At 42.4% G+C, this 144,179-nt stretch overlaps 8 protein-coding genes across 14 annotated transcripts in view; 5 read left to right on the top strand and 3 right to left on the bottom strand.

The window, feature by feature from the left end:
- LOC122759330 (calcium-binding protein 5-like) overlaps positions 1–14,252 on the bottom strand; it is a 15,704-nt gene extending 1,452 nt beyond the window's left edge. Inside the window, exons 1-5 of the mRNA XM_044014116.1 lie at positions 14,063–14,252; positions 13,618–13,667; positions 12,830–12,860; positions 12,431–12,574; positions 11,633–11,742 (exon numbers count right to left, since the gene is read on the bottom strand). Coding sequence (XP_043870051.1) covers positions 11,633–11,742; positions 12,431–12,574; positions 12,830–12,860; positions 13,618–13,667; positions 14,063–14,102 — 375 coding nt within the window. The 5' untranslated portion in view covers positions 14,103–14,252. The remainder of the gene's footprint in view (positions 1–11,632; positions 11,743–12,430; positions 12,575–12,829; positions 12,861–13,617; positions 13,668–14,062) is intronic.
- A 3,863-nt stretch (positions 14,253–18,115) lies between these two features.
- Positions 18,116–48,042, top strand: taok2b (TAO kinase 2b). 2 transcript variants are annotated; one of them, XM_044014078.1, is made up of 20 exons: positions 18,116–18,685; positions 22,246–22,386; positions 25,795–25,866; positions 25,968–26,069; positions 28,280–28,325; positions 28,421–28,517; positions 28,706–28,819; positions 29,341–29,432; positions 29,571–29,664; positions 30,741–30,822; positions 32,596–32,763; positions 33,501–33,707; positions 34,689–34,936; positions 35,185–35,362; positions 35,556–35,684; positions 35,921–36,124; positions 37,029–37,268; positions 43,291–43,503; positions 44,805–44,987; positions 45,537–48,042. In XM_044014078.1, exons 2-20 carry the CDS (start codon positions 22,255–22,257, stop codon positions 46,485–46,487), a joined length of 3,552 nt encoding a protein of 1,183 aa, XP_043870013.1. In that variant the 5' UTR covers positions 18,116–18,685; positions 22,246–22,254; the 3' UTR covers positions 46,488–48,042. The 2 variants fall into 2 exon arrangements, with proteins under 2 accessions (XP_043870013.1, XP_043870012.1); XM_044014077.1 differs by having other exon boundaries at positions 43,291–43,512.
- Positions 48,043–51,575: 3,533 nt separating this feature from the next.
- On the top strand, positions 51,576–59,180 carry mazb (MYC-associated zinc finger protein b (purine-binding transcription factor)). 3 transcript variants are annotated; one of them, XM_044014081.1, is made up of 7 exons: positions 51,576–52,313; positions 52,515–52,665; positions 53,766–54,070; positions 55,395–55,642; positions 55,737–55,800; positions 57,048–57,219; positions 58,050–59,180. In XM_044014081.1, exons 1-7 carry the CDS (start codon positions 52,281–52,283, stop codon positions 58,391–58,393), a joined length of 1,317 nt encoding a protein of 438 aa, XP_043870016.1. In that variant the 5' UTR covers positions 51,576–52,280; the 3' UTR covers positions 58,394–59,180. The 3 variants fall into 3 exon arrangements, with proteins under 3 accessions (XP_043870016.1, XP_043870015.1, XP_043870014.1); XM_044014080.1 differs by having other exon boundaries at positions 53,766–54,202; positions 55,737–55,767; XM_044014079.1 differs by having other exon boundaries at positions 53,766–54,202.
- Positions 59,181–62,590: 3,410 nt separating this feature from the next.
- tlcd3bb (TLC domain containing 3Bb) lies at positions 62,591–75,252 on the top strand. Its single transcript, XM_044014096.1, has 8 exons — positions 62,591–63,038; positions 65,058–65,261; positions 66,556–66,639; positions 67,302–67,527; positions 68,588–68,683; positions 70,526–70,635; positions 71,787–72,259; positions 72,298–75,252. Exons 2-7 carry the CDS (start codon positions 65,137–65,139, stop codon positions 72,052–72,054), a joined length of 909 nt encoding a protein of 302 aa, XP_043870031.1. The 5' UTR covers positions 62,591–63,038; positions 65,058–65,136; the 3' UTR covers positions 72,055–72,259; positions 72,298–75,252.
- Positions 75,253–76,606: 1,354 nt separating this feature from the next.
- Positions 76,607–79,276, bottom strand: pagr1 (PAXIP1 associated glutamate-rich protein 1). Of its 2 annotated transcripts, none has more exons than XM_044014198.1 (5): positions 79,103–79,276; positions 78,161–78,407; positions 77,342–77,675; positions 77,163–77,251; positions 76,607–76,985 (listed from the first exon to the last, which is right to left on the bottom strand). In XM_044014198.1, exons 2-5 carry the CDS (start codon positions 78,360–78,362, stop codon positions 76,750–76,752), a joined length of 861 nt encoding a protein of 286 aa, XP_043870133.1. In that variant the 5' UTR covers positions 78,363–78,407; positions 79,103–79,276; the 3' UTR covers positions 76,607–76,749. The 2 variants fall into 2 exon arrangements, with proteins under 2 accessions (XP_043870133.1, XP_043870134.1); XM_044014199.1 differs by having other exon boundaries at positions 78,161–78,404.
- Positions 79,277–79,561: 285 nt separating this feature from the next.
- On the top strand, positions 79,562–87,909 carry kif22 (kinesin family member 22). The gene is made up of 13 exons (XM_044014197.1): positions 79,562–79,739; positions 80,028–80,238; positions 80,332–80,459; positions 81,425–81,576; positions 81,711–81,920; positions 82,282–82,678; positions 83,659–83,776; positions 84,340–84,460; positions 85,446–85,626; positions 85,985–86,073; positions 86,219–86,419; positions 86,506–86,565; positions 87,705–87,909. Exons 2-13 carry the CDS (start codon positions 80,051–80,053, stop codon positions 87,732–87,734), a joined length of 1,875 nt encoding a protein of 624 aa, XP_043870132.1. The 5' UTR covers positions 79,562–79,739; positions 80,028–80,050; the 3' UTR covers positions 87,735–87,909.
- Positions 87,910–88,526: 617 nt separating this feature from the next.
- Positions 88,527–93,462, top strand: prrt2 (proline-rich transmembrane protein 2). Of its 3 annotated transcripts, none has more exons than XM_044014639.1 (5): positions 88,527–88,786; positions 90,776–91,047; positions 91,201–91,496; positions 91,852–91,981; positions 93,233–93,462. In XM_044014639.1, exons 2-5 carry the CDS (start codon positions 90,822–90,824, stop codon positions 93,247–93,249), a joined length of 669 nt encoding a protein of 222 aa, XP_043870574.1. In that variant the 5' UTR covers positions 88,527–88,786; positions 90,776–90,821; the 3' UTR covers positions 93,250–93,462. The 3 variants fall into 3 exon arrangements, with proteins under 3 accessions (XP_043870574.1, XP_043870572.1, XP_043870573.1); XM_044014637.1 differs by having other exon boundaries at positions 91,195–91,496; XM_044014638.1 differs by lacking the exon at positions 88,527–88,786 and adding an exon at positions 89,034–90,311 and having other exon boundaries at positions 91,195–91,496.
- An 8,965-nt stretch (positions 93,463–102,427) lies between these two features.
- On the bottom strand, positions 102,428–139,457 carry doc2a (double C2-like domains, alpha). Its single transcript, XM_044013135.1, has 11 exons — positions 139,354–139,457; positions 130,956–131,311; positions 129,519–129,598; positions 127,951–128,025; positions 127,614–127,723; positions 121,536–121,662; positions 118,572–118,631; positions 114,406–114,605; positions 107,871–107,952; positions 105,951–106,047; positions 102,428–103,215 (listed from the first exon to the last, which is right to left on the bottom strand). Exons 1-11 carry the CDS (start codon positions 139,383–139,385, stop codon positions 103,079–103,081), a joined length of 1,356 nt encoding a protein of 451 aa, XP_043869070.1. The 5' UTR covers positions 139,386–139,457; the 3' UTR covers positions 102,428–103,078.
- Between the last annotated feature and the right edge of the window lie 4,722 nt (positions 139,458–144,179).

The following is a 144,179-nucleotide window of genomic DNA, read 5'->3' as shown; positions in this document are numbered from 1 at the left end:
CTCCCAGAGCACCCGCCTGACTCAGCAAGAGGAGCACATGGCCTCTCTGCACAGTGGCGTGAAGGGGATGGCTAAAAGTCAGGAGGAGTTCAAAGCCTCTATGACAGCCCAAGTTAACCTCCTGGCAAACCAAGTACATCAAGTCCTTGCTCATCTCACAAGGGATCCCTCTCCCTCAGACACCATGACCACACCATCTCCGGCGGATACCAGAGCTTCATTGATCTCAGCTCCCCATGCCACGACTCTTCGCCTTTCCCCCCCAGAAAAGTTTTCTGGTGAGTCAGGAGGATGTCGGGCGTTTATTGTGGACTGTGATATGCATTATGAACACTTGCCCTCAGCCTTTCCTACGGAACGATCGAAGGTGGCATTCATGATCTCCCACCTCACCGGGAGGGCGAGGGCATGGGCTACGGCTGAATGGTCTCGGGATTCAATGATCTGCGGATCCCTCAAGGAGTTTAAACAGGCTCTGCGGAAGGCTTTCGATCCCCTCTCATCCGACCGAGAGAAAGCACGTGAGTTGAGCAACATCAAACAAAATAGAGACTCTGTTTGTGACTATGCTATCCGCTTTCGCACCCTAGCCACGGATAGCGGATGGAATACCACGGCCCTGTATGATGTTTTTCTCAAGGGACTTTCAGATCAAATTCAAGACTTGTTAGTGCCCCTAGATTTGCCTTCTGATCTAGACTCAGTAATGACTCTGGCCATAAGAACAGACAACCGCTTACAGGAGCTACAACGAAGCCGAATGGCCTCTGCAGCTGGTCGTCATCAGGGTCGCGCTGCTGTCACTACACCCAGTTGGCGGAGCTCCTCACGTGCTCCATCACCCATTACCCGGAGGGAGAGGCCATCCGAGGAGGTGGAGAAGCCCATGCAGTTGGGGCGAACCAAACTGTCCACAGAGGAGCGCCGTCGTCGCCTGCAGGAAGGCAGGTGCTTCTATTGCGGACAGCAAGGGCATCTGCTAGCAGCGTGTCCGGCAAAAGGCACAGGCTCACCAGTCGACAGGGGGGTACTGGGGAGACGTTTCTCCTCCACGGAATTCCCTCCTCGAGCTTTAACCCAGACTAAGGTGAGGCATCACAACACCACACTTAGTTTGGAGACTCTCATTGACTCGGGGGCTGATGAAAGTCTCATGGACTGGGATTTTGCCATGAGACTCAAGCTAAAAACAGAACAATTATCTCAGCCTATAGAGGCCAGCGCTCTCGATGGCAGTCTGATTTTTCGAGTGACGCACAAGACTGAACTGCTCACAGTTATCATTGATAACCACTATGAACTTATGCAATTTCATTTATATAACTCTGCCCAGTATCCTCTCATTTTGGGTTTTCCCTGGCTGAAGAAACATAACCCGCACATTGACTGGAGTACTGGGAGGGTCTTGAACTGGGCAGAAGAATGTAAAACCAAGTGTTTAAAGTCTTGTCATTGTGACGGTTACGGAGCGACCGCACAGAGAAGCCCTCCAGGCTGATGAAACACACACACACACACACACACACACCTTCTTATAAATGGACGTTAGCAGCCGCGCTCGTTCATGCAGCGTTTGCCACGGGGCGAGTGCGGAGCAGCCGGACACGGACATGGATTACCCGTTGTGCTGGGGCGTTGTTGTGGTCCGCAGTCTGACCGCGTCGGTCCGGCAGTGAAAAGGAGCCGTCCAGAAACGAGAACATTTATTTGGTTCCGGGCCTAATTGGCCTAGTCCACACTCAGTATGACCATGGGGATGACAGAGGTGGGTCCTGATCAAACCCCCTCTGTGATGTGTCCTGTTCCATGGGCAAGAGAGTGGACTGTTCGTTATTTATTTTGTAAATCTGTCTCTGTTGGGCCACTAAGAACATGTACTTTGGTTTAGAGTCTGTCTTGTTATTTATGTACTAATTATTGGTTATATGTTCCCCTTTAAATGTAAAATGGTGCTGGCCACCTGCTATATGTTTGTGCGTCCCGTCTATGTTTTTGGGGGTGGTGTCTTGACCCTGTTGCATGTGAGCACTGTGACTCTGTATTGGATTATGAGCAGATTGGGAATTTTGTTATCGTTTTGCCGACCTTTGAGTTTGTGCCGAATTTTGATTTACTTTTGTTCCTTTTTAATTTTATTGATTTATTTGAATTTACCCATGGACACTTAATGCTTGATTTTTTTTCCTCCCTCAAGCCTAAATAAAACTTTATGTCCATATTTTCACTCTGCCTCTGATCTTTCCTGGCCAAACCCACACCCACTCGACAGCGCACCCTCGGCTACCATCACAACTGGTGGCAGTGGTGGGATGGCCAGTAGAGGACAGTAGTGAGTAATTTTTTCTTTTTTGAGCGGATTTTTCGGCATTGCCCTCTGCTGTGGATGGTATGGCGCCAAAGAAATGTGCCCCCACCGAGAGGAGACCTGTTCCCCTGGAGATCGGCGCCGTTGGAGGCGAAATCGAGGATGGTCCTGAACCAGAATTAACTCAGGTTACCGAAGATGCGTCCCTGCAGGAGCTAAGGGATATGTTTCGTTCCCTTATGGCTCGGCAGCAGGCACGAGATGCTCATCTGGAGATAGAAGCAGCACGTCAGGAGACTCGGTGGAAGTCGATCCAGCATCAGTTCGGCCTCCTGCAGCGGGAGGTGTATATCAGAACCACACCAGACCCGGGGGTACCTGCCGAGGCTGCTGCTTATGGCGCTGGGGTCTCCGAGGTACCAGAGCGAACCTTGGCCATGGGTGGCCGTCCATCCCCATCAGCCGGCAGCCACCGGCCAAGTAGTCAAGGTAGAGCTCAGATAGAGAGAGAACCGAGACTGCAATGTTTGAGTAACACTGATGATGTCGAACACTATTTAGTGATGTTTGAGAGAATTGCAGTGGCGTGTCAGTGGCCGACAACTGACTGGGCAGTTAGATTAGCGCCCCTCCTGACGGGCAAGGCTAGGGCTGCTTATGTTAATATGGACCAGGATGACGCCCTCGTTTACACACTGCTGAAGGAGGCCATATTGGAGAAATATAACATCAACCAGGAGACTTGCCGTCTGCAGTTTCGAGGAGCTGAGGTGGGCGAGGAGGAGACCCCGAAGGAGCTGTACGTCCGTCTGCGCGATCTGTACCAGAGATGGGTTCAACCACAACACCGCACCAAAGAGGACATTGGGGAGATGATTATTTTGGGACAGTTCCTGCGTTTGGTTTCTCCCGATCTCCAGGTGTGGATTAAGGAACGCGACCCGGCAACTGCTGCGGATGCTGCTGCTCTGGCAGATGTCTTTGTGGCGGCCCGACGGAAAACCCAGGCCTGGACGTATGCTCAGTGGAGAGGGGGTAGAGACTCAAATAGACCCCCCCGACAGACTCCACCTCTGAGGAAAACCAGCAGTGAGGGAACATCAGTGGTTGATAGGGGTGCTCCGTTTAAACAAAACCCTGCACTGAAAGTGTGTGGCCCCAAAGTACCAGTGTGTTACCAGTGTGGACAGGAAGGTCATATAAAACCAAAATGCCCCAATAACCCAGCCAACCAATCTAACATATGCACAGTACCTAGGTCTAGTTCCTCTAAGAGGCCGGTAGCTCTCCCTTGTCATGCTGTAGTCTTGAATGGGCGGGAGGTTAGGGCACTGGTAGATACAGGCAGCATGCAGTCCTTAGTGTCGTCTGCCTTGGTCCCCATACAGCTCAGGAACTACTCTGTGATGACCCAATTGAAGTGTGTTCATGGGGAGAAAAGGGTGTATCCAACTGCAAGTGTGTATGTACAGGTTTTTGGACAGACTTACTTACTGGAGGTTGGGGTGGTGGATAATTTGCCATATCAGTTAATTTTGGGCCAAGATTTTCCCCTTTTGCTGGATTTAGTGTCTGCGGGAGGGGAGTGTAATATGACAGTGACAAGGGCCATGGCTAAGAGGAGTGAGGTAGAATCACCACTTTTTGTACTGCCCTTCCACAATGCAGACATTGAAGCCCAGCCTGGGAAGACCAGAAAAACCAAAGGACAGAAAAGACGGGAGAAGTTTCAGTTTGGGGTGGCTCAGGGTCGGGAGGATGTTTGTCCAGAGCAGTTGGAGGTTCCTTTAGAGATCCCCCATAATATGAGCTTAATGCAGCAGCAAGACCCAGGCACTGGCCCCTTATACCTGCAGACCCAGGCAGAGCAGCTCAGTGGTGATGGGGAAGAATCTTCAAGACAGGGGTTTGCCATTAAGAATGGTGTGCTGTATAAAGGCGGAGGGGCAGAGGCGAGGATCGTAGTTCCTCAGAAGGTTAGAGGGGCAGTCCTTGACCTAGGCCATTCGATCCCCTGGGCAGGCCATTTAGGCAGACAGAAGACCCTCTCCCGAATCAACCGCTATTTTTACTGGCCAAATATGGCCAAAGACATTGCAGAGTTTTGCCAAACGTGTCCAGAATGCCAGAAAACAGCCAGCAGATGTCCCCCAAAGGTCCCCTTAGAGCCACTTCCTGTAGTAGGGACCCCTTTTGAGCAGTTAGGGATGGATGTGGTAGGGCCTCTTGAGCGCAGTAAAGCTGGGAACCGGTTTATGTTGGTCATCACAGATTATGCCACTAGGTACCCTGAGGTCTTTGCTCTGAAAGCAGTGAAGGCTAGAACTGTAGCCACATGTCTTGTGCAGCTGTTTTCGAGGGTGGGGTTTCCCAGAGCTATAATCACTGATCAGGGGTCCAACTTTATGTCCAAGCTCCTTAAGCAAGCCTACCAGCTGTTGGGGATAAAGGGCATACGGACTACCCCCTATCATCCACAGACCGATGGACTGACTGAGCGGTTCAACCAGACTCTCAAGCAAATGTTACGCAAGTTTGTGAGTGAAACTGGTGCAGACTGGGACAACTGGCTCCCCTATCTTCTCTTTGCGTACCGGGAGGTACCGCAAGCTTCTACTGGATTTTCACCCTTCGAACTGCTGTACAGCCGTGAAGTGCGCGGACCCCTGGCACTATTAAAGGAGACCTGGATGCCCGATGAGGACTTACCGCAGCCACAGAATATCCTCTCCTATGTTCTGCAGATGAGAGAGAGGCTGAAGAGTATGTCGGAACTGGCGCAACAGAACCTCGAACAAGCCCAGCAGCGTCAAAAGTCCTATTACGACCAGAGAGCCCGTTCTCGGAGTTTTGCTGAAGGTGACAAGGTGCTGGTGATGCTGCCAAGTGATTCCAGTAAACTGTTGGCAAAATGGCAAGGCCCTTATGAGGTTACTCGTAAGCTGGGATCTACAACTTATGAGGTCGCAAAACTGGGGCAGAGGCACTCAAGAAGGGTCTTGCACATCAACCTCCTGAAGGAGTGGCGGGAACGTACCGGTGCTGAGGTGCTCATGATCCGACGCGTGCCAGAGGAGGATGAGGTGGAGGAGCAGTACCTACCTTTACCAACAGAGGGCACCCTTGACCTCAGCCATCTTTCCCCTGCTCAGCAAATGGACATTAAACATCTCTGTGATCCAGCCTTGTTTCAGGCGCAGCCAGGACACACCAAGCTGGTAAACCATCATATCACCCTGTGTGAAGGTGCAGCACCCCGACGCATGAGCTACCGCATCCCCGAGCGGCTTCTTGACGGGTTGAGGAAGGAGGTCAACCAGATGTTGGCCATGGACATCGTTGAACGATCTAAGAGTGAATGGTGCAGCCCTGTCGTGTTGGTGCCCAAGAAAGATGGGACCCTCCGGTTCTGCGTTGACTTCCGATATCTCAATTCTGTCTCTAAATTTGACTCTTATCCAACCCCACGAATCGATGACCTCATTGACTCTCTGGGACCTGCGAAGTGGGTAACCACCTTGGACCTTGCAAAAGGTTATTGGCAGGTTCCCCTTAGTGATGCTGCCAGGGAGCTGACGGCGTTTCGGACGCCCTGGGGTCTCTTCCATTTCTGCAAGATGCCGTTTGGGCTGCATGGAGCCCCCGCAACATTTCAGAGGTTAATGGATCAGGTGTTGGCCGGCACCAATGGCTACGCGGCAGCTTACCTTGATGACGTTGTGGTGTACAGCACATCATGGGAAGACCATGTCAAGCACCTGAAGGATGTTCTGAGGAGGATTGAGTCCGCAGGTCTCACCATTAACCCTACTAAATGTGCCATTGCCAAGAGGGAGGCCGAGTATTTGGGCTATGTGATTGGCGGGGGTGTCATCAAGCCACAGGTGCAGAAACTCGAGGCTATCCAGAAATGCCCCTTGCCTCAGACTAAGACTCAGGTACGGTCGTTCCTGGGCATGGCTGGATGGTACAGAAGATTTGTGCCCAACTTCTCTGTGAGGGCAGTTGCACTTACCGATCTGACACGTAAGAACTCTCCGGTCCAGGTGCAGTGGTCCGAAGAGGCCAGGAAGGCTTTTGAAGACATTCAGAATGCACTGTGTAATGAGCCTCTACTATACTGTCCCAACTTTGGAGAGCCATTTGTGCTACAGACGGACGCCTCTGACACAGGTATAGGTGCAGTGCTTCTCCAGGGTGAATCAGACCAGAGGCATCCGGTGGCATACATCAGCCGCAAACTGTTTCCAAGGGAGACGCGATACTCTACGGTCGAGAAGGAGTGTCTGGCAGTGAAATGGGCACTTGATGCCTTCCGATACTACCTCCTGGGCCGCGAGTTCCTCCTGGAGACAGATCATCGGCCTCTGCAATGGATGAACCGCATGCGGGACTCCAACGCCCGCATTACCCGCTGGTACCTGTCAATGCAGCCGTATCGGTTCACAATCCGGCACATCCCGGGGCGGAGCAATGCCACTGCTGACTACCTCTCCCGCCTGCCGGCGTGAGACCAGCGGTGGGGGGGGGTGTGACGGTTACGGAGCGACCGCACAGAGAAGCCCTCCAGGCTGATGAAACACACACACACACACACACACACACCTTCTTATAAATGGACGTTAGCAGCCGCGCTCGTTCATGCAGCGTTTGCCACGGGGCGAGTGCGGAGCAGCCGGACACGGACATGGATTACCCGTTGTGCTGGGGCGTTGTTGTGGTCCGCAGTCTGACCGCGTCGGTCCGGCAGTGAAAAGGAGCCGTCCAGAAACGAGAACATTTATTTGGTTCCGGGCCTAATTGGCCTAGTCCACACTCAGTATGACCATGGGGATGACAGAGGTGGGTCCTGATCAAACCCCCTCTGTGATGTGTCCTGTTCCATGGGCAAGAGAGTGGACTGTTCGTTATTTATTTTGTAAATCTGTCTCTGTTGGGCCACTAAGAACATGTACTTTGGTTTAGAGTCTGTCTTGTTATTTATGTACTAATTATTGGTTATATGTTCCCCTTTAAATGTAAAATGGTGCTGGCCACCTGCTATATGTTTGTGCGTCCCGTCTATGTTTTTGGGGGTGGTGTCTTGACCCTGTTGCATGTGAGCACTGTGACTCTGTATTGGATTATGAGCAGATTGGGAATTTTGTTATCGTTTTGCCGACCTTTGAGTTTGTGCCGAATTTTGATTTACTTTTGTTCCTTTTTAATTTTATTGATTTATTTGAATTTACCCATGGACACTTAATGCTTGATTTTTTTTCCTCCCTCAAGCCTAAATAAAACTTTATGTCCATATTTTCACTCTGCCTCTGATCTTTCCTGGCCAAACCCACACCCACTCGACAGCGCACCCTCGGCTACCATCACAGTCATAATGTGAAAACTAGTGATAACATTGCCTCTGTTCATGTCACAGACTCTGAAACTCCTGACCTGACTTCAGTCCCAAGATGTTACCACGAGTTGAGTGAGGTATTTAGTAAAAAGAAGGCAACCTCCCTTCCTCCCCACAGGCCTTATGATTGCCCCATTGATTTGATCCCGGGGTCCCCTATTCCTAAGGGTAGACTATATTCCATCTCTGGCCCCGAAAAGAAGGCTATGACCGAGTATATTGAGTCCTCGTTAAAGGCTGGTCTTATCCGCCCCTCTTCATCTCCAGCGGGGGCAGGGTTCTTTTTTGTGGGAAAGAAAGATGGGACACTCCGACCATGTATAGACTATGCACCACTTAATGACATAACTGTTAAGAATCGGTACCCTCTGCCACTAATGTCATCAGCTTTTGATCAGCTTCAGCAAGCTAAGGTTTTCACTAAATTAGACCTCAGAAACGCCTATCATCTGGTTAGGATCAGAGAGGGGGATGAATGGAAAACAGGCTTTAACACTCCTAGTGGTCATTACGAGTACCTAGTCATGCCGTTTGGGTTGACCAATGCTCCTGCTGTCTTCCAAGCAATGATCAACGATGTACTGAGAGACTTCCTGAACCACTTTGTGTTCGTGTATTTAGATGACATATTGATCTTCTCCCCAGATTTAGACTCTCATGTGCATCATGTACGGCAGGTTCTCCAGCGACTGCTGGAGAACCAATTATATGTCAAGACAGAAAAGAGCGAATTCCATGCCGACACTGTATCTTTCCTTGGCTTTATCATAGCCCCTGGAAAGGTGCAAATGGATCCGGCTAAAGTTAGCGCTGTGGCTCAGTGGCCAACACCTGATAGCCGCAAAAAGGTTCAACAATTCTTAGGATTTGCAAACTTTTACAGGAGGTTTATCCGAAACTTCAGTGCCACAGCTGCACCTCTACATGCACTTACCTCTCCTCAGTCTCCCTTTTTGTGGTCCCCTCAAGCTGAGGAGGCCTTCCAGCAGCTCAAAGTGCGATTCACTACTGCCCCCATTCTCACAGTTCCTGATCCCAGCCGGCAGTTTGTGGTGGAGGTGGATGCCTCCAATAATGGAGTGGGGGCAGTACTCTCCCAGCACTCTGAGAAGGACAACAAGCTTCATCCCTGCGCCTTCCTGTCTCATAAACTCTCGCCGGCAGAGAGAAACTACGATGTTGGGAACCGTGAGTTATTAGCAGTGAAAAAAGCTTTGGAAGAGTGGAGACATTGGTTAGAGGGCGCACAGCACCCATTCATTGTATGGACAGATCATAAGAATCTGGAATATATTCGCAAAGCAAAGAGACTGAACTCTCGCCAAGCCAGATGGACATTTTTTTTTAACAGATTTAAATTTTTTTGTCTTATAGGCCGGGGTCCCAGAACACCAAGCCCGATGCCTTGTCCCGTCTGTTTGACCCCGAGCCTACTGCCAAGGAACCGGAGCCCATCCTACCACTGAACCGTGTGGTAGGAGCGGGGAGTTGGCAGATAGAATCTCAGGTGAAGCAGGCTAATGGTGAGAATCCGACACCTAGTGGTTGTCCGGAGAATCGCTTGTTTGTCCCTGTTGTTATGCGTCCACAGGTGATCCATTGGGCTCCCACCGGACTGCTCACCTGCCATCCAGGAGTTAAGAGGACCATGTACGTCATTTCCCAGAGGTTTTGGTGGCCCTCCATGGAGAGGGAGGTGCGGGAGTATGTGGAGGCGTGTTCCATCTGTGCCCGCAACAAGACCTCCTCCAGAGCGCAGATGGGGTTGCTGCAGCCACTCCCTGTTCCCACTCGTCCATGGGCTGAGATCTCACTCGCCTTCGTCACGGGGCTCCCGGTCTCTGAAGGAAACACCACTGTGCTCACAGTGGTAGACAGGTTTTCTAAAATGACTCATTTCATAGCATTACCCAAGCTTCCATCTGCCAAAAGAACGGCAGAGATTATGATGACTCAAGTATTTCGTATTCATGGTTTTCCCAAAGACATTGTTTCAGACCGGGGGCCCCAGTTCATATCCAGGTTCTGGAAAGAGTTCTGCAAGCTCATCGGGGCCACCGTCAGCCTCACCTCTGGTTATCACCCAGAAGCCAACGGCCAGACGGAACGTCTCAACCAGGAGTTAGAGACCTGTCTTCGATGCCTGGTGTCGCAGAATCCGGCTTCCTGGAGCAAGAAGCTGGTGTGGGTGGAATATGCCCACAACTCTCTTCTCACCTCGGCAACTGGCATGTCTCCATTCCAGTGCGTCTTCGGCTACCAGCCCCCTGTCTTCTCCGAGACAGAAAAGGAGATCATCGTCCCGTCGGCCCATGCCATGGTCCGGCGATGCCACCGCATCTGGGCAGCCGCCCGTAAGGCACTCCTACGCAGTGTGGACCGCATGAAGAGGGCTGCTGATCGGAGGCGCCTACCTGCGCCTGTATACAAGCCTGGCCAGAAGGTCTGGCTCTCTACGCGGGATTTGCCTCTCCAAGTCGCCTCCAGGAAGTTGGCTCCACGGTTCGTGGGGCCTTTCCCAGTGTCCAAGGTCATCGGCCCTTCCGCTGTCCGTCTGCGTTTGCCCCGGTCCATGAGAGTCCACCCCACCTTCCACGTCAGCCGGGTGAAACCGGTTAAGGAAAGCCTCATGGTGCCCGCAGCCGCACCCCCTCCACCTCCCCAGATGGTCGACGGCGGCCCTGTCTACTCAGTCAAGGCTCTGCTGGCTGTGCGCAACAGGGGCCGGGGCAGGCAGTTCCTGGTGGATTGGGAGGGCTACGGTCCAGAGGAACGATCATGGGTTCCTGCTAGCTTTATTGTGGATCCTGACCTCATCACAGACTTTTACAGACGCCACCCTCAGTTATCTGGGCCGTCAGGTGCCGTCCCTAGAGGGGGGGGTACTGTCATATCCAGAAAGTTGTGTTAAGTTATGTTTAGTTTTGCCTTCTATTTGTTTTGTGACTTCCTGTTTTATTTTGACATCTCTCTTCCCTCTCGTTTCAGATAACTTGCCCTTCCCCTGTAGTTTTCCCGCCAGTCTGATTATCTTCCCCGCCCTGATTGTTTCCACCTGTTCCCCATTTACTTTGAGTTACATATAGCCTGTGCTTCCCTCTGCCCTGCGTCAGTTCGTCTTGTCTGTCATGCCAGAGAACCCACGCCAATCCATGCCACGTCAATTGTTTGTAAGGTTTTTGCTTTTCTTAGTTGCTACTTTGTTTTGTCCCTTTTTGAGCCATCAGAGTTTTTTCCTCGTGAAGAGTGATTTTGATTTGGCACCTTGCCTAGACCTTTTGTCTCCTCCCAGTGAGTGATTATAATTTGTTACTTTGGCCTTTTGCTTATCTAGTGATTCCTCGATAGAGTGATTTTCTGTTGATACTTTTCCTCCCTTTGAGAGTGATTTTTATTTGTTACTTTGTCCAATAAATTAGAGTATTTTTGGAAGTTGTCTCTGAGTCGTGCTATTGGGTTCAAGTCCTTGTTCGGTTGTGACACTGCCTCGGGAACAACAGACGTAAATAAGCCAATGGCTACCATAAATAAAATAAATAAAATAAAATAAATCAATCTGACATTTATGGAGGAGGATTGGGGCCACGTGTGAATACAACATACATTTTTTAAAGTCAGAATTATGACTTCAATTTTAGAATTCTGAATAATTCTCTCAATTCTTCCTTTTTTTCCTCAAATTTTTGACGTTGAATTTAGAATTTAGACTTTTTTTCCTCAGAATTCAGAATTCTGATTTACTTTTCAGAAGTACGACCTTAGTCTTTAAATTAAAGCTTTTCCTTTCAAATCTGATTTTTTTCCCCTCTAACTTCTTTTGACTAAACCTCAGAATTCTGACTCATCTCAGAATTCTGACTTTTTTTCCTCAAATTTCTGACTAATAGTAATAATAATTCCAGGGAGGTTCAGGGATTATGCTTCACTCTCACCTCTTTAAAAGCGTCTTTGAGCTCCTTCACGCCGATCATCCCAGCTGTTTCTGCCAGAAGCTTCGGAGCCATCAGCTCTACAAAGTCCTCAAAGTCCACACTGCCACCGACTGTGGGAGAAGAAGAAGAAAAGATGTAGGAGTTTAGATTAGACATGTTTTTTTCATTCCGCAAACAAAGCAAACACAAACACACAACAAGAAAACCCCAAAACATGAATGGAAAGGAAGAAGGAAGGAAGAATAATCTGACCTTAATTACCCGTCGCTGTTAAACAATTACTTTTACAATCTACTAACTCACGAAAATCTTTATCTGAATGAATAATAGGTTTGATGAATATTTCACAAAACTCAGCAACAGAGAAAACACATTTTTCTGTAATGTGGTTGTGTTTTCTGTATATTTTTGTTTTCTGTAATATGGTTTGTTTTCTGTTTTCTGTAATGTTGTTGTGTTTTCTGTTTATTTGTGTTTTGTCTGTAACGTTGTTGTATTTTTTCGTAATGTTGTGTTTGTATGTAATGTTGTTGTTGTTTCTCTGTAAATGTTGTTGTTTTTTCTGTAATATTTATTTATGTTTTCTGTAATGTTGTATTTTTTCTGTAATATTTGTGTTTTCTGTAATGTATTTTTTTCTGTAATGTTGTTATTTCTGTAATTTTGTGTATATTGTTGTGTTTTCTGTAATGTTGTTTGTGTTTCTGTAATTTTGTGTTTTCTGTAATGTTGTGTTTTCTGTAATGTTGTTGTGTTCATTTTTGATGAATAATTGTGTACTGTATATTAAGGACATACGGTTCATGTTGATGTTTTGGCTCAGCTCAATCAGTTCCATCTCAGTGGGCATGTAGCCCATGGTCCTCATCAGGTTCCCCAGGTCCTTACAGCTGATCAGTCCGTCCTTGTCTTTGTCGAACTCATTGAATGCATCACGCAGCTCTGCACAACAAATTTTATCATGTGGTTTAATGAAACTTTTGACTTCAACAAACAGAATGAGCATATACTTTATAATGTGTAGTTCAGTGGTCAGCAGGTGTTTTTGTTGGGGAAAAAAAATCAAAGTCTAGATTAGAAAAAAAGAAAAAAATATTCAAAGAATGTTTTGGCCTATTATTCAATTGCTTAGAAGAAAATTGTCCCCGTTCAAACTTAATGATTTACTGGCCCTGGGTTAAGTCAAAGTGAACTTACCTTCTATCTCATCATCAGCCAGTCCTCTGGACTGCATACACACAGAGAGAAAACAGCAAACGATCAATATTATATACTGTGGATACTGTGCATAACAGTCTAAAGAAAATCAATTATAAAAATATCAACCAAACAATTAACAAAATCGATTTTCAATGTAGTTTCGCAGAGATTAAGATTAGATGGTGAGATTTTCTAATGGCATGGATTTACAGTGAATGGAGATTATGCCCATAATGGCAGGTGGGTTTCATGGTCCAGTATCACCACTGGCATGGAGGCACAGATTATCTCTCTCTCTCTCTCTCGGTCTCTCTCTCTCTCTCTGTCAGCTTTTATTTTCTTAATAATTATATTAACAGCATCCAATGTTCATAGCCGTTTCAGATTAAGATATAGACATTTATTACTCATTTAGAATTATATATAATTTCAACTTCTGAATGAAATGACATTGCAGGTGACATAAATAAAGCCACTGAACACACTCAGAAAAATAAGTCATGGCATAGTTCATTATTAACACAACCGTTTCATTTCATTCAAATAATCATATTTAATGTGAAATCATTCATTCAATCCATTTGAACTAACTGTAGATTTCAGAGCATCTGTGGACTTATTCATGATTTGACATGCTGTAAATCTCATTCTTAATCCTTTGATTTGTGTAAACATGCATCCCGTTCAGGTTATTAGTTTCTTTCATGTCAAAACTGTGTCGTCCTAATGGAGAGAAATGTGACTATGCGACGCAGAGAAATAAACTCCATCTGTGCTGCACTTACTATGTTTTTCCCTCCTCGCAGGAAAATGCACGCTGCCCCCAAACTCATGTCTGCAATAACACAGAACACATGAACACATCAACATTTGCTGACACAATGGAGAGGCAGAAAGAGTTACTACTACTACTACTAAGAATAATAATACATATTATTTTACATTTTCAACACTACAACAAAACCACTGATAAATAAATCATTTGACTGATTAAAAGAATACAAAATGTAGTTTATGTGCACACATTCCCGTGGTTAGACTTAATAATAATATTAATTTAACTACTTAGTCATTTAGTCTTTTCATTTTATTTATGTATTACTTTTCACAAACTCAAAGCACAAGAATGAATCAAATATGAGTAATTAACGAGAAAAGATTATATATTATATATATTTTAAATTGAATAACAATTAGTAACAAGTGTCCCTGGGTTGGTTATGTGCTCACCTTCCTCAGGTGATTTCTTCTCTTCAGCCAATCGCATCATACACGAGCGTTGCAGTGAGGACTCAGCTGACCTGTGCAGCTTTCTGCCTCCCCTCTCTTTCTTTATCGTCCCCTCCTCCTCCTCCTCCTCCTCCTCAGTGTGTTTCCCTCTGCTCAGCCTGAACAGACCGGCCTCTGCCTGTGTGTGTGTGTGTGTGTGTGTCAAGCCTGCGTTGATGCTGCTGAGATGTATGAGAGGAGGTGTGGCTGCATCCAGGGTTGTACACTGATGGGGGAGGAGTCAGTGGAGATGACAGCGGCTTCACGTGGGAGTTGACCTTCCTCTAAGTGCAGGGGTCCCCATGTACGTTTTTCTTTTCTATGCAGTTAAGTATCAGGCCAAAACATTTTTCTACTCAACCTTTTTCTCATCTCAACTATCAACTTTCAATTTTGAGAATGACTGCTTCTGCTTTGAGCCTAACATATGCTAGTAGTTCTTTTACAGTGGTCATCAGGACTGGAAAAGCTATATAAATACAAACCATATGTCGCGTACTTGTCAATTCTAGCAACAGAATCTCTTGAGTCCTCTTTCAGTTCATGTTTTTCAGAAATTCAGAAATAAACTTCTCTTCATGGCGCAGCACACACACACACATACACATATACACACACATACACCAGCTACAGGCTATTAGATCAAGGCAGTGACAGCGTTATTTTAGACGTTCATCAGAGAAAACTTTGTTGGAGGAAGCGAGAAAAAGAGGAAACAACTGGACTGGTCAACTGCTGAAGATGACTGAGTTCAAGGAGAGGTCAAAGGGCACCAGCTCTGGTTTCCAGTCGAGTGCTGAACAGTATCCTGACATCTGAACCCGCAGCTGGAAGAGGACATACTATCACTTTACCAGTGTAGGGGCCACACAGGTGTTTGTTTACACATCCTGTTCTGTACAATAATTACCTCCAACAAGGCATGGGTTTATCTGTGAGTTTGTCCTTCTGTTAGCAACTTCCTGTGACTGTTTTTTTACGCATTCATTGAGAACGAGAACAGAACCATTTAAACAATACCAACAAAATTAATGCAATTATGATATAGTTAAATATAGAAGCAGATCTGCAACAGAAATGTTTGGTGTGTCATTGGATGCAAAATCTATTAGTGAGGGGGTCAACTGAAGAAGTCATATTTAAATCAAATAGTGAGTTGTTAAATTAGCTCTATAACAATATATTTTATACTGGTGAGTGTGAAAAATCCATTTGCTCTAAATGACACTGCTGATACACTAACAATGCACGAATGCTCATATTAATCATCATGTAAATTGTGTTTAAATGTGTTTTAATATAAATTGTACATGTTTTGTGTCAAGTTAGCAAAACAAATAACAATACAAATAACACTTGCATAAAGGAGGCAAAACAAAAAAATGCTAAATGGAAAAATACCTGAAATAACTCAAAACAAACACAGAGGGGAACAGAACAGGACACACTTAGAAGAACTACAAAATAAAACAGGAAACTAACAAGACAGAACACCAGAAACAAAGAACTGAAACCCAAAGTTCAAATAAACCCAGAAGCAACAACACTACAACAAAAAGTACAAGCTGAATAAATGTGACCCAGGGGTCAGGACATATTGGTTGAATTTTTGAGTAAAATGGATTATTCCTTCCATGAAGTACTCTGATGAATGGGGATTAAACCCTCAGGGTTAATCCTAACTTCCTTCAACAAGGATGTAAATGTTGAGTCCAAATTACCCAGCTCAGCTGAAACACTGATTATGGTGAGTGTGTATGTGTGTGTGACCTCTGCCTTGACCTTTTGCCTCTCTCTACTTTCCTGTTATGTAAATTCATCAAAAAAATCAATTTGCATAAGAAGCATTAATCCCACGGCCGATGCAACAGAAAAGGTTTTATTATCTTTTTTCCCCTTCTTATAGTGGGAGTGGGTGGGGAGGTTTTACAAAGATATACTTGCTACTTTAACAAGATTACTGCGGAGAGCAGGGCAGGGGGAATATTATGGGTGGTGAGCATATGGATAAAAACATATGGTAAAATAGACTGTTATAAAAACATCAAGGGCTTTCTCTTTGGGAATGAAAGAAAGGATCATTTTCTTTTATTGCTAACAATCCAGATGAGGATGGTGGGGACCTGGAGTTAATCCCAGCTGACAAACGGTGAAAGGCGGGGTCACAGCGCAGCAGTCCATCACACGGCCTGTTGCTTACATGCATTGGTCAAAATTTAAGTCAAATCTTTTCTCATAGTGGATCATTTTTCATTGTTTAAAAATGGAATAATGTCAGATTGCAGATTCTGCATGAAAATATGCAGAAAATGTAAGCAGAATATTCATGAAATAAAATAAAATAAAATACAGTTAGCTGATGAGGCAGGGGACCCTCTTTCTACTTACAGAAAGGAGCATTCTGGGGGGAAACACACATTACAGGTGTCAGATAAGAAAGCAAGCAGCCAGATCTGCTGGGTTCATTGGTTTCATCAGTAGTACAAATATAATAGACCAAACAATAGATAAGCTGTGCATCCTTCAGTATTAACTGGACTACATTTCACACTGTGTTACAGTATTTTTTACATTTGTACATGTAGTGACTGAATATTTATTAGTCAAGTCAACTTCATCAGCACATTTAAAAACAACCAGGGATGACCAAAGTGCTTTACAAAGTAAAAAGGTACAACAACAACAACAACAACAACAACGAGGCACACAAAACAATAAAAATCATAAAAGTAAAACTGTAAAATAATAAAATGATAAAAATCATATGTTCAATAGTAGGAGCAGATTTAATTTCAGTGGGTAAATCGTTCCATAGTTTGGGGGCAGCTACAGAAAAGACATCTACAAACAACCTATTATTAGACCTCAGAGCTCACGATGAGGTATGAGGCTGGACCTACAAATTGATGATTTTTTTTTTATTTAAAACCGTGTTTTGCCCAAGTAAATTACTCTATGCAAGATTAAATAATAAAAAGGTTTAAAATGAAATACAGATTCATCAAAAAAGACCTATTGCTCAGGCCAGTAAATAAATATTAAATAATGAAGGTGATCCCACCTAATGAACGCATGTACCAAGTTTTGTTCATGTTGTTTTTAGTGGCTCTGTCTGTCTGTCTGTGTCTGCGTTTGACCAACAGAGGCTGACAGAGGCTTGTTACGTGAATGGGGTGAAGTCTGCCATTTCTGATTGCCTTGTTATTATTACTGTATTATTAGTAGTAGTAGTAGTAGTAGCAGTAGTAGCATTAGTATAGGATTGGTCAGATCACTCTGTTATAATGCTGTGGAACTATCATAATTATGAAGTTGTTTTGTTTTATTTTATTTTGTTTGATTGTTAGTTGCCTTTCTGCATGGAGGTCACGTGTTCTCCCTGTGTATGTGTGTGTGTGTGTGTGTGTGTGTGTGTGTGTGTGTGTGTGTCTCCGGGTTCTCCGGTTTCCGCCCCAAAGTCCAAAAACATGCAATATGGGAATTAGGTAAATTGGACGCTCTAAATTGACTGTAGGTGTGATTGTGCGAGTGAATGGTTGTTTGTTTCTGTGTGGCCCTGTGATGGACTCTACCCCCACTATCGCCCTGTGTCAGCACATGATCCCTGTGACCCTCCTGATAAAGGGGTAGAAAATGGATGGATGATTGTTAGTTTTGTGATATATAATGGCAATGGTGTTTTTAACAAAACTTTATTAGAACAATAATACACTTGACAATATGAACTGAGCCAGGAGTGCTAAGACATGTAATTAATAATGGTTGATACAAAATAAAAGATGAAAAATATTTTGTAAAGCTTACAAAGGTTGTATGTTTTAACATCATTTTTATGTGGGCCACCTCTGCCATTGAAGATATGTTTTTCTTGATAATACAAACTTTAATACATATTTTACTTTAATTGATTTGATTTAATTTAATTTAATTTAATTTCATTGTTGTGGTACAGCCACAGTAGTGACGACACGGTTCCGGCTCTCGTGTCTACTTTTTTTAGGAGCGTCGAAGAAGCAGCACTTCCGCTTTCCTTTCGGCTCCCGCCCCGCTCCGCCATCATGAAGTCCTGAACAAAAACGGATGAGAGTCGAGCAAAATGGGGAGAACATGAACTGGACATGGATTCCACCGACAGCACTAACGCAATGACAGTACACAGTGGAGCGCGGAGCGGAGCCGTGGAAAAGAATGAACACGTTTGTCGTTGAAAACTCAGCAGACGGCTTCTGGCGATAGGTTATATTAGTTAGCGGTGTGGCTAACAGCAGTTCTCGAGCTAGCCTGTGGTTTTCTTCTGGAGACAGCTCTGCTGCTGCTGCTGCTGCTGGTTGGCAGAGGCGTCCGTCAGCAGCAAGCTGTCACTTCAACTGCCTGCCACTGTGCTCCATGTCAAGTAGCGCAGACCGTTTGACTGAGATCATCGGGATGGAGGGGACCTCGAAAAAAGCGTCGGCAGACAGAATGTGGCTGGTTCGTGTTGAATAGACACCAGAGCCGAGGAAAAGGGGGAGTGAGACCAATATTTTTCCAGCCAGGCCGGTTAGCTAGCTCTAGAGCTAGCTACAGTGGATCCCAAAAGCCACGGTAAGACATGTCATAAATCATTCAGCATGCTAAAGTAGCCGGATGCGCCTGTCAACCTCTCTTTGCTGTGAAATCACCAGTTGGCAGCACTAACTACCTCAATTTGTGATCCCGGAGAGATTGACATTGACATGAAGGCTTGTTGTTGGCCTGCACCATGAACACATGAACCAGCCTGGTTTTGTTATTGTCTATTATTGAAAACATGTCAAGCATTTCTTTGGTCAGCAAGAGCAAATGTAGCATAATTGACCAGCCAAGTGCGAAGGCTATCTAGCTCGCTTGCTTGGCTGAGATGCACACAATGAATCATATTAATGGCGAATACATATCTTGAGAACAACTTGTTCCTCATCAACCAAGGACAGTATGAATTTTCTTCTTAATCTGATTATCCAAGGTTATAAAACTATGTGACTTTTTGAGGAATGAAGGATGAAAACACATCATTGCAGTATTTGTTGGCTTCCTGGTGATTTGTGGAGGTTAAGAGCTGCTAGAGGTTTGGTTGGTTGCAGAATACAAAGAACTTCTCATTTTTAAAGGGAAGCACAAGCTTCCTCTTTGCCTGTAACAAACTGGCCATGATATATTTTTTTAATTCATGAGGTCAACATCCATTTTGAAGTGTTTTCAAAACACTCAAGTAAGCTCAGTTGTTGAGCTGTGTTTCCACATAAGCCTTTTGAGAAAATTCAAATTTCTGGTAACTTGAGAAACAGCACAATACTAAAATGAATGAATAATATGAGTTTCCAACCTATGTCTCTTATTAGACGTGGAAGACTGGGATTTTAAACCATGGTGCAGGCTGGGTGCACAGATTGAACATGGATTCTCTTGCAAAGTGATACTTCCTGCAACTGTACTGCCTTGCATTATCTGACATTCTGTGACACAATGGTGTGGTTGTACCCAAGCTTTGTAATTGGAGCATTATAATAATTGTGCCTGCTAGACTGGTTTGCGGTCTACTTTTAACTTGTTGCATGTGGCCTGACATTGACTGGTGCTTTAAATTGTTCTTGTAGCGACAGTTTTCCTATAAAAGGTCGCTAAGAGGCTTAGGTGGGCTCCAGGCAGTTACGCGTCATTCAAATGAATCCAAGTCCAGTGATGTTTATTGTTTGACGATTTATTCTTGGTTATTTGACGATTTGACGCGTAACTGCCTGGAGCCCACCTAAGCCTCTTAGCGACCTTTTATAGGAAAACTGTCGCTACAATTAGTAAACAGAAAATATAAATCAGGAACGCCACTAACCCCCTTTCTCTCTTACCCACCGCCCGTCCGAGTGCCCAGGTGTATAGATTAAACCACACCCATGTGTCAATCAAAACGGAAGTGACATGACCAAAAAAACAGTATGAGTGACCTTTCAAAATAAACAATAAACAAACAGACCAAATATGCATTTTGGCCCCTACAGTTCTATATAAGCTTATCCATGGGAGCTGTATCATTTTTTATATATATATTTTCAAAAATGTAAACAGTCTAATGTTTTCCTCCTGAAGCCAACAGGAAATATAAATGTATCAAATAGCCACCAAGGTGTAACTCCACTAGTTGTAAAAATAACTCAGTTTTTAAGTGAAACTAAACCCCTAAACCATTTTACAGGTGTAAACTAGTGCATGTTGGTATCTCTTAATATCATTTGTTGATTGTTATTGTTTAGTGTAAAGTAAAAAAATATATGTATTGTGATAAAAATCAATGTATTTACTGCCTCTCTGCTCACACACCAGCTACTGCTTAGTCCACAGTTGCATCACTGGTACACTCTTTCGTCACTCTTTTCTTGTCCAACCAGCATGAGGCGTGAGACTTTCTAATTTATAAACGCTTGAGCTGTGGCGCTGTCGTCTTTCTCTCTCCAATTAAAAGTCTCATCTTACTGAGCACCTCACACAGCTGCGGGTTTAGTTACCCTTTAAATGGAAGTCTATTGGAAAATGTGCCTTCCTGCTTGATTTATGACATCAGTAAACATTTTCCAGAGGAGTTATTGTTCTCAATCAGGTCATCGGCTGTTCTTCAATAGAGTGTGATGTAAATTTTTTAAATTATGTCCCAGTTTACAGTAGGGCTGAACAATTAATCTAAATGATTTTAGATGAATTACTGTCTTGATCTTATTCTACAGACAAAAGAGAACACAGTATATTACATGGTTATCATATTTTTTGAATGAAAATGAGAATGATGCAAAAATTCTCTGATATCACAAATCATATTGCAATGCCTGTCAAAATAATCACGTTTAGATATTTATTCAAAATCGTTCAGCCCCCCTAGTTTAGAGGACTTTGTGATTGACAGCTGGTGCCAGGAGCCTGGTTGTAGATGACATCTTTTGCAAAACATGCACCAGCTAAATCATGACTCTTGAGGCTTTAAAACAGGAGTTCAGATACCTATAAGTGACCTCTGGGGAGGTCTGGGGTTTGATTTCCGGCTTCGCTAGTCTACTTGCCAATTGGTGTTAGTGTCTTGGGCAAGACATTAACACTAATCTTGCTCCTGGGTATAATAGGTGTGTTGAAGAGAAAGTGGAAAGTTGTATAGTTAGTTGTTGTTCAACTGGAAGGTTGTGGGTTTGATTAAGTCTACATGCCAACATCCTACGTCCTTGGGCAAGTCTTATGTTGTGCTAGCAGCATGTGAATGGGTATGAAACATGACAGAAAATGCATTACACAATGCACAAAGATGTGCAGCAGATGTAAGTGTGTGTGAATGGTAAAACTGTAGTGTATAGCACTTTCATTGGTCATCAGGGCTAGAAAAGTGCTATATAAATACAGACCATTTACCGTAAATGTATACTGTATACTTTCTGTTGCACTTTAATATGACATGGGTGATGAAATAAACTGCTAAGAAAACAGTTGCTCTCTAGAAAGGTGACGAAATGTAAATACAAGCATCAGCTTCCTCGCTCCAACTTGGATCTGCTGTCACTGTGAACTCCCTGTGCTTCATATGGTGAAAAGATGTCAATGAACATATTTTTTCAGTTTTCTGTAATTGATCCAAATAATTGGAGGTCAACTGTACGGGCTACAGGACTGTGAAAAGTTTGGGAACCACTGCTATAAAGTTTTGAAATCAGGTAAAAATCAGTGTCTCTACTGCCACTCTGGTCAAACACCATCTATGCATTCATGCATCACTGGTACAAACTTGCATCACCCTCTTGTCCAACCAGTGTGAGGCTTGTTATCATAGACCCCTCCCCCTTTTAACACTGAAGCTGTTGTGTCATTATCTCCACTGCTTTTTCAAAGCAAGGCATTGGGCAGTGTTAGCCTCAGAAGAGGGGGTTTATTTACCCTTTAAATTCACCGTGTTTCCTTATTCTCGATGACAAATGGTAATTTTATGACTTACTACAATACATTTCTTACGTACAGCTCCTTTAAGGCGGTTAGATGTTGATCAGTAACAGATTCAAATGTGTCAAATATGTGTTTCCGGGTGTCTCGTGTGACCAACACACACAATGTAATTCATACAGCACGTGCTTACCCAGTTTGTCTCTTCCTCTCACCAGGCGCTGGCCATGCCGTCGAGTGTGCGGGCCGGGAGCCTGAAGGACCCGGAGGTGGCTGAACTGTTCTCCAGGGACGATCCCGAGAAGCTCTTCACAGACCTGAGGGAGATTGGACATGGGAGCTTTGGAGCAGTTTACTTTGTAAGTTACGTTAGTTGTTGTGACAATGACACAAAAACCTAACGTTTTACAGCCTTTTGTGTACTGGGACTGAGCAATTAGCAATTTGAAACCATGAAAAAAGGGCTAAGGCTAATTGCTCTATTTTTTTTGATAGTTCCATTTCAGTTTAAAAAAATGTGTTCTCATCCTTGCATTAGAGTATGGTAGTAAATATTTTTGATGATATCTCATGTTGTAATGCTCCATCATTTTAAATCTGTAATACTATTAATACAAATACAATTTTATTGTTATATAAATTTGAATGAAATATATCTTACCCACATCATTCAGCCCTAGTGTATACTGCACAGTGTTTCACCAAGACGTTTTGAGCAGCAGTGCACCACTGTGAACATTTCACACAACCAGTGTGTCACAAATGATCATCACATTTGCAGTGAGCAGCAAAAAACTGCAAATTAAGACCCAAAAGACAAAAACTAAGAATACGTTTTACCTAATAGGACTGGTTGATTCTGGTAAAATTTTTGCTTAGAATTGAGACATTCAAACATTTAATCAGGCATTCCTTTAGGCCCTGAACATGGTCCTGCATAATGGGCTTATTGTTAGCATTGTTATTATTATTGCTGTGGCTTAAGTGACACACGGTGTGTTTCCACTCGCTCGACGTGTGACGTCATATCCAGGGGAAATGCGTGATGTCGTCAGACTGCTGTGCACTGATTGGTCAGAGTGTCGTCACAGGAAGAGACACAAGAGTCAAAGTGAACAATGCTGATCAGAGATCAGTTAAAGAGACTTAACAATCCTGGAAACCTGGGTTCATCTCCAACATTTAGCAAGGAAAATCTCATCATTTAAGTGAGCATTCTGGTGTATTTAGCGATAGCTCTGCTGAAAGCCTGCAATGGCGAACAGCGAGCCGAATGTGAACCTTTTTTTTATTTATTTCTCCTTAGCGCACACTTTCTTCTATTATCTGCGCCACACTTACTCAGCACCGGGGCTTGTAACTGCAGACAGACTTCTATAATAAATATTGCACATTGCAGGTAGATGCATAAATAAATATGGTGAATATTGTGTATAAGGACTCAGTAAGAATATAAATATATAAATAAATAAATAAATATTAAATATTACGACTATTGCACTGGTATATAGGCAGTTGAAACAAGATGGTGGAGGTAGTAGTGGTGGAGTAGTGCAAGAGAAGGTGGTTACAGTGCTACATTATGAGTTGTATTGTCTGACAGCACTCTGGATGAGTGACCTGCGGTACTGGTCCTTTTTGCACTGCGGGTGCAGCAGTCTGTTACTGAACGAGCTGCTTAAGGCCCCCACAGTTTCATGTAGGGGGTGAGAGATCGTCCTCCTCTCACCCACCTCCTCAATGGAGACTTCCTGTCCCTCTCAGAGCTTCCACAGTCCCAGCATAAAAAATAGCCGATGCTACCACAGAGACAAGTTTTTGGCAGCGTCCTGCACACACCAAAGGACCTCAGTCTCCTCAGCAGGTGGAGACGACTTTTGCCCTTCTTATACAGGACATCTGTGTTGTGTGTCCAGTTCAGTTTGTTGTTGATGTGAACACCCAGGTAATTGTACTCCTCCATGACCTCAATGTCCGAACCCTGGATATTCACTGGTGCAGTCTGAACAAAGTTGATAATTTAAGGCAGTTTGGATTTTCTTCTTCATTAATGGCATACAATGACACACACACACCCCACTGCCAGAGATTTACTATGACTGCTGGTACTTTTGTTTAGAAGATGTCTGTGAAGGTTCTCATCCATCCAGGTCATGGTCATTTTCAGTAGTTAGCTGTTCGGTTTGAAGATGTTTCATCTCTCATCCAAGAGGCTTCTTCAGTTCCTCCATTCTGTGGGCTTTGCTAATTTGGAATGAAAATCAATCATTTTGGTTTTTTTTTTAATCAAGCAAATAATCAATAGTCATGCCCGTCCCTAAAATGAATCAGTTTATTAAGCGTTGTAATGGGTAATAACAATGTTTACTGGCTGCTGCTCTTAGTGAGTGTCACCCGTAGCATTTCTGGCTGTTTCAGGTTAAACTGATGTGGAACATAAAACCACATTGATAAAATGAAGTGCCGCTCTTTCACAGCATTTAATGTGAGGCCACCGCGATAAAGCATAAAACTGCCTTTGGCAAGAAAAGGTGAGCAGCACAGAAAAGACCTGACAGACAAAGGAAGAACACTGGTGGCGGTCAGACAGCAGAGAGGATATTGATGGTTGTGCCAATAAGAACACGGGGTGGATAAAACCTATAAAGATAAAAACACGTACACGGCCAAGGATGTCTTTAAGTGGTGGATGTAAAGCCCTGTTTAATGAAGGGTGAAAAATGAGTCTTTCTTGGATGAGAGGATGAGGATGAGGAGGCTCAGCAGAAATCCTTGTGTTATGCAACTGTGATTTCTTTGTTGAGTCTTATGTTAAATGGCTCGTTAATCCCAGAGTTGTCATGTGTTTTATAAGAACTTATTATGTGGTTTTGTATCGGCCTCATCAAATGATGAATGAACTAAAACCCTGCTGTCAAAAATGTAAATCAGGAATAACTCGATCAGGGCACGGCGACGTGGGAAAACAAATCTTATTATAATATACTTTATTTAATATAATTTGATATCTTAAGGCTGGGCAATATGGCTTATAACTAATATCTGGACATTTTAGTCTATATCCTCCTGATGTATGTGGGTGTAATGCTGCACACAAGTTGTTTCTCTGGACTCATGTTTGTACTTCCCAAAGGAGAGTGACAGTACTCAGTAGATTATATATTATTTCTACAGTTTATGATCTGTATTACATGATCTTAAAATACACTTATTTTTACCTTTCATTTAAGGTTATACCTGCTTTATTTGTTTTATCTTTTAAATTCTCAACTCAACTTTATTTATAAAGCGCGGTTAAAACAGCCACAGCTGGAACAAAGTGCTGTACATAAACAAGAATAGAACGTAAGACATATAAACATAAAAACAATAACACACTAAAACAAGAGCCGAGTCTCATAGTAGGGATGAAATGTTAAATGAAGGACAATTAATTAGGCTTAAAATGAATTAACTGTTAAGTTACTTTTTTTTAAATATAATGTTATGATGTACTGTCTATATATAACATATATCATTTCACATGTATTCAATATAATAAATATGATGATTTTCAATGCAACAGCCTTTAAAACCCGGAAAAGTCATCTCAGATACTTTATCATGATACGACGATATCCAAAATCTAACACCATATCTTTTCTCATGTCAAAATATAGATATTATATCCATATATTGCCCAGAGCTAATCTCTACTGTTTTAGGAACACTGGGAAAGATTTGAGTGATATGATTCTCACTTGTTGTTACTATTTTTTCCACTTCAGGCCCACGACATCCGCACCAATGAGGTGGTGGCCATCAAGAAGATGTCCTTTAGCGGCAAACAGTCCAACGAGGTAAGTATTGGCTAAAGTCTCATCTTACGACTACTCTAAAAGATGGATAAGTTGGGATCACTGAGGTTTGTTCCTGGATGATGATTGATTTTATTTTGCAGAAATGGCAGGATATCATCAAGGAAGTCAAGTTCCTCCAGAAACTGCGCCACCCCAACACCGTCGAGTACCGCGGCTGCTATCTGAGAGAGCACACAGCATGGGTACGTGCTTTTGTGTATGCACCACACATAACACACATTGATTGTGCAATACATATTAGGGCTGCATGATTGTGGAACAAAATAATTATCACAATTATTTGGGTCAAAATTTAAATCAGGATTGTGTCAAATGATTACTCATTGACTTAAACTTGAAACAAATGCAATTTATTGCACTTAAAAAAGTGCCTAATAATATATATCTGCATATATCTTTACTCATGCTGCGTGTTTAACCCTGGGATACCACTGAATGCCTGTGGGGTTTAGAGCTGCAACTAACAATAAATTTCATAATCGATTAATCTGTCGATCCAGAGCAAAGTAATGAAGAATAATTTAAGAAGCTTAAACAATCGGAAATCTTGTTTAATCATGAAAAAAAGCTTCAAACCGATTAATCGATTATCAAACTAGTTGTCGATTCATTTAGTAATCAATTAATAATCGATTCATCGTTTCAGCTCTAGTGGGGTTTTTTGCCCGATGATGAGCAGGACAGGAAGTCGGCCATTGCAACATTAAAAGCGTAATTTTCAGAATAAAACCCCACAATTTGTAAATATCATTTTGGTTGATTATTTTATTTTTCTAATCAATTGGGGCCATAATTATAAACATCAGCTGAGGAGGCATCTAATGAGTCCTGAGGACAAATTGCTTTCATGCAGCTCACCATGCACCACCTCCAAATGTGTTGTCTGTGATTGAGGGCGGATTGGGGCCATTCAGACATAAACGTAGTGATCTGGCTGTGATTACATCACTGATAATACCAGGTCTAAATGAGGTCATAGTTGCTGACTGGCACACCCCTGCACTAATGCCGTGTTTCCACCGGCTCTACTCGCCTCACCACGGCACGGTTTAAGTAGCGTTTCCACTAGCTTAGTACCTGGTACCAGGTACTATTTTTTTGTACCTGCTCCGGTGAGGTTCCACAAGTGTGCCGAGTAGGTAACTATGCGATGACTGGTCAGACTGCCGGCCACTGACTGGTCAGAGTGCTGTCACAGGAAGAGACGTCCCACAGAAATCAAGCCGAACAGTGCCGAATTGTAGATCACTTAACAATCCTAAAAACGTGGGTTAATCTCAGAAGACAGAAGAGTCTGGTGTATTTTGGGGCAGCACCACTGATTGTGAGCAACGAGTGGCATCACAGACCCTGCCGCTGTATATCAGTCCAGTGACTGTGTCAGATGGAGTCTGTGCTCCGGTCATGGAGGAAGAACTGAACAAATATTTGTGATTTGATTCCGTTACACTGAAAACAACTGCTTTACAAGTGACCAGTCACTCGTTGAGTAAGTAGCTGGTGGAAATACGCCATAAGAACCTGCTTGAGACCCAGGGTTCTAGCCAGGATTTTATTTTAGCGTAATGGTGAGGGAGTGCCATTGAGAGATTTTGAGGTTAAATAACTTCATGTTACAAGGTAGGAGCTGCAATCACTTAATGACACATGCAAATTTATGGGTTGTACTGACATATTTAAAGTTATTCAAACAACTAAAAAGGAATAGGTGAGGTGTAACCTGCCAAATATTAATCTCATGAATGAAACCAAGTGATTTTGAAGCAGAAAAAAACATAATTTAAGTTGAAAGACGTTTACACCTGTGAAATTGATACACTTCAGTAAGCGGCAGTCCAGGCGGCCCGACCTTCCAAATATGTTGAATGTTTGCTAACGTCATGATTAGTTCTGGGAATCTAATGGAAAGCGCGACGCTGCTGGAGATGGTTTCCATGGACTTGGCAGTTGCTGTGCAGTGATTGATATCAGATCGTCTTTGTTCTCCTCACTCGTGGGGGAAACTTAGGATGGGAGATGTTACGTGCTGCTAATGTCAGATGTGGCTGATGTTCGATGGTGTTCCTGCGGATGTGTGCGCGATCCATAGCAAAAATGTCACTGTTGATACTAGTAAAAATGTGAGGAAGTAGTACGTAAGGCCGCAGATCATAGCGTAACGGTCTAATGCGCTACCATGCCGCTACGAGACCGTTGCTCTCGCAGAAAACATGCAACACAAGGAAAAACACTGAAATGCAACCATATGAACAATTTCTGGGCTTAATACATGTACTGTACTCTCAGGGAAAAGTGGCTCCAGCCCAAAAATGTGTGAAAACCTTTTGAAAGTCAAGTGTGCACCCTAAAATAGCATGCATAATAACACTCCGTCTGTCTCTGTCTCTCACAGCTGGTGATGGAGTACTGCTTGGGTTCAGCCTCTGACCTCTTGGAAGGTAAGTAAATGAGTAATTATGAAAGGCAAGGGAGTCAGTTTTATTTTTCAGTTGTTGGCGTGAGCCCTCATATTCCTCATTATCTCTTCACCCAGTCCACAAGAAACCCCTCCAGGAGGTGGAAATAGCTGCCATAATCCATGGTGCATTGCAGGGATTGGTGTACCTACACTCTCACAACATGATTCACAGGTACCGCCCGTTTCCTTTCACACTATCTGTCTCTGTATCCTGCTCTCCTCCCCCACACTTCTAACAAATACAGTGGAGAAAATCACAAACTGTACTGCCTTCGAGTTTATACATCAGACTGTACAGTCCCTCTGTTTGTTTTGACTATGTCACAGTTGTATCTCTGTCTCTCTCTGCCTGCCTCTTAGGGACGTGAAAGCAGGAAACATCTTGCTAACAGAGCCGGGTCAAGTCAAACTGGGTGACTTTGGCTCTGCCTCCATTGTTGCTCCAGCAAACTCTTTCGTGGGAACACCTTACTGGTAAACACTGGTTTATACTCGTGTGCAAGTGTAAGAAATGACGTCATCACAGCCTGCGCTTTGCGTGCTTGTGTGCTACAGAAGAGGGGTGGGTATTAAAATGATAGTATCAGTAAACATCTGGACAAAAGATACCACTATAGCTGTGTTTACTTCATTATTGCTGAAATCCATTTCCATTGGAACTGGCAGTGATGTCACCCGTCAGGTTCACCGCATTCCAGTTGAGAAGTCGGAAAAACATGGACGCAAACCTGGGCTAGCCATTGTTAGCAATACCAGTCAATAACAAAGCTCCACGTGGTATTTTGTAATCCTAACTCAGGGCACGTGAGGTTGCACCAACTTTTGTTGAAGATCATATCAGAATGTTGACAAAGCTGTCGATGTCAGGTTATTACAGTTATTTTTTGTATTTTTCAAACCAATGAATCCACTAAATAAGTGCTTGATTAAATAAAATTAAATTAAATTAAATGATTTATTGCACACATCATAAACCAAAATAATCCTTAATGCAGGATGGCCCCTGAGGTGATCCTGGCCATGGACGAGGGTCAGTACGACGGGAAGGTAGATGTGTGGTCACTTGGCATTACCTGCATAGAGCTGGGTAAGAAATGGCCTCAAGTGGGTCCTTGTGTGTCTGTGTTTACTGTGTTTACTGTGTTTACCATGCATCCAACCATTTTCTTTGCGCTCTTGCTCTTTATCTTACACTCTGTCTCCGTCACACTTTGTTATTCTCCAGCGGAAAGGAAGCCTCCTCTGTTCAACATGAATGCTATGAGTGCCTTATACCACATCGCCCAGAATGAGAGCCCCGTGTTGCAGTCTAATCACTGGTGAGAGATGGTGAAACTTCCTAATAGTGAATATGATTTTTGTGCTCACACAAGACTACATGCATGGAACTCTGCGAGATAAAAAGTCTAAAGAAGTATTTTATTATGTTGTTTGTCATGTAGTGCTTTCATTAAAGAGCTGCTCATATTATTGAATTTATTTTGCATGCCATTGCCTGAATTAAACAGGTTGTATTATTTTAATTGTACACATGTTATATACATTGTACATGTTATTGCTCTAAGTAGGAGGAATTTCAATTTGATTATGTTGCAGGTGAGTCAGGGTTCTAGCTAGCGCATGGTAGCATATTGGCCTGTTGCGCGATGCCTTGAAGCCGACACGCAAAATTGAAGAGTGTAACGGTATTTTGACTGTATTTACTTGTGTAATTATGTCAGGTCAAATGTGAAAACATGTTGTTTTGGGATGGCCAAAACACACACACACACACACACACACACACACACACACACAGTGCTGTGGATGTTCAGTGCAGATGTCTGTGTGTGTGTGGAACAATCACTGATCTATTTTGTTATTCAAGTAAGAAATAGGTTTTGTTTTCTCCTCTCTTTATTTTGTGATTCAACACTTTTTTCACCCCCGTGTGTGAACGTGTTCTTGTGATATCTAATCTATCTTCTCAAACAATCTCCAAACACAAGACAATGAATGACAGCGTGAGAGAGAGCTGGGAATATGAAGTCATCATTTTCCTAAAGTAGTGTATTCTCTGTCGACACGGAAACATGAAGCCGGCCAAATTTTTTTTATGTTTTCAAAAAATAGCATTTCAGGTCCCCTAAAACACCTCTCCAGGTAGTACTAGTTGGCTTTGTGGTGTTTTGAATGTTTTTCAATGAGTTTAATATCTTGTGACGTGGTCTTTTTGTGAAGCTTACACACTGCTAAGATACAAAGGTATAAAAAATACCCATCAAGAATATATGGTGAAAAAAGAACAATGTTCCCCTTTGCTGGCCCTTAGAATGGCCAATTCTCACCTTAAATTTCCGAATGCTCCTCCCCCTTCCCGACTTTATACTGACAGTTTGTTTTTTATCCATTTCAGGTCTGATTATCTCCGCAATTTTGTGGACTCCTGTTTGCAGAAGATTGCCCAGGACAGACCTACCTCTGATGTGCTGCTCAAGGTAAAAGGCCTAAATAAATGTTTGAATGCTGCTTATTAAAGGTCCAATGTGTAAAATTTAAGTTGGTTTTTATGGCCTTTGAGAAATAATTTTATATTTAGTTTAGGCAAAAGTCTTTCTTTAATAAAGTTGGCCGTCTTGTGCTCCCATGTTCCTACATTGACCCAGAGCACAGGCTTTGTGTCTTGAGGCTGAAGCTTGCTACTGCAGTGATCAAAGGAGTCCTCTGTTTGTAAGAACCTGCAGTATCAGTATTAGAGGTCACTATTTCTCACACAATGGACTTTTAAGACGGGCAAAAACGTGAGATTAGCTCTTTTGTAAAAGATATTCTTTGTGATCAAGCAAAGGGGCAACATGAGCAAGAATAGCTTTTACTCGGGGGACGTATAGTTTTTTGATTTTAGGATATGTAAATCATTTGTAAACCATAATGACTTCTCTGTGTATTATATTCTTTTGATTAGTATCTTTAATGAACTATCAGCTGTGCGTTAATTGTTTTGAAAATCAGCATGGCTTCCACTCACCTGCACAGTTTGTGTCCACGCCTGCTCAGTCCGGTCCCAGCGATGCCGCTATATGGTGCTCCATTAAGTAGGGATTGACATTTCAAGCAAAAAAAAAAGCTGTTTGAATATTAGATGGATAGATGGATGGGTGCCTTTATTTGTTATTGCACAACATTGTGCATGCTCGTGTAAAACAGATCTCCAATTAAACAAGTAAGCACTTTAAAAAAGATGGGATTATTAGTCTAATGATTGAATATTATACATTCAAGAAACTTCTTCTTCCTGCAAGTTGTCGTGCAGTTCACTGTGCTGTTCAATGCCGCTGCCACCTTGTGATTACAGATATACGACAATCTGAGGTAGATATACGAAAATCTACCTTCACTGAGGTAGAAAGATTTATTTGTTTTAATCACTGCAGTCATTGAGAAAAACGTTTTGTATCTCTTTTTTTTTAATCATTTCAAATAATCACTTTATCTAATCAACGTTTTATTAACAAACAAATCACTGAATATTCATGCCCATCACTATCACTAAGTCAACACGGCTGCCTGACGCTGGCAGGACTAGGATCAGTTGAACCCTCCGGTCACAGGCTACCAGCTTATTGTAGTCTCATTCCACAGTTGCTGACGCTGAACCTTTGTGCACCACCGCCATCTCTCCCCAGCCGCGCAGCAGCCAGCTGTTCAGTGTTTTATAGACACGACAGAAGTCGCTGTTTATTTTTGATTTCGGTGTTGGCTCAGTCATCTGCTGGCAAAACAAGCCGGTCAGCTGCTGGTAAAGCAATTAACTTACTTTGCGTTAAAGCTTTAAAGCAGATTTTTCTCTTTGGCAAAGACAAACAGTGTGCCAGCATCAAAGCGAGTAAGTAAAGCAACGCGAAGGAATTTAGTTGAGGTGCAACAGTGATGACCAAAGTTTGGTTTATCCTGATTTGGTCATTTGAGTTCATAGAAAATCCTCTTACTTTACTGATTTGACTTCTTTACTCTAGTGTCGTTAACTTACCGTGTGTTGCCAGCTTCTATAATGATCCCTGGTGCTTGGCTGTTTTATGAGTCTATGTCAGATTATATTGGACATGCTGAGAAAAGACTGAGCACACATTATTAATAGGGACACAACAGGTATGGTATAATCTCCCACCTCCAATAACTGATTTAAATATCGAAAATAACACAACACGGTCCCCCTCTGTCCCTCAGAGCTGTATGTGACTTTTGTTAACCTGTTGTTGTCCATGTCCCAGCACCACTTCCTGTGCAGGGAACGTCCCATTACTGTGGTGATGGACCTGATCGCGCGCACCAAGGACGCTGTCCGTGAGCTGGACAATCTTCAGTACCGGAAGATGAAGAAAATCCTCTTCCATGAGGCACACAACGGTCCTGCTCCAGAGGGAGGGGATGAGGAGGAGGTAAGACATTGGACTGTCTATAATATTGTAAAGGTTTCTGTCTTACTATGTGCAGTGCCTTGAGATAATGTGTTTTTTTCTGACCTAGTACTTTTGGCTTGATAAGAGTGACTTATTTTACAACGCACATCTAAAATTTGGCCAGAATATAATTGTTATAACCCTAAATAAAAAAAAAAAAAATACAAAATGAATCGATTACCAATATTGTTGCTCTACTGTAGTTAATAATTATATAATAATAAAGGACAGGAGACAGGAGGTGATGTGCACTGTACTGAGACCTCAGAACCCCTTCCTCTCAATACAAAGCCCATTGTTTCCATCAGCATTTCATGTGACTTGACTGTTCCTACTCTCCCTTGAGGAAATGAAGGAATTTAGAGAGTGTAAGGCTGTACGTTCCCAAAGTGTAGACCTTTATTTGACTTTGTGTGTTTCATGTGATAGGCATGCTAAAGCAACTGCATTTCAACCTTCAATTATGTCTTGGATTATTTTGACGCTACATCAACTTAGAACAGGGTGAAAGTCAGCTGTGTCAAAGCCTGAACAGAAGAGCATCACCTGTACTGGCACTGTGTAACCTCTACAACATTCTGCTTTATGTCATATGTCACACATCATCGTGTCAGTTGACTGGCGTCGACATTCATGCTGTCACTCAGTGAAGAAAGAAACGGGAGTCATCATAAAATTGACTTTCCACCCCTCCTCCTGTCTCTCTTCTCCACCAGGATGTGGAGCAGTATATGCTGCGCACCGGCACAGTCAACAGTATGGAGAGCTCCCACTCTCTGCCATCCATGTCAATCAGCGCCAGCTCCCAGAGCAGCTCTGTCAACAGCCTGGCAGACGGCTCTGATGACAGCGGGGAGATGGCCATGATGCAGGAGGGAGAGCACACCGTCACCTCCAATAGCTCCGTCCTGCACAAGCCCCTGGTCAGTAATTCAACATCGCTCTGAGTTACAGAAAGACTTTCAAGTGACACAATGAAGGATTTTAGCTTTCAAATAAGGTCTCAAACATTATTCTGCTGGGATATCACCTCTGTCCAAGCCGCTGCAGGTCTGCATCGCTTGCACTGGCACTGTTTTCTCGATCTCTGGTCCGTGCCACTAAAAGAACTGCAGCATTTTTGCTTTATGGCATATGCTGTGGAGAGACCCTGAGAGCAAATCCTACATTGTGTTACTATAGAAGTCAAATTTTCATGATGTCTGAGTATATCATTGCACAAATTGACTATATGCATCACTGTAAACCCTCAAACCTACAACTGAAACAAAAGCCAACTCCTTTACTTCCAGTCATTTGTTGTTAAGGGGAAACTTGGACATTTTTAAGGAAACATTTAAAGGAAAATGTTTACAATGTCTTTGAGTAGTTGTTTTAGTCGTTAGCCCACAGGGTTTCAACATGGTCTGACATTTATATGCAAGTGTTGCACAACAGCAGAGCACTGCTGCATCCCTCTGTGCTCAGCCTCCGCTAAACTCTATAATTGCTCCTTAAATAGCGTTGTTAAATACTGCATCTCTGCCTGACCGCTGACTGGAAATATCTGGGATGGCTTATTTTAATCACCAGGAAGTGACCGTGCATATAATTGTGTTGAGATATTCGTCAGACCAGCTCTGCATATGCAAACTTGCACCACCTACAGAAAAATAAAAGCAATAGCAGGACCAGGGAAGACATGATTCACATGTACAGCAGACATGTCAGTGTTGCCACCTGATACTGAAGGAATCCTCACTTCTCCTAATCCCCAGATTTAAATAAATGACCAGTTTATGTGAGATTTCGTTCAAGTATTAGTCTGATCCTATTTTTAAGACCTAAAATCCCCTCTCTCTCTCTCTCTCTCTCCCTCTCTCTGTGCACACCTTCTCTCCTCTACTGTGGTCTCCACTGTGTAGAGCCATGACAACATCTACGACGATCCCTATCAGCCGGAGGTCGACTTGCAACGAGAGGCTTCTGCTGGTGGTGGTGGTGGCAATGGCGGCGGTGGAGGAGGTGGAGGAGGTGGAGGAGGAGGCGGAGGAGGAGGAGGGAGGCGCCGTCGAGGCAGAGACCACTTTGCCACCATCAGAACAGCCTCACTCGTCACTCGCCAGATCCAAGAACACGAACAGGGCTCAGCGCTGAGAGAGCAGATGTCTGGGTGAGATTTACATTGTATTTGTATACAACTTTAACACAGCTACAGTGAGACTCTAGTATCCACCTTGAAACACTGAGTAGGTAAGTACACCTCCACAGGTTGAACTGAAACGACACAGAGTTGTGAATGTGTCCACACACACCGTCATGGACATGAGTGGATCTCGACAGATGAATCGATGCAGAAATGGTGAATTTGCCTTCATTGCTTCCCTCCTGCTGACCTCGATGCCCTGCTCCGCCTCACAGGTACAAGCGAATGCGGCGGCAACACCAGAAGCAGCTGATGGGTCTGGAGAACAAGCTGAAGGCAGAGATGGACGAGCACCAGCTGAGACTGGACAAAGAGCTGGAGAACCAGAGGAACAGCTTCTCAATGGAGGGGGATAAACTCTCCAAGAAGCACCAGGCTATCCTGGAGAAGGAGGTGAGCTCGAGGTGTTTGAAAGAGGGATGGAAAGACGCACAAGAGGGGGTCAGGTGAACGAGATGTTTGAAAAATAGAAAATGAAGTTGCAAAAGAATGCTGGGCAGGCAGAAACTGACATGTGTCATGTGACATGCAATAAATATTCTCATGTTCTGCTTCTTTCACTTCATCTTTCCATGTTGTTTTCCAGACTAAGGCCGTCATGACTGAGGAGAAGAAGTTCCAGCAGCACATCCTGGCCCAGCAGAAGAAGGAGCTGACCGGTCTGCTGGAGTCGCAGAAACGTCAGTATCGACAACGAAAGGAGCAGCTCAAAGAGGCAAGTCAGCCGATGAGAACCTGTGTGTGGATGATGGTTAGAAATACACATAAACTGCCATTGATCCGCTTTCAGTGCATCTTGTATCCAGGGATCCCGCAGTCATGGAATTCCTGGAAAAGTTTTCAAATTAGAAAAACTATCTTCCAGGCCTGGAAATGGTTTGGAATAAAGTGAATGTTTTTTAAAAGCTGTTAAAAACCCACTTTGAATAATGCTGTTCTTTTTTAATGTAGGAACTAAACGAGAACCAGTCGACGCCAAAGCGAGAGAAACAGGAGTGGTTGGTGCATCAGAAGGAGTGTCTGCAGCAGCTGCAGGCGGAAGAGGAGGCCAATCTGCTGCGGCGCCAGAGGCAGTACTACGAGCTTCAGTGTCGTCAGTACAAGAGGAAGATGTTGCTGGCACGCCACAACCTGGAGCAAGATTTGCTGCGAGAGGTAGTTTGTTTGTTTGTTTGTTTGTTTGACATTTCAATAACAGTCATTTTAGACCAAGATCATTTGTGATAACCATCTCAAGCTATTTCAAACACGTCATTCTCCGTCTGTGTGTTCTCCCATATGGAAGAAATAAACAGCCCACAACATCGTATGGGCTCATCTCTGCTCATCACCTTTTTCAAATCTCATACATGACATTACTATTTCAATTTAATATATTCAACTTGTCCCTCCTTTGCAAACAAAAGAAAACAGATATTCACACAGATCAATATTTCCGTCCCTGTCATGTCGCGGGGAGTTCATCTTCTGAACCAAGCTGGCAGACCCTTGAACCGCATTAAGAAGACCGCTAGCTCCTTTAGATCGGATTAGCTCGTTACGGCAACAACACATTAAACCACGGTACTCACTTTCTTCACACAGGCTGATACACAGCCCCCCTTTTTATTGTGGGACTCTCACAATAAGACGAATAACTCGGAACAAGCAGGGTGACAGAGATGTCGCTAATGTAAACACGCAACACTTGTTACGCTAACGTCTCATACCTCCTACAGCACACACACACACACACACACCAGGCTAACGTGGCGTGTTCCAGTAGATCATTTAACCTGATGACATTGAGAACATCATCATTTCCAGATTTTACGAACACCGATCAACATTTTTTAAGGTTTTCTGATATTTTATGGACCAAACGATTAATCGAGAAAATAATCGACAGATTAATCGATTATGAAAATAATCGTTAGTCGCAGCTCTATACAGGATTTGTAGTTAAATGAGGTGATTTATCCAGGGTTGGGCCGACATACATGCAGTGTTAGATAAGTTTGCTCTCCTCGCAGTAATCTCATCCCTCCTGCCTCTCTCTTTCATCTCGTTCCCCGTGTAGGACCTGAACAAGAAGCAGACGCTGAAGGACTTGGAGTGCGCCATGCTGCTGCGTCACCACGAGTCCACCCAGGAGCTGGAGTTCCGTCAGCTGGGCCTGGTGCAACGCACGCGCGCCGAGCTGATCCGCACGCAGCACCAGACGGAGCTCACCAACCAGATGGAGTACAACAAGAGGCGCGAGCAAGAGCTGCGGCAGAAACACGCCGTGGAGGTCCGCCAGCAGCCCAAGAGCCTCAAAGTGAGTGAGAGCACTCAGAGCCAGGGTTCTCCTGAGGGGGGGGAGGGGGAGGGCGGTGCAGCAGCTGGGACAGTGAGGTGGTGGGCGTGGTCAGTGAAGACATGGAGGTGGAGATAGAGAAGCAGAGAGATGATGAGGTATATGCTGTTGAGGATGAGTTTGACGGAGCTGCGGTTGAATACAGTGAAGTTTTTAATAGAGAGGAGGAGGAGGAGGAAGAGGAGGAGGAGGGAGACGGTGTCCCTGAAAGTAAAGATGAGGAGGATGATGAGAGCAAACCTGAGGTAAATGATGAAGGTGAGAAGGCGGAGTGGAAATTAAGTGATGAAGTTACAGAGGTGAGGGAAGTGGAGGGAGTGCAGTGGGAAGGTGACGGTAACACTGAACAGGCTCACGCTGATGAGGAGGAGGAAGAAGAGGGCAGGGGCGTGGCTGACGGCTGTCCGTCAGAGCTTATTGTGTTCCCCTCCCCAGAGAAGAGGCGTGTCCGCGAGCTGGACGAGCTCTCGGAATTGTATTTTCCAGACGGCCCTGAGGAGCTGGAGACTGCCCCCGTCTCCGCCCCTCCTCCCCCGCCCCCCGCCCAGACATCCCTCCCTTCACTCTTCTCTCACGCCATCTGCCTCCTCCTCTCCCTCTCTGCTGCCGCTCAGCCCTCTAACCTCACTCTGCTGCTGCTCTCCATCTTCCTCCTCTCTCTGCGCCGCTCCCCTCCCCTGCCCTCGCTGGCCTCCCTCGTCCTCTCCGCAGAGCTGGCCTTCTTGGCGCTCTTCTTCTCGTACCTCCTCCTGCGCTCCTGCTGCTCCCTGTCCCTCTCCACATACCTGTCGCTCAGCCTTTGGGCGAGCGGCTTCTTCAGTTTAGGCCTCTCCTTCAGTCTGGGCATTTATTACATTCCCATGATCTTGATCTCCGCCTCTTTCCTCAGCTCCCCCTCCCTCTTCCTCTCCCTCTACCTGGTGGTGGTGCTGATAGTCAGGCCGGCCCGCGACTACCTCCATCACGCACCCAGAAAAATAAACCGCCTCTGCATGCGTGTCCTTTTCCGTCTGCCCCGACCTCTCTTTGCCATGTGTCAGTCAGTCTTAGGTGGTTTTGCCGAGCGTAACCTCTACGAGATGTTTCCTAAAGCAGGACGCAACTGGGGCGTGCGCCAGTCCAGAATCCCGGTCCCTCTGAAGAGTTTGCCTTTAGAGCTTCAAGCTTGCTGCACTAACACCTCTGCCTGGGCCAAAGGCCTGCTCTGGATCAGGCGCTTCATTAGACGCCCCCTGGGGGTCCTGGCAGACCTGGCTAACTCTGTCGTGTTAAAAGTAGCCGCACAGGCCCTCAAGCAGCTGCCCTGCAGTGTTCGCATCAAATTCCAATCTCTGGGTCTCCTGAAGAGGCACCTGCCGAGCCGGCTGCCCCGACTGCTGCCCAGGGAGGTGAGGGAGAGACGGCAGAGGGAGAGGAGGAGGAGGGAGAGGGAGAGACAGAGGAGGGAGGAGAGGGTGAGGATGTTTCGTGAGGAAGGCAGGTGGGAGTGTGGGCTGAGGAGAACGGCTTCAGGAAGGTTTGTCAGGGGGAAAATGCGTCCGTGGAGATAAATGGAGACAAAGTGAAGTGAAGTGAAGAGTTAGAGTGTGAGTGTGTGTGTGTGTGTGTGTGTGTGTGTGTGTGTGTGTGAGAATATGCTACATGTTTGATTGTTGGACCATTGTTGTTTGTGTCCTTTTTATTTGGACCCACATTTCTTTCTTATTTCATCATTTCCAGACTGGTTTTTGGGCACATTTGTGAAAGATGATATGTATTTCACCATGCCCACACACACACACACACACACACACACGGCTGGAAGCTCAACCTAAACAAGCATACATGCACACACACACACACACGTGGTAACTGCAGTATACCTAACCTAAACTTTTCATTATTGTGCTTTTTGTAAAAGTTCCATAATCTTGACTTTTTTTTTTTTAATTTTGCAATTAATTTGTAAGACAAATGTTTTAATGGTTATTTTTGACGACCGTTTTTGTGCAATGGTTGCTGGTTTTCTTTATAGCGGTGTGTACGTGAGAACAATCACAGTGTGGCATATTAGCTTCACGGTCGCACACAGTAAGCTCACTTCACTCGCGTGCAATAAGACGGTGAGCAGAAACATGTGGGACCACTTTTACACATGTGATATTTGAAAAATGCTTCACATGCTCACAAGACAAAGTGAGGGAAAGGTTGCAAGAAATAAACGAAATGGTTTTCCTCCAAATTCACAGCGAGGACAATCCATACCGTTCACATTCTAGTTAGATAGAAATATTGTTATTGTGCTTTGTGCATAATTATATTATGATTTACTGTGTAAACATTTAGATCTTCTTTTTTTTCTTTTTTTTCCAATCAATCATCGGAGTATGTAGTCGTTAAAACAAATGTTGTGAAGTGACATATCCTGAACACAGATTTAAAAAGTGTCGTATATTAAAGTTATTTAATGTTATATGAAGCCATAGACAATCCTTTGAGACATGCAATCGTTAAAAAAAAGTCCAAAGATTGATGAAACTACTGAATGTGAACGAAGGTGCAGATGTATTTGTGATTTAGCACTGTCGCAGAGATTCTTCCAACATGATACCAAATATGGAGAACACGTCTCTGCAAGAGAGATCAAAAGTACTAGCTATATCTCCAATGCATGTTTTAAGTTAAAATAGTTGAAGACAAATTTAAAAGAAGGGAAGTCTGTGGTCGTGTGAGGCACTGACACGGTGCTCGAGGCTTTCAGAGAGACACAAACATCTGCCCCTGATGAAACCTATGAAAACACCAGAGCACAGGAGTGTCTTATGATGTTGTACTGTAGTGGGTTTTATTAGTGAGCAATATATGAGTATTATATCTTTATCATGACATGAGACGAGATCTGCTCTCAGATTCTGGATATTTTCATCTGTGTTGCATTAATAATCATCATATTTATTATATTCAATACATTTGTGAAATATTATAAATAAAAGAAGTCACTTGATAACACTTCTTTAATTTTTCTACTTATTTGTGTTATCGCAGAATTTGACCATATTATATAATATGGTCAAATATATAATATTACATATATATAGTCAATTTCACACATGAATAATCCTTCATTTAACATCAAAAAGCCCAATAATCAAAGCAAGTATTATCTAGAATAAAAGCTAGTATAAAGGATAAAGACCTGTCACCCAGCCTTACACAAAAGTTGATTTATATCGAATCATATAAACAAGTATATCATGATATGAATGAGTGCGATTGTCCCCGTGCCTCCACGACTGTCAGTGCCTCACACAAACACAGCAGCGTCTCCACCCGGAGAACACAACACAAATGTACGCCACTTGTTTTTGAGCGACTTACATTTTTGGAAGCCTCGATTTGACAAAAGTCATTATTTGAATGTGAGTTTTTATGTTTTCAAACCATTGATTTACATTTGTGTTCCAGTATTGGTTTATTCCCTGTTCCTGTGTATGTTTACATGTCTGTGTTTGAGTTTTCACACAGTTCAATCGCATTTCTATATTTAATTTGTGCAGTATTTACATGACGAGTACTGCATGTTTGTTTGGCAGCCATTTTGTTGTCCTCTTTATTCATTTGAGCTGTATCTGTGCTCGCAAAAAGCAGACATTTTTACTTTTGTCATACTGCCAGAATCTTTCTTTACATAAAAAAAAAATAAATAGTTTTGTGTGTAAAATCATTGTCTTGTTTGTTTTTATGATTTTTGTTTCCATTCTTTATTTCTTTACTTTTCCCCTGATCGGTCAACAAACCTGATTGTATAGAAATGCTCCTTCGACCATTTTGTTCCTCATCATTCATTAATTCATTCATTCATTCATTCATCATTTGTCTCTGTTGTGAACTTCCTTGTGTTACACTCCCACAAACATAAACACACAAGGTTTAAATACACTAATAATTACTCTTTAAAAGTAGGAAAAAGTCATTTTAGTGACACTTTACATTCATTAACAATAGTAGAAGTTGTAATAAGCATTTACTATTGTTACTTTTCCATTTATCCATGTTGTTCACATTAATTAAGGTTAACATTATTCAAGGATTATAAAGGTACTGGTGATCTGTTTGTGTGAACACTGAATAAGCATTTATTTAGCATGTTTACCCTTTATTAATGTTCCTTGTTGACGAACGGGAAACCTTTTAGTATCTTATGTGGTTGTTTAAAGGAGCATTAATAAAGTAATAATGGTTAATTATGGTTCAGTAATGCTTATTATATCTGTACTAAAATACATTTATGAAGTCATCCTTTTACACTTCACAATAAGGGTCACATGGAGCATTAATACAGGTGAAATATGCTTAAAGAATGGTTAATTATAGTTAAAACTGTAGCTTTATAGAGCCCTGACAGGGAGATGCAGCGAGCAGCTCAGAAAAACAAAGGATAATGACACAGATTCTGTTGAAACAATCACAATTGAGGTTCAGCAGATTCCATGGTGATCTGATATACTACATACACACATATATATATATATCATAATCCAACATTTAATATGCCTATACTCAAACATTTAATCTACATCTACTAAATGATCTGAACAACAACACTCTTCTAAACATTTATTATCTATTTATAACATTTATAACCCAGCATGTATATTTCTATTCAAACTGTAAAGTGCTGGTGCTTTACTCTACCCTTAAGCCTTAACATTCTACACCATTGTTTGGATTTTCTACTAAAATGTCGTTAATCAATAAAACTCTAATAAAATAAAAGCAACATTAAAATAAGAGCAGAACTTTACCATCTTACATCATCATAACAAAATTCATTCTGATCTGTGAAGATGACGTCACTGAGATGCACACATCTGAACCATGTTACATTTAAATGAAACTTGGTTTTGCCCATTAGAAGAGAGGGATTTATGAAATCATCATCAGTGGGAACATCAAAAAATACGCACTCGTTCATCAAAAACTGTAGACAGGAAGTGGCTAACAGAACAGACAGGAAGTAGCTAACAGAACAGACAGGAAGTGGCCAATAGAACAGACAGGAAGTGGCTGAACAGGAAGTGGCTAACAAAACAGACAGGAAGTAGCTAACAGCCAACAGAACAGACAGAACAGACAGGAAGTGGCCAACAGAACAGAAAGTGGCTAACAGAACAGGCAGGAAGTGGCCAACAGAACAGACAGGAAGTGGCTAACAGACAGACAGGAAGTGCTAACAGAACAGACAGGAAATGGCCAACAGAACAGACAGGAAGTCGCCAACAGAACAGACAGCTAACAGAACAGACAGGAAGTGGCCAGCAGAACAGACAGACTAACAGAACAGACAGGAAGTGGCCAACAGAACAGACAGGAAGTGGCCAACAGAACAGACAACAAGAAACAGAACAGCCAGAGAACAGACAGGAAGTGGCTAACAGAAGTGGCTAACAGAACAGACAGGAAGTGGCCATGCCAACAGAACAGGGAAGTGGCTAACAGAACAGACAGGAAGTGGCTAACAGAACAGACAGGAAGTGGCCAACAGAGCAGACAGGAAGTCAGCCAACAGAACAGACAGGAGTGGCTAACAGAACAGACAGGAAGTGCCAACAGAACAGACAGGAAGTGGCTAACAGAACAGACAGGAAGTCGCCAACAGAACAGACAGGAAGTGGCTAACAGAACAGACCCAACAGAACTGGCTAACAGAACACAAGTGGCCACAGAACAGACAGGAAGTGGCTAACAAAACAGACAGGAAGTGGCCAATAGAACAGACAGGAAGTGGCTAACAGAACAGACAGGAAGTGGCTAACAGAACAGACAGGAAGTGGCCAACAGAACAGATTGGAAGTGGCTAACAGAACAGACAGGAAGTGGCTAACAGAACAGACAGGAAGTGGCCAACAGAGCAGACAAGTTTTTCTCCCCTCTGACGGTCTGTGTTCAGCACGTCCTCCTCCACGTTCAGCTGCTTCCATCTCTCCTTCTCTCTCTCCTCCAGTCCAAAGAGCTTCAGATCAAGCGTCAGTTCCAGGACACGTGTAAGATCCAGACCCGTCAGTACAAGGCCCTGCGCAACCACCTGCTGGAGAACACGCCCAAGTCGGACCACAAGGCCGTGCTGAAGCGGCTGAAGGATGAGCAGACGCGTAAGCTGGCCATCCTGGCCGAGCAGTATGACCACTCCATCAATGACATGCTGTCCACACAGGCTGTGAGTAAGGCAAGGACACGCCGTTCACTTCACACTCGCACCACACCACCGCTGCTGGGCCCCGGCCTGGTGGCCCCTGTGTACCCGCCCACCAGCCTCCTCCTGCCTGTGTGCCCGCCCACCAGCCTCCTCCTGGTTCCCTAAGTGTCAACTCCACCAGAGCACATGTTTTCATAGCAGTGTTTGTGTTCTCCACCAACAACAACATTTAGAGAAAACTAGATTTCAATCCCGCTCACTGATAGTTCATCTGATTTCCTCCTAGAAAACAGAAACATCGTTCTTTTTATGGCATTAAATTACCCACAATTCATATGTACACCATACTTGTGATAGTGATCGTTCAGGTGTTACGCCCTTAACCACTGACTCCACAGAGTAAATCACAGCACACACACACACACGTGTGATGTTACGAAACAAAACGCCTGCTTCCCGTCTGGGACATGACGCGCTGTGTGACCGTAATTGCCTCCAAATCCAAATCCCTGTTGCCCCTGTGCTGCTGCTGCACTGAAGTCTCTGTGGGACAGTTTCCAACACGCTGATTAAACTCAGTCCTCAGGACACAACATGTGTGTGTATGCATTTGAAATAAAGAAATAACACATCAGGTCATGTCAGGCCAACAATTCATCAACATAACAACACACAATGAGACAACGATAAATCACTTCAGAACTTTAATGTGACCTTTGACTATCACCAAAACCCCTAAAAAGATGTTTAGTTTGTCCGCTGTGGGCTACTGTGAAAACATGATTGAAGCATGTTTAAGAGAGTTTGTGTCACTTTGTAACGGTAACACAGTAGATGTGAATCCTCAGTGACACACACTCATTTCCTCTTGTTCATTATAGTGTTGACGACATAGAGATACATCCATACGTACACATACAAGTACGTATGAAAATGAATATAGCGGACACACGCGTAGAAACGTGTCCCCCTCTTTTCACAACTGTGATTGTTTCCGATGTTTTTTTCCTTCGCACCATGAGACCATGAGTGTTATAATAAATATGATAGATAATAGATTCTAACGATAATGATAAACACACTGCAGGACACTCCCAAAACACATGTATGAAAGTGTTTATGCAGCCTTGTGTACAAAGTTGTATTTATGTTTTGATGTATATCACTTTTAGCATTGAAAACACTTCAGAGTCGGACTATGTTCCTATTTACAGTGACTGGCTCCCCTTCCTGTCATATTTCTTCATCTCTGTCTTTAGCGACACTGAAACGGTCAGCGCTACGCCTCTCATCACACTGCTTGCTTGTTTCTGGTCTTTTAGCTGCGACTGGATGAAACTCAGGAAGCGGAGTACAAGGTGCTGCGGATGCAGCTGCAGCAGGAGCTGGAGCTGCTCAACGCCTACCAGAGCAAGATCAAGATCCACACTGACACGCAGCATGAGAGGGAGGTCAAGGACCTGGAGCAGAGGGTCTCCATCCGCCGCGCCTTGTTAGAACAGAGGGTCAGAATCAAGACAATCTCCTTAAAATGTTGTGCAAGGATTTGGTGAGTTTTAGACTTTGATTTAGGCCGAGAAGACCGCAAAGTGGATTTCAAAGTAAGGTAACTCACAGCTGCTGCTGGCAGCCATTTTGTCCCTAGGACTGAGCCTCAGTTCAGTAAGTGGTGACTGTGTCAGTGTGTCAAAAGTGCACGTGAAAAAGTGCCGTGAGAACATGTCAGCCAACTCATCTATACTTTTTGCCGCCAAAAGAAAACACATAGCGCAACGTGTAAATTCTGCAAAGCGACGCTAGCGGTCTTGGTCTCGACTTGGTCTCGGTTTAGGTGGTCTTGACTACAACACTAGTTGTAGGTCCATCCGGTTGCGTACGGATGCATTTTCGTCTACGTTTAGTTCACGACACACTTTCCTTAAAACGTATACTTTACAGATGTGGTCCGGCGTTAGCAAGGCTAGAGTTGTTGTCACGGTCAAGGTTGAGTCTTGAGTACGAACTGTTTTCGTGTTTCTTTCTTTCTGAGACGTGCTCTGCTGCTCTGCTTCCAGATCGAGGAGGAGATGCTGTCGCTGCAGAACGAGCGCTCCGAGCGCATCCGCACGCTCCTGGAGCGACAGGCCAGTGAGATCGAGGCCTTTGACTCGGAGAGCATGCGCCTGGGCTTCAGCAACATGGCACTGACTGGCATCCCCAGCGAGGCCTACCCCAAGCAGGGCTATTCCAACGCCCCCGCCCCCAGCTCCCGCTCTGCCGGCCACTGGAGCCACGGCATGCACCCGCAGAACATGCCGGCGCTGCAGCAGCACTCCCGCCGCAGCCACAACAGCAGCAGCAGCAGCAGCAGCGGCATTGGCAGCAGCAGCAGCAGCGGAGGCGACCGCAGGAGCGAAGTGTCCTCTTCCTCCCACGCCCTGGGAATGGCCCTCGGGTTGGTCCGGGATGGGAGGGAGGTGCATCACTCGTCCCGCTCTTCCGCCTCCTCTTCCTCCTCCTCGTCCTCGTCTTCCTCCCACCACCAGCGGCACCACCTGCCCCAGCACTACCACCACCAGAGCACGCCACAGCTGTACCGCGAGCGGGAGCGGGATCGAGATAGGGAGCGGGAGAAGGAGAGGGAGCGGGAGTGGGCCGGAGTGCGAGGCTCCGGCGGTGACCTGGCCCACCCACACCCCCTGCCCTTCTCCCATCACCTGCCCTCACGCTCCTCCTCCCAGTCCCTGGCCATGCTACCTCCCCCACCACCTGCCCCTCCCTCCATCTCCGGCCCCTCCTCCTCTTCCTCGTCCTCCTCCTCCTCGCAGGGTGGGATATATGGTGGCGGCGGGCTGGGTGTGCGTGGTGCCCCTAGTCTGATGGCGCTGAGGAATAGTCCCCAACCTCTGAGGAGGACGGCGTCTGGAGGGGGACCTGGAGGTGCCGGGGGCAGCGACGGTGTTCTGAGCCGCAGCACCTCCGTCACTTCACACATCTCAAACGGCTCACACCTCTCGTACTCTTAGACGGCAGATGGAAGGGAGGGCGTGATTTTAGGATGGTAGCTATCACAGGTTGCATCTCAATATTCTCAGTTTGCCTCAAGTGTTCTTTCCTGGAGGAATGTCAGCTGTCTCAGAACAGCTAACATGCAGAGGATTCTGGGATATTACTGTTTCCTCTTCCATAAAACCAGGAGGCAAACTGGGGCTACATCCATACTACTGTGTTTTCATTTGAAAACAGTATTTCCTTTTGAAATCCATACTAACACACCTGAAAACAATGATAATAGGGATATTTGGGTTCACGGAGCATGATGATGCTGATTCTCTCCTCTGCAGAAAAGTGTTTCCAATGACAAACAACGATAGTTGATGTCAGAGCAAGGGTTTCTGTTAGTGGACAGATAACTGAAGTGTTAACAGTTTTTCATTCACAGCTGATAGTTTTGGCTGACATGAGCTCAACAGGAAGCGAATGTGAGTAACTAAGACTAAGATCCAGACCACGTGTCGGTGGGTATTTTTTGAAAACGTACATTAGCTCTCAGAAAACGCACATTTCAGAATAATTCCTGCCCGGGTGAAGAATTTCACAATCTCCCTTCATAGTGTATATGCATTAACAGAGGAAACAGGGAGTTGTTGGTCCTGTCCCCATGGAAACCCCATGTAAACAATCTTTTTCTTTGTTGTTCCATAAACACGGCGTCCCTTCAGGAAATTATCAGCATCCGCACAAAACCTCCCAAAACCAACTGCTATTACTCAACAAGGAAAGAAATAAAGTTTATTTGAATTATACGTTACAACGTTTGCAGCCACAGACACAGAACGATGAAAGCCAGGGCGGCTAACGAACGCCGTGTGTTGTTGTCCACACAAAATGCAAGACGGTCGGGTTTATTTACGGCCAGACCTGTGCTAGTGTTAGCATTGCTTACTGGAGTTTTACTGTGGTGACGTTAAAGCGTTATTGAGCTAGCCATTGTTAGCAATGCTCCATGTGGTATTCCGCGCACATACATAGCGTAGCAACATGTCTTGAACAGTACTACACGGTTGAACAGTACTATGTGTGCTATTCATGGTGAAAGTCGCAGTGTTTCTATGGCGACGGCCGTCTTGGATTCCCATGTGTGGGTTGGCAAACTTCGGAGTTTTGACAACGAATGGAACCAGTTTTTTGTTTTTTTTGTGTGGTTTTTCTACAGGAACAGACATTTTGTCTATCTCTCTCCCGATTGGCCGACAAGGCTCGACAGTCATAGTTATATTGCCGCCTGGTGACTTGGCGCGTTTCGATAGCACCTAACAGTGGGTCTTTGTGTTTTCATGTGGACGAAGATCTTTTAGAAAACGTGTGTGGACGCCTCCCGAGTGTGCGAACGCAATTGCGGAGCTCGCGTTGTTTTCAAACCTTTGTCAGGACAGTATGATAGCAGATGAATCAGCAGCAGAGAGGATTTGTTTTGAAATGAAACTGGAACAGTGTAGATGTAGCCCAACTGTACTGAGCTGCAGCCTGCGTCTTTAGACTCAGGGTGGCTCCAGAGCTTTTCTCCCATTCTCACAGGTATAAAAAAAAAAAAAAGGGAGGGAGGAATCTGTAACACCACCATTGCAGTGAGGTGAAGTTAGACTGTGTGTTCTGTTTTATGTAAAAAAAAAACTCAAATAAGAATGTGTGAAGAGAAAGACGTTCAGACCTTTTTTTTTCCTCCCAGAGCTGCAGAGACAGAGAGAGAGGACGGCAGCCATGTCTTCTTCTATGATGTTCTACAATGGAATGGAGAAAGAGAGAGGATGGGGGGACAAAAAAGGGGAATAATGTGCGCTCGTTTTTGCATTGTGTACGTACCTGTATGTAGTGTGTAGTGTCTAGATATTATCTAGCAAGCACTCGCAGCTCCTGGAAGGAAAAAAAGAGCGGGGTCATTTGAGTTTCCAGCCTGCGGGAGACTGGAAAAATACTTTATTGATTTTCAGCATTCAAGGTTGTTTTTCTTTTTTAAGTACAGTATATTAAAAAAAAGAACACAAAAATGAGTTTCTCGGAACATCACCGATGCCTTTAAGGGGTTCTTAAAGGGATGTTATGCCATCAAGAGTGTTTATCGGACGATTTCAAACCCAGAATGTTTTTAGAGACTGTTAGCTCAGCAGGGACGAGGAGAAACATGAGAAAAACAAAAAATCCATGGCATACTGAGTATCTAAAGAACAGGTGTCTCACGCCGGCCGATGCATGAAATAGATGTACAGTAGAAACATTTGTTAACATGACCAAACACATTTGAAGTGTGCTGTTCCTGTCCCAGTCTCACCGGCATCTCACCTCACTTTACTTTCTGCGATCTTTACTGTACATATTTATGGGGAATATTATGAAGAAACTCAAGTGGTTTGGTTTTATAGTGTCACAGAGATAACAACTGTAGTTTTTCTTTTTTTTGATATATTCAAACAAGTATTGAATTCAAAGGTTTAGAGGAACAACGATCCCGACGGCATTTTTTTTATTGGTGTCAATATTACCATAACTAACCCTGATGTAATTGCTGTTGTAATCATGTTCCTGGAGAAAAAGACCCACTTTTGACTGGAAAAACCCAACTATATATATAATTATATATATATATGTATATGTATATGTAGTTATATATATATATATATATATATGACAAAAGATGCATTGTCAGGTATGGTATGTGTGTTCCAGGAATGAATGATTATTAATGAGGGATTGTTAATAATCATTCATGGTAAATGTATGTGCGTCGAGCTGTAAAGTCTGGTTTTATTGACACTTCTTTTTTTCAAGACAACAAAACATGTGAATTTTAATAGACACTCCCACAACATCCTGCTCTTCACATGAACTCTGACCTCTTCCTCTGGACTCTTATGTAGAGAAAAAAAAACTATTGGCCACAGGAATGTAAACACTGTTTCCCTATTTATTTAAAGGTCCAGTGTGTAAAGTATTTTTCCAGTAGCCCCACAATGGACACGCTACACGTGATGCTAACTGTCCAACACACTTACGAGGGAGCTGTAACGTGCAACTACCAACACATTTTACACACTGGACCTTTAGCTGTTTTCAGTTCAGGGATACGTTTTACACCCAGGGACTGTGGGACCGCTGAGGGGTGCAGCGTGCAGGGAGCGTGTGAAGAGGCGGAAGAGGAAGACGTGAGAGGACGGGCTTTTGACTGAGCTGCTGTGCTCGAGCGCGGCAGCAGTGACCGCTGCGGCACGTCCTCACACCAGGATCGACATGAAGCCCAGGCGTTTGACCTCTGACCTGCCGTTTACTTGAAGGAGATCAGAAATAAGTGGACTTTTGTTTGTTTGTTTGTTAATCATTATTGTTAATATTATTTTATTGGAAGAAAAAAAAAAAAAAAGGATAATCAAACCTACTGTTTGTATGACTCAGAAACACCAGCTCAAGACAATTCCCTGTATAACCTACTACATTATGCTTGGTTGGACTCAGTGCATGCATAAACTCCTTGTAAAAACTAAGTTTGGTGGGTCGGGGAACGTGAAATCAGTGTGCTAGTGTTTGTATGTGGGTTGCTGACAGTATCAGAGGCTGGAGCAGGGAGGCCCCACTTCCTCCCTGCTTCATACTGGGTGTGATGAAGATGATGATGATGAAGCAAAAGCAACACGGGCTCATCTGTGTAGAGTTTTTTTTTTCCCTATTTCTTTTTTCCTCTTTTAGTTGTTGGGTTGGAGGGTGGGGAGGGGGGGTGAAGTGCTGATGAAATATTCAAATCAAGCAGTTCCAAGCTTGTGAGGGAGGAAGGGTGTTGACACATGTACCGGGAAAAAAACAAGTGGGTGATTTCAAAATTATTATTAATAATAAAAAAAAAGATAATAAATTGATATTAACACATTAACGTGTCTGGATTTGATGTACTTTACTTAGTAACTTACAGGGTTGAAGCAAAGACATTCAGTTTACAGAGCTGGAAAAGTAATAATAAGAATAACCTTTAAGAATCTTTAGGTGGATTCAACTTAAAACAAGAATATGTGATTAAACGTGTTGTTATAACATTAAAACTGACAAAACAAAAAACAATCCAGCAACTAATCATTAATCAATCACTACATTAATTGTTTACAGGGTCTACAACTGTCTGTCTTTTTTCTTGATAAACTGATTTGTTGATTGTCATGTGGAATCTCATCTTTTCTTATGAAAGTGATCAAAATCTAAATGAAAACTTTAAGCAGAACTGAGTCACATATGAGCCAAAAAGAAGATACAGACTGGACACACACACACACACACAAAAGGAGCATTTTGAGCATGCAGTGATGCAGGAGCTGCTGGTCTACTGCTGCCTCATCTGATACGTTTGAAAGGATTCCAAAAATAATGTATGTGAACCTTCACATGACGGCAGCAGTGAATCAACAACTCCCGTGTGCTAGGGTGTAAAAATCAGTGATTTTCTCTGCGGACTTTGGTGGGTAAGAGTGAGCAGTATCAATAAAAGGCTGTCAAACAAGGAGATTAAGAGGCAAACATATTCTTATAATATGGTAGACTAAAGCAGGCATGTGTTTTACCATGTGGGCCTTTTGTTAAGAGGCTAACATTTTCAGTGTCTATGTCTCCCACGCTTTAACAAACCTGACAAACACAAAAACCAATCAGTTATTAATAAAAAATTAGCTGTTGATTAATTGCTGCATACTTCATATCATATCACTGTGTAATATTCATTGTGGGTGTTTTTTTTCCCTCATCCGTGTCGGTGTAAGGCTCAGGAATCCTCATCCATTGTGTGTGCGTGTGTGACATCATTATTATTATGAACGGACTGTGTGTACTGCCCTTTAAGATGCGTCTGTCATCGCCGCGTTAATGGAGAATGAAAAAAAAACACGGTGGAGCATTTAGTGTCGGCCAAAAAATACCAGAGAGGAAGGACAAGGCAGGCGAGGACGGAGCGCGCGAGGGAGGCGGAAATGAGAGGGGGTGTCCAGAGAGGAAGCACTATCCCTTTAAGAGCAAGTGGGACATAGCGGTGCGAGGAAAGGAGAGGAGGGGGAGAAGAAAGAGGAATTAAAAAAGAAAAGGAAGAAAGAGACAGGGAGGGAGGAGGGAGAGCGGGCGATAAAAAAAGAAAGATGACATCCTCGCGGCAGAAGGGCCGAGGTGGAGTGATAGGCTGCAGCCCGGCGAGCGGTGCTCTCGCCGGGGTCACGGCTTGAAACCAACATCGAGGCTTCGACAAACACCCGAGTGGCCTAATGGGAGAAAATGGAAAAAAATAGACTCATACATTAAAACCAAAGCATGAACTGCTGTGCTAACAAATGCGTGTGTTTTAAACCCATATTTGCTCTTAAATGGCGTTAAATGGCGTTGAAAATCGCATTATTTCAAGATAAAGTGGTTGTTGTTTAATGCTAAAGTGTAACACTGTGCCGTGCGCTGTTGGTGTTTTTGGGTCAGTTTAGCAGTGTGCCGGTGCGTTTGATGAACACTACTGTATAATGAGTCAAAGTTAGAGAGGGAAGACGCGGTTGTTGGAGCTAGCCCGTGTGCTGCGTGCTTACATGGACACGGCATTCGGCTACATCAATGAGAACAACAGCACAAGTTGGAACACAGCACAGACGAAGCCCGTTACGCTTTTATTCGAGAACCCGAAAGCTGCAGGACCGGAGACAGCGAGTGTTCGCGCCTCGGCCGTCGTTGGGCCCCGTCCACACCATGCAAAGGCGGCTGTCCGCGACCTCAATCACCAACTGACTGTGTAATCTCCACCGCTGTAGCTCAAAATGGATGCTGCTTGGAGCAATTTCCTCTTCCAGGTAGGCTATGCTGAGCACACATGTAATGGCCTACTCTGTTTCTGCTTGTCACTGTACAGCTGCCTGCTCTCAGTCTGAGGTCAGACAGACACGCACGCACGCACACCCTCCATCACAGCCCTGCTCCTCCACATTAATGCTGTGTGTCTTGTGTTTACTTTTTGGTGTGATGGCCTTGCTTCCTTCTGCTTGCTTCTTCAGCATACTCCCACCCAAAATCAAGTGGAGGGGAGCCTCCAATCAGAGCTCATGTCAGTGCATACGAGTTCTCCCCAAACTCCACCCACAGAGCACATAGCTCAGCCTCCCTCAACAGTGGACACTGCTGCTCTCAATGAGGAGCCCCTGCCCGGTGAGTGAGCCACATACGCACACACACATGTCAGCTGAAGCACATCTGGACAGTCCAGTGACACAACTCCACTCAGTTAGCCCACATGAAGCCCAGTGAGGAAACACAGAGACTGACAAATAATCAAAGTAATGATTTGAAAAGTATATGAAAGTTACCGTAATAATAGTCAGAGAAATCACTCGTTTGTTTCATGTTTTGTTGAATGTTTCTGAAAATCTCATATGAAAATGCAACAAAAAAAGCCACTAACCCCAGATAACCAGTTCATTGAGAACTGATGTGTGAGAACAATGATGTCACTGAAGACGTGTGCTTGCTTTGTATGCCTGAAAAGATGCAGTAGAAGAACAAATGCCTGCCATGGCCACTCCAATAGTGTCAATAAACTCATGTATCCTGCAAGAATAATATTTGTTTTTACAAAACCCTGAATCCAGATCTGTGTTCATCAAAAGTCAGCCTGGATCATCTGCCTTTTGCTTTTTGTATTATAATGCTTCAAGACTGACAAAAAATAATATATATAACCTTTTTGGTGGAGATAATAGTAATAACAATTTTATATACTTACATACTATATATATACTATATATACTATATATATATATATACATATATATGTATATATGTATGTAGTGTGTGTGTATATATGTATAGTGTGTGTATATATGTATAGTGTGTATATTATAATTGTAAGTAATGTGTTTTACTTTTAAATTCCTATCCTTATCTTGTGTTGCTATTAGCTTCTAACTCCTGTGCTGCTGAGACGCAGGGACTGTAAAAGCACTCAAAGTGACCAGTAACATGACTAGGGGCAATAAGGCAACTAATCAATCTATCATAGATAATTATTGACTCAGTGTCATGAAGTTTTTTTAAGCCAAACAATTACGAAACAACAGTTTCAGTGTTAATCAGAACGTCTTAGAATATCAATTTGCTGATAAATGTAATAAATCAGTAGTGATGTGAAACAAAAGTAAAAACCAGTTGCTGTTATAAAGTGACTTCTTTGAAAATCCAAACTCATCTTGTGTAAATGAACAGATTGTTGTTTTTCTTTCTGTCTTGTGTCCCGCCTCCCTCTGGTCCAGTGAAGCCAGTGTCTCGGCCGGCCCGTGTGCCCCACATCTGTGCCATCTGCAACAAGCAGTTCAAGAACAACTACAACCTGCGGCGGCACCAGTCGGTCCACACCGGGGTACGCATGAAGGACAGGGCCAGAGAGCAGGTGGAGGGGGCGAAGGAGGGAGCAGCGGGCCAGGTGGCGGTGGCGGTGGCGGTGTCGGCCCCGTCGGCGATGGTGGTGGGGGCTGGAGGGAGGATGGAGAGGCCCACTGTTCCCCTCTCACTGCTCCACCTCTCCACGCCTCCCACTCTCGCCCCTCCCGGCGTGTTGGTGGGTGCACAGCAGCCTCCCCTGGGTAGTCAGGATGGTGATGGGGTTGCCATGCCAAACGTAATGGCTAGTGTTAACCCCCATGCTCCGCCTCCTGCTGCTGTCGTCATGGCCACAGGGGCGACAGTACAGGTGGGTCAGGGCCTTGTGGAGATGGCTGTCGACAACCCCAACCTTCCAGCATAATGTTTCTTAAACTGTGTTGCCTCAGGGATGATTCAAGCATCTCCCCCATCTGCTGTCATACGTAATCTGAATGAAATTCTCCTGTTTATTAAAATTGCATAAACATTGTAACTTGAAATTTAGGGACCAGTCAGTTCCATCCCAATGTTTGGCACTGGCCCCTAGTTTGAGAAACACTGTGCTAGAAGCCCCCTCCCCACGCTCCCCTGCATGTTCTCTGTCAGGCCTGGGTCATACTGTTCTGTGTCTGGACAGAGCTGCTTCCCACATGTCCCATTCACACTAATGTGAGGGTCCACGTCGGTCAAACGTCAGCGTACACAATCTCTGGTGTGTTTCCGCTGGTGAAACAGTTTGGTACAGCACGTATTTTTTTGCGTTTCCACTAGGAATAGTATCAGAATAACCATCCTCGACCCTTCTCTTGAGGTACCAGAGTAACTGTGCGGTACGTAATGGGTGGAGCTAGATCCACAACGGTCAGCTGATGGTGACCGAACACATTACTCGTTTCTTTAACGGTTGCTCCGTTGTCTGTTGAGTCGCGAGCCCGACCGAGGACTTTACCGTTCCAAACCATACCATACTGTACCAAACCGAACTGTACCATGATGGAAACACGGCTTTGGTTACTGGCTAACGTCACATAATCTCAAAGCAGGCATTTATAATCTCAGTCAACATTTTACTGTAACTGGAAGGTTGCTTGGTTGAATCCCAACAGGCTGGGGTGCCTTGAAACCTTGGGTAAGGTACCCACTAACTGGACACTTTAAACTGACTAAATCTAAATGGAGTCCTGCCACAGGGGCCACATCCAGTGTACGCCCTAGTGCCAGCGTAATAAATCCGTCAAATATGCGCTTCACTGATACGCTGTGGCGACCCCTAGAGAGGGAGGAGCTTAAAGAAAAACTCAAATTTAAAGGAGTTAACGGTCTCAATCACTTGTTTCAGTTCTTATTCAATCAAATATTTCGTTAATGATCATTTATGACGTGGACACAGAAAGTATGACCCCGCGCCAAACACAAACAGGATGTAGCACACCTGACATGGTCAATATTTGTTCCTGTGAGGAAAACGCTGGTGGTCTAATCTCTGTAGTGTGCACATCTATCTGTCTGTTTTGCCGCAGCGTCCCACAAATCCGAACCCCAACCCAGTGAAGAAGAACCACGCCTGTGAGACATGTGGGAAGGCCTTCCGCGACGTCTACCACCTCAACCGCCACCGCCTGTCACACTCGGACGAGAAGCCGTTCTCCTGTCCCATTTGCCAGCAGCGCTTCAAGAGGAAGGACCGCATGAGCCACCATGTGCGCTCTCACCAAGGTGGTGTGGAAAAACCCTACGTCTGCCCCCACTGTGGCAAGGCTTTCTCCAGGTGAACGATCATGGAGTACTGTTCCCACCTGACACCTGTAGTTTACCTTGTGTGTAACTGCTTCCTCTAATGTTTCCTTTCTTTTCTCTTTAAGGCCTGACCATCTGAACAGTCACGTGAGACAGGTGCACTCCTCAGAGCGACCTTTCAAATGCCCAGTACGTCCTGTCTGCCCTCTGCAGTGTCCACATTTAGCAGCTTTGCACAGCATCTGTTTTTAGTCCAATCACTGATGGATCTCTGAAGTCCAGAACTATACATTACAACATGTTTACCTGTGTCGTCTCTGTACTGTAGATACATTACACAGTCAGCACCGAGCTTTTCCAGAGACATGGGAACTCACTGAAAACATGGCTGCCTGAACCTGGTTTTAGCCGCTTAAACTAGAGGCTCACCTTATAAAGTCAATGTTTTCTTAAGTCTGTGTTTATCTTGCTTAAGTGTTATCCTCAGAATGTGTTTGCCATGTTATTGTACTGTAAAGCAGCCTCTTCAGGCTGGAAACCATGTTGCGTTCCTACACCGATGTCCATGGCGAATAGTGATTTGAGCTCACGGGGACAAAAGGAGCTGCGGGTCGACTGCTGCCTCCTGTGGTCAGTTGGTGTCACTGAGGTTAATCTGAACCATTTCAAACCTGTGGTCAAGTCACAAAATAACACATTTGAACATAGCGATGAAGGCAGCAGTGGATCGACAGTTCCTGTCTGCTTCCATGGAAAATGATTGCTTTTCTCTATAGACTTTGGTGTGAGGAGTGAAAAGTTTTGGAAGTGAGATAATGCAGTGAGTGTATTCTTTTATTCAGTGAGCCTTTAGTTAAACACATGAATAAATAAATAAATGTAGCCAGATTTTCAGTGAGCGCAAACCTCCGTGTCCTGATAAGCAAAGGTCTTCCTGTTTCTAAACAGTCGTCATGCAGAAGCTCAAAGCTTCATATCTGATCTTTACAGGAACACTTCTTCACATGCTGTACACTTTGTGCAATGCATAATCAGGAGTTACGATAAGGTGTAGTCATGACAAAGTCCAAAATAAAGTTGAAGAAGAATTAGGATTAAAGATGTTAAAACAGATAACAATATAAAAACAATAAGCAATAACAGTACAAGAATGGGCAAGTAGAGGTATGACATGGCAATATGTGTATATGCAATAAGAGTTGATGTGCAAGTTGTTCACTAAGTGTTACTGTGATGCATAGTGTTCATACATATGCAGTATATAGAGAGTAGAATTGTTCACTCTGTGGTAAAACACTGCTTCTATCTATAATTGGAGCTGATGATTGAATCTGATCATCTGTGAAACTAAATAGAAATGTCTGCAATAATATCATCTCTTAAGTTCTCAGGCATCATGTTGTATTTTATCTCTTATCCCTCGCGTCTTCTTTCAGACCTGTGAGTCCAGCTTTGCCACGAAGGATCGTCTGCGTGCGCACATGATTCGCCACGAGGAGAAGGTCCCCTGCCACATCTGTGGAAAACTGCTGTCTGCTGCTTACATCACAGATCACATGAGGGTTCACAACCAGTCGCAGCACCACGCCTGCCACCTCTGTAACCGTAGTGAGTACACAAGTGCTTGTATATGACCTGTATGCTGATAATATGTCATGATTTCAGTCTTCTCTGATAACGCTGAACCAGATATTTTACTTTTACATGAGACATGCAGCGGTGTGAGTAAGGAGGGACACTCATGCACTCACTGTGAATTAGCTCCTTCTCTTGCTGCGTTCTCACATGCGCTCACTAAGAAGTGACCTGCCGACAGGAAACGGCTCCATGTTCATCATACGTGTAACATCTGAACTCTCTGTTTTGTCTGTGTTGTTTTTCACTTCCACGTCACGGCTGCTTTCAGACGTTCACTGACGTCTGGACGTTTTCTGAGGCGTTTCTAGAGCGGCTGTATGTGAGAGGTCAAACGTCCACACAGATGGGGTTCATATGAATGCTTGAATTTTAATGTTAGCTTATTGGCTGAATAGATGGAGGAATAGAGTAAGTCAAAAGTCAAAAGTGGGCCTGTGTGTGACTGATGATTATAATACACCCTTTAGGTTGTTTATAGTATAATACCATCACTTATCACGGAGAGGAAGACTGAAATAGTCTCTTCTTTTTGAGCATGTGTGTATTTGTATTAATCTACCACAGCTGTAAGATGCTCAAAAACATTAAAAAAAGGTTTTTGGCCTTGGAAAATGTGTATGAACCATGTGTAATAGAACAGAGCGAGTGGGTGATTGTCCTGCCACTGTGATCACCGTGTAATCTTTCACCCACGACTGTCTATAGATAAGACACGACTTAATTGTTTGCGTCTGTTGTTCGTCTCCGAGTGAAGCTCTGCGCTAACATCCATCTTTCTCCCTGTCCGTCTTCTCCGTCAGGCTTCACCACGCTGACGTACCTCCGTGTCCATGCCCAGAAGCACCACGGCCAGGAGTGGAAGGACAGTCCCGGGGGCTTCGGAGGCTCGGGCTCTGGCGGCGTGCTCGTCTGTCACTTGTGTGGCGTCCACTGCAAGACGCCCACGCAGCTCCAGGGGCACATGGGCACCCATGGCAACAGCCAAGGTGCCCCGAGCCCCGTCACTTCTAATGTGGCTGCCAGCAGCTCCGTCTCCCTTAGCAACATGGTGACAGCACCCACTGTGTATGTCACTGGCAACACGGTGGTGGACCTGCTGGTCACAGACTGCTCTAGCATCGCAGCGCCACAGTCCCAGAGTTAGCAATAGAGAGCTCAGCAATAATAACCTCAGTCCCTTTGCAGAGGGCAAGGTTAGAGAAGGTTGGAGTAACTCGTAGATGCTGATCAGGTTTACCGCGTAGTAGATGAGGATATTATTGAGGGTGGGGGGAAAAAAAGGTGATATATATACATACATATACACATTTGGTTGTATGAGGTACTGGCACAAAGTCAGTTGTGTGAGCGCCTCCTGTGTCAGGAACAACCTGAGACATGTAGGTTTGCTTATGAAAACATCTGTCAGAGGAGAAGCAAGCAAAAGACCCTCCATGTAAAAGCTATTTTCACGTAGGTCTATGACGATGTGTTCTTTGATTTATCTTATTTTATTTTTACTGGAAACTGAAGTTTATAAACCACCCCTTCTCCCACACCAGTGTCCATAGAGAGAAATCAGTGTTTTCAGCTTGTGACACAATCTACCACTGCCTCATTTATGATGTTTGTGTCACTAAGTTTAATCTGAAGCATGATTTCAGGAGGCAGCAATGGATCAACAACTCCAGCGTGTGATGTGCTGAAATATTGCTGCTTTTCTCAGTGGACTTTTTCCGCGGTGGTGCGAGCGATTTACAAACTTCCGTTTCCAGTGGGAAGCAGGTAACATGTTCTGAGGGAATGATTGACTGACCGATCATTTATCAGGCAAGGCTTCAGAAGGCTGATTGACTCTGTGTCAGTACCTTATACAAACACACTTGAAAATCCGGAACTATCCCTTTAACAGCCGTCAGCTTAGAGCTGGAGAACAAGAGAAAGAGGAAAAGCTGCGTTTGTAGAGCGATGAAGTCATTGGAACAATAAAGGGGGCGTTTGTGGCTACGGCAGGTTCACTGACACTAACGACAGTATATAGGTAAATAAGAAAATAAACTGTGGTATTGTGAGCATCTACTGTAATACTCTTCCCTCTCTGCCCTCTCTCTCTCTCTCTCTCCCTCTCTGACATTGGCTGCTCTCTGCAAGTGCATCAAGTACTGTATATCTCACACCAGCTCTGATCTTACCTCCATTTTAAAGCTCACTTACAGAGAATCCAAATGGCTTGTGTTGAAAGAAAAGCAGGAGGGTGAGAATGACTCCAAATCAAACATGACAAAGGAAGGCATTAGTAATGTAGTTTTGTATAAGTCAGCGCTCGTCTAGCGCGTTTGTCTCTTCATGATTTGATTTGACGCGTACCGCGAGTGTCTGACGTTTCTAGAGGGCTGTAACCAGATCAGGACAGACGACCACACGCGTGGTGGTCGGCTTGTAAATGTGTCACGGATGTACTGGTTGCTTTTGTTTCCTTTTAAAAACAGTACAGAGATGAGAGCAGAGGGGTGTTCAGGCGTGTCAAGCACCTTACATGTAGTCATTGTTTGATTCAGCGAGGGTCAAAATGGGTTTCTTGGATTTTCTTGCTCTGAGTCTTCCCTCTCCGAGTCTGGCCATTAAAAACACAACGTCACACAACTGCTAATCAACACTCGAGCTTCTGACATGGCGACTATGCTCCAGAGAACTACCTTTTGTGCATGAAAACAAGCGCGCTCGGTCATGCTTATTGTTAGGGAGGTGTCTCGGCACAGGAAACGTTTTAGCAGTTCCACTAATTTAGTCCGCTGTAAACAATAATATTTATGAAAGTGTTGATTTTTTTTTTAACATTGTCGGCCATTCGTTTGATTCTAACTGTCATTGCCATAATCATTTCTTTTGTTTGTTTTTCTCTGTGTATCAGTCCAATGAGTGAAGCGTCTGCATAGATTTAGTCGTCGAACTCTGTGTATAGCACACAAAATCACGATGGTTCCACACGAACATGTGAAGAATGCTCTACTCACTTGTTCTCCGGATAATGTTTTCGGTTGTTTTGAGTTGTGTGGTGTCAGGAAAGGGCTTCTGAACTCACCGCTCAGGTGAACAAGTCCACTGGGAGTTTGACAACAACACACAGTTGGTATGCTGTTAAACAAATCCTGGTCGTGTACTGGAGTGCTATTTCAGTTTTTGTCCTTGATATGTTATCTTTTAAATTTGTAGATTTCTTTCTTTTTCTTTCCTCTCCTTTCCTTGGAAATGTGTTCTTCCTGTTGAGAAAAAGTAGTGATGTATTATTATTATTAAAAAAAAAAAAAAGTACATTTTTAGGTTTTCTCCATTACACGAAGATAAAAAAAATAATAATACCTCTACTCTAGGACTCTGTACAGCTCTTGTTATACATCTTAAAGCCTTATTGTACTCAACTGCATTTTAATTCTTTAAGATGAAATATTTCAAATCTTAGTCATGGATTCATTAAGAATATTAATGGGATGTATTTATATTTATATTTTTATATTTCTCAACAGTATGCATGTCTAAAAGGTTGTTAGAGCAAAAAAAAAAATCAATGTTGCTTACTACAGTCATAAATATTATCTTATTTTGTAGATGAAGTAGAGCTCATGTTATTATTTTGTAATTTGGAAAGTTTAAAGTAAAAATGCTATAAACAGGCCTCGTGTGTTTTTGTGTGTTGTTTGACTGCCACGTCGCGGTCTGCTTACATGAATGATTATGCCATTAGTCAATTACTGAACTATTTTGATACGATTTCAGATTATTTGCTCCATGAAATGGAAGAAATCATTCAAATGGATTCCACAACTTTGATCTGTGGACAAAACAGGATATTTGAGAACATCATCATTTTGAAGTTCGGGAAACACGGATTACGTTTTTCTTCAGCCCTAATAAAACTCCATGTTGCATGGATAGAGGTGACGCAGGGAAAACCTGAAAAATGAACCACATGGACTGTGTGTGAACATCAAGAAGACTTCAGACGCAATGAAATGGCCAAAACATCATCACAAAAAAAGATTTTTGATATGTAGCACGTTTTCTGTCGTACATCTTTCATAACCATTCATATGCTGCCACCACAGCTGTTAGGAGCAACATGGGGTTAAGCGGAGCCAGAAATTGAACCCACAACCTTCCAATTGAAAGATGATTTGCTCCCCCACTGAGCCACAAAAGCCTCAAAGATGGCTCAATAGTATTATTTCATAACTGATATTGATCATTTCTTCAATCAAGATTAAGGAGAATTGAACTGTGATGTATGTTGTTATTGAGTTATTGCTCAGACTTAACAAGAGTTAGAGAAAGGATCAACATAAATATGCATTACACTGTGCAATCAGTTATAATCAATAATCTAATGTTTTTCATTTGTATAGCAACAAATCACAGTCTCAGTATCATATAGAGAGAAACTCAACATTTCATCATTTCCGCAGGAACAAACTCAGATGTGCAGCATCTGCCGCTGCTGTGTTGGATAATAAATTATGGAGAAAAGGGGAAAAGAGATGGAGACAGAATATTGTCTATTGCAGCTTAAATTTGATGAAAATAATAACTCATGGAATAACATCATTCTTTATTACTCCCACTATGGCACACTTTGCTGTGTTGTTAAAGACACGCTTAGAGTGGAATAAATATGATATGATTTAAAGATATAAAGAGATCTAACAACTCGTAAAATGTCACATACAGAAAGATATAAGAAATGAAATGCAAAATAAACATGTAAATAAGAATATTTAACATATTTCAACCAAATGGGATGTAGATATTTGCAGCTACACAAAGAACTCAACAAAATATTAGAATTAAATATAAATCATAACAATAAAAGTGGAAAAAAAAGAGAAGGTCATACACCCAGTATGCACTGAGAATAAGAAATAGAATATTAGTTATGGAAGGTCTGGGGAATTGCATAATAATAATAATAATTATACATATGTTGTGCGTTTTCAACAGCTGAATTAAGCTTATTAAATGTATTTATTATTACAAAGAAAAACAAAACTTATTAAAAACATTACATTTGTTTAAAACTCGACACGATGACAGTGGGGCAATTTGTCATCAATTAATAAATATTTTCTAGCAGGAAATTACAAAATATTATTATGGAACACTTAAATAACTTTTAATATATATATATTTTTTTGAAGTGTATAAGTAATAATTAGTCAGTGTGACAGCAGCTGGTGTTAATCATGAATTCCTCCTGGAGAATACTAATTGAAAACAACGGAAAGCCAGTTCAGAGCAGTGGAGCAGTGAGTGTGCTGGTGCACATGTGTGTCGTCATGACAGAAGCTGCAGCCTGGAGCTGCTGCCGCTGCTGTGGGAGCTCAGCTCAGCTCAGCTCAGCTCAACTCAGCTCCGCTAACTGGCGCAGACCTCGCTGTTGAGTCAACGTAACATCTGCTCTGTTGTAGCGATGACATAGCGGCTGCAGCAGCTAGCGTCGCCCTCACACCTGGACTGGACCGGACCGCACAGTCTCCGCTCTGCCGTCGCTTCACCTCACTTTACAGCAGTTATTTGCGTGAGCTGGCTACACCGCAAATTAGTCACCAATGCTCCCAGAGAGCTGCCCTCGCACAGATTTCGATCTAAGTTGCTGCAAGCTAGCGTTAGCTCGCTGCCGCTACCCTTCAGACATTGAAGTGGCCACATAAACATGCGGATCATCGAGACGCAGAGCCCGGGGACACCTCTAACGTTGAACGCTTTCTGCAGGACTCGAGCTTCGACTGGCCGCTGACCGGACTCTGCACAGTCTCTGCGTAAATGCTTTGATTTCTTCTAAACATGCGTAAACTCTTGAGTGTGTTAGCCAGTTAGCTGTGGATGGCGTGCACGAGGATCAGTGTGCCACTGCTAACTGCTACAAACAAATAACAATCGCGCAAAACAGTTTAGTATAACTCTAACATTTGTATGAACGGGGTGCACAGCGGTGGCGGTGGAACATCTGTGTCTTCTCTGTGGTCTGTTTCTGTACTCATCTCGCTAGTTGCCGTGGTTTTTTTTATTGTGGTTTATAACAAGACTGTTGGTAACTGAAGCGGCAGCAGTGAGTGAACTGAACCGCTAACGTTAGCTAAGTGTCAAAGCGTCATTGTTAGCAGTAAATGAGCAGCGCAGACTGTTGGTTCTGGGCTGAAGGGTGACATGCAGCGTTAGCAGCATCATTTCTTCTCGTTAAACGTCCACATTTCACTGCTGACTTAACGAGTTATTTATTAACAACATGACCACCAAATGACAGCTAGCGTTACCTGTGGCTGCCTGTCGTTAGCTTAACTAGCTGGCACGTTTCAATGTGAGCTTACATTGCAGCTAACTTGACGTTTGTTTGGTTGTCAATTAGCTTTAAATGTTCTCTTAAAAACTTATTGTGGTGCAAATTAGACAGCAGTGCTAATGCTAACGCTAACATAGACGCTAATACTGCTAGTGCCATATCCGTTAAGTCAGCCGGTGTCTGCTTATGTGTTGAGCCGCCCGCAAAGCCTTCGACAGTAAACTGGTTTCTTTCCTCTGTGACGGGTCAAGTGAGTAAACACCGAACCACGAGAAGCAGCAGCTCATGGCTGTGTCGATAATTTCGACGTTCAGGACTATAAAAAAGCGCAATGCGTATTTTGCTAATGGACTTCCAACTTTTAATGAGTCAGCTTGTCCGATGGAAGCAAAGTGCAAAACGGTATAGATGGACCTCATGGTTTCCTCAGGATTGACTGTGTCACATCAGATGTACAGAGTCAACTAAACTAAAGTGATCCTCTGACCCTGCAGTCGGTATGTAAATAAGAAGAATTTAAATCCACAAAGGTCCAGATAGAAGAATTTCCTCGTGCAAAGGTCGAGAACATCAGTCATTCTTCGTAGTGGTCTTATGAATCAGTCAGCTTTTCACATTTAACTTAAAGTACTAATTTACTCCTTATTTGCTGTCAAGTCAAGATAACATTAACAGGAATATTTAAAATGAAGCACTTAATATGTACATTGAAGATGAGCATTGTGCAGTAAAATTATAGTTTGACTCATTCTACTGTTCTAAGGCCAACCAGCTGCTGTTTGCATGGATTTTATTTTAATAATGCATCTTAAGTAAGCATTTATTGAAAAACACTTGAGTTGTCTGTCAGTTTTTCCAATCGGCATCTACATATTTTTACTAAAATCAATGGACAAGTCAAATATGAAACGCATCAAATGTATAATCAAAGAACTAAACTGTCAATGTTTTGGGCGAAGAAATGAAAATGTAGTGACCTTGCAGAGTTTGTGGGAACAAAACAGTGCATACTTGCATAAATAAGCAATTAATTTAATATTATTATTATTATTATTAATAATAATAATAATAATAATAATAATAATAATAATAATAATTAATAACCTACCAATGATGGTTGAAGAATTACAAAGTGGAAAAAATGTTTAAGTAAGTTTCCTCTTTTTGTTAACCATTGGTGCCATACTGGCTAGAACCGCTGTGCAAGAATGATTTATGCGTTATTTATATATATATATATGTAGGTTGTTATAAGTTTGCTCTCTGTCAGCCTCCATGTGGAGGATAAAGTGGTAGAAGATGAGTAACAGTATTTTGAATGTCTTGCATTATGTCCCGACTGACTTACCTCACGTCAGGTCAGCTGTACTCAGAGCAGAACCCTATATGTTGCCCTCTGATAGTCTGTTTTGTGTGCTATCTCAGTAAACGCAACCATATGGGAGTTTCCACCAGTGAGATCAATATAAACCACTCCTTGTCGTGTTGTAATTTGCAGAGAGGGGGAGGGAGCGACAGATCTCTAGGACCAGATTGCCCGCTGAACTTTGCACCTCTCAGACACATCTCCAGGGACCATGCTGACCATCCTAGCTGCTGGGTCTGTCTTCTTTCCCGGTCTGTTCTTACTGTCCAAGCAATGCCTCAAGTCCATCCCAGCACTGAGATGGAGCGAAGGAGATGCAGTCATCGTTTCTGCCAGGTAAGAAAACCTTACTCTCGGTTATTCTCTTTTCTTAAACTTCCATGTTGTAGGATTGGGATGTAGTTACACAACACACACACTGTAACTTTTGAATACAAACGCAAATACTTGTTTCATTAAAGCCATTGTCAAATGAGCTATTTATAATGCTGATTAAGCCTGCCAGCTCCACATGACTCTGTTTCTCTGTATAGTACTGTTGAGGTTTTGTGTAGCCCGGTGACATTGCCACGCTGCACACAGGAAACTCACTTTGTTGTGATTTAAAGACTTAAACCAACATTACACTCAAATGTAGGTTTTAGGGAATTGTGAATTCACTGTAGCTGCTACTTGAAACTAGCTTTTTTTTGAAGTGTTTAAGTAATAATTAGTTAGATCACATTGGTTTGGGTCGTGAATGTTTTTTACAAAGTGACACAAACTACAGTTTGTGATGGATGTGTGTCCTCACAAGTGTCTTCACAGAGACGTGTCCTTATAGCCTACTAGAGACTTTTACACTCAATTGCAGAAATGGATAAACTGCTGCCCCCTGCTGGGTGTGCCGAGCGTTCCTGCTGCTAAAACATTTAAAGTAACACATATTTCAGGTCAGTGTGTTTGTAGTTGTATACGCAACTTGGAGTTTGAAACTCGGAAACATGCGATTCCAAGAAAAAGCCATCGAAAAGAAAACCATACTCTTCTCACCATTGTCCAATTATTACAACTTCTGAAGGTTTGAGAATCTTAAAACTTTCAAAATGAGCTGCCTTAGCTATAAAACCTGCAACTCGTATTGCTAACAATGGCTAGCTTGTGATTTGTTTGCATCCAAGGTTTTTTTCTTGGATTTGCAGCTCCATGTGTTGCTCTGATGTGGAGGAAACACAGGTTGTCCTGCATTAACCAACAGCTGAGTGAGTTTTCTTGTTCACTGTTGTCTCGTCTTCTCCTTCAGTAATTCTTGATGCAGCGCCGCCTCAGGCGAGGAGGAGAACACGTTATTAGTGTGAAAGCAAACTCGGAGCGGCTGAATGTTGCCAGTCTAGCAGAGACTATTAGGTGTGAAAACGACCATAGCCATGATGGGGGCCAACATTTGTACTACTTAAATTGAGACATGGAAGCCTGAATATCTCTTCTTTATATACTCGTTAATAATCACATTGACAGCCATGCATAATAACTTATGGCTGCAGTTATTGCTTCAGCTTGGTTAAGTCAATAGTCTTGAACTTTTTTTTTTTTTTAATCTTGCAAAATGAAAAACCTGATTTGTTGTTTACGGTCTGTTCTCTGCAAACAGGTTGGTGTCGTCAGTTCAGGCAGTCATGGCTTCCTCAGCTGGCTACATCATTGCTTCCTCCTGCGAGGACATCATTGAGGACCAGTAAGTAAAGACCTGCTGATCATAACATGTTTAGTTACATGTCAGACAAGCCTGTTCTGTGTTGTAATGCGTCGAGAGAGAAAATAGGGCTGAAAATCAAATCATATCATATATATTATTTCAGTTTTTCCACAAAAAATGACACTGGACACACTCTTTAAATAAGTCCACAGCACTAACTGTGCATCTGGGATCAGTACAGTACTCCTTTTCCCTTTTTAAGAAGAAGAAGAAAAAAAAAGAGAGCTCTGTCTTTCTGAACTAATAAGCTTCATTAAAAAAAACAAGAAAAGCTTTCATGGCCTTGTAGAGGGCTCTGTTGAAACATGTCCTGCTCCCTCAGTTTGATCCACTTGTACTTGGTTTTGTTGTTTGAGACTCTGTGAAGTGAATGCATTAGGCCTCTGTAGACATCTGATCCAGTAATACAAATGAATAATGACACTCATGCTATCTCTGATGTTTGTTTACTTTCAGATGGCTCCATGCATTTAATCTCTAACTGTAAATCTTTGGATTAAGTGGTCAGATAGTATCAGCGTCTGTGTGTTAGGAATAATCAGTGCGCTGGTTGTGTTTGAACAGCCTAACATGGTGTTAGAGAAGCTGTTGCAGAGACACTTCAGTGTTTTTAAAGCCGCTCTCTTTTCTTCTCCACACAGACACTGGCTGACCAGCACGTACATCATGTTTGCTGTCCCCTACTTTGTCTACGACATTTATGCCATGTTCATGTGCTACTGGTACAAGCTGCGGGTCAAAGGGCACGAGGAGGCCTCGGCAGCGCCGCAGCATATGAGCTCTGCGCTGACCAGCTACTTGCGGCGCGAGTTCCTCATGGTGCTGCACCATGTTGTCATGGTCACCGTCTGCTTCCCAGTCTCTGTGGTAACTATCAAGCACGGCTCCTTCTGCTTAGCTGAGATTTGATGAAGGCATCGAGAAGAGTTTGACAATCGGCCACAACATTACATTCAGTTTTACTCTAGTACTCTAGTACACATGTGTCAAAATGTGCGAGGTGATGGAATAGAGACAGAATATAAGACTAAATGTATTAGTAGTAACAATATTTTATAATAGTAATAAGACATTCAGTTGTAACCATTGCTTTATTACATGTATTACACTCAACATGAAATGACATATTTAAGCTGTTTTAATCATAATTATCTTCGTCATTATTTGCTAAATTTTCTATTTAATTCTCCGTTTTTGTGCATCATAGAAATGTTTTTATTGTGAATCATTTTCTATCCAAACAAGCACTCTTACTTTGCAATTCTGTCTAATATCATTACGAATAGCTTAGATTGCCCACATTTTTTGCTCTGTCGGCCCCCGCTTGACCAGACTAGATGCTCATTGGCCCATTTGAGTTTGACACCCCTGCTCTAATATATTAGAATCTGGTGCCACAATATGAAAGTGATCATCACAAAGAGACTCTTTGCTTTCAGGCAAAACATGGCTGCCAAGTCCATAGATAAAATCAGCATTTTGAGCTGGCTGCTGGTCTACTGCTGCCTTGAAAGATTTGAAACACCTGAGCTGCAAAGTCAAACTTTTTAAACTTCCTGTGAGACGGGCAGCAGTCTATGGACTCTGGTGCAGGATAGTGAGCGCTTTACAAAGCACAAACTTCACTTTCCTGTCAGAAAATGTTCTATTCTTAGGCTTATGTACATAAATGATATTAATGAGCTGTGCATCTCTTGTAGCTCATAAATGTATTGCTGTACTGGTTAAATCAGGTTTTAGTTTAGAAAGTTAAAAAGTCCTCCACAGAGGTCCACTGACTGGAAAAAATGGGAATTAGTCTTTAAACAGTTGAACTTGTTGGTTCAAGGTCGACGTGTATTAACTTTTGTGTGTTTGTTACCAAGCAACAAATACTTGTTTTGTGCATTCTGTACAAATCATAACCTCTTTTTCTCTCTCACTTTAGTTCTGGAGACAAGGACGGGGGGATTATTTCCAGGGTATAATGTTCATGGCTGAACTCAGCACTCCGTCTGTCTGCTTAGGAAAAATACTTATCCAGGTGAGTTTTCCTTTTCAGCCTCAGGGAAAACAGGTTTGTGCGTATTTGTGTGTGTGTGTTTGTGCCACTGATGTTTCTCTGCACTCTGCTCCGTTCTTCACTGGAGACTGTGTTTCCTGTCATTCTCAGCATGCCCCTCTTTCATGTCCACTGTCTCCTGCTGACTTACCACAGTTTGTTTTTTAGTGAATACATGTTGTAGGAGCTGCATTTACACGTGTGTGTGTGTGTGTGTGTGTGTGTCCTCTACTTTCTCCTCATCTGAGGCTCCTACAGTATTTAGACTGGTTGTTCAGCAGACACAATATCAGCTTGTCCTTCTGTCGTCCGTCACTGTGCACCCTGCCCTTCTTTCCCTGACAACAGCGATTGTTGTTGTGTGATTGACAGCAGTGGGTTAAAGGCTGTGGTCCTGCTAGGAGGGGGAAAAAAAAGAAAAGAACAATGGTGTGTTTATTGTTGGGATGTCATGTCATTCTTGGATATTCACGCTTGTCCTGAGCGATATCTCAATGAAACAGATTGAAGATAAAAGTGAAGTTGTCTTCTGTAAACAACACACGCACTGAACCACCTTTTCTACATCAGCCCATGACGTGCTGGCCTCTCTTTATCTGTGTGTGTGTGTGTGTGTGTGTGTGTGACATGTCAAACACGCTGATATTAACAGTATGTTCAGGTTCTACATGAAGATAAAGTTGTTTTATCTTCGTCACAATAAGAACAGATTGTGTATAGAATGGACATAGTCTTCAGTATATGAACATTATATCATTATGATGACATGACATCTCACATTTCACCCAGTCCTAGTCTCCAGGTTTGCCACAAGGCAGCGACTGCACTGACCGCCAAAAGAACTTGGTTTGAACGCAGGTTAATGGGAAAATGAGCTATTTCTGGGCATCCCACACGAGTGGACACGTACTGTAGCAGCCTGGGTGCAGGTCAAACGGGTCCATTTATTTTCATATACAGAGTCTCTGGCTCAAATCCACTCACAGTAAGTTGATGGTGCTGAATTTCCATTATATGGATAATCATGAACAGAGAAAATCATTAATATTTCACGTGAGTGGCTTGAAAATGCTGACGAGGGCGGACAGTGAGCGCCTGTAAGAAGTCACACACTACTAGAGAAATAGTTTGGCCATATTTGGTGATTCCTGGTGAATTCTACTCATCCATCACATACACTGATTCTGGCCTGTTGTGTTTTTGTAGTTAATTATCGTTGAGATGATATTTGTTCAGTCAAAATGAATCACTCCTCTCTAAACCATGGATTAAAAGTATGTTCAGAAACATTGATCATAATACAGGCTGCATTCTGCTGGTGTGTATTTGATAAATAAAACACGAGGCAATGATGACCAAACGGTAGCTTTTTTTTTAATGTGTGTCCTGGACACGAACAAACCAGTGCAGCGAGTGTGTGTGCAGAGGACAGCGGAAAGGCTTTTATTTATTATAACAAAGAAAAGAAAACAAACGTGCAAATCTCCACCCCCCAAAAATAAATACCTTTTTACATAAAGGATATAAATACAGAATGTGCTTTAAAAAGTGTGTAGAGTAAATGATCTCTCTGTACCTGGTGAAAACATGTTTGGACGTGTAAAGATATGACCAGTGAAGCTGTTCATGAGCTGCCAGTCAGTCATCGCTTGTTTGTTCTATTTTTCCACTTCTCATGACAGTGTCAATCCCAATCATTGTAGTCGGTATTATTGTGACATGAAGAACAGTCCCGTACCTGACGTCTTCAAGCTTTCACCAAACTGTACCGCTTGCTTTTCTCCCCCCTCTCGATCTCTCCCTCTGTTTTCTTTCGTCTCTCAGTACAAACAGCAACACACTCTCCTGCACAAAGTGAACGGAGCTCTAATGCTGATCACTTTTTTCATCTGTCGAGTCCTCCTCTTCCCTTACCTCTACTACGTCTATGGAAGGTATGTCTTTCTTCTCGTCTCCTCGCTCAGAGTCTGCGTTCTCGCTGGGCTGCGGTCGGTCACGTGACCTCATACTCACACAGACTGTATGTGCTTGACTTCTCCCGGCTCTCCTGTTTTTATAATCATCACTATTCACTGTGTATATTGATCGTCCTCCTGTTTGACTGCTCTCCTCCTTCACTGCTGAGAGGACAGTGAGCCGACGGCTGCTCCACACTTTTATTTAAACCTGAAATAACTAATAATTTTCCCATCATACGATCACGCTAATGATAATTGTGAGAAGCCCGACAGCAGAAGTGACGACAAGTCTAAGGTTCCTTGCATGTATCGGGAGGAGGTGACAGGCGTTTGCTTAGTGTTCTTGGTACGACTGTTGACAGAGAATGAATCACAATATTAGGATTATTATGCGTTAATTGATTTCACACAAACACTATGAATGTGTGAAATCACACGAACACGGCTTATAGGTCTGAAAGATTCATTTTTTTTTATATCTTTTGATGCCAACTTAACAAAACAAAGTAAAGTTACCAAAAAGTACAAGAAAAATAACAATAATCCCATTGGAATAAAAATCACCAGTATTATATAGGACCAATAATTAATGTGTTTAAATTATTTAAGTCATCAATTCTCATTTCTACCAAATGTTTAAGTTTATTTGAATCGTTTTAATAATGTATCTATTTGTATGTGGCCAGATATAAAACATATCTATTGTGGTTTATGTCACGTTTAAATTACAATGAGACAAATACATTTGTATTAAATGAAACGAACGTCACATGACGTGTAACGTGAACGCCGAACATGCAAATGACATGCTAACATTTAATTTCCTACCAGTTCATAGTTGAAAGTTGAACATTAGCATAGTTTACTGTGCGTTTACCTTTTACTTAAGTTTTATTCGAGTAAGTAGACATTACAATCTATACAACCACAGAAATAAAACCGGAGCGACTGAGGAAAGAAAATAAAAGCTATGAACCCATCAAACTAAACAAATATCGGGACTATGACCTCGTTGTTTTCCCAGAGTAATCATGATAGAATCCAAGTTAAAAAAGATCTGGAGTGGTTTTCATGTGTGAGGTCTGACTCGGGCCTTATGTGCATGTGTTTCCTCTGCTTGTATCCAGGTACGCCTCTATCCCATTCCACATGGTTCCCTTCTCTGTGCCATGGCACTGTAACCTGGGTGCCTCCCTGCTTATGGCCCCGCAGCTCTATTGGTTCTCCCTCATTTGCAGGGGAGCTCTGCGACTATTCTTGGGCTCCTCCCGCTCCCAGAGACCACGCCCAACGACGGCCTCGCCAAAGGAGCGCCAGACGGACGGGAGCGCTCTGCCGCAGCCCGCCAACGGCTACAGCACCCGCTCCACAGAGCCCGACCTGGCCACTCACTGAGAGGAGTGGAGGGGGAGGGAGGGGGAGGGCGGGCGGTTAGGGAGGGAGGGAGGGAGGGAGGGCGAATGTACCAATGAAGTTTGTTAAAGGAAAGAAAGCTGTGAAAGGGAAAAGTGAGACTTGAAAAATGTAGCAATATGAAGAAAGCTACAGACGACGGCCTCAAATAGTGCTGAAGTGTTTGGGGGCCGGCAGCCACACTGAGGCCCGGGGGCCACACTGAGGCCCGGGGGCCACACTGAGGGCCGGGGGCCACACTGGAGCCAGTTTAAGTCTTGGAACCACTTCTTTTTATTTGATGGTCTGCCACGCTGCGTCTCTCAGATCCTCTCTGATTCTCTCTGCTTGCGTCTGGTTCATATCAAAAACTGACCTTTGACCTCAGTGTTAAAGACTATAGCAATCAAATTTAACTTGTGTCGCGCCAAATCACACCATCCATGACCTGAAAGGCACTTTATAAAGTACGGCTGAGACATCACTGGCGTTTACTGTGAGACTTTGCTGGACTGTAGTCGGTCTGCAAGTGAGAATGATCATTGTTCTCCAAACCTGGAAACAATGCTGTTCATAAATGTAATATTTTATCCACAAAACAAATGAATGCTTCTCACCTGGAAACATTTCCTGCATCTCTAAGCAAAATCTTCTCTTTTTAAATTAAAATAAAACCGGTGGAATGAGGTGGAGCAGCTCAGAGGTGTGCAGACACATCATGGTCACGAGTTGAACTCCAGTCCCTTGTTTGGATAAAAGCGTCTGCTAAATGCACAACTGTAAATGTAATGTCAGTGCACATGAAGCCGTTAAATCCACTTTTCAATAGTCCAAACCTCCTGATGTCAGCGTCGCGTGTGCTTCGGCCAATCTCTATTAGAACACAGGAAATATCGATGCACCTTTAAAATAATACTTATTTAAGACTTTTTGCAGTGCTAGTTATACATATATACTTTATAACTAGTCAAAATAACTGATTTTGACTAGTTATTTTAATATTTATCAATATTTTTTACATTAGGTTTAAATGTAAAACGAATAAAATGAGGTGTTAACGTCTCATGAGATCAGTGAAAGAAATCATGTTGCTTGGTGAGAGGTCATTGAAGTTCTTGTTCGTCGTGGGTGGAGCGGAGACGATAGCAATCCGTCCACGGGTGTTTTTACACCTGTGTTTACACGCGTTTAAGGCGCCATGTGATCATACATTTTGAATGCCTAAGAGACTGCAGCAGAGTCTTCTACGTCATTCCAGTCACAGGATTTAAATGAGTGTCGCATCCACGAGGACAACAGCAAAGACATTGTCCATGCACGTGTCCTGCACGCTGTCCGCAGCAGATCGTTGCCTCACTCCCTGTCTCCATGAACCTCAAGTTCTTCTTTTAAGCGCCCGTCGCTCGCCGCTCACACTCGCGTCCCCGCGTGGCCCAGACTCAGTGGCCGGGTGATTCGGTTGCCGGCCGACTTGTACTTCAGCTCGTTTGTGGGACAGTGAAAGGAGTGTTGTTTTCACACTGGAGTATTTTCATGATGTCGTCAGACACTGTGACAGACGGGAACACGCACTGACACCTGAGAGGAATCTGCCGGGATGTCTGTATGTATGTATAGTGAGCATAGGTGGCCGTTTCCCTCATGTAGATCAAACTCTGACCTCTCTGCCTGTGCAGGAGAGCTGGAAATGAAACTAGGAATGTATTATATTGTATGTTAGTACATTTGCTGTAGACAGAAGGTCTCTTTCACTTTAGTCTTGAAGAAGACCTTTAAAAAAAGTTAAAAAAAAAAAAAGATTCTCCTGGCTAAGCAGTATTTTGACTTGTTAGTGTTTAATTATCTGTATCCTCTATGTAATCACTGTCACTCTAACACAAATGTAACCAACCTGCAGACTGACTCATCTGTAGACGGGAGACTGTATTCTGCTGCCTTATCCCTTCTCGCCCTTGTTTACTTTTCTTTATGTCTTTATTTATTTGTATCCTCGGAGGAGCTTTCCCCCCTCGGGCACAATCACGTGACAGGTTTACGTCGTCCACATGTTTCCATGTCAGTATTAGCCCCTCCCCCTCGGGTTTTTGTTACATTTGGCGTTTTTGGCCGCTCGGTGAATGCAGACGAGCCCTAACGTTACACGTCCCTGCTTCCTGTTTCAGTGTAGATACTTCATTCCACTTCCTGCCGTCGCTGCTGTTCGCGTCCACGGTAGCTGCCGCTTTAAACCCAATCGCTCTTTTTCTTAGTTAAAGGGATAGTTCAGTTTTTGTTAGTGTAAGTTCAGCTTTATTAAGTGTCAGTTTTCCCTCATTGGCAGCCCTGTTTCCTATGGAAGCCAAACTCTTGGTGTTTCTCACAATCGAGGACCCTACCTTAGGAGAGAGGATTCTTCCTAGTCTTGAGCCGTACAGTGAGCGTACTTGCAAGTGTGTGAAATGCTGCATTGATTGCTGAGTGAATCGTGGTAAGTTCTGTGGTGGAAGGATTCTTCCTTGACCTTGAGAAACGCCTCCTGTGTCACAGGCTTGTGTCCGTACCTCAAAAAAAAAACCTGAACTGTCCCTTTTTAAGCGCTGATGTAAATCTCATTGAATTGGCTGAATGTTGTCTAAAGGGATTCGTCAAAGCGACACAGTCATTTCCTCGTGCTCCGCCTTCGGCACATTTTCTTCTAGCTTGATGCTGATTTTGCTCATTTTCTTAAAAAAAAAAAAACCAAACCACTGAATTCTTGTATGAATTGCTCTGATCACTGAGCCGCTGGTTCCATGAACCGTCACCGAACAAACGGGCCTGTTTTGTTGTTTTTTTTGTTCGTTTAAAGCAGCTACACTGTCCTGGAAATGGGTCAAAAAAAAAAAAAGAAAGCATTAAACTCAGAAACCATGACGACAGGGCAGCGCGTGCCAAACTAAACTGTGGGCATGTTGGACACAGAGAACCCCCACCACCACCCCATGACCTAATACACCATAACCGCTTCTTGACAAATACTAAAACATTTCAACCGATGTACTGTATATTATTCCACAAGAAAATGCTCGTTATTTATTTGTATGTATTTATTTATTTATTTATTTGGTTTGTGGTTTTTTGAATGCATAATTATGCAGACATACTATACTCTGTGCTTCTGAGCCTTGTATGAAGGCGCTATTGTTACTCCAACTTAGCTAAAAATATACTTCTCTGTCCTGAGTCTGTCTCCAGTGTGTTCTTCTATTTTATTGTGTTTTATTTGCATGGCGCTGAATCACATACACAACATACATGATCTCAGGTCTGGACGTAGACAACATCCTGGAGAGCAGAGAAACACAACAGTTCACTCGCTGAGCAAATCTCTGATGTGCAGCATCTGCCTCGGCCGGTTGGGGTAAAAGGAAAAATGAGGGACAGAGAAGAGGAGGGGGACAGAAAGGACAAGAGGGAGATGAGGTAGAGACAGGAGAGAGAGACCTGGAGCAGATACACAACAATTATGTCGAGTTATAAGTTTATACAGTCAGTGATGACATGTTTTATAGAACTACAATGTCATTTGTATTATAGAAGCAGCAGCAGAGACTGTTGATAAACTGTATACTATGATATCAACTTTAATTATAACAGAATAATAATGATAATGGTGATGATACGTATGATAGTAATAGCCTCAAAACTGGATCTGGATCATGCAACCTGCAATATGAGGACACGGAGAGAGAATAAGAGAGAGAGGTTCTGCCTCCCACCCGTGAGGAGGATAAACTGAAATATGTATGTATATATGTATATATATATATCTATATATGTATATGTATATATATATATATATGTATATGTATATATGTATATGTATATATATATACACATATATATATGTGTATATATATATGTGTATGTATATATGTATATATATACAAATATATATACACATATATATGTGTATATATATGTATATATATATATGTGTATATATATATATATATACATACGTATATATATATGTATAAACTGGTATTTTCTTACTATAATAATAATGTGAATCCACGGTGTATGCAATGCCAACGATACTCATTTACAGTCTCCAGCGAGCTTACAATTACACCATGATATTGCAATGACAGATATTTCAAAATAAAAGTGTCTGTTGATCAATATATAGTTGACATCAACAATGTATTTATGAGGATTACTAAAGAAACACACATGAATAACTCTATGATAACTTTATGTTAAGTGGCAGGCCACATGAAATCAATTGGAGGTCCACATGTGGCCCATGGGCCAGAAGTTTGGGACCTCTTTAAATTTGTATATTTCAATGTCGTACACTCTGAAATGTTATTATATTTGCAGCAATGTGATGAAGTATGGGTCTGATACTGACATCAAGTCACTGACTTGGGAATCGTGAAGAGAAAAACATTCAGTCCTACATATTGAATGTGCACAGACTGTAAAAGTGTAAATAAAAATCAGCCACAGTGTTTTCAGTGAATCATGTTTGAAGTGATTTATTTCTTCTTCTTAATCTCTAAAAACTCTTGAAATGGCGAGCACAACTGTGTTGTAGTTATTCCAGGGTTACGCTGTTTATTTTCATTATAAAAATCACACGCAGAAAACAAATTTCATAGAAATACAAAATTTCTAAAAAAAGATTCAAGTTTTTCGACAGTTCTGGTCCTGGTCCTGGTCTCAGTGAATCCTTCAGTATCTCCTCTGTCTCGGGGAGAAGATGGTGTTCGGGTTGCTGTCTCGTTCCCTCTCCTTCTCTCGCTCCCTCTGGCTGTGAGGAGACAGCGCCTCCTCCACCTTCTTCTCGCTCTTGAAGAGGTCGCGGCCCGTGCGCAGGATGTGCTGCTCGATCTTCCGGTGTCGCTGCATGTCTGACAGAACCTTGTCCAGCCGAGCTTCTCGTTTCACAGAGGAGCGAGCAGAAGATCCTTGGAGAGAGGGAACAACGTTTAAGTCCATACCAAAGAGAGAAAGACACACAGGCGCTGGAGAAAGCCATCCTTTAAAGGGATAGTTTGCATGTTTTTGTGTGGTTGAATGAGATACACTACCGAGGACCAGCATGAGCGGTCAAAAATGAGCGAGTTTGTTCTAGAGTATCACACCTGGTGTTCTGCGTCTGTTGATAAAGGCATTTTTCGGAGTGGCTTGCATCTGCTCCTCGTCAAAGTCAAACTCAGTTGGAGATGGAGGCCTGAAAGAAAATAGAAAATTAGAAAAAAAAAAAGCCTTCAAATCCCAAACCAGCAGAGCTGAAATGAGTGAGTGCAGTGGGGAAACTGACTTGCACTCTCTCTCTTCCCTATCCCTGTCCTTTGCTGCCTCTTCCTCGTCATCTCTGTCGGGTGACTGTGCGTGTTCAGGTGTAGGCGGTCTTCTAGGAAGAGGCTCAAAGTTCAATTCCAGCATCTCTCCTTTAGCAAGAAGTTCGTAAAGTCTTTTGATCTCAGAAGGAGGAGGCATCCAGTTTTTGGGGTCCTCCATTTCCTCGTCACTGTATGCAATCTCCCATTCATCGCCCGCGTCAGCAGCCTGTTTCCCCGCCTCACCCGTCTCACCCAGCTCTGTCTGCGCCTCGTCTTTGTCCGTCTCTCCTTCCACTGTGTCCATGTCTGCATCTGAAAAAGCAATGAAAATGAGCACAAAGCGCACATAAAAGGACAGTTCAGGGTTGTCTGCAGTGTGTTTCTATAAGGTACTGACACGGAACCAGAGACAAAAACACAACATCGTTATAAATATTATAAGACATTGTCAATATAAAACAAATGCGGTGGAAATTCTCAAATGTCTCTCTTGTTTATCGGTTAAAAACAGAAACAACTGTATTTGTGACTTGCATTTATCATATATATCATCAGTAATGTGTTTAAAAATATCTCATTCACTTCATACTCACATGCGATTATATGTCATTTCACCACATTACCTAAAGCATGACCAAATTCAGCTAAATGAATGGTTATGTACAGAGATATTCATTCAATGGGAGTCACTCCCTAGTGTTATGTTATTGAAAAATGATAGGACTTTCAAATGTGGCATTCTCTCTTATCTCTTAGTGGTGTAAAGTGATGTAAAGATACTAGTGTGTTTTTGTTACCTTGTTCGTCCTTGGCTGCAGTATTCTCCTCCTCACCCTGTTCCTGCTCTTCTTCTGTGGCAGCTGTCAGCTCAGTATCCTTCGTCTCTGTGTTGCTCGCCGCCTCCTCCTCCTCGTCTTTGCCAGCTGAAGATTTGTCTGTCACCCCCAGAGCTTCTATGCCCTCTCTGAGTGAAGACTCTGTGGCCTCCGCCTGCATCATGACCCGCTGCTGCTGCTGCTGCTCAACCTCGAACTCACAGGTCTACTGATGAACATATACACACATTACAGTATCAGGCTGGAGAGTCATGGCAGATATTTAACCATTATGTCAAGCAGTTTAAATATTAAATAATACATGTGGGTATGTATTACAGTGGTCTGTAATTCAAGTCTCAATGAAGTCAAAATTAAAATATCAGATCTCCACAACCCGCCTATCGCCCTATGTCAGCATGGTAGAAAATGGATGGATATCCATAACTTATTTCTAAGCAAATTATTATCATGTGTATGAAGTTTGTCATGATTGTAACTCAATTATCCTTGTGGATCATTATAATGATAGAATCAAATCTGCAGTTAAAATATCTATACACGTGAATAGAATGAATGAAACTTGCGTCATTTTCCTGGAGTGTTATATTTAGTGAATTCAATGTATGTCTGAAATGCATAGGAACAATTACAAAGTGAATATCTGAAACGTTTAACTAAAAGGCGTTTATGTAATATATACCCAGATTGATGATTAAACGACTAGACACACATTAACCATGTACCGTAAGAGCAGGTGAGTGAGCCGCTACGTCACATTCTACACCTTTATTCCCTGTAGACTTATCAAGCTTCGGGAGGAAATAAGGTGGAATTGATGGCTCTCAGGCACAAGCTAGCTTTTTCTAATAGCAATTAAAATGAGCTAACAGACAACATAAGCCTTGACTACATATCACCGACCTGTTTTTGTCGTTGACCACAACTGTTGAAGTTAAGTTATTTTTTCCAGGGATTTAGGTCACCGGCACTTTCCATTTCACTTGCTAAGTATAAAAAACAACCAAGTATGGACATAAACATAGCGCCATTTTGGATTCCAACAACTGCGTGACGGTCGGCTTCGGAGCGCTGTGTTTTCCACTGACTAATCATCATGTGGATAGTACATCGACAGTGTGTTGAAGTGGACCTGTAGTCAACGTTGATGTTGTAAAGATCTGCTGTGACGTAACTTCCTGTGCAGCGAGCAAGCGCAAATTGTATTTTGCGTTTCGCTTTACTATCCGCGTAAATGTCAGATCTCAAATGGCGAATGTATATATTTGCATATCACATTGTTGAAAGCTATTTTGACGTACGAATATATTTTTCTATGTCAGGACGCTAAACGTCAAATTGGCGCCAGTGTTGGGGCGACTCCTGATTGGTCGATAGCCACTTCCGGGGACAGCGCTCTTCTTTTGAAAAGTGTTCCGTTGGCTTGGCTTCTTGAGGGGGCGACCGCCATTGTTAAAACACAGCGTCCACAATGTCGCAAAAAGTAGAACTTGGAGAATAAGAAGGGGTTTCGTCCACTAGAAGTCCACAAGTAATACTGGTAAGTAATTACAAAACATTTGGCATGAATTCGGTGACGCAGAAACCGACCTTCGTCGGGCTAATGTTCGTGTGAGACCACCGCTGAGTTTAACGTAACCTGAAGCCGACCAGGTTAGCTTGTTAGCCGATAGAAACAAACAAACGAATAGAAGTAAGCACGGGAAGGTCGCGAATGTGTGATTATGCTAAGTTTGTGAATCTTCAGCCACGAACTTTAATTTTCCAAAGTCATAGTCCAGTGTTTGTCTAGTGTACGTGGCAGCTGACTCTGCTTGTTTCTGTCCAGGCCTTTTGTTTTTGGGCACAAACATGGCTCAGCGTGTGGCGACAGCAGATGGAGGCAACAAGAAGACATCCAGAGTTCGGGTTGCGGTTCGTCTGCGACCCTATATGGGCAAACTTGATGAGAAAAACGAGGGTCTATGTGTGAGAGGTTTGGACTCGCAAAACCTGGAGATAATCAACTGGAGGAATGCTACAGAAACAGTGAAATATCAGTACGTTTCCTCCACATATCAATTCATAATGTCTAAATGAAATCGTGTCAATATTATTGTTCAACATCGTCACGGTGCTGTGGTTTTTTTCAGTTTTGACGTATTTCATGGAGAACAAACAACGCAACAAGAGGTTTTCCTCTCATCGGTGAAGCCCGTTCTGCCTCACATATTGAATGGTCAAAATGCCAGTGTTTTTGCCTATGGGCCAACAGGAGCAGGTATGTTTAAGCTCTTGAAAAGCCATTTTATGATCTGCTTTTAAAGTGTTTTTCCTAAACTGATCTACCTCTCAAAGTGCTCTACAATCGTCCATTCATGTGTCATACCAATGTTTAGTGCACTCACACAAATCATTTGCACTAGTTTAGATGCTGCTACAACAGCCAGCAAAAGTAATTTGTACATGGGAGTTTTTGCCACATTTGATCAATTAACTTCCAGCAATCTTTCTGCTTTACAACTCGCAACTAAACTAAATCTTGGACAGGAGAGACTTCAACCACTCACATCGTAGGTCAAGCAACAGTGTTACTTTGACCAATTTCAGGGTGATTGAGGGAGTGTCTGCTCCTGTTAGCTGATCTGCTACACCTGCTCTACATACCGGTCCTTTTCAGTGCTACAAATATGACCTACACTGCAGTTAAACCTATAAAAGGCTAACATTGGTGAAACGGATGGTTTCAGAGATGGAGTGATCGCCTTTAGTTATCCATTTTGATAACTGTTATCTGATGAGAGCAGCTTGGGCCAGAGAGCTGCTATCCCGTGACATTGGTGTTCTTTAAAAGCCTTTGGATAAAGCTCTAAGAATCTTGAATCATGTAGACCACCATCTGACACAGACGGTCACCCATTGCATTTTTTCACATTTTGCCTTTGTTCGATTGTATAATCCAGTCACGAGTGCACATTAAACATTTCTCTCAATACTTTGTCTAAAACTCAAAATAAAAATGTTTTGTATAGCGTTGTCAATAATGTCACAAAGACCATCAAAAACATTTCAGTCTTATTATTAAAAACTAACTAAATTTAAAAAAATAAGATTTTTGCTGTTTTAAAGTTGTAAGTGTTTTGTTTTTTTTAAATGGGAAACTTTTGTTAAACAGGAGAACATTTCATACATGTGACATAAAACATTCAACGTGATCATGAGGTTAATTTCTGTCCTTGCCAACAGGTAAGACGCACACCATGTTGGGCAGTTCAGAGCAGCCAGGTGTGATCCCCCGAGCAGTTCGGGAAGTCTTCAAACTGGTCAAAGCGAAGGATGAGGGTGAAGGATGGGAATACAGCATTGGCATGTCTTATCTGGAAATTTACAATGAGAAGGTTAGTTTTGTTGATCTTTGATGGTTCTCCAGCCATTTGACTTCTGCAAATTATAGTCATTGCTGTTTTTACTGCACGTGAAAAACGTTACGCCCCCTGCAGCCAGTCATCGCGTCCATCTGCCCTTCTCTCAGGTACTTGATCTTCTGTCGCCAGGCTCTCAGGATCTGCCAATCAGAGAGGACAAGGACAAGAACATCCTCATACCGGGCCTCACTCACACAACAATCTCCTCCTTCTCAGATTTTGACAAACACTTTATTCCCGCCAGCCTCAATCGAACAACAGCTTCAACCAAACTAAATCAGCGTTCCAGTCGCAGCCATGCTATTCTCCTCATCAAGGTTTGATTCTTCATTATCCCTGTAAATCAAATTTCAGGCAGTGTTCTCTTGTCTGGGTGGATTTGTGCATGAGAAAGCATCTTAAACAGGTCGGGCCTCTGAGCAGTAGGCCAGGATTTGGTAGCTGGTGCTGATATCAAATCTCTGTTGCAACACTCCCACTAGCAACTTCTGGGCTTCCTGGGACTTTTCTGATAGAGACACAATCTGTCATTTTACCAACTTTGTCCTGTTTCCATATGCTTTGTTACTTCCTGTGTTTTAAGCACTGAATATGCACGGTGTCGTGTTTATTCCAGACTCAGACTGGCTTATCTTTCTCTTTGCCCTTTCTGGAATCTAAATCTTATCTGTGATATAGGTTGTACGAACTCAGCGAGCCTTATCCCACAGACAACAGACGGGCAAACTGTACTTGGTTGACCTGGCTGGGTCCGAGGACAACCGCCGCACGGGCAACCAGGGCATCCGCCTGAAGGAAAGCGGTGCCATCAACCTTTCACTGTTCACACTCAGCAAAGTGGTGGATTCTCTGAACTCCGCCACTGCCGTCCGTGTTCCGTACAGAGACAGTAAACTGACGCGGCTATTGCAGGACTCGCTGGGTGGCTCCGCACACTCCGTCATGATCACCAACATCGCACCAGAGTACAAATATTACTTTGACACTTTCACTGCCCTCAACTTTGCAGCAAAGTCCAAGCTCATTGTGAACAAACCTTTCACCAGAGAAACTGTTGCTGTGCCCGTGCTGCCAGGTGAGTGAGGAAACTGGTCTGTAACGGTGTGTCACTGCTGTTCTGTCTGTTCTTTACACCACAGTCATTCACATACATAGTCACTGTGCTGTCCAACATCTAAATGTTAAATACTAGAGCTGCAACTAACGATTATTTTCATAGTCGATTAATCGATGAATTGCCTGGTGTTCAGAATATCAGAAAACCTTAAATGTTCATCGGTGTTCGTCAAACCTGGAAATGATGATGTTCTCAAATGTCTTGTTTTGTCCAAAAGGATTCACTTTTAATGATTTCTTTGTTAGACAAAAAAATATTCAAGTTCCAGAAGCTTAAATAATCAGAAATCTTGTTTTAATCTTGAATAAATCATCATGGCGATTATTCGATTATCTAAGTAGTTGCCGATTAATTTAGTAACTGATTAATAATGGATTCAGTTCTATTGAATACCGATTCATATCTTTGAGTTCTCATTGTTACTTTAATCGTGAGATGATGTGTATTGTAGGTGATGTTGTAATGGCATCTTAAGTAGTCATGCTGCATATTTAACTCTAAATATTGTCCTGAGTCTTGATTGACTTAAAAAAAATGGATCAGAAAAATAACAACTGACCCTGGCATGTACAGTTTTTCCTCAGTTTAATTACTGATGACAGTGATACGACTCGGGAAGGTATAACATTTATTGACGGTAGCTTTAATTTAATCCAAAATCCAGCAGTGCGTCCCACCAGGAGATGAAGATTGAATAATCCAGCAGCTGCCTCACAGCAAGATTAATTTCAATCTGACCTCTTACACTTTGCTCTATGTTCCTATGGCAGTTGCATTTGGCTGTTTTTAACTTGGCATTAAGTCACTGCACTGCAGTAAAGCCGTGACTTTGTAGTACCATCATCTAAATTGCTCTACACTCTAGAGAATCTCACAAACACAGTTGCCTGACTGCACTGAATAATAATAATAAACTATTCATTTCCTTCTTCCTCCAGTGAAGCGGGCCAGAGACGATCATGAGGCCGGCGGGTCCGACAGTGAGCCACACAAGAAGAAGCAAAAGGAGAAGGGAAGAGAGATGAATGATTCCTCACACCCTGCACATTTGAACAGGTTAAAGACCTCAAAGAATCAGATGTAGGAGCTGATGATGCATTGCCCACATTTACAGTGTTAATTTCCTCCGTGTGTCCATATAACAGCAGTTTGAACAAGTGTCACTTGTCTCTCCTGGAGTCTACAGAGCAGGGCTCTCAAACTCTGATGACCTGGGGGGCCATTGAGCATCTAGTCTGCTCGGGGGGGGTCGGTCTTTATTGAAAAAAGTCAGACATTCTGGGGAAAAGACAACTGTTCTGTAGGGGTGGGCAATGTAAGATTGAAATGATATCACTATATTCCATCGTGATTATCAAAATAACGGCATTCATATTTCACAGAATGTCCACATAAAAGTTTTGATTTGATATGGAACGATATTAAATTGACGACACGAACACTGATGGGGTAAAATAAATCTATGAATATTAAAAACGGGCAGAACAGCTGAGCTGAGCATGTACGGTTTCTTGCCGAATTACCAGTTGTGCAAGAGAGTGAAAACTCCTCAGCAGGTACCTTCAGCCCAGTTGCTCCTGTGATTTCTGATTGCACCTCTGTCTTTCTGTTTCCTCCAGTCTGTCGGAACCGTCAGTGATGGACAGACTAATAGCTCTGGAGAAGCTAATGATGAGCTGCCAAGATAAAGACAGAAGCAGCATGTTAAAGGATGTGGCTCAGTCTCGTAAGGAGATCCAGGTGAAAACGCATACCCTCCTTTATAAACCCAGTGTCTCCACTCAATGTGTTTAATACAGCAGGTTCTTCAGCTCTTTCTGTTTTTGTGAGAATGTGTTGCTGTTATTCACCAAATGCTGACTGATCACTCACTGATGTAGTGTTTGCTCAATGACACTAGTCTCAGACCTGTTATTTACGTCTGTCCTGAGGGCTGCATCCCTCAAGCGCGCACACACACATGGAGCTGCATCCCAAAAGACTGTGAACTGAGGGGAAAGACTGATCATTCATAATGAAGTCCTTTGATTATTTACTTGTTTTTGCATAAATGGCAGGGAAGTAAGAAGGCCTATTTCTGAGTAAAGCCGTTAAAGAAACCTCTAATAGCAGGGGTTTAATACAGAATTAACAAAGAGAATGATGCTTGGCTTTATACCTGCACTTTCTTCTATTTAAGCTTCATTAAGAAAGTCGGAAAATATGTAGCAAATAGTGGCTAAGACAGAGCTGTGCTGACGTGTGTGTGTGTGTGTGTGTGTACACACACACACACACACACATACATACATACATACATACATACATACATACATACATACATACATACACACGTGTGTGTGTGTGTGTGTATAAATAAATATAATGACAAGAGAGACACTGCAATGATGAGCAGTTCTGCTGATTAACCATGCCTGACGAGTGGTGTGTGTGTGAGACCATGTCTCCTGTGACCACTTTGTGATCAGATCTCTTTTCCCTGTGCTATACTTTAATACATGCATGCCTACAATTAATCTGCACGGATGTCATGTCTATTTTTAACCTGTCTTACTGTACAGATGTGTCTGTGTTTTGTGTTGAAAAAGAAATTATGTTGATCCGTGTTCACTTTTATGGTGGTGGTTACAAATAAATCAACGTATGGAAGTGTAACGGCAGCAACAGACAGAGGCCCGAAGACAACATCACTGACGGCTGCTTCTAAATACTCTTGTGTTTGCAGGAGCTCAAAGAGAAGCAGAGGGAGTTTGAGAACAAAGCTCTTCTACTGAGTCGCCTGGCCGGAGAAAAGTTGAGCACAAAACAAGAGCCTGACTTCAAAAACAACACGGCGCCTCTGCAAAGAAAACAGTCAATCGCCTCGAAACCCAACAAACAGCGGGCGGTGGTTCAGCCTCTTCAAGGTCAGTTAGAAAAATAGCCCAGATAGAACTCAGAATTCATCAGTTCACATACAAATATTCAGGAAACCTGAATATTCAGAGATGACTCAGCACTTATGTACTGTAATATAAGATGCGATGAGAGGAAAAATACTTTGCTAGTTTCTGTAATGTTGAGTCACATGAGGTAAGTGCTCAGTTTTCAGTATACGAGCCAGAACCGTATCAAATAAGTATACATTATTTTTACTGACCTCAGCAGATAGCAGTGTGGCAGGATCATTTTTCTGTTTATTTGTTTGCTAAAACTAAATCTACAAGAATGTATGCGCTATTTGTTATTAATTAATAACTGGTGATGTATTTCCTTCCCCATCAGTGTCCCAGCTTCAGCCTCTTCAGCAGCTTGCTGTGGTCAAGAAACAGTCTGTCTGTGTCAAGAAGAAGAAGCTTTCAGGTCATGTTGAGGTCAGTATCTGAGACGTGAGCACCAGCACATTATCTTCAATCGGTGTTTGATGCCAATGCAGACCGATTTTCATGCATGTGGTTTTAATGAAATGTTGTGTCAATAGTTTTCTTTCTAAATGACTGCTTTTGTTTTGTCTCTCAGCTTCCAGATGGTAAGGAGAATATCATGGAGAGCAGCTGGGAGTCTCAGCTGGACACGTCTGTGCTGGAACAGTCCAGAAAAAAGATCCTGCAGCTCCTCAACAGCGGCTCCCTCAAAGAGCTGAAAAGTCTGCAGCAGATCGGTGACAAGAAGGCAAAGCTCATCCTGGGCTGGAGGGAGATCCACGGTGACTTCACACAGGTGTGCATCCCGTTTATGACTCGGCTCACTCGATAACACCTCGTCTCTTAGTCATGCTTCTGACTTTGAGCTTTGTTGTTTTGCAGTTGGAAGATCTGGGAAAAGTAGAGGGTATGACAGAGAAGCGGTTTTCCTCCTTTATGAAGGTAAGTGGAGCCCTAAATGTTTGTTGTTTGCATGGTGTCAGCCTGACTCTGATGCACAAGTGTCACAAGATCTGTTGGATTGTCTGCCTCGATCTGCAGTTCAAATGCCCAACGTTTCATCTACTGCCATCATCACTTACAAAAATCCTTTGATTTATGACTTAATGGCTGGAAATGTTACTAAACATTAACGTAACCTGGTCTGTAGCAGTTTTGTTAACATGACTCAGAAAAACACAAATGATTGTTAGTCCAACTAAAGCCTGGCCTAAAATACATGGAAACATAATCACAAATCAGTGTTCTGAACTTGGTTCCCAACTTTCCACCCTGACTCATTCACAGTAGAATACGACGATAAAGACAAAAACATGGTGAGATTTAGGTCGGTACATTTGTTGTACTGACGACACCATTTTATTCTCCGTCTGCTTCAGGAATTGAACATTTTTTAAGTGAATGGACGGTAGGAAGCTTGAATGGAACTTTTAACAAACTGAAAGCAGAGTGGAGGCGGATAAACGTCTTTCAGTGACTTGATTCCCCACTTGTGTTTGTATACGAGGACGAGAGCAGTAGTCCAATTCTACGACACCTCACCATCGGTCACTTCATTCAAACGTCCTACAGTATCCACGAAGTTTGAGTCACCACAGTTTCACGTGGCACAGAAACCACAGATGTAACAAACCAGTGTTTGCAGGGTTCCCACGGGTCCTTGAAATCCTTGATAGTTTGAATTTGCTTAAAAAAACCGAGGCCCTTGAAAACTTGTTTTTTAAAAAAAAAAAAAAAATGTAATCACTCTAAATGGACATGGGTCATTGTGCAAGAAAGAAGTGAAGTTGTGTTGTAGACACTGTCGACGTGAGATTCCATGCAGAATAATGAGTAACGTTAAGAAAGACTGACTTTAATCCCAAAGACAGTCAACTGTTCAGATGGTTAAGGTGGTTCTTACCAGTCGCCCTCCATCTTAAGCTGTGTCGGCACACTCGGACCTTGAATTTGAGGAAATTGGTCCCGAAAATGCCTTGAAAATCTTTGAATTTAATGTCAACCAAGGTGTGGGAACACTGTTTATTGGCTGCTTCTGTTATTATGCTTGTGCTTAAGGTATTTTCCTCTTTTCTTTTCAGGCAAACATCCTGAGTGCGATGGGAAAATGATATTTTTTTAATGCTTTTTTTTATTTTATGACTTAAATGTAACTTGTATATAATGTTTTATCTCTGAAGCTTATATCATGTCTTTAATTCTGAGTGTTTTTTTTATCTGTGTGTACTACTGTGTTCCAGTGGATGCGCTCCATTGCTTTTAATAAACGTCACACTTGTCACAGAATGTGTGTATTTACTTTTCTATTGTTGATTGTGTGTCCAGCACTACTGTGTTTGTTTGAGAGCGAGCACTCTGTCCTCGTTTAGTCTGCAAAGATTCAAAAGTGATGCTTTGAGTGTGTAAACGGCGTGGAATTGTTCAACCTTTACTTTATACAGCATTTAAAACAAGGACTCCATTTCTATCGGCCGTCTTATTCCAGATCATTATGGGATGTCTGCATGTGTTTTAATTACAACTTGATGTGTTCAGTTATACTTTGGTTGTGATCATGAAGAAATAAGATGGATATTTTATGGACGATTCATTGAATAAATGAAAAAAAACAAACGGATGATTCATTAATAGTGGTAGTGATAGTATTAGTACTAGTAGTAGTAGAGTGTAGTAACTAACTAATCAAACTAATGAAGATGATAGTAAATGTGCGTGTTAAAGACACAAAGATAACTCTACAGCTTTGTTGTGTTAAAAATGATGAATCATGTATTTAATCTCCATGTTTTCAGTTTAGATTTTATTCCCCAGAACAAACCGCGCGCGCGCGCACACTCACCCCTCCTCACCGTCTTTACAACACGTCGCCTGGTTCACTTCGCGCGCACACACACGCGCGCGCGCCCTCCTCCTCCTCCTCCTCTGCTGACTGCGCCTCCATCTCTGTCTCTCGCGCTCATATAAACAAAGGTGGTGTGTGTGATCCGTGGACTCGCGACACGTCTGCACGTCCACCGCGTGTGTTGGAAATGACGAGGATGAAGATGAAGATGAATAACGGAGTGATCTGCTGTTTTTAAATCCAGCGTGAAACAAACGTCCGCGCGATTTCACAGGCTCACGCGCCGAGGCTGGAGTAAAAACACCAGAAGAACAGGAAACGGTCAGTCTCTTTTATTATTAATGTTAAATGAATGCACAGCCATTGATTTACATGGATAAGTCCTATATTTGCATTAGCGCGCGCGCGCGCGCGCGTGTGTGTGTGTGTGTGTTATCACTGCAGCGGAGTGAGCTGCTCACACCCTCTGAATTCAAATCAGCAGCAGGAGGAGAATCACTGAGCAGCTCCTCTCTCCTCCTCCTCCTCCTCCATCACTGTATCACTGTCACTGTGTTTGTCCTCTGTGCCATCATTTTTACTGCCCTGTGTGTGTGTGTGTGTGTGTCTTTTGTTCTGTGGCCAACAACACAGTCAGCCTCCATATACTGTACCACTGAGCTTCTGTATACACATGATGGAATAATGCTATACACACACACACACACACACACACACACAGAGAGAGCATGGTGTCTTTGTGCTGCTCAGCTCTTTATGACCTGAGATTCACAGAGAAGCGGAATTTACACAATTAACATCAGCTAAGTGTGCACTACTATTATTATTGTTGTTGTTAGTATCACAATTAGGATTATTATAATAATCATAATCTAACAGTTATGAGTATTATCGTTTTATCTGTTGATGGTTGTTTGTTTTTTTTTTTGCGATGAAAAAATGTCAGCAAATGTTGACGAGTGTTTGTCAAAACCTGGAAACGTTCTCAAATGTTTAGTTTTGTCCACAACATGATTCCGTTCGAATGGTTTCTTTGTAATCTGGAGCAAAGTCAAAGTAGTTGATTTAGTCACGGATAAATAATCAATTCATCATGAGTGTTTATGCCGGAGAGGTCGTTGAGGGGGTGACCTTCGTTTACATACAAGTGGAACAACAACAACAACAACAACAACAACTGCTGAAAAGTGAAAATAAGGTCATGCAGAAGAATTGCAGTAAATGTTATTATAAATTGTGTTGTTCCAGTAATAGAACATGTCATGTTGGATTGTAAATAATAACACAACGTTGTAGATGAGGTCACATTGTCACACTCGTGAGCTCACAAGTGTGTATTAACAATGGCCGCGTTCCATTTAGCTTTCTCACTTTCAGTGTGTGTGTGTGTGTGTGTGTGTGTGTGTGTGTGTGTTGCTGGGTCACTCCGTCCCAAGCAACACTTGTGCTTTTCCTGCTAAAACATGTCAAAATGGCCGCTGTGAGAGAGGCCCTCTTGTACCCACACCTACAGTCTGAAGTGAGCCTCCTCGTCCCAGACTTCACGAAGTGATCATCGAGTTCTGTCTGAATGATGACGGACGTTCTGAAATGTGTTGGTCTTTGTCTTTGTCTTTGTTTCACGGAGCAAAAGAAACCGGCAAATACTCACGCGGACGAAACTGAAAAAACACGGACGATTAATGAAGGAAGCTGCTGCTGTTCAGAAGCAGCCTGAAACACTCAGGAAAACATACTGACTTACCTCAGAACATCCTGTTTAAGTCTATGATCTTCATAATATCTTAGTAACTCAGTGTTTACAACAGGAAACTGACCTTTGTCAAGGGATTTTACACCAAAATGAGTGAGTATACATGTATTTAAGCTCTAGTAATAAGCTCTAGTAATAATATATAAATCAAATCAGTCTTTGTGTACGGCTGGGCCACATGGCTTATTAATAATATTTGTATAATTGTGAATGTGTGTATCCTGATATACGAGAGATATGTGTGGATATAAAGAGTGACGATACACTGTAAACAATTACCTTTCCTTTCACATAATACCTGTTTTATTTCTTTGGCTTTTTCATGTTAAATGAAGGATATTGACTGTAAATATGGTCAAATTCTGAACATTGAAGTCGTTTTATTAAGAGACTTTTTTCAAATATGATTTTTTTTATTCTGTATATCCTTTAAATAAATGAATATCAGTCAATAACAGACACGATATCCAAAATCTGACGTAGATATAATCTCTATTAACCTCTGACCCCTTCTTCAATGTAGAGTTTTTAACACTCTACTTGATCTTTATTCCCAGGCGTCACAAACACTCAGCAGACTCAGGACTGATCAGTGTGCTCAGCATGGCCGCCAACATGACGCCAGCTCCAGCCGTCTGGCCCGGTGACGACCCGGACGCCTCGCCGTCAAACCACGTCTCCGTCCCTGTGCCGTGCCCGGCGGGCGTGGGTGACCCTCACATCCACAGCAGCAGCAGCGGCGGCGGCGGCAGTCCGGCCAGCGCGCGGCGGCCCCGCAGCAAATCCAAAGGAGAGCTGGTCATAGTCATCAACGAGAAGCTGAAGAACAGTAAGTGTTACTGCAGCATGTGGCTCGTGTATCTGCTCGCTCAGCTCCGCCCGAGGGAAAGTCACCTCCCACCTCCAGGCGCAGCGCGTGCACGCGCGCTTGGTTCCCCCACGTTTCAAACACCTGCTTGTCCTTTTCGTCCTTCATGTGTAGGTAATGGGATGCACCCGGCGTCCGCAGAGAGCACCTCTCCAGTCATCTCGTCTCCCCCCAGAAGACAACACTCCATCTCTTACCCTCACCATGGCAAGACCAGGAAGGGCAGCAGGGCCGGATCCATCGGGTACACCGCCTTCTCGCCCAGGCCGTCCATTTCTCGCCACTCCAGCATCGCCACCAACCCCCCCCTGGACCGCACCAAGGTGAAGGACTACCTCCTCCTGTCCGTGCTGGCCTGCTTCTGCCCCGTGTGGCCCATAAACATCGTGGGATTTGTTTACTCCATCATGGTAAGAACACACTCTGCTTTGTTCTGTACTTTAAAGACCGTCATGCTTTTTCACCCCGTCTTTATTTATCTGATGTTTGTTCATGTATCCGTGTTAAAATGTCCATTTCTATAACACACAACACAAATGTCCATACTTTACAGAGACATTACGTTGAAAAACACTGGAGTTAATTCCACAGTGATGCTAAAAGAGTCATAACATACATAAATCCTAAGTAGAAGCTAACGCGTCGCCCCCTGGTGGCTCACTGCTGCTTCTCTCCTATGTTTCTACACAATCTATGTGACTGAAGTGATTCTGTGTGAAGGCGAATGCATTGGTAATAAACACGCGGCTCCGTCTTCTCCCGCAGTCCAAGAACAGTCTGGAGCAGGGAAACCTGGATGGAGCCGTGCGCCTGGGTCGCGTGGCCAAAATGCTCTCCGTGGTGTCACTAGTTGGAGGGACGGTCATTATCATCGCCTGCATTGTCAACCTGGCGAGTGAGTGTCCCAAATCTGACCTTTAAACGTTCCCCCTTTCCTTCTGCCCTCTGAATCCCCTGAATTTGCCCCCCTGTCCTCGGGTGGCTCTTCTCCTCCTTTTATACCCTCACAGTGTAACAGACGCTCTGACTGTATCCACTGACACTCACGACATTTATCTTTGCACAATATTGCACTAGTTTCAAAGTCTGCATGACTTTAGCCCACTTTAGTGGTTCCCAAAGACTGGCTCAGGACCCACAGATGGGCTGGAGGTGATACTTATTGGGTCCTCAAACTCATTTTCCCAACCTTTTTATTGCATCAGAATGTGTTCTGGTGTTGGAGATGTGGCTGTATGTCATTGCTATATTGCTAATGATAGTCAGCCAACCTTAGTTTGGGAAACCCTGCTGTAGGAACTCTGCACAAAGACCCAAATAATCTACACTTGATATTAAATATATATTCACTCATGGCCTCCAGCTGTAACTGGCTGCATGCAGTAGACTGCTGTGTGTGTGTGTGTGTGTGTGTGTGTGTGTGTGTGTGTGTGTTAGCTGATGTATAGTCTGTGTGTTGTCTGCTTGTACAAAAGTGTTGTTGTCACTGTACCACATGTATACATGTGTCTGATGTATGTTAGTAAGTCAATGGCTAATAAAGGGATTCAAAGTGCATTTGTTATTTTATATTTAGGTTTTTTTTTAAATCAGCCCTGTCTGTCTGCAGCCACGCGTCTGACGGGAAAGGGGAGTTTGAAAAGTACTCACTCTCTCACACCAAAGTCCGTGGGAATCTAACGTGCAGGAACACAGGCGCTGTGGTCTCGTGCGGCCTGACGCCTAGATCCAAACGTTTTGGACTCACTGGTGGAGGCAGCAGAGTCGACGTAGAATTCTCTCTGTGGACTTTGGTGTGGGAGAGCGAGCGGACGGTACCCCGTGGTTCCTTGTGCTCCGATCTTGTGCAGTCAGCGCTGACGATGACTCAGCTGAACCATCAGATACTACAGATGACTTACTTGTGTTTTTTCAGTTTGTTTTCTGCTGGGTCTCGTTAAGCTAACACATGTCCTAATTAACTTTAGTGCCACACACACACACACACACACACACACACACACTTGAGTGTCAGGGCTCTGGGACCCAATAAAGCTTGTTTTGTCATCATGTGAATGTCCTCTGTGGTCAGTGAACGTGTATACGTCCATATTGGGTTGCAGAATATACAGCTCCTCCACTAATACACTTCCTTTTCTTTTTTTAGTAAATGTGAAAACCTGAGTTTCATCCCAGGGTGAAACTGGATAAGACAACAGACCGTCTGGCCTGCACCTGCACCACCATCTTTACCACCTTTAGTCATTACCTGGATGTGTGACAACATGTGCACCCGATACACAGTGCTGTCTTATATTTCTGTAATCTATACAAGTCCTTTTTTTGCTCATAGAAGACAATGACACGCAAATGCTGCTGTTGTGATTCAGGGTTGGGGGTGGGGTTGGGGGGGGTGGGTTTGTCCTGCTGATGCTAGATGGAGGAGGAGCATCCTCATATTCTATACCGCTCAACGGTGACGCAAACGTGGTGGACAGGAAGCAGATGGACGTGGCTGCAGAACATGGACCGAACCAAAAAAAAAAAATGTGCGCCACCTTTCCACCGGCTGCGCCACTGCGAGGACGGGACGCGTCAGTCGCGCGGATGCACGCGCTCTCGTGACCGCCCGCTGTACAACATGTGCCGCGCGGCCGGAAAAGAGGCCGAGCAAGGGCGAGCTGCGGCCGCTGACGTGGAGACGATGACGAAGTCTCTGTCATCGCTGCGAGGGAAACATGTGCCAATCACTCACACACACACACACACACACACACTCAAGTGTAAGTGTCCCCCCCTCAGTATACCACTGAGTCACTGTAGCAACATACTCACATATTGATTTGTTTTTCGCTCCTTTTGATAACGTTTTGTAAAGAACTGATTTCTAATGTGAGGCTGCAGATGTCACATGTCTCCAGTGACCAGACCAATGGCACCGGTGCCTCGTCAGTTACCCTCTCCTGTGGTTGTATGAGGTGCGGACACAGAGTCAGCGGTGTGCACTGGGGAAGCACTTGAAACGCCGTCTCTCCCTCCACCAAACTCCATAAAGAAACATCCCAAGTGTGTTATTCTGTGACACAGTCTTATCACTCCTGTTCACCCACAAAGCTGAAAACATTGATTTCCTGTCTGGACTTGTGAGGGCTGTGTGGGAGAGGAAGCGTCTAATGATGATGATGTCGTAGATTCAGCAGGATCGCTCATGTGCCTGTTGGCGGCCATGTTTTCAGGCTGCTTCTGTGTCAGTGCCTCACACAACCACACAAACCTGAGCCATCTCTTTAAAGTAAGTCCATTTTGTTTGTCAAACATAGTAGCAGTGTAATAGCAGTCGAGTTGTTATTCCTATTATCTTTATTGTAATATCTGCTGTGTATTCTTTCCTAACCTGTGATCGTTGATCTCAAACACTAACCGATAACGTTTCCTGGATTTACAATCATGTACAGAAACACTGTGATGACTAATGTGCCCTGTCCCCTTCTGGTCTAGTGCTAAATATGTAGACTTCAGCGTAAGAAACAGTTGATATTGTATTCTGCAGATATACAGTTAGCAACATGAATGACTTATAATCTAACGTCGGCACAGAGACTGTGTTGCCACGGGGCGTCTACAATCTTTCTGATTATTGGCATGTTGTGGATATCTTTTGTTTTTATTATTATTATTATTAATAATATAGGATGATAGAAGCTGAAAAAAAGTTGGAATATTACACGTTCATAATAAAGACACAATGCATGGATTATTGTAGCGTGTTGTTGTTGTTGTTGTGTCATAAATGAGTGATATCCAGAGAGAGAGGAAAGCTGGAAGTGCATCAACTGTAAAGCTGCAACAACACCTGCTGCTGACGGCCGGAGACGTCACGTCAGACGCTCTCTGAGCTGCTCCTCTAAAGCATTCTTTAGTTTCTTTGCTCCATATAACAAAGAAACAGACATTTTCTTGACCAAACAAGTGCTTGATTTATGAAAATAACTCTTTATTGCAGCATTTATATAGCAAAATAGAAATAAACTTATATGTTTTACACACTGTACATTTAAAGCTATAACAGCAGATTGAAAGGAGCTGGGTTTGTACACTGTTCCGTTTAAAGTGGCAGCACGAGCACGTGTCTTTAGTGGTTACTGTGGCCCGTAAGTACTCATCCTCAGAGCTGGTGTTGTTTGTGTAGATATCAGAGGAACCATATTCTCTGCATGCAAATAAATCAATCTCTGGACTTCCTTGCTCTCACTGAGACTTGGATTACACCGTCCACCACATCCACCCCTGCGGCTCTCCACTGCCCTCGACCCGTCTGAGGTTCTGTTGAATGTAGCATGTGACGTGAGAGCTGAACACTGCTGTACCGTGAAACACCCAAAGAGTCGTGTGAAGCAATATCATGTGACAATAGTTTGCATGTGGAGGACATTTGCACAACAGCTTTAAAAGACAAACAATGCAATGAAGGCAACATTCAGCAGATTAACCTGTAATGAAAATAATCCTTATTATTGTACTCTGCCCTGTTTGAACACAAAATAAACATGTACATACAATACACACAATATTCTAGTCTCACTATAGCAGACAGACTCACTATATCAGACAGACTCACTATATCAGACAGACTCACTATAGCAGACAGACTCACTATAGCAGACAGACTCACTGTAGCAGACAGACACACTATAGCAGACAGACTCACTATATCAGACAGACTCACTATATCAGAAAGACTCACTATATCAGACAGACTCACTATATCAGACATAGACTCACTATAGCAGACAGACTCACTATAACAGACAGACTCACTATAGCAGACAGACTCATTATAGCAGACAGACTCACTATAGCAGACAGACTCACTATAGCAGAGAGACTCACTATATCAGACAGACTCACTATAGCAGAAAGACTCACTATAGCAGACAGACTCACTATATCAGACATAGACTCACTATAGCAGACAGACTCACTATAGCAGAAAGACTCACTATAGCAGACAGAGACTCACTATAGCAGACAGACTCATTATATCAGACATAGACTCACTATAGCAGACAGAGACTCACTCACTCACTATAGCAGACAGACTCACTATAGCAGAAAGACTCACTATAGCAGACAGAGACTCACTATAGCAGACAGACTCACTATAGCAGAAAGACTCACTATAAAGAGATCATAGCAGACTCACTATAGCAGAAAGACTCACTATAGCAGACAGACTCACTATAGCAGACAGACTCGCAGACAGACTCACTATATCAGACAGACTCACTATAGCAGACAGACTCACTATATCAGACAGACTCACTATATCAGAGACAGACTCACTATAGCAGACAGACTCACCAGACAGACACACTATAGCAGACAGACTCACTATATCAGACAGACTCACTATATCAGAAAGACTCACTATATCAGACAGACTCACTATATCAGACAGACTCACTATATCAGACAGACTATAGCAGACAGACTCACTATAGCAGACAGACTCACTGAGACAGACACACTATAGCAGACAGACTCACTATATCAGACAGACTCAGGCTCACTATATCAGACAGACTCACTATATCAGACAGACTCACTATAGCAGAACAGACTCACTATAACAGACAGACTCACTATAGAACAGACTCACTCACTATCAGACTCAGAGACACTCACTATAGCAGACAGACTCACTATAGCAGACTCAGCAGACTCACTATAGCAGACTCACAGACAGGCAGACAGGCAGACACTATATCACTATAGCAGACAGACTCACTATAGCAGACAGACTCACTATAACATAGGGCAGACTCACTATAGCAGACAGACTCAGACAGACAGACTCACTATAGCAGACAGTCACTATAGCAGACAGACTCACTATAGCAGACAGACTCACTCATAGCAGACAGACTCACTATAGCAGACAGACTCACTATAGCAGACAGAGACTCAGCACAGACTCAGAGACTCACTATAGCAGACACGCAGACTCATTATAGCAGACAGACTCACTATAGCAGACAGAGACTCACTATAGCAGACAGACTCACTATAGCAGACAGACTCACTATAGCAGACAGACTCAGCAGACAGACTCACTATAGCAGGACTCACTATAGCAGACAGACTCATTATAGCAGACAGACTCACTATAGCAGACAGACTCATATATATCAGACAGACTCACTATAGCAGACTCACTATATCAGACAGACTCACTATAACAGACAGACTCACTATAGCAGACAGACTCATTATATCAGACAGACTCACTATAGCAGACAGTGACTCACTATATCAGACAGACTCACTATATCAGACAGACTCACTATAGCAGACAGACTCACTATAGCAGACAGAGGAGACAGACTCACTATAGCAGACAGACTCATATAGCAGACAGACTCAGACTCACTATAGCAGACAGAGAGACTCACTATAGCAGACAGACTCATTATAGCAGACAGACTCACTATAGCAGACAGACTCACTATAACAGACAGACTCATTATAGACAGACAGACAGACTCACTATAGCAGACTCACTATAGTAGACAGACTCATTATAGCAGACAGACTCACTATAGACAGACTCACTATAGCAGACAGAGACTCACTATAGCACACAGACTCATTATATCAGACAGACTCACTATATCAGACAGACTCACTATAGCAGACAGAGACTCATTATAGCAGACAGACTCACTATAGCAGACAGACTCACTATATAGCAGACAGAGACTCACTATAGCAGACTCATTATATCAGAGACTCACTATAACAGACAGACTCATTATAGCAGACAGAGACTCACTATAGCACACAGACTCATTATATCAGACAGACTCACTATATCAGACAGACTCACTATAGCAGACAGACTCACTATAGCAGACAGACTCACTATATCAGACAGACTCACTATAGCAGACAGACTCACTATATCAGACAGACTCATTATATCAGACAGACTCACTATAGCAGACAGACTCACTATATCAGACAGACTCATTATAGCAGACAGAGAGACTCACTATAGAGACAGACTCACTATAGCAGACAGACTCACTATAGCAGACAGAGACTCACTATATCAGACAGACTCACTATAGCAGACAGACTCATTATAGCAGACAGACTCACTGTAGCAGACAGACACACTATAGCAGACAGACTCACTATATCAGACAGACTCACTATAGCAGACAGAGACTCATTATAGCAGACAGACTCACTATAGACAGACTCACACAGAGACAGACTCACTATAGCACACAGACTCATTATATCAGACAGACTCACTATATCAGACAGACTCACTATAGCACACAGACTCATTATATCAGACAGACTCACTAGACAGACTCGCAGACAGAGACTCACTATAGCAGATAGCAGACAGACTCACTATAGCAGACAGACTCACTATAGCAGACAGAGACTCACTATAGCACACAGACTCATTATATCAGACAGACTCACTATATCAGACAGACTCACTATAGCAGACAGAGACTCATTATAGCAGACAGACTCATTATAGCAGACAGACTCACTATAGCAGACAGAGACTCACTATAGTAGACAGACTCATTATATCGAACAGACTCACTATAACAGACAGACTCATTATAGCAGACAGAGACTCACTATAGCACACAGACTCATTATATCAGACAGACTCACTATATCAGACAGACTCACTATAGCACTCACTATAGACAGACTCACTATATCAGACAGACTCACTATAGCAGACAGACTCACTATATCAGACAGACTCATTATATCAGACAGACTCACTATAGCAGACAGACTCACTATCAGACAGACTCATTATAGCAGACAGACTCACTGTAGCAGACAGACACACTATAGACAGACTCACTATATCAGACAGACTCACTATAGCAGACAGACTCATTATAGCAGACAGACTCACTGCAGACAGACACACTAATAGCAGACAGACTCACTATATCAGACAGACTCACTATAACAGACAGACTCACTATAGCAGACAGACTCACTATAACAGACAGACTCACTGTAGCAGACAGACACACTATAGCAGACAGACTCACTGTCTGTGTGGCACGTCTCTAACTAAGAAGAATTTTCGGTCTTGAAATGCCTTTCCACTTTCATAACATTTTCTTTTAATTCCAGTTCTGGAGTTGGACTTCAATTTTGTATTACTTGAAGATTTTCTGTGAAAGGCCGCCATCACCTTTTGTTTGAACCCATGTGAGCAAAAGTATGTGAACATGTGACAGTCAGGTGTGTTGTGTGGCCCAGATGTGTCCTAATACATTCACAGCAGAAGGTGCAGTTACTGAAAACAAAGGATTTGCAACTAAATATTAAGTCTTATTCACTTTAATCCTTTTTAAGTCTAAATCTGTTCCAATACTCACATAAAAATGAATGTATTACAAATAATGCTATCTTCTAAACTGTGAATCAGATCCACATGTAAATACCTGGAAGTCAAAGCTGATCTCATTTTTAAAGGCATTGGCCTCACTGTTCTAATACTTCTGGAGGGCAGCACTGTATGATAAGGAACTTATTCCATTGATTCAGTTTTTTCAGTAGACAATATGTGCAGAGGTCAGACATCCAGAGAGCAGCAGTGATGAAGAGGAAACAGTAGTCGTCTTCTCTGATTTCACTTCCTCTCAGGACACACGAGAAACTGCACAGAAATCACAACAAAGTGTGCATGTGCACGTGTTTTACCTTCGGCTGCAAACCTCTGCTCTGTTATTACTTTGGCTCGTGAGTCACGTCGTCCATCAGCCCATCAGCTGTCTGCACGTGTGTGTGTGATGTCATGACAACGCTGACCATGATTTCATGTGGTACGAGTGAGAAGACAAGTAGACCCTGCTGACATATGAACACAACGGGACGAGGACAGGAAACAAACGGTTGCAGTAACTTCGAGGCGGATACACTCTGAATCTCTGATTTCATCCTTAAAAAAGGGATTCTATCCCTGACTGCAGCACACACACACACACACGCACACACACACACACACACACACACACACAGCTAGGGATGAGCTGATGTTATACTTAGTATTAGTGTTGGTCTAAAACTAAGCCTCATGGTTTAAAAGGTGTAAAAAAAACAACTGCACCAGACTGATATCAGTATATACTCAATAGATAATTACTGTATAATATGTAATAGACATGAAAACAAAGGATAGTAATCAGAGACAATTGTGAAAGACGTGAGAAAAAGAAAAACAGACAGGGTTTAATGGCTGCTTAAAAGCTAAAGTTAAGAACACTTATTGCACTTGGAGTCAATGATTTTCTTATAAACAGCACAGAGGAACTCTGCAGCGCCTCCCAGAGCTCAAAGGCTCAAACTGACTGTGACACGTGCGTGTAGATGGAGGAAATGTTATTGTTTGTGCAGCTTAACAATAACAGCAGTCTTGTTTTTTTTTAAATGTCTATTATTATTATTATTATTCTAAGAAAGTGGAAGCAGAACACTGCAGCTTGTGTGTGTGTGTGGCACTGATGAAGTCACTGTCATCATACACCACATTCCAGGTGTGAACATTTTAGTTTAACCAGTAGGTGGCACCATTACCTCACCTTCATCTCAGCATGTCGAACATCAAGGCAATGTGCACAGAAAGTGTGCAATAGAGTTTATAGTTCTAGATCATATTTATACTTTTTAAATGCATATTTATCTTTTCTCTCTTTTGTTTTGTTTTGTTTTATATGAATGTTTGCAGTGACTACACAGAACAGAGTTTTATTCCTTCTTGCTTCTGGTCATTTCTTGCGTGTCACCTTGTTTGAGAGACACCAGGGGGCAGTGTTGAGCCTTACACAAGAAGTTTTTTTAATTTTTTTTTTTATTGTCATTATGAGGACATAATGAAATTTTTGCAGAGACTCCCGGCTTGAGGTACACAGTAAAATAGCAAAAATAACGGCAAAGGCAAAAGCTGCTTCATGTAAGCAAGCATTCTGTGATATTAAAGTTCTATTGTGTTCATATTGTTCTTCCTATTGGAGCAGGTGCAGTACTTGAAGCTGACTAAAGAGGGAGCGAACGTCCTCTTCGTTTCTATTCTAAGACGTTATGAGTTGAATTATTCAGGGATAGAAAAAGAAGCGCTGGCATTAATCTTGGCTTTGCAGCACGTCCATGTCTACCTAGACTCTAGAATACCAATCACAGTATTAACTCACCATAACCCACTGACCTTTTTGAACTCTCTGCAGAACCCAAATCAGAGGCTCGTGTTTCTGCAGCTTTACAATTTGAACGTACAAAGATAATATTCTAAGTCACATACAAAGAAATCCAAGCGATGCAGGCAGTTATTCATATCAATATTTTATGGAAAAGAAAAATCCAACAACATCCATGCACACGTGATGCTCTGAAAGACACACGTACAAACGATATAGTATATATTTACATATCAACACCACAAGCGCAGAAGTACAAAATCAAACCTGTGACTGAGCGTGAAGCAGCGACGCACAAGATATCAAACTCTCCTCCTTTGATGACCTGGTCAGAGGAGGCGCGTGGACAGTGTGCTCCGTCTGTGTGACCGTGGAGGGGCAAAAAAAACCTAGGTTAAAGGGATAGTTCAGGTTTTTTGAAGTGTGGTTGTACGAGGCACCGACACAGCACTGACAGCCTGAAGTTTGTGAACTACTCACGCTGACACACCAAAGTCCTTATACTGTAGAGACTGTAAAGCTGCAGGGAGGGAACTGGTAACTTTTGTGGGGACACAGAAGCTGCTGGTCTAGTGCTTTGGTAAGTTTGTGTCACTTTGGTAAATCATGACATATCACATTGGAGCTCACTGATTGCTGTTTTGACACAAACGTCGGTTTGTCTAACAGTGACATGAAGCAGTGAAAATACTTTTTTAAATATCATAGACCTAAGCAATAGGTTCCATAAGGTACGTCTAATTAAAATACTTGTTTCTTCTCCATTATTTCCAAGTACTTAGACACGAAACATCAATACGTTCACTTATCTATCCACTAATCTACCTTTTTAAAGAATCTACACAACATACAACATGCCCCCATTACCTCGACCACACAAACAGTCACCAGTATTACCACTACTTGCATTGCAGTCTTTGTTTATTTACTCATCCTTCATTTAACATTTTATCTGGTGTTTGTCTTCACACTCGTTCCCCTGTGAACCTCGAGCTTCACGCCTCGTACGCTTAAAAAGCCGAACTATGACCTTAACGTCAGCATGTCAACACCAAAGCATGACACAGTATCGCCATCCCGACACGTCAACAACACGACGACGCACAAGTTCATCCTGTGGCAGAATGTGGCACAAATGTGTCTTTTTAATTTGCTCCATCGACAACAAACATGCAAGTCACTGACACAAAACCACCGACGTGGAAGAACCAGTGGTCTTATTAGGCTGTGCTGTCCCAGTCAGATCAATGGATACAAAACATGTGAAAGTAGTAAGACCACTTGGAAATCTTCGGAAGCATTAGGCAAAACATTATTGCAAGGGAGAGGTATGTCCACTGTGGTCATTATTTAAATGCCAGCAGTTAATGAAAAGAACAGGGCACATTTAATCAAATGAAGCAAACCTGACCATTTTCTTCTCGGTCATTCTCCTGACCGCTCTGGAGCAGTGCAGAGGAGCATTTACATAAACATGAAAATGCACCAAAGGGACATGATCCCTATGAATATGATTATGAAAATTCTTCCAGTCATAGCTTTGTGGTGATGGTTCCCGCAGATTTGAATCAGGTCCAAGAACAGAGTGTAGATCTCTGAATAGGAGACCACTTGGTTATGATGTTGTGAAGTAAGAACTCATTTATGACACAAAGTAAGAAGGACATGACTCGGTCATATTCATGCAGAAAGTCCTCGGAGCATGCACTGACACGTCTCGTCGTCGGTCTCCACACCAGGCTCAGTGTGGTGGAGGGGAGGCTTCACTCCTGCTGGGTGGAGCCGGGCAGCTCGTTGGTCAGCGTGTGCCAGCGCTCCACCTTCATGCCCTTGTTTTTCAGACAGTCTATCCAGTGCTGCAGGGTCTCGCCCTGCGAATGGCAACCCAGTGACACACCACCTGATAACAGCACACACACACACAAATCATGTCAAGAAATTGAATTCAGTTAAATTCAGTTGTATTTGTATCGTGCCAATTCATAACATACAGTATATTATCTCAAGGCACTTTACAAAGTAAGGTCAAGACCTTACATCATAAACAGTTTGATCAATATGACGTGACTATGACTTTTTTGATTGATTTTGGACAACATACTATACTATGACTTTTTTTGACTGATTTTGGACGACATACTATACTGTGACTTTTTGGACTGATTTTGGACGACATACGTACTATGACTTTTGACTGATTTTGGACCACATACTATACTATGACTTTTTGACTGATTTGGACTATTATTACTATATTCTGACTTTTTGACTGATTTTGACGACATACTATATTATGACTTTTTGACTGATTTTGGGACGACATACTGTACTATGACTTTTTGACCATTTTGACTCATACTATACTTGACTTTTTGACTGATTTGACGACATACTATACTATGACTTTTGACTGATTTTGGACGACATACTATACTATGACTTTTTGACTGATTTTGGTGACATACCTGACTTTTGACTGATTTTGACTCTACTACACTATGACTTTTTGACGAATTTTGGGCTACATACTATACTATGACTTTTTGACTGATTTTGGGCTATACTATATTCTGACTTTTTGACTGATTTTGGACTACATACTATATTATGACTTTTTGACTGATTTTGACTCATACTGTACTATGACTTTTTGACAGATTTTGGACTACATACTATACTATGATTTTTTGACTGATTTTGGGCTACATACTATATTATGACTTTTTGACTGATTTTGGACTACATATATACTATGACTTTTGACTGATTTTGGACTACATACTATACTATGATTTTGACTGATTTTACATACTATATTATGACTTTTTTGACTGATTTTGGACGACATACTATATTATGACTTTTTTGACTGATTTTGGACGACATACTGTACTATGACTTTTTTGACTGATTTTGGACGACATACTATATTATTTTTTGGACTGATTTTGACCACATACTGTACTATGACTTTTTGACTGATTTGACTTACATTACTATATTATGACTTTTTGACTGATTTTTGACGACATACTATACTATGACTTTTGACTGATTTTGGACGACATACTATATTCTGAACTTTTTGACTGATTTTGGACTGACATACTATATTATGACTTTTTTGACTGGATTTTGGACCACATACTGTACTATGACTTTTTGACAGAGATTTTGGGCGACATACATACTATGATTTTTGACTGATTTTGGGCTACATACTATATTATGACTTTTTGACTGATTTTGGACGACATACTATACTATGACTGTTTTGTCACATTTTGTACGACATACTAAACTATGATTTTTTGACTGATTTTGGACGACATACTATAATATGACTTTTTGACTGATTTTGACTATTATACAATTTTCTGACTGATATTGGATGACATACTGTACTATGACTTTTTTGACTGATTTTGGACGACATACTATACTATGACTTTTTTGACTGATTTTGGACGACATACTTTCAGTATGACTTTTTTGACTGATTTTGGACGACATACTGCTTCAGAAACTGTTGATCTACTGGTATTAACGATGAGTTACACTGCAGTTTTCCATTCACTCATTCACACAGCACATCTATGTGCAGCATGGTTTCTATCACACATCTTTATATTCCAGCAGCAACGTTGGGGTTAAGTGTCTTACCCATGGACGCATTGGGGCCGGTAATCAAACCTTCAAATTGAAAGGTGACTCGGTCTAACCACATACCATCCAGATATTACATTAAAGCAACACAATTTCCTCCTTCATTCCAAAACATGCAGAGGTTAATTAGACACTCTACATTGACCATTGGGGTGAATGTGATAATGAGTGAGTGGTTATTTGTTAATGCACTTGTGACTCTCCAGGGTGTGACCACACCCACCTTTACCTTGTGTCAGCTGGGATTGGCTCCAGTGACCTGCGACCCTCATGTGGATGGACATGATAGTATTGATCCTTCCTGCCTTGTATCAATAGTTCAGGCTGGTGTATGTGAAAAGGTGCAGAGACTTTTTTCTCGGTACACTTTTGGCCCCAAAGTATAATTAGAGCATGGATTAAACACGACAGCGAACCTGAGTACTGTTAGTGACCATGATCACAGTGTATCATCTTCTACCTCCAGCAGGATTATTATTAAAATCTATAACAAGACAAATAAGACAAATTTCCCACTTGTGGGACAATAAAGTTAATCTTAATCTTAATCTTAAACTTAATTACAACAGCTTTGAATGTTTTGACCGCTAACGTTGTTTTTTGGACCATAACATTATAACATGAAAACCTCAGTCATTCATTATTGAACATAATAGTTAAAAATAAGTATGATTCACTTTTCTCCTTTGATGTAGTGTATATTCTACTCATCCTCACGTCCTTTGGAAAAACTCAAATGGATGAATGAATGTGTTGCTGTAAGCTGTGCAGACACGAAACATCACATTTTAATAATACGATCACTATAATAAAAATCATATTTATTTCTCTCCCCTACAGTAATGAAGAGAATCCTGAATATATCTTAGGGCAACATCTGCCATGGCTACATTGTTATTAGACTGCTCATAAAGTCAGCAGCCAGCTCATTTGTGATGCTGTCATGACACGCTGGTGCTGTCAGCTCACCTATGAAGTCGTTGGACTTTCCCAGATCGTAGTCCCACACTGTGACCTCCAGTGTCTTGGTAGCTAATTCCGAGAAAGAGATCTCGTAGAAGAACTCCTGTGTGAAGACAAGGTCACGAGGTCACGCCTAAAACACACACAGTTTGCACAGCTATTCTTCTAAGGACACTGCACTGACGTGTCTGATCAAGAGAGAAAAAAGTGGGGGAAAACAAAGCAGCGTGTGGGTAATATGAGCGCACAATCATAAGGCAATATGTCATCATGATATTGCATTTAAAGGTAGGGAGGGAGATCATTTTCTATTTTGTTTAAAATCCTCTTCACACCCCGATTATAATGAATGAATGCATCGTCACAAATATGAAAAATGTCAGTCAGCTGTGGATCAGACAGGTCTGTAAAAACACCATCCAATCATGTTGAGACACGAGTTAGGGTTAGGGTTACATCGGTACTTTAACAGTTTTTCTATTTAATATGTTCATGGTGATGTGTCACAGATTTTCAAAGTAAAAGCGTTTATTTGGATATGGAATAATGTATACTTCACAGTAAATGATAACACTGACAACTCTGAAAACACCAAACAAGCATATGTGCAATTCAATGTTGTCTGTGGCTCTGTGTGTCTATGGCTCTGTGTGTCTATGACTCTGTGTGTCTGTCTGTGTGTCTGTGTGTCTATGACTCTGTGTGTGTGTCTCTCTGTGTGTCTCTGTGTGTCTGTGCTCTGTGTCTATGCTCTGTGTGCTATGTCTGTGTGTCTGTGCTGTGTGTGTCTGTGCTCTGTGTGTCTGTGTGTGTCTCTGTGTGCTCTGTGCTCTGTGTCTATGCTCTGTGTGTCTATGACTCTGTGTGTCTGTGCTCTGTGTGTCTATGGCTCTGTGTGTCTATGGTCTGTCTGTGTGTGTCTGTCTGTGTCTATGGCTGTGTGTGTGTCTGTGGCTCTGCTCTGTGTGTCTGTGTATGTGTCTCTCTGTGTGTCTGTGGCTCTGTGTCTATGGCTCTGTGTGTGTCTATGACTCTGTGTGTGTGTCTATGGCTCTGTGTCTGTCTCTGTGTGCTCAGTCTGTCTGGCTCTGTGTGTCTGTGGCTCTGTGTGTCTGAGCTCTGTGTGTCTGTGGCTCTGTGTGTGTGTGTCTGTGCTCTGTGTCTGCTCTGTGTGTCTCTGTCTGTCTCGTCTGTCTGCTCAGTCTGTCTGTGTGTGTCTGTCTGTCTGTCTCAGTCTGTCTGTGCTCTGTGTGCTGTGGCTCTCTGTCTGTCTGTCTGTGTGGCTGTCTGTCTGTCTGTCTGTGGCTCAGTCTGTCTGCTCTGTCTGTCTCTGTGTGTCTGTGGCTCTGTGTGTCTGTGGCTCTGTGTGTCTATGGCTCAGTCTGTCTGTGGCTCTGTGTGTCTCTCTGTGTGTCTGTGTCTGTCTCAGTCTGTCTGTGCTCAGTCTGTGTGGCTCTCTGTCTGTCTTGTGCTCTGTGTGTCTGGCTCTGTGTGTCTGTGGCTCTGTGTGTCTGTGGCTCAGTGTCTCAGTCTGTCTGTGGCTCTGTGTGTCTATGGCTCTGTGTGTCTGTGGCTCTGTGTGTCTGTGGCTCAGGCTGAGTTGAGGTTCTGCCTCATTAGGACCAGGTTTTGGTCTCCATGGAGACAAGGTCAGTGTTCATTCCAGAGAGGAGACACTGGATTCCATGACTTCAGAGGACATTACATTGACTGACGTTCATTTCCTGGAGACTTCCTCTAATCTGAAACATAATCTCTCCTGGTCTAACCCTGACCTTCACCTTCACCTTAGAATATAGTCATTTAGATATTACATATGGGTACTTTATTTTTTCCCCATTAAGAAGACAAGTGTCCATAATGTGACGGTGTCCCCACAACAAAGTCAATGCCAGGTACACGACACACACACACACGAGGAGATACCTCATTAAACTCTGGGTTGAGAGTCTTTTTAATGACCGCTGTTTTGTGCTTGGATTTCTTGTGAACATCAGGCTTGAGGTACCTGAGAGAGAGAGAGAGAGAGAGAGGAAGGGAGAGAGAGAGGGAGAGAGAGAGGGAGAGAGAGATGAGAGGCTCATTATCAACAGTGATGCTTAAAGTCCAAATACGACTGGTTATGTGTTTATAACCATGTTGACTCAGGTGATCGTTCCCTGTCATGTCAGTCTTCAGTTAAAGCCACACTTCACCATTGGAACCATAAATGTCTATTAAAAGTGCGTCGTCTCTGTAGTAGAAATGTGAAATAATATTTGAAGCAAGTGCCTTCTTGGCCGAGAAAAGCAGAAAAGTGTCATCTTGCGGCATCAACTCCCAGCATGCACTATGCTCGCTGCCCCGAGAGAGTCTCACTGTCTCAAGCAGACAGCGCTAATAAATATTTAATAAATATTAACATACAAAAATACAGTTTTCACTAGTTTCCACTGAAATGCAGGTCTTGAACCTTGCAGCCACATCAGTTTGAAAAGTACATTCAACATTCGCTCACTGTCGTTCTCAGTGCCGGTTAGCGTTAGCAAAGATGGTGGACACCATGTTTACATTCGGAGTCTAAAACGTGCTGAACTGTTGTCGTAGTTTCAAACCTTCAACTGACGTTTTCAAGATTGGAAAGTTGGAAAGTGAAAAACAGTTGTTTTTTTTTACAGTGAGGGAGGGAATTTAGCATTTTTTAAAAATACTTCTGCTATTCTAGCGATACAAAGCCACATGCTAATCAGTGAAGTATAGGTCCAGTGTGTAACTGTAATGTATTATTATGGTATATTATTCTACATTCCTCAGTACAGAGCGTTCACCTTTACAGAGAAGGAAAAACGAGTGGCTGAGTGAAGAGAGCTAGAGAAAGTGTTTCCGTCCTTTCAGGATGCTAAATGCTCTGTATTACCACTCACCACAGCTATTTACTCACTCACTCACTCACTCACACATTCACACAGCACATATATGTGTTTTCTATCACACATCTTTCATACCGTCAGGAGCAATTTCAGGTTAAGTGTCTGTCGCACTGTCGTCTCCGCAGAGAGGAGCGAGTGGAAGATGTCACTAAGCCATTAAACACACACTCTCACTGACCACGGACCTTTTTAAAGCTACGCTACAAAACAAAGCAGAGGGGCCACGCTAGTTCAGCGGTACAGCGAGTCGTCTTTCGACTTGAAGGTTGGGGGTTTGATTCCCAGCTCCATTACTCCACATGCTCCACAAGACGCTTAACCCCATGCTGCTCCTGTGTGAATAATGAGTATGAAACATGAGTGAAATGAACTGAATATTCTCTCATTTTATAGTATGTTTCATTCTATTATATTGCTATTAATGTATTATGTTTTGTAAAACACTATGAGCCCCCTTGACGGTGTTGTCTCTCTCCACATACTGTATTTATATATATATATATATATGTGTGTATATATATATGTATACACATATACATGTATGTGTATATACATATATACACATACATGTATATATGTATATACATATATACATATATGTATATATGTATATACATATATACATATATATCTACATATATATGTAGATATATATACATATATACACTTATATATGTGTATATATACATATATACATATATATATACACATACATGTATATATGTATATGTACAGTATATATACACATATATAAGTATATATAAACATACATGTATATATGTGTGTATATATACACACATATATACACATACATGTATATATGTGTGTATATATATACACACATATATACACATACATGTATATATGTGTGTATATATATACACACATATATATATATAAATATGTATGTATATGTATATATGTACATATATACTTATATATGTGTATATATATATATATATGTATATATATATATATATATATACATGTATATATCTTGCTTCATGCTTTTATTTGATAGTTTCTCTCACAGAGGTAACCGTGCAGCCTGTCACTGCTCGTCCACCTGCACCTGCGACACTGGCAGTCAATCACAGCGCAGCTTTATGCTTTATGCTCGAGCTGACTATAATTGAGACCATAAATTCCAAAATGGATGTCGCGTTGTATTGAAGAAGACCTGGAGCTATAGTGACCAAGACCAAAAAACCCCTCAGGAAAAGGTTGACTGAAGTTATAAATCGAGTGAAGAGTAGGGTTTATTTTCTCATTGGCTTACAAACAAACCAGTGGAGCCAGGAGACGTCAGCCATTCTTACTTTCAGTCTATGGCCAGAACCAGAACCAGAACCAGCAGCTACTTTATCTTACCTTGCTTGTTTCTATCCAGAGGAGTGAAATCCCATACAGGGATGTCATGGACAACCCAGATATTATCCTCAGTAACAAACAACAAACACTCTCTCTCATTCACACCTGCCGTCTGATTAACCTCTTGCATGTTCATCTCACACTGTCACCTGTCAGATGATAAAGATGGCAAACTATTATATTATAAATCACGAGCAGAGCGTAATGTTTGAAAGCTATATCTGTCACATCTATTGTTACACGGAAAACAACTGATTTACAAGTCACTATTCACTCGTAAGTGTGTGTGTGTGTGAGTAGTTTCATGCAGCGGCGCAGTGATGGATTCTTTTCACAGCAGTGGTTTTATTATGGGCTAATTATTACCGTCATCATGACTTTGGTGGTAATAGAGTGGAAGCATGCAGAATAAGATGTACTGAACAGAGTTCATGTTAATAGGTAGGATGGTTGTGTTGACGTTACAGTAACACTGTGACCTCCCACAGTGACAGAGAGGTTCACTCTTTTTTTAATCTCTTTTTCTCACCTGCTTTTGTCACTAAGTTAACACAATCCTCCTCTTGTGAAGTCGTTGTTTGTTAATTTAGCTGCTCTGTTGTTTGTCCCTGTGAATTCAATATACCAGGTAAACTATCGGCAAACCTCTGTCCTGCTGGCAAAGGGAATGTACTCGAAACGAAGGCTTAAAGGGAGTCAACATAAGGCTGGACGGCCGTGCTTTCTTAAAATCTCCATCACATTCTGTGTTTCTTGCAAAGTAATTGATCGTGGCATATTTATTGGCTTTTAAGTAGCTGAATTGATTCGGAAATTGTTGTATTAGATGATAATAGGATGTATTTTTTAGGGTTAGAAAATACAGAATCTGTATTAGACTGAGGTTACACAGAGGTGACAGACAGCAGCGTGCAGGAGGACAAAAGAAGACACTTAACATTAAAGTTAATCAATTTAAGTATCAGCTATCTTCACCGTTACAGCTTTTTTTCATTCATTCATTGATTTATTTATATATATACTGTATTTATTTCACTTTACTAACTCCATCATTAGGGCTGCACGGTTGGTGTTGCATGTCCTCCCCGTGTGTGCGGGGGTTTCCTCGCGAACTGTCCAGGGTGTACCCCGCCCGTCAGCTGAGACTGACACAGTACCCCCCCGCGACCCTGCGGTGGATGATGGATGGATGGATGGATGGATGGAGCCCCATCATTAATCTGCCTCCGTCAGTGAATTCAAATGTGTTTTTTGAAATCCACTTAAATGACACAACCTTAGAACTGTGTGTCCACGTGCTAAACAAACATTGGCCTGAACAGGTTATCGTGTCGGCAGCCTTTGAGTCAGTGTCCCTTGTGACCTCATTACCAGCCATGTTTTCAGTGAGAGCATTGACTATGTGTCACTACCTCATACAACCACACTTTATTACTTTAAGGTTTTAATAATATTGATTTCTTTGACATTTCCAGCACATTAGCAGCAACAATCCTTATTATTAACGCGTCATGAGAGAAGCTCATACATGTGCTGCACTATTAGCGCTTTCAACCTGGTATTAACAGTGGAAACACGTTAATACGTTACATTAAGGCTCATATTTTGCACTTGGATTTATCGGTGGTGACACAGAGTGATGCTACAGCATCCGCACCTTTCCCATTTAAAATGAGAATAAAATAAATGTAATAAATAAATCAATTCATATTACGTCAACATTTTGTGGCTCTAAAATGTAAATTCAATGACGCGCAGTGAAACTAGTGAATAAAGGATGTTGTGACTACTATTACAATAACATTCATCTGCACCTCCTCATCGTGATTTAACGCCACAGCTCAAATATTACAACTATAACTATTACTATATATTATATATATACATACTGTACCAAATTGCACCCTGATGGAAACCAGTTACTTGAATCAGCCTCATGGCTAAGTGTAAACTGTCCTCATCCTCATCTCATTTTCAGCATTTCCTAAATTGCACAATAATTGTAAACATGTCCATGTGTGTGTGAGTCGAACTCACTTTCACTCCTCTGCTGATTGAAGCCGCTCGGCATCGCTTTGCCAAATGTCTTCAAACTCAGGATATTTTTAATCCAAACTCTCCATGCACATTTGCTTTCCACCCGCACACCCACAGCTTAGAGAGCATATGTTCCCACACACTCTCAGACACAACAAAGCATCGCTGCGAAAGCTGCCGCCGAAGGGCAAAACTGTGAGTATGAAAGCAGCTGCATGATGCATGACTGTGGACGTGTGAGGGGATGTATGCGAAGGCTCAGTGTGAGGAGGACGATGGATGAGAGATGAGATGGTACATGTGTGCAGTCAAGCCAGGAGCCGCTGTCTGTGTACATATATATATATATATATATATATATATATATATATATATATATATATATGGATGTTTGTGTTATAGGAGGTGATATCTTATCATTCCAGAAACAACCTCAAAGCCAGGCTTGGCACTTTCGGTGATGGAGACATGGAAGAAGAAAGGAAGAGAAGAGGGGGGTTAAAGCTCATTTGTGCAGTTTCTGTCACGTGCATCATTCAAGAGTCTTTCCTGTCCTCTCCACACACATACACACACACACACACACACACACAAACTGTTGCAGATTCACCCACATTTTTAAGGATTGTTAAGTCTGTTTAACTGATCTGCAGTTCGACTTTGTTCGTCTCGATTCTTGTGTCACACGTCTCAGTGGAAACACGTCTGAAATGGTCAACTATACTGGTGCTGAATATGCAAATGATATGCAAAACCACACAGCGGACATCTCTATCTATAATGCACAGGGACATTATTGCGCAGTATAAGTACACACGCACATAATTGCTTTTTCATCAGTGAGTAATGGAACTCACGATGACCACTATGACACTAACTATAGCATGAGACGACACACACACACACACACACACACACACACGAGCAGAGAGGGAGTTGTCATTCCGTTGATTAATGAGCGACATATTTCACTGCCTCCACTCGTGTGGACACTTCGCTCATCTGTCACCATTAACTTATGCAGGTTTAACCCGAGTCATAGATCATTGATGAGTGGTGACAAACGGTGATTCATGGGGTCAATACAATCCAGTGGCCACACACACACACACACACACACACACACACACACACACACACACACACACACACACACACACACACAGGTGCTTTAGAGTGGCAGCAGACTGTTGCTGCACAGGTCACATGTTAAACTGTTGTGAAATGAGGATTGAAAACTAACACTGTATCTGTGTGAGCTGCATGTGTTGTGTCTTCTTCATTTAAATGTGTCCAATTAAATGCATGTATATGTATATGTGTATATATACACATATACATATATGTGTATATATACACATATACATATATACATGCATTTAATCGGACACATTTAAATGCATGTATATGTATATGTGTGTATATACACATATGCATATATGTGTATATATACACATATATGTATATATACATGCATTTAATCGGACACATTTAAATGCATGTATATGTATATGTGTATATATACACATATATGTATATGTGTATATATATACATACACACATGCATTTAAATGTGTCCAATTAAATGCATGTATATACATATATACACATATATACATATGTGTGTATATATACACATACATACATACATACATGCATTTAAATGTGTCCAATTAAATACATGTATATACATATATACATATGTGTATATATATACATACATACACATATGTACATATATGTATATATGTATATATATACATACATGCATTTAAATGTGTCCAATTAAATGCATGTATATACATATATACACATATATACATATGTGTATATATATACACATACATACATACATGCATTTAAATGTGTCCAATTAAATGCATGTATATACATATATACATATGTGTATATACTGTATATACATACATACACATATATACATACTTACATACATGCATTTAAATGTGTCCAATTAAATGCAAGTATATACATATATACACATATATACATATGTGTATATATATATACACATACATAAACATATATATACATATATGTATATCTTTATAAAAACCATCCACTGACAATGTGCATATAATTCAGATGAAATAAAATTGCATCCACAGGTTTTTGATCACCCTTACGTTTTAACGTAGGGGTCTGAGAAGCCATTGACATCCATAGCTGCCAGGTGGGCGCAGCGTTTGACGCCCACACACAGCCCGCCACGAGCCTTGTCCTTGGGCTCAGCCGTCACGTCGCCATCACTGGCTGGAGGCAGGTACTGCAGGCAAAGCAGCAAACGGCCTCTCTCCTCTAGACTCCTCTGCTGCTCCGTCTCCCACTGGAAAGAGGACAGGATAAAATATGAGAAGCTTAAATGGACAGTTTCAGTGTTTGGGAGTGATGACTGAAAACAACAAGCACCCACAGAAAGTGTGGAAAAAGAAGTGAATCTCATGCTCAAAAATCCAGATGTTCAGTAGATTGACAGGATATATGTCTCTTGTCCCTATCTGCCCCCGTGCTGCTGCTGTATACACACAAACGCTCCCTCAGCATCTGTTCACGAAGACCAAAAATCACCAAAAGTGAAAAAAGCCGTTTTTCTTATCAAAAGTTACAAAAGTGATTAACAGTGAAATCAAGCCTATTCAAACAAATCAAAGTAATCAGAGTAAAAGCCTGATTGGAATAAAAGTATGTTACATAAATATGATAATCTGAAAACTCTGCTTTATGACGGTCGTCATTCAGTCGATTCCATTACGCCACGCGTGGTCACATGATGTATTTCGGTTTTGTTCCTGCTTTTATTCCAATTAAGAATAATTAACCGACACGGAGGAGGAGGAGGAGGCGGAGGAGGACAATGAGAAAGTGGACACTGTCCAAATTATTACAAATCAGACACCAGGTCGTGACCTGCTGGCGTAACAGCCAACAATATTCACTCTTTAAAGCTGCAGTAATCAATGTTTTTTATATTGCTTGTAGAATTAATGACTGTGTGTGTGTGTGTGTGTGTGTGATGTAAAAGTGGGCGGATCTTGGTGGTGTACGACCCCTCAGGGACTCATCATCCAACTGTTCCTCTCTGCTCCACACAGTGAGCGTCTTTCAACTCAGCGGTTTACTTTTAATGATATGAAAATGGACTGAGTTTAGCGTCAGTGACACACACACACACACACACACACCATATAACCAAACAAGGGCCATATTTGATCATATGAAGATTTCCAGGGGCCTTATTTCGACTGTTGTTTAGTAACATTTACATGTTTTATAAAAAAATTATAATTTTCATTGTCACACAATTATCATTTTTAAATGGAAATGTAACCAAATCTGAGACGTGCAGTCATGTCATGTTATTTGACATCTGGAGCCAAATAACATAATGTGAGTTGAGTGCATGTAGCGGTCTGTCACTGCGGGTGACACGCGGGACCAGGGGCGGTTTTTTGGTCCAAGTCCGTCCCTGCCTATAAATAATACATCAAAAAAATGAAGCTGTGGGCCATACAAAATCTCACTGAGGGCCGCGATTGGCCTGCGGGCCGTAGTTTGGACATCCCCGGCTTAGAGAGGAGTGCAGGCAGAACAGCAAAGGAGTTGTCGATCCACTGCTGCCTTCAAACGTGCTAGAGTTTGAAATCCTTTGTACAGGTTTCTCTAAATGACACAAACTCAGCGCACGGGGCAGCAGTGGAGCAGCAGTGGAGCAGCAGCTCCTGTTGGAGCACATTAAAATCCCTCCGTTTAACACATGTTTTACAATAATAGCAATTATTATTTGGGAATTCCGCTGTGAAATGAACGTTGGTGTGTAATGGATCAAGTTATTTTGTGAATTCATTGTTTTTGAATTCAGCTGTTCACATGCTGTCATTTTACAATCTCCATTGTTCCTCATTGGGATGCAGCTCATCGCTCTTCTGTCCCTCTTATGTGTGGAGCTAAGCAGAACTCTGCCTCTCATCTAACACTGGAGCTCATCTGCCACACACACACACACACACACACACACACACACGAGTGTACTCGTCCCTGTCCTCGACGAGCGGAAGCAGCCGCAGCCTTTAAGTCGCTCTGTTGCTCCAGGCTTCAGCGTTGTTTTTTATGTCTCATGTCGTCCACTGACACTTGTCCCCATTTGACAACAAGTGCAAAAAAACAGAGACGATCAGAAGTGACAGATGAAAAGGAAGTGAAGAACCGGGAGAGGAAGACGACGTTCTCACAGAGCCATGACTCACCCTCATGGCCCACAGCACTGATACATGCTATGTTATTTATAGGAGAAACACACATGTGCTATTTTGGGACGGATTATTTGTAATCTCATTTCACCACAGAATATAATATGACAATATAGAATTTAATATGACAATGAGCTCCATCGCTCCTTTACTATATTCTCCGCTCTCTCATTAAGTCTTATCTTCAGGCGAAAGGAGGATCCAGCCGAGACAATCAATATGCCACATGCTCCTCCATCCCTGTTTCTGATTGTCTCAACAGCTTGCCCTCACTTCCTTTATCTGATTCTCCGTCCTGTCTCCTCTCTCCACTGCTCCTCCCTGTGTGTTTTTTAATTTTTATTATTGCCAACAACCACTTCACCATCTGTCAGTAATGAGTGGGAGACTCTTAAACTCAGAGTGAGGAGAGTTTGTAGCAGGTATGTGCTGATGAAACAGCTCTGATCTTCACACACAGACACACAGATAAACCCGCAGACAGGCCGACAGCTGTTACGCTGCAAAACAGACACAACAGTCATGTGATCACCAGGTACAGACGCAACAGTCATGTGATCACCAGGTACAGACACAACAGTCATGTGATCACCAGGTACAGACGTAACAGTCATGTGATCACCAGGTACAAACAAACAGTCATGTGATCACCAGGTACAAACACAACAGTCATGTGATCACCAGGTACAAACACAACATCACACAGGTCATGTGATCACCAGGTACACAACAGTGTTCACCAGGTACAGGCGCAACAGTCATGTGTTCATAATCACCAGGTACAGTCATGTGTTCACCAGGTACATGTCATGTGAGGTACAGACACAACAGTCATGTGATCACCAGGTACAGGTCATGTGATCACCAGGTACATCACATCATGTGATCACCAGGTACAGACACCCGTGATCACCAGGTACAGACAACAGTCATGTGTTCACCAGGTACAGACACAACAGTCATGTGTTCACCAGGTACAGACACAGCAGTCATGCAGGTACAGACACAACAGTCATGTGTACCAGGTACAGACACAACAGTCATGTGATCACCAGGTACAAGACAACAGTCAGATCACCAGGTACAGACACAACAGTCACATGATCACCAGGTACAGAACACAACAGTCATGTGATCACCAGGTACAGTCATGTGAGGTACAGACACAACAGTCATGTGATCACCAGGTACAGACAGTCACATGATCACCAGGTACAGACACAACAAAGTCATGTGATCACCAGGTACAGACAAAACAGTCATGTGATCACCGGGTACAGGCACAACAGTCATGTGATCACCAGGTACAGGCACAACAGTCATGTGATCACCAGGTACAAACACAACAGTGGTGTGATCAGGTACAGTCATCACCAGGTACAGTCATGTGATCACCAGGTACAGGCGCAACAGTCATGTGATCACCAGGTACAGATGCAACAGTCATGTGTTCACCAGGTACAACAGTCATGTGTTCACCAGGTACACAACAATCATGTGTTCACCAGGTACAGACGCAACAGTCATGTGTTCACCAGGTACAGACACAACAGTCATGTGTTCAGACACAACAGTCACACACACAACAGTCATGTGATCACCAGGTACACACAACAGTCATGTGATCACCAGGTACACAACAGTCATCATGGATCACCGGGTACAGACACAACAGTCGATCACCAGGTACAGACACAGTCATGTGTTCACCAGGTACAGACACAACAGTCATGTGATCACCAGGAACAGACACAACAGTCATGTGTTCACCAGGTACAGACACAACAGTCATGTGTTCACCAGGTACAGACACAACAGTGTCACCAGGTACAAGACACAACAGTCCGCGTGATCACCAGGTACGAACACAACAGTCACATGATCACCAGGTACAGACACAACAGTCAATCACCAGGTACAGACACAACAGTCATGTGATCCAGGTACCACACAACAGTCATCACACACACAACAACCAGGTACATCAGGTACAGACACAACAGTCATGTGATCACCAGGTACAGACACAACAGTCATGTGTTCACCTCTCTCAGGTAACAGGAGATTCCTCTCAGCGCCGTGCTCATGGCGGTGGGCGATGGCAGCTGGAGAGACACAGAGATAAATAAAGAGTGAAGTGAGTGACAGATGAAGGGATGAAGGGGAGGTGTCGGGTCGAGGGTGAGGCCACTTTGAAAATGACAGGTCTGACTTTGGGCGGCGTCACAGGATAACAGAGGGGCTCGGCTGTTTGATCCCAGAGCGGTCACTGGCCTCAGAGGGACCATTTAATAGCAACAGCCTTTTCCTGCTCGTACAGAACAAAAGCACATGCACCCCCCACTCTGTTTAATCCATTTGTTTCTCATCTTGCCCCCTCTCTCTCTCTCTCTCTCTCTCTCTATTGATGCTGCCCCCCCGCTCTTTCTGCTCACCTTTTATTCCCATGTGTGACGTCTCTGACAATAAGCTACAGTAGTAGTGCTTTATGAAAAGATAGGATTCTCTGCAGGCTTTTCACCGTGTTATTATCCTGTTTATTACTTGCTGATGTTGCCTTTATGATGCATTTGATGACACCGTGTATGAAGAATCCTGTAGACTTTACACCTTTGTACATTTAGAGGTGTCTATGTTCCTGTTTGCGCTGGACTGTATATGACTATACAGCACCGGGACTGACTGGAAATGTGAGGCCCATGAATTAGGATGGAAGTAGGGGGCGACCTCACAGGTTGAAAGCAGATTTGTTTTTTGTTTTTTTTTTCTGTCGAGCATGATTCATTCATTCATCGTCTACCACTTTATCCTCCACATGAAGGTTGCAGGGTCGCAATCCCAGCTGGCTCACGGACACAGAGGAAACACGAGTCACTTAATGACCAATTAGGCGTGTGGCGTAGTCTACATGATACACAGGTATACGACCACGATGTAGCAACAGTGTTCTTTGACAGAACTGTCACTCAAGTCATTTGTTTGGTGAGGACGTTGGTCAATTTCATTTAAAAGCTCATTAAATAAGGTAAAAAAGGAGTTGAGAGGGGTTCTGTGTACGCACAGATATCACTGTAACAGCTTGAGCTCATTATGTTTTGGATATTTGTTTCCACAGCAGAGGAAGTTGTTCTCAACGTCTGTGAGCAAACAGCAGCGGGGATGCCACACTGCATCACTGAGTTAGGCTTATTATGGGATGTATCGTTTGCAAGTGTTTCTGCAGCTGCTAATATGCGCGAACCAGCGCTGTCATGGTTGACGCGTTGTTGAAGGAGTATAACATTCAAGTGACTTTACCAAGCACTGTTGTTTGTTTGTTTGTTTGTTTACGATTTGTGTGAAGCACCCTGGCATTGGATTCTGAATCCTTTAACACGATGGTAGCGATTGTGACGCTGAGAGCAATGTTGTTGTTGTTGTTGTTGTTAAGATTATTTATTTAATGGTAGAAATATCAATAAAAAAAAATATCACTGAAATAAATGAATGATAGATTCATTTATATAAGAGTATAAAGACCTTGGCTCTAGTCACTGGGACTGTATGTTGGTGAGCTGAATAGCATTTTCCAAGTCACTCACATGAAATATTAACTTTAAATATTTATTTATGAGATTTTATCCTAAAACTCTGATAAAAGTGCATCTTATGTTGTGAGCCAGGTTTCATCGACCGCCTGAGTCACAGCAAATCCCTGAAGTCTGAGCTGAAAATCTCAGCAAGGCTTTGAAGGCTGTTCTAGCAGAGGCACGAATCTTACTCACATCTTGTCTGCATTGTTTTTGTTTTATGTCCATGAATGTCACCGTATAAAGCGACCCATAATATTCAGAAATGGCTTGTAATGCATTTGCTGAACAAGTTAAATGATGAATAATTGACGAACAGAAACACTATTTGGCAGAATGCTCAGTCACATTCAACCGGAACATTCACCTTTGTTTTTGCTAAAGCGTTTTGACACAATATTTTAATCGTATTGTGTTTGCATTCAAACATGTGCATCGCGGGTCTTTCTGCATGGAGTTAGCGTGTTTTTCCTCGACACACACATCATCAGGGCAGCCTGTTTACCAGGTCAAAAACATGCAACATGGGCTTTAGTTGAACTGGACACTCTAAATTGACCGTGAGTGAGAGAGTGAATGATTGTGTGTCCATGTGATGTACTGGTGAAGTGTCCAGGGTGTGACCCCCACGTATGTCAGCTGAGACTGGCACAACACCCCTGTGACTCTCTTGTGGAGGATAAAGAGGTAGAAAATGGATGGATGATGCAAAATGTCTTAATATAACACGGTAAGCATATTTTCGACTGAATATGCGACGAAAGGAAGCAGAAGAGCTGGAGTAACATCACAAAACACCATCAGAGAAGAAGAAAAAGAAGGATACGATGAGAGCGCGACATAACCTGTGAGATCTGAGGCTTATGGGCAACACATTACTGTCGCCTTTTTTATTTAAACACCTTATTATCTGTTTATCTAAAGTATTTCTAAAGCTTTATGAGGGCATTTTAAAGTGTTCTGTAGGACGGTACGAGTTTCATACTAAACATGAAAGCATGTGGTTTGAATGTAAACTGGAAGCAGATGTGCTGACAGACCTGCAGTGTCCTCACTTTACCTTTACTAGTGTTTACGCGGCTGGAAAATCTTTTAATGATTTGCTTTTCCGCTCAAATATCAATAGTCCATGTTGACCCGCGGGGCATCTGCTCCAGCAGCCTCTTGAGAAGCATTTGTTTATTTCCTTTTTCTAACCGTTTGTATTATGAGACTCAGGTGTGCAGCCATTATCCCAGAAGATTGCAATGTTTCCGAAATATCGATATTTCCAAAAACGTTCTCCCTACTTTAAACGATGTGATGCGATGTGAGTCAGACAGTCCTAATACATTGACTGTTACTGAAGCCTCCAGACATTTATCTCTTTCATACACATTCACTTTCATCTGTCCTTCTTTTTATTCTTTTCTCCCCTCTCCCTCGTTTTATTCTTCTCACAGGAGGCGGGTGCTCCAGACAGATGTTGAAGTGTTTGGTCTGGTCTGGCTTCACACGGCGCAGGGCCACCCTCGACTCCCCGATGAACTCGTTATGTGTCAGCTTGTCCTCATCACACACAGACACTCTGCCAGAGACGAGGAGGACGAGGACGGAGGGAGATAACGAGATAACAAAGAAGCAGAGAGAGGTTGAGTCTTGTGGCAAAGTTAAACAATGTTAAATAGACACACATGAAGTGAGCAGGAGGCAGTTACACACATTTTATGAGTCATTTCATTATCGCTAAGTAGTAAATGAAATGACTAATGGACATTGCTGAGAGAGCGACAGATTAAGGAGCACACAGTGAACCACGGGTGGTTCTACAAGAAGTCCAACAGGGGTCAGTGTCATGTCATAACCCCCCCCCCACACTGTCCTTCAGTCCTTCAGACTCCCATGTAAACCCGCTGGCGCTGCATTTAGAGGCTCGTAATATAAAAGTCAGAGTATGAGGTTAGGATTAGGGACCAGGATAGAACTGAGGTCAGGATTAGGGCCAAGAAAAGGACCCAGAGTTGGATTAGGTCCAAGAAAAGGACCCAGAGTTGGATTAGATCCAAGAAAAGGACCCAGAGTTAGATTAGGCCAAAAGGACCCAGAGTTGGATTAGGGAAAAGGACCCAGAGTTGGATTAGGTCCAAGAAAGGACCCAGAGTTGGATTAGGTCCAAGAAAAGGACCCAGAGTTAGATTAGGGCTAAGAAAAGGACCCAGAGTTGGATTAGGGCCAAGAAAAGGACTCCAAGGAGCAGCACCGCATGACGTTCACCCACAGAAAGGAGAATAAATGTATACGTTCCTTGCAGTGTTATAGTGCTGATGTATAATTCATGTGGAGGAGTATGGTGCATACTAAGCTAACGTTCCGTTCTGAGTGGACGGCGAGCGTCGCGCGATTCTCCGTCTCCAACGCAGCCTGGATCACTTCTCCACGCACTCCTCACATCCAAGTCATGACGTATGCAGTGTTAGCAACCAAGCTGGAAGACCCCCCAAACCGCATCAAGGAGACCACCGAAGACCGCTAGCTCCTTTAGCTCGGATTAGCTCGTTGCGGCAACAACACATTAAACCCCGGGATTAATGGCGCTTAAATATTTGAATCGTTTGACGGCATACATACATATGTATACATATATAGATATATATATCAGTAATTGTCATTTTCTCTTCAGTAAAGTTAAGATAATTAGAGCACTGAAAATGTCTCCACTGTTTACACTGTCAAAAGTCAAATATGTTAGTGGGTGGAAGCATCAGAGCATTAATGGAGGGAGGCGAACATGTTTGAAATCAGACGCCACTGAGCAAAGGATGGAGAGACGAGGGTGAGAGAGGTGCGCCGATAAAAGCTAGAATTTATGTAAATCTCTGTGCGCATAAGGAGTCATTTAAGTGTAAGTGCGTGTCTATAGTGAAGAGCTGGCATTCTACACTAACGACTGACTGGAATCCAATGTGATGGATGTTTTTCTGTCTTTTATGTAAATGTGGATGAAAGAAATGCAATGTCGCAGAGGAGGAATACAGTTAGAAACATGGTAGCGTTTTGTTTTTATTCCTAACCAACGCTGCAGACATCATTTTTCAGTTAATGAAAACACTGCATTGCAGAAATGTGAAAGGTGCAGGGAGCCACTTGTCTGAGGACGCCAAATGTGACTTGACATCTCCACAGTTAATTTGAAGTCTAGTAGCTTATTAGCCAAAGGGAGACCTGAAGTCTTCAGAATGAAACGCGGAAAAAAGAAGAAAGAAGAAAACAGACATAACCGAGAGGCGGAGGAGAAGAAAAGACAGATGCTTGAGTAAAGGTATAGAGGAATTCAGTGAAGACAACAATGGTGTGTTTTATTTAACATTTAAGACGTTTCCAAAGATTTGGAGAAAATATCAAATCCCATGTTCAAATATGACCTGTGTAAACCTCAAGTTCATATGTTTCTATAATCTTAATTCATTATTGCACATTTATAGACGTAAAAGTGCATGTTTATTACTTATACCTTTACCTTGACTGTCTTTGCTGCTGTAACAATTTCCCCTGCTGTGGGACTAATAAAGGATTATCTTATTTTATTTCTTAAGTCGAGCTTCTATAAATATTTGCTGTTTTAAAACCTCACTTCAAAGAAGGACCAGGACAATTATGTGTTACATTTTTTATAAGGAAACAATAGACTTTGCCATAAACAGTCGCAGTGGAATAATGTTGTCTTTGACATGTGGATTCATTTGCAATAAACTGCAGCTTTTGGGGTTTGATAATTGCACTGTTCTAAATAGTTTTTTTAATTTGAGGGCAATTCATTTTTCAGCCCGAGTGATACATTTAATTCACAAGTGAAAAAACAGGATAGTGATGAGCTCCATCACACTTCGTTCATACCCATTCACACATTCCTGCCGTCAGCGGCAATGTGGAGTTAAGTGTTGACGTGTACACCAGTGGAGCCGGGAATCTAACCCGCAACCTTCCCGTTAAACGAAGACTCTCTCTACCGCTGCACGACAATCAAAGGTGGCAACTTCAAGTCCTCTTGAAGAAATAAAAATGGTGAAAATGAGACTTAAACGCCTGTGTTTAAACTTAAAAACCATAAAACACTGTGAAGAGCTTCATCAGGGTGAAAGATGGTGGACAATGACCAAACAAACGAATTTAATACACTTCTTTTAATTCTGTTTATGTTTAAAGAATTAAGAAAATGCTTATGAAGAAATGTTAAAAATGTTTGAATGCATAATGCCAATATGTCATTTATTTTCCAATGGCCTGTTTTATTTTTCTTTCAATATTATATGTTTGTGCAAACTGTTTTAAAAACGTGACCTCTGAACCGGAACGGAAGACGCACGCGCGGGAGAGAGCGGGAGAGGGAGCGAAAACGAAGAAGAAGAAGAAGGATAGCGCGGACGGCTAGTCCGACCGTGATCTTTATACCGTTACATGGTTATTATCCAGGTTATAAGACAAGATTTGAACTGATAAAGTTGTTCAAAGAAAGTTGACATTATTAACTACATTATCGGTGCTGAGTTGTTTGGACTGTAAACAGACTCTTCACCAGCGTGACTAGCCCTTCCTGCTAGTTAGCACAGAGTTCACGGCCGAGGCGGCGTCTCACTGATCTTCACGCACACGGACTGCGCCGAGTCGCTGGGACAGAGGCGAGTTTTGCCGTTCGTTTGGACAAAGCGGATTAACAGAGAGGATTAACACCTGTACGAGCCAAGGTGTGTGTGTGTGACGGTGTGAAGGTATCTGGAGCTTCGTTCGCTTTCATCTCCTCCTTCCGGTCTTGTATCTCAGCAGGTAAATGGTGTTTTATTTTGCCCAGTTTTTGGTCACATCAAGCAACAAGTTCATTATTAGTAAATGCTGGCATATGACATTTGAGTTGTTCAATTAATATCTGATCTGTTTATTGGTATATTGACACTGATAGAAATTGGATACATTTGAGTTGTTTCCTCTTTAAGAGAAGTGTAAAGGTACAATTTGTAACCCATTTCATATTTGATTTCATTAATTGGTTTGATTGATATTTCATTCACTTTACAGAATGAAGCGTTTTTATTTTATTAAAATTATATTTAGTTCATGTTCTATAGAGTAAATACATTTCTGTTTTTATAAAAAGGAAAGATTCTGTAAAAGAGTTCATTCAACCCAAATCCTAACCAAACCATATAGGTTAATTACAATTGATCATTTTTAAGAGAGCTCAGGGGGCACCCCCACGTAGAAGTTAATGCCTATTGTAGGGGCACTGTATAATATACATATACATATACACAATATACATTAGCAATGTATATCAGTCCTGAGTACAGTAAGTGTTTAAAAAAAATAATAGTACAGTTTATGCTGACTTCACAAAATAATAGCTCTAAATTCCAAAGTATTTAAAATGTCTTTTTTATTTTTTTCCCATAAGAACTTTAAGAAGTTTTATGAAATGTTTGGTAACAGAGTAGTCTTCACTTTGTCTTCTGATCACATATTTATACTCCATCCTAACCCAAACCCATCTCTCTCTGATTAAATATTGATATTATTCATTTAGCCCACTTTAAGTTCAAGGGTTACATTAGTCACCCTTAGTTTCACATGAGTTGTTTCTAAACTCTCACTGAAGGGGGATGACGATGAGTCACAGAAACTCTGCTCTATTCAAGAGAACGCTATTCTATTCAGTTCAGTTTTATTTAGAACACCAATTCACAGCATGCATTATTTCAAGGCACTTGATGTGATACGGTCAATACCTTACAATTATTGTAGAGGAACCTTACAGGAACACAAGGATGTTTGTGTTCATTCCTTCAATCAGAGCCTGATCCAACCCAAAAGAAGCATCTAACTTGTATCTGCATGATTCTCTTACTTATAAACTCCTGTCCAAAGCCTTGGTAACAAGAACTCCCCAAAAATCAAATACATACATTAAAGTCTGTTACAGTTAGGGTTGTGCGATATATCTCGTCTACAATAGTGTCTTAATTGTTGTTTTAACGAAGTGTGAAATCACAATATCGAGTGTGTCGGAATCATTTTTCAAGAACCAATCAAAACATGCCTTTTTGAGAGGCCACACATTCACTGCACTGCAAACCTAGGGTTAGGACAGACTGCCAGACTGTGGCGCATATGCATTGAGAACACATGCCGTGTCCATGCTTCACAACAACAAACCAAGCTAGAAGTTAAACATGATTGAACAAACACAAACTCTACCAGCCTCGGATTTAATAGCTAAACGTGGATCCTCGTCGCTCACATGGAGGTGGTTTGGCTTTGAAAACACTGATGTCACTCAAGATGCCAATCTGCAAACTATGTGGGAAAGCGGTTCCCGTCAAAGACTCGACAACAAATTTGTTTCACCATCTGTGAGTGAACCAGCGCACAGAATATGAAGAATATGAAAAGCTTGGGCAGTCAACGGTCGAGCTGTTTTTCTTGAACAGGTTGTTTTTGTTTTTTTTTTCAATATTATCATTAACGTCTAATAGACTATTAACAAGAGAAGCTGGTACAACAGGCCTTCCATGCTTTTACAAACACATCTTTGAGGATTGCAAAATATCGCCAATTATCGTTATTGGCAAAATCCCCAGAAATATCGTGATATTAATTTTCATCAATATCGCACACCCCTAGTTACAGTGAATGAAATCTCTCAAATCAGTGAATGTGGTTGTATATGTGTTGAAGATATTCTTCATTACTTGTGTCTAATGCACATTTGGGATAAACTCACTGCATTTATGTGTATTTGCGCGTTATCTATGTTTGCTATTGTTGTAAAGGCATTTACTCGATCACTTATCTTAAGAAGCTACTCGCTGCATCAATAAGGGTTAGATAGATTATTGCAACTGAAACTCATAAATCACTGCAGTAAAAAGGAATGAATAACTCACACAGTAATGTCTCAACAGTCAGTCTTTCTCTCTCCTGATCTTCACACACACATCTGCTGAGTTAAGTGCCATTCTTTAATTTCCCTCAAGAAATCAGCAGTCAATCTTGTTTAAATCCCTCTACCATGTGTGCAAAAATTTTAGTCACAAGCAACCGGCGCACACACAAACACACAGCTTTCATCACCTCTGGAGGGGGTCAATGAAATTAAAAACAACCTGCGGTGCTCAGTGTGCTCTCAATCTGTCACTGCGACTTGGAGAGTGAGGAAGACAAGGAGGCGGGCAAAGAGAGAGAGAGAGAGAAACAAGTAAAAAGGACGAGGCGGTTTAAAAGGGGTGTACTATTCTGATCCTTGAGAACAGGAGGAATGTGAGGAGAGGCAGGACTGAAGGTGAGGTGGATCAAAGGATCAGCAGAGGTAGAAGGAGATGGGGAATCTTAGTGAAACAGTTAAGGATAAAGGCCTAGAAATCAAGAATGAAGGACTGTGTGATTGAGATAGATGATAAGAAACCTTTTGTAAGCAGTCGTCGGCTTCCTAACAAGAAGGAATAAAAAAAAAGAAGAGGGATAAAGAGAGTGAGGAGGATGGAAATTTACCGGAGTGTTTTGCGGTACATGTCCTCCTCTGTGATCCCACAGTAGGTGAGGGTCTCGTTCCACACAGGGTTCAGTGTGTTGCGAACAGTCTTGGTTTTCAGTTTGTTGGCCTGTATGCCACAGTAGAAAGGGAAAAAAAATAAAAATCAATCATTATATAACGCTAAGCCATTTCTGAGAGCTGCAAAACATCTCGCAAAGGAAACTAGTTTGACTGGGCTCCAAGGTCGCCTTCCTCCTTTTCATAATGCAACTCCTAAATGATCACATTAATAAAGTATGCACTCAAGGCCACAGGAATTGGTTTCTCAAACAAAACAAATGAATAGAATCAGACCTTGCAAGCTCCAGGTAGAAGGTGCAGCTTGACGTAAGGATCAGCCAATCCATTGAAATCCATCGGTTTCAGACCCTAACACACACACACACACACACGGAGAGGATATGATGACGTGATGTGCAGACTCAAACAGTGCCAAAAATACAAAGATTGAAATCTGAAAAGCAATAATGGGACTGGATGAATATCATCTCTGTGGAGGATCATATGTTTCCCTTAGTAAAACAAAAGGATTTTCTTTACAGCTAAGACAAATTTCAGGTTTTGCAAATGAACAACAAAACCCTTGGAGCAGAGACGAGCTTTTACATAAAATGTAATTAAACATTTCCGGATTCTCCCTCAGTGAAAAGCTTTCATTAGCGTTTAAGTGAAGTGAGAGACAGAAGACTAAGAATCTACTGTCATGCCAGCGCAACACAACACAAGCCATAGAAATCTGATCTCATCTAGAACTGAACAGTCATCCTGTGCCAGACTTTTCCTATTCAGAGCGAAAAATCTTCTCTTATCCTGGTCATTTCAGAGTGACACCAGTGGCTGTTTTAAGATTCTAATATCAGTGTGCTAACTTTCTCACAATAACAGCTATAGGTATAATCTTATGCTGCGTTCCATTTACGTCAGAACTGGGAGTGATGTTGCGTTCAGGTTCACTGTGTTCCAGCTGAGAAGTCGGAAAAGCATATAACGTATTTTGGGCTAACCATTGTTATCAATAGCCTACTAGTCGATATTTTGCGCACACTAACAGTGTAGCCAGTAGTCTGATTTACTGATTAACAGACATGATTAACAAACAGTAAAAGTAGCAGTGTCTGTTCGGTGGCAGCCAACTTTGCCCCCTCACAAATGGAATGTAGCGTATTTCGTAGCATGTTGCTGTGCTAAATCTTTCTTTCAGTAGTTGTGGAAATATTAGATAATGGAATCTGTAACATTGAAGCATATCAGCAACAGCAACACTGGCCCTTTGTTATCATGGTAACAATAATAAACATGTGTATGTGCACAGTGATGTCACAAACGCACAAGACACAAATTGAGTCAGAAGAAGAAGAAAACAACACAATCCAGCTCAGTGACAATGTTCTAATCATTAATATTTTGTATATTTAACTTTTGGTCCCTCTTTCAACTGATCTGACTGATGAAATGTGCTCACTATGTTGTAAATACTGAGACATCATGGTCACAAGTTCAACTCCAGCCCTGGCAGATTGTACAAAGTTAGCAATGCAAGCTCACAGGTCAATACTCCATTAATCCATAAAAGTGTCTGCTAAATGCATTAATGTAAATAGCATGGTTTTCAGGGCTAATGGCTAAGCTAATGGTTGGAAGATGAATGATAGGCCTTGTTCAGACTGCAGCCCAAATCAGATTGTTACGCTTGATCCAGATTGTATCCATCTTGATTTTTTTGGCAGTCTGGACAGATACATTGAATTAGGATTGAACACAAGTGTTTGTGTCACATGTGCGACACTAAAAAAACATTGTGAATTGGAATGAGATATTTTTTTTCTCCTTGTGTGGTGGCTGTGGTGGAGTTTTTCTCCTACCTTGGCTTTCAGGACTGTGCAGTGTAAGGAGCTGGTGGCTCTCTCATACAGAAGATCAAACTCCAAAGTCCCCAGGGAGGCTGGAAGGCATTTCATAAAACATGCGTGACAGATGCATTTGTATTCTGAAAATAAGAACTATTTCATGGGGAAATACAACCTACACACAGCATGAGATACAACTGGCAAAGTGTGCTAAACACCTTTGTGTTACCCTGAGGGGACTGGTGAATTCTGCAGCTGCAGCCAGCACACATACACAAACTTTTCCTTTATGGACACATTTCAGGGTTACACACACACACTTCAGCCGTATCTCATCTCATCTCTGTCCTTCATCTCCACTGCCATCAGAATTTTTATCACATCTGGGTTTTTGTTTTTTGTTGATGGGATTTTTGTCACAAACATCCGATCATTAATTCAGATTTTCTCTTCAGATTTGTGTCATTTCAGTATGTGGGCCCAATATAAGTGCTCAAACTACATGTATGAGAATGGACACAGAGCCATGTTTCCTAAACCTTCCATATCATTTTCTGTCATTTTCTATCATTATCTGACCTTATCTGACCTGTCCCCTGCAATACTAAGTGATCTCACAAATATGACATTTTCTGCTCTTGACGATGACTCGTGCAAAAAGGCACTAGGGTAACACTTTATTCAGTCCATTGTTGACTCTCTACTAGAATTCAGTATCATGTCAACATATAATCAGTTGACACTTCTTTATTATGTTCTGTTCTCAACTGTTTCACTTTAATTAGATGGTACAAACAAAAACAACTAGTTAGTTGACTGTCAGCAGATGAGAAACTATTCATCTATGATTTGATCATTTACCTGACAATAAACATATTATCAATAGATAATCATCTAAGCATTGATCAAACTTGTGATCGTATGTTGACATGATCCTGTTAACTTTCAAGTGACAGACTAATCAGAAGTTAATCAACTAATCTACAGAGAACTAGTTAAATGATGGTTACTAACATATTGTAATGTGTCATGTATTTATAGTCAACAGGCACTTTTGTAAACTCAAAGCAAAACTTATAGTTTACTAGCAGTGAGTTAACTGTACATCATTTCAATAAGTGGCAACTGATGACCTGTTGATTAGTGTTCCCAGTATTTGCACATGTCTGCTATTTGGGAGGACTGCGTTCAGATGCAACCGCCAAGTCCGATCTGTAATGAATCTGATTTGTATCTGGTTTGAAGACTGTGGCTGGTTATCTAAATTCACCATTATCTTATCTTGTCTTTAACCAACTCTTATGATTTAGCATATTTACAGGTGCTAACAGTGGCTGATTATTGACTAAAAATAAGAAAGTCTCAGAATGTGAGTGGAGATGCTGAGGTCACTCCTGCTCTCTTGCTCCTGTAGCGTCAGTGAAACCAGGCCATTAGTTACAGGTGACTCACTGTTATCATCACTGTCACAGCTGTCAATCTCAATGGAGGTGTCCATGCTGCTCATGGCTGATAGCGAGCCCCCTCCGCCAGCTCCCCCTGGTAACAGTGGGGACAACAGGCCACTGCTCCCTCCTCCTCCTCTTCCACTGGCCCCTCCATCTTGACCTGCGTGGCCGGGGCTGAGCAAGCCAGGAGCTGCTGCCTGATTTGGCGAAAGTGGCTCGGCAAAGGAAGAAGTGGGTGAGAGGCGAGGGAAGTAAGCAGATATCTGTCTGATTGGGCGGATGGGGCCCGGACAGACATCGATGGCCATGTGCTCCTGGATGGAGATGGCTAGACTTTTTCCTTTTCGCACAGTCATAGGGCTAGATGAACAGAGACAGACAGGGAGGAAGAAAAAGAAGAAGCAGTTAGAATGTCCCATTTTCTGTTTCTGATTTCTCTTCAGGACAAGCTGAGCCGAGGCCTTGTTTAGACTGCAGCCCAAATCTGATCGTAAGCATATCTGATCAGAATCTGTTCCTCCTGACCAACAGTTCACATAATTTATATTGCAAGTGATCAGATCCGATCTGCATGTGTCCATATTGACATTGTCTAGTCGATTCTTGCACATGGTTACAGGCCACACCCTGGTCCACTCTAAACAAAATAAACAGACATCTGTGCCTGTTTCTGTCCCAAGTGTTTATGCAGAACAACGACAGAGCCGGCATGCAGCATCGACGGCGTCGTGGAAGCTGACACATTGACTAAAGTAAACGCGTATCACTTTCAATGCCAACACATACACATTCAGTGGGAAGATGCTTTAAAATCTTATCTGATCAACCATTAAGTCTTTTATTTGTGAAAAATGAGAGAAATAAAAACAGTCCCCACTTCCAACACTGACACTGAACTGAAGAGTTGATTTAGCCCGAGTAATATGTTCAAATGTGAAGAGAAGAGGAAACTAGAGGCTTGAAGGATTTTTACAAAAATATTTGTTTGTTGTGTTTTTTTAAAAAGAAAAAGTGATGATGAGGCTGAAACAAGTGCAGCACAGTAACGTCAATCTAGAGTAAGGTAAGAAACATCCCAGAGAGAGGGAGAGTGAGGAGGACGTAGCAGTTCTGTAGATGAGAGTGATGTAGGAGCAGAGGGACAGATTGAGGCTGCAGGTGAGACCGAAGACACAGAGACGGGAGGGAGAGTCTGAGCAGGATGAGACAAGTCATCTCAGCAGTCACGCATTATGGCCCTGATAGAGTGAACCTCGTACATCTGATGGCAAAACCGACGCCTTTCACGGAGAGGGCAAAGGAATAGGCAGCAGATGCGGAGGGCTCTGATTTCCCAAAGTATCTGACATATTCCACATCCCAAAGTCAACGGGGAAAAATCAATAGGCACTGGATAATATATACAGTTGCAAGAAAAAGTATGGGAACTTCCTGCCTTCCTGTAACAATGATTGTAAGAGCACAGCGCAGAAGCGCATGAGGTGAAGAAGAATCCTAGAGTGTCAGCTAAAGACTTGCAGATATCTCTGGCACATGCCAACATCTCTGTTGACGAATCTACATTTCGATGATGATTTCGATGAAGATCAGATTACAATCTATGATCAATTTATACAGAAATCCAGATAATTCCAATGGGTTCACATGCTTTTTCTTGCAACTGTAGCAGCTCAAAAAGGCCTTATATCCCATTTTAAATCATTTGTGCCATGTCCTGCTCTATCTCTCCCCCTCACATTTCATCTTTCTCCACTTGCTATAACTATGCTAAAGGTAACGGTGTCGATTTATTTCAGTGGGTAAATGTGTTGTCCTCATGTTCCCCAGTGGGAGCCATGTTTTCAATGAGAGCGAGTGTCAGTAACTCAAACGCCACACTTCAAAAACATGAACTTTAAAGTGGCTCCAGACATTTGCCGTCCCTGTGGTTCCTGTTGGACCGCTGTAATGAACGACGCCTGTAGGAATGCAGTACTTTTCCTTGGAGCTGAATATGTGTTGTTTCATAACAAACACCCACTTTTCTTTGTGCCGTACTTCAGCAGAGGATGAATATTCATGTGGATGGTGTCATTTTTCTGTCAACATAACAAAGTGTAGACAGTTGCTGCATTATAATGACACGTTTTAAACAAGTGAAGTGTCTAAAAGTGTCAGCTTCCCACCCCCTGCTTAAAATTGGCTAAGAAATGTGACAAGGGGAGGTAGCAGTATTCCATCCCTTCACTTTACAACAGAATTACATGCAGTTTGAGTTAGACCACACCAACAGGCACATCGTGAAAGTCATCTTATCAACTGGAAGATCGAGGGTTCGATTCCCGTTAACCGTTAAACACTTAACCCAGCGTGTAAATGATATGCACTGTATGAGTTTGTGTGTGAATGGCAAAACTGTCACATGCAGCAGCTTTGAGTGGTCATCAAGGCACACACGCTTCCCCTGGTGGTACTTCAGTAATACTGTTGAACTGTATATACCAGGGTTTGTTAAACAAAAATGTTCTTTTCTTTTGTATTTCATGAAATACTCCCTTCCTCTAAACGACTGAAAAATAAAACAAAGCTTTCATGCTAATGAGTTGAAGAAAATCCATCGTCTCAACATTCATGAGGATTATTAAGTGCTTTAATTATGAAGATTATTTTTTTATTTTAAACTGTTCCCACACTGAATATAATATAATATACAACTAATATAATATAATTAATTGGATTTGGAAAGCTTTGCTTGAACTGTGAAGTTGCAGGTGCTGCCCATTTGTGATTTAAAACAACAAAAATATATGAGGATGTAAATGCATTCCTCTGAGCCTCAGAGAGAACAACAGATAATAGGAACATCATTCCTGCTGAAACGGCAATAACCGTGATCCACAGAGGCACACATGCTCTCTCCAGTGCTACACCACAGTCCTCTGAAGACAGAGAGGTAATAATGGGATGAAGTCAGGAGGAAGGATCACTGCTCAGATGGACTGAAGAGTCCTCGTGATTATATAAAGTTGTGGCGGCAGACAATGCAGTTGACCAGGAGGCTGACTCTCGTTCCAAAATAAACAGGAGGACGGCAGACGAGAGATATCTCCGAGCTTTTGTTGTCTGAGGACAGCCGGCCTCGAGGGGGCGCCAGACCCCCTTCCCTTCTGCCAAAGCTGCATTCATCGATTACAAGTGAGGAGTGAATATTAGCGTTAGGTCTTCTGTGGCGTCTGTTAGCTGAACGTCTGTCAAGTTGGGCACAGTTTCAGAGGCAGGATGAAGACGTGGTTAAAGGGATAGTTCTAGTTTGCGTGGCAGTATGAGATGCAGAGGCATAAGCTGTGTTTCAGACTGCGACTGTCATTTAGACTGAGAACGCCTCCTTTACTTGGTAACTGATGATGTCGTACCGCAGCAAAGACACCGAGCGGCAACATTTAACGCACAACAGGCAACAATGGAGGACATCCGGCAGCTCTCAGTTCGTGGCTGTTTGTCTCAACAAGACAAAGTCAAGCTTTGTATGAGAATAGACTGCGGGGAGCTGGTCTAGCTTCACCCTGACCGTACCATTTTACTCTGGTACCTGAAGGGAAGGGTGTCAAAGAATGGAACAATATGTACTGTAACCAACCAGATACAAGGAAAAACTGATTTTAGTAACTTAAATTTAAATTCTTTGTTCCTCATAAAACCACACACACAAAAAAGCCTAAACCAGGTTGTTTTTCTAAACTTGTCTTGTATAAAGACACATTTAATAAATAGTGGTTTAAAAAAAATAATAAAATTTGCCACTGACTGTTGCTAGTGTCGTAAAACGTCTTCAGTCAGAGACAAAAACAATAGTGTCCTGTGATAATGTGGACGTTGTCTTTAATCACCAACTTGTTACAAAAACTCTTAAGATGCAAATGTGTGTGAGCTGTGGGGAATAAAAAGTCAAAAAGTGTCTTAAACTAGATTTCCCTTTTCGTACTGTTAATAGTTATTGTGCATTGTTCAAATTTTGAGATTGAGTGCTACTTCTTTGAGCCTAACATATGCTAATATTATAATTTACTCTGTGAACTTCCATTACAGATTTTTTTCAGAACAAAGGCTCTGAATTCTGGATGAAATAATTGTTTTTGTGAAGCTGGATGAATCTTTTTTTTGTTTAATTTTTTAATTATATGTTGGGCCAGATATTGATTCTGGGGGGTCAGTTGCTGACCATTGCCCTAAACTGTCATATTAAGACCTATTAAGACCTGGTATTAACATCCATCCTGAAGCCACATTTCAGTTAGAATCAGAAATCCTGTTACAAGTCCAATTCCTTTCCATTTGACCATGGGCTGCCCATATGAAGGTGGTTTGTGTCCACATTTTCAAAACGGAACGTTAGCGTACTACTCTCTGGCCCAAACAAGTGTGTGCTGTTGTTTCCGGTCTAGCTAGCTCCAGTGTGGTGTTGTAGGTTTTGCGTTAATGCTGTTAATAACGCGCCCTTTAGCCGGGTTTGGGACTAGCACTCAGAGGAGAAGACTGAAGACTGTGCCTCCCTTGACCCGGCAAAGACTGAAACTGGCAAACCTCCAGTTACCTTTCCTCTTGGACATAGTTTGTGGGATTAAAAGCAGAAAATGAAATCAGGATGGAGTCAACATGACCAGTGATGCCAGACAGGAAGTGCTTCTAAGGTTGTTGCTTCCAACTGTTAACCTTCAGCTGATTTACATGCAGTGAGGGTCATTTGTCATGTATGGTCCAGCGTCTCTGCTGTGCGCGGTGACTGATGCAGCTCATCCAGCTTTTTCTTGGCGAGAGATGAAACAAAAAGTCTGGAACACGCTGTGATGTGAGTCTGTGAGGCTTCAGACTTCATCAGCTCATGTGACTCATCGGACTTTGACTGAACTCAGGAATAAAAAAACATTCTGCCCTTCGAAAACCAGCAGCAGCCCACAAAGGACAACAATGGCACAGTTAATGATGAACTGGTCAAGGGTCAAGACAGTTTAATTAAGCAGTAGAGAGATAACTCTTCAGTCTCGACACACCGCTGGACAAGAGTCTGTGATTCTTTTTCAAAGACAAATAACAGGTGTGAGAAAGGAGTGAGAAGATAAAGCAGTGCTTATCATGGACCACAGGTCATTTGTTTTAATCTGCCACAACAAAAATGTCACACTAAGCTACCTTCAAAGAGAAATAATCCCCATTTTAAGGGATAGTTCAGGGTTTTGAATTGAGGTTGTATGAGGTATTAGATGGTCGCGAGACCTGCTGTGATGTGTGGCACTGTTGAAAAGACCGAGCTGAACATGCTGAGGTTTTTGTTGGGCGTGACCAGGAATCGTGATTATGGACTGAGGATGTTGAAGATGGAGCTGCCTGGCTGATTCATGGATGCTGTGAAGGAGGACGTGAGGACACACGAGAGAGGACAAGATGGAGGCAGATGATCTGCTGTGGCTGCCCCTACAGGGAGAAGTAATAATAATAATAATAATCATAATAATAATAATAATAATAATAATAATAATAATAGTATTAATATTATGACTATGTGTGTCTTTACGTCACAGGACACAGGAGTTGTTGATCCACTGCTGCCTCCATCAGTAAATCAAATGTATTATATTGTGACGCCTGTGTTTAAATTGATCGGTAGACAACTGTAATTTAACAGGGTAAAACGTGTAATGAATTGCTGTAAATTTACAGTGGATTACAACAGTATTTTACTGTATTTTATGAAAATTGTAAAATATTGTTAAATATTCTTCCTGTGCATGTAAATTAACAGTTAATGCAATAAAAAAACTGTAATTTAAACAGCATAAAACTGTATTTTCTGTACTTTACGGCCCCCTATCATCCCTTCACAAGTCCAGTCACAATCCATCTGCATCTTACTGATGATTGTGGGCTTATGTTTCTTTTTTGATGATAACTCACCTCTTTATTAATCAAACTCCTCATATTACACATTTTTTTGTGAAAAGACACAGCTTTGTCGTCTTGACATTAAACATATGTTTAATTAGGTCAAGCTGCTTAAATTGGTGAAACTAGCTCAGGTTAGCTCAAGTTAGCTTGTTAGCTTATCTTATCATTTTATTTGTTTATTTCACTTGATTAACAAATTCTTACAAATAAATCAAATATATGAACAACACACTATTTCGATGATATAATCATTTGTCTTTACTTTTGCTATTATAGAGCTGAATGATTGGTGATTAATATAAGACTAATATTTAATCAACATTTGATTAAATGTTGATTATGATTGGGCCAGCATGCAAACAAATCTTATGTTGAAGATAGAAACTGAAGCACACATGGGTCAGACAGAAAATGTATTTCAAAATAGAAAATGTCACTGTGCTTCCTTTCAGGTGAAGTTATTAAGTTAAATAAGTTATAAAGTGAGTGCTCTATGCTTTCGGTTCTGGGAAACAGCGTTAGAGTGAGCACTTGGTTCTCCATCAACTCTGTGCTACTCTGCTACTCCGTCTCCTCCACTAGCTTAATCGTCTAGTTTTCTTCTGTTTAGTGCAACAGGCGAACAGTGCTGGATACATGTTGTTGCTGAATGTGTCTGTGATGCACTTAAGGAGAAGCACAAGAAGGCAAGACTGAAGTAAAATGCAAGAACAGTCAAGCCTCGTATGTTTATTGTAGGACTTTTGGCTGCTGTATTGGTCCAGATTGACTAATTTATGGGGATTTGTAGGATCTAAATGTAAAAATAGCGGATGTTATTACCCTTTGTGAATAAAGGGGGTGTAGGGGGGCTCTAAGTAGAGGTCTGTACCTCGGGTTTGCACATCGTACCTTGGTCTGCTGCACCCTACCGACAATCAGCTGGGTGGACAGGCACCACTGGACCTCACCCATCCCTAATCCCTCACGTGTACACCGGTTCAGCAGGTGGGCTAAACCACATGAGGGGGTGATACCATTTCAGAAGAGGACTGGGGTCACAGTGGCGAAAATGAGTACAATGGAAGCACAACAAATAGATAGATAGATAGATAGATAGGTCTTCCTTCTCATCCCTTCACACATACGCAGTGTGCACATGTGTGAGCGGGTGTCTGTTGATATAATGTGCACAGTCAGTCGCCTCCCGGTCCTGGCGGCAGCAGCAGCAGCAGCAGCAGCAGCAGCACACGTTCAGCCTGGGGCATGGTGGCTCACAGCGCACAGGGAAGCTGAAGCTCACAGGGAGCTCATGACTGATCACACTCGTGCTGCCAGCTGGAGTATCTCTCTCATCTTCTCCTTTCATCATCATCATCTTCATCATCATCATGCTGCTGCTGCTGCTGTTGAGTGTGGCAGTGCACACTCAAACATATTACGGCAGGTTTCTATGTGTACAGATGTGTCAGCCTTGGAGCAAATGGCTCCAACTATACTTTACATAATTCCTACAGGGTACAACACTGCGCTGCGACTGCATACATCCACCCTGTGGCTGTTATATTATGCAACCATATACAGTGTAAGTACAGTATCTCATGCCCTAGTGTGGCCCTGGTGTTTGTGAGGTTACATACAGAGGAGTGACAAGCTCATTCCTCCCATCCTCCTCTTTTAGCCCCTTCACTTTACATTAGAGTCATATCACAGCACAGACATGGGGGCTCTCTCTATCCCCCTCAACCCCCTCCACCTCCACCATCTCATCTCCACCTCTGTAATGCAGGTCTGCTCTCCTCTCCTCCTGACGTTATCTCTTTCATTATCTCTCTGCCAGTCTCTCTCTGACACCATTATTCCACCTGTAGGTGTGTGAGGATCCTTCTCTCGCTCCCTTGCCTGGTTTCCTGCTTCTTCTTGTGTCCTTCATACAATGGGCCCCTGCAGTGGCTTCCATTCACCTTTAAATAACAAGCTTCAGCCTGACAGGCAGATGGTGGAGCACTGTGGTGGAGCAAAGTGTAGCCATTCATTAGAGCTTGATAGTCAGCACAGAGTTAACCACAGTGACAGTGAGCTCCTGTCAATTACAGCCAAGTTATTTTCAGGCTGCCAAGGATGAGTAAACTCCAGTGTGTGTGCGTGTGTGTGCGGGCAAAGGTGCCAAGAAAAGGTGAAAGATCAGGTAGAAAGATAGAAACAAAGACTGCCACATGTTGCACCTGACGTCTGTGTGTGTGTGTGTGTGAGAGCGTGAGAATGCTGCAGAATAAATGTGTCCGTCTGGGTTTCACTGCATTTGTTTTCACTCTCTCAGGCAAAGCTGACAACACACACACACACACACAATTGAAATGAGGATGTGATGAAACAGACTGATGAAATAAAATGACATCAAAACATTGTTAAGAAAAAAAGAAAAACAAAAAAGTGTGACATGAGCAGAAGAACCCAGCATTTCAAACCCTCACAGATTCAACCTGAATAAGATTTGAACTTACCTCAGTGATAGCACAAGAGTGAAACTCCTCATAAAAAAAGAGGGGATTCCAGCGCAGAGAGGAGAGGGAGACTAACTAACAGGTGGTGAAGAGAGGAGCAGAGTATAGAGAGAAAAAGAGAGAGAGAGAGAGAGAGAGAGCCAGCTCTACGTGTATCATTAAAAATTAAATGCACGGATAGTTCAAGTTGAGATGAAAATGGGGAGCAGAGAGGAGAGCGGCATGACAGAGGAGGATGAAGAGAGTGGAGAGGAACACACACACACAGAGAGAGAGAGAGAGAGAGAGAGAGAGAGAGAGAGGCAGCGGGGAGTCATTCTTTGACAGTCTGCTGTGCATGTGACTGCTTCGCCTCCTTCCTGCATCCCCCCACCATCACAACACACACACACACACACACGCACTTACACTGATTTGCACTGAAAACTGTTATTACTTTTCAAATAAAACTGCTTTATTTGGAAAAAAAGAAAGAAAAAGAAGAATATTATTTTATGCCATATAAACAAGTATGACCTGGCACTAAAATGAAACCAGTTCATTTAGAGGGTTTTCCTCCTTACACATGAAGTGGAACGGTTTGGTTTGGTTTGGTACAGTACACAACCTTTTTTTGTTGTGTTTCCATGAGGAGTTGTACCACAACAAACTGCCCCAACTCTTCCAGTCTTTGGCACCCTTCTTTTGGGGTACCAGAGTAAAGTGGTGCGGCACGGTCATGGGGGAGCTAGACGGAGCGAGTTAAACTGAGTAGAAACAAAGAGCTGCTGGATGTCCTCCTGTTGTCTGTTGTGTTAATGTCGTCGGTCACAATGTCAGGGGCAAATTATGGGGTCAAGTCTGAATCCAGCTTTTTTTAGGTGCGTCTAAAGATAACGGCTGAATGAGGCTCCAGAGCTGTAGTTAGCAGACTCCTGCTGTGACGCTGCAGTACCACCGATGGAGAAAGAGGGAGACAAAGAGCAGGACAGTGTTTTCTGTTTACAACGGTGTCTGACTTGTTTATCATTTAAGAAAATAGACATTTTGAAATGAAAGCTAAATTAACAATAGTTTATTTAGCATATTGTATATTATTGTCTATGCTAAGACTGCTTTGTTTTTGGTACCTGTAGGGGTGTGTGTGCAGGCTTTGCACACCGCCCAGGTATTATAAGGTGTTTGTCAGGCGGTGGTTGAAAAACTCGTTGCTTAAAATGGTTTATTCGTTTCCCAGTATCATGTCCTTCATTTAGAAGACAGTTTTGTAAAATAAAATAAATAGAATCATTTTTTGATATCATTGGAAGCGAGTGGAGTTGATCCCACCTGCTGTACCCACGTCCTACCCTCAGACCCAGACCTTTCATTTATATTCTGTACAAACACTGATGAACAGTGTGTGTTGTTGGGCTCCTTCAGTGGACACGCCCCCAACATCTCACAGCAGAGAATGTTGCTGAACGTTACATTAGTGTAGAAAATCTAATTTTTAAACACTTACTGACCTTTTTAATCATTCAAATTTAGCAAAGTGCTTTATAACATGTTTCCCTGTGGAGTGACTATGGCTTCAAACGCCCTTTAAAAGGAAACACAATCACATATTTGTATGTCTGTGACTTCACTCGCCAATAGTGCTGAAGGGTTATTTCCTTACAGATGTTGTGATTTGATTAGCATTAGCAGAAAGATTTTTTTTCTCAAAGCTCAGAATGTAAGTTGATGTAATTCATTTAATTTAATTTTGCAAAATGACAGTAAAACACAATAAAATAGTAAAACTCCCTCTCACCAACGTGGACGATGTTGATCCTGCGGAGATTTGTTTTTTTGGCTGCCCTTCTTGACACAACCTTCCCATGTTATCAGCAGACTGGCAGTCGGAGCACACTGAAGTGACCCTCCATGGCCGCACTCAGTTTAAAGACTGGGTTTCAGGGTAAGGTCTTGAACCTAGCATGTAAGGTGCCTTGAGATATTGCAGTAGGGATGGGAATCGAGAACCGGTTCTTCTTCGGCACCGTGTTTGATACACTGCTACTTAGCGCCGAGTCAAGCAGCAGTGGAGCTAACGGGACGCCATCTGTTATTAATGCTGAAGGTAACTTTCAACTCTCCAGGTAAATAATCTCCATTGTCATTGTCCATCACGTTTAGATGATGACGATGATGACGATGGCCAGAGTCTGGCCGGTTCAGAGGCTGCAGCAAGGTGCTCACCGTGGCGAGGATAAACCAGTCTGTGTTTTTAGTTTTTATAATGGCGGTTGGGCTTAAAAAGCCAAACGTTTATCTTTTTTGTCTGAAACAATTAATGTGAAAATCAGAAAGTAAAGAGAGTTAATACAAACAAACAAATCTGTACTTATTCCCTCACCCAATGAGAATAGATAAGGAATCGGATCGATAAGGAATCAGATCGATAAGGAATTGGATCAATAAGGAATCAGATCGATAAGGAATCGGATCGATAATGGAATCGTAATCGTTAAATTCTTATCAATCCTAACCTGCAAAGTCATGGTCCGGAACCTCTTGTGTGATTATTTTAAACTACACAACAATTGATTGTGTTGTGAATGTAAACATGACGGAACATTATGACATCTTCCATCATATCGGGCAACAGTTATCACTGCTATAGACATACACATAATAATGACCAGTGACAAAACAACAGGACCTTTCTGAAAACAGTCTCTGCAGGAAAATGGATCCGTTAATGACTTCCAGCTAAAGAGCATGGTGAGCATGACTGGCACATAATGAGGCAGACTGCTGCACGTGAAATAACAGGAACAGCAGTAAAATGGCCAGTGCAAAACAAATTAAGATTTAGTGTTAAATGTTGTGTAATCAAAAGAACATCAGTATGTGAATGGGCTGTGCAAATGTCATTGAATAATGAGTAAAGAGAGAGAAAAAGAATCGTCTGTTCGTGGCATCCAGGCTCCATGTGAAGCCCTGTTTTTGTTCATAATCTATTTCAAATGACGTAAAGTGAACCTTCACATAATGTCTCCAAGATTAGTGTGAGGTACATCAACTTACAACAAAGCTGGAGCAGGTCTGCATCACATCTGTCTTTGGGTCCAAGCCACAAAAACAATATTACTGTTGAAACCAAGTGCATTCATGCGTCCCATCCATTGCTATGGAGCCAATGTTGGGCATCAGTTCACTTGGATAAGGAGAAGGTGGCGAAAGCAGGTCAACACAAAAGGGTAAGAACTTGATGACGTGAATAAAGAGCAACAGTAGCTGCTGATATATATTCCAGTCACATGATTTTCTAAATGTCATCCCTTATTTGCTGAATGTGTGTGTCTCAGAAACACAGCAACATTTGTTTTCTGTGTTGTTGGTTTTTTTTTATGTGCAAATTGAAAACGCAAAACGATGGAAACGGACCTAATGCAGCTCAAAAAGGATTTTAAAAATGCTTGAATGGTGTTTATGCTGCTAACTGATCAGCTTATGTTCAAATAGTTCATGAGCAAGTTTAATGTCTTGGTTATTTTGTGTCCCGTCCTCTTTGTGGCGGTGGGTCAGTGGTAGAGGGCGTCGTCTTTCAGCCGGTAGGTCAAGGGTTTGATCGTCTCCCCTGAGCATGACTCATGGACTGCACTCACTGTGTGTGTGTGTGTGTGAGTGAATGGATGAATGATGAATTTGTACGAGAGAGCGGCAACTCAAAACACAACGTAATAAACATTAAAACACAATTTAAACAAAAGCCAGGTGGAATAAAAATCAAACAGAAAGAGTGGAAGAAATCAGAAAGCTAGACTTAAATAGAGCATAAATATGACAAGCGTAACATTTTACATTTATTGTGCAGTGAAAGATTCAAAATTGAAAGTAGTTTTTTTTGAGCATCAACAATATTGTACATAGAGACACATACAGAGGAATCACAATGCTCCTATTTATATAATATAATAATGAACATGTTGGACACCAGTCCATAAAAAAATATTTAATTGAATGAAATAAAAACTAAGAAAGGATTTATAGTTATACATATATATATACATATATATTAATATATAAATACATATATGTATATATATTTTTATATATATACATATATGTACATATGTATGTATATATATATACATATATATGTATATATATATATATGTATATATATATACATATATGTATGTATATATATGTATATATATATATATATATATATATATATAACAAAAAAAAGCACATACATGGGTTCACATGGACAAGAAGACAAGGTTCACATGGATTTGATCACAATCACAAATACAAGTGGGCACAGTTTTAAGTTTACCTAAATGCTTCATCACTGGATCCCAGACAGAAAAGAATTTGTCCCTAGATCCCCTGAGAGTATATTTTATCTTCTCTAATTGTATAAATTGTGTCAGGTCACTAAACCACACAGACACTTTGGTAATAATGGAATAATATTCTTCTACGTGCGAGCAACGTTGTAAAAGCAATTGTGTTTTTATAGCTTGTCTCCTATCCGTGGTATCAAATATGGCCATAGCTGCGTTGGGTTGAAGATCAATATTCAATGCTTCTGACAACGTTTTAATGAAATTTAAAGTACCTTTAACAAGCTGAGTCATAAGCATACGAGAGTAGAAATCACATTAAAAATAATGACATTAGTGCCCATGGATGAGAACCCCCCGCCAGGTCCAGGGCTGTGGTACCCATGAGCAAGGCACCCACTCCCCATGACTCATTAGTTTACCTGGACACTCAAAGTCGTCCCCGGTCACGGGTCATACGCTGCGGTGACCCCCAGAGAGGGAGAAGCTGAGGTCAAGCTTTGTGTTGAATGAACCATGCTGGGT

The sequence above is a fragment of the Solea senegalensis genome, linkage group LG18 (genome assembly GCF_019176455.1).
Source record: "Solea senegalensis isolate Sse05_10M linkage group LG18, IFAPA_SoseM_1, whole genome shotgun sequence".
Taxonomy (NCBI): Eukaryota; Metazoa; Chordata; class Actinopteri; order Pleuronectiformes; family Soleidae; genus Solea; species Solea senegalensis.
This window is presented reverse-complemented; position numbering and strand designations above follow the sequence as displayed.

Bases quoted from the DNA above. Each gene is read 5' to 3' on its own strand.
- taok2b (XM_044014077.1), top strand. From the start codon at position 22,255: ATGCCGTCGAGTGTGCGGGCCGGGAGCCTGAAGGACCCGGAGGTGGCT. The intron at 35,363-35,555 runs GTGAGCTCGAGG...GTTGTTTTCCAG, and splicing joins AGGCTATCCTGGAGAAGGAG to ACTAAGGCCGTCATGACTGA. The intron at 43,513-44,804 runs GCAAGGACACGC...CTGGTCTTTTAG, and splicing joins CCACACAGGCTGTGAGTAAG to CTGCGACTGGATGAAACTCA.
- mazb (XM_044014079.1), top strand. From the start codon at position 52,281: ATGGATGCTGCTTGGAGCAATTTCCTCTTCCAG. The intron at 52,314-52,514 runs GTAGGCTATGCT...TTGCTTCTTCAG, and splicing joins GGAGCAATTTCCTCTTCCAG to CATACTCCCACCCAAAATCA. The intron at 55,643-55,736 runs GTGAACGATCAT...TTTCTCTTTAAG, and splicing joins TGTGGCAAGGCTTTCTCCAG to GCCTGACCATCTGAACAGTC.
- tlcd3bb (XM_044014096.1), top strand. From the start codon at position 65,137: ATGCTGACCATCCTAGCTGCTGGGTCTGTCTTCTTTCCCGGTCTGTTC. The intron at 65,262-66,555 runs GTAAGAAAACCT...CTCTGCAAACAG, and splicing joins GCAGTCATCGTTTCTGCCAG to GTTGGTGTCGTCAGTTCAGG. The intron at 67,528-68,587 runs GTAACTATCAAG...CTCTCACTTTAG, and splicing joins TCTGCTTCCCAGTCTCTGTG to TTCTGGAGACAAGGACGGGG.
- pagr1 (XM_044014198.1), bottom strand. From the start codon at position 78,362: ATGATGCAGGCGGAGGCCACAGAGTCTTCACTCAGAGAGGGCATAGAA. The intron at 77,252-77,341 runs GTCAGTTTCCCC...ATTTTCTTTCAG, and splicing joins AGGGAAGAGAGAGAGTGCAA to GCCTCCATCTCCAACTGAGT. The intron at 76,986-77,162 runs GTGTGATACTCT...CCTCTCTCCAAG, and splicing joins CAACAGACGCAGAACACCAG to GATCTTCTGCTCGCTCCTCT.
- kif22 (XM_044014197.1), top strand. From the start codon at position 80,051: ATGGCTCAGCGTGTGGCGACAGCAGATGGAGGCAACAAGAAGACATCC. The intron at 82,679-83,658 runs GTGAGTGAGGAA...TTCTTCCTCCAG, and splicing joins TGCTGTGCCCGTGCTGCCAG to TGAAGCGGGCCAGAGACGAT. The intron at 86,074-86,218 runs GTCAGTATCTGA...TTTGTCTCTCAG, and splicing joins AGCTTTCAGGTCATGTTGAG to CTTCCAGATGGTAAGGAGAA.
- prrt2 (XM_044014637.1), top strand. From the start codon at position 90,822: ATGGCCGCCAACATGACGCCAGCTCCAGCCGTCTGGCCCGGTGACGAC. The intron at 91,048-91,194 runs GTAAGTGTTACT...TTCGTCCTTCAT, and splicing joins CAACGAGAAGCTGAAGAACA to GTGTAGGTAATGGGATGCAC. The intron at 91,497-91,851 runs GTAAGAACACAC...CTTCTCCCGCAG, and splicing joins GATTTGTTTACTCCATCATG to TCCAAGAACAGTCTGGAGCA.
- doc2a (XM_044013135.1), bottom strand. From the start codon at position 139,385: ATGAGGAGTTTCACTCTTGTGCTATCACTGAG. The intron at 128,026-129,518 runs GTAGGAGAAAAA...TGTGTGTGTTAG, and splicing joins GCACAGTCCTGAAAGCCAAG to GGTCTGAAACCGATGGATTT. The intron at 103,216-105,950 runs GTGAGCTGACAG...TGCTGTTATCAG, and splicing joins AAAGTCCAACGACTTCATAG to GTGGTGTGTCACTGGGTTGC.